The sequence below is a fragment of the Bombyx mandarina genome, chromosome 04, assembly GCF_030267445.1.
Source record: "Bombyx mandarina strain Sakado chromosome 04, ASM3026744v2".
In the NCBI taxonomy this organism is placed as follows: domain Eukaryota; kingdom Metazoa; phylum Arthropoda; class Insecta; order Lepidoptera; family Bombycidae; genus Bombyx; species Bombyx mandarina.
Window position 1 is genome coordinate 9,778,953 of NC_143211.1, and position 144,179 is coordinate 9,923,131.

Consider the following 144,179-nt stretch of genomic DNA (forward strand, 5'->3'; position numbering starts at 1 on the left):
TTTGTCCCTAATCGCCCCATTTTACGGTATATATATTTAGTAATATTTAATCTATAGGATTTTTCGGAATGCTCCATTAGAAAGGCAAAGGTAACATAGCCTATACAATCAAGTTTGTAATAAAAGCGGTCATTTGTATGAAAAGAACAACCGGTAGACATAATACAATTAAGATTTTCCGCAATCAGTAACTAAATCCTTTGAAATAAAGTGACTTCAGACTTGACACGGTCTCTGGGGTTCTCGAAACAGTCCAATGAACTTTCAGAAAATGTTCACCATGAACTATTGTATTTCATTTAATTTCATTTAATTTGATACAAATTCAGATATATATTAATATCATTGCATTCTTCAGTGGCCACGCCATCATTGATGAGATTGGTAATTAACGTAATACTTAAATGTATGTTATTACCACCTACGTCAAAATGATGTGATGCCTTCAAACAAGAACTAATTTAACAATTATCGAAATTAAAGCAACGCCTTTTGACTACTGAGAAAGATGAGATATTACCACTAACTTTCTCTTAGCTAAGCTTATTGCACACAAAATGACGTTCGCATATGTTTCTTCTGCTTAAGCCAATTTCGGGATCACAATCGGGAAATATTATGCACTGCAACCAGTAGTTAAATATATAAAAGTTGGGGTGAAGCAAAATTTTTTCATTCACATTAGGAAGAGATTTGAAATTTTATCTGGCATTTATTAAACCTATTTTAGATTGATCTGTTTTCACCTAGCATTTTTTTGTGTTATGTGTACATTGGAATTATTTGGAATTTAATACATTATAGCAACCCTAACGCCTGCCGCGTCGGCAGCCGCGTCTGATCGCGCGCCGCGACCAATCAGGGACTCTCGTCGGTTCCCGGCGCGATTCAAAGAGTAGCGACCGAGTGGCTTTCCTTTTGGCAAGCCGCGCGTGCGCCTTTACTGGCGCCGACAGTTCACCCGCAACCACCGAAGCATACACACAAGAATACGTCCGCACCTCGCTCGCTACCATTCCTTTTCGAACTTGTTTGTGGGACCCTCTGGAGTATTCATACCCAGTGCTCCAGCTGGACAACACAAAAACATACTTTTTTTTGTTTGTTATAACATTTAGGGTTTTGTAGAAAAAATCGTTGATTTTGTTGAAATAAGCCTTTCTAGTACAGGATCCCTGGTACACTTTTCATCATTTATTACTAATAAATATATTTAATTCGTCAAAACAACATATTTCTTCCTTGCTACCCCAAGTAAACTACCATTTACCAACGTTACTGTGAGGAAAAAAGTTGGGCGTCTAGTCAAAAGGAAGCTACTCACGAAAAATCAGCTTGTTAGTAATAAATGATGAAAAGTGTACCAGGGGTCCTGTACTACTCATAGAAAATACTGAGGAAAGTTTTGTTTATGTCGAACTGTGGAGTCATACAAGTAGGCTGCAGTTGGACTTAAATTCTGGATGAATATGAAAGGACCGCGGACTGGTACCGTTGTGAATCTCTGTTTAGATTCTGTACGTTTCCCATACTTAAGTATGAAACCGGTTCTCCAACATATTTTCTAAGTACTTGCAGTGGTCACACAAAAATTACTTGGAAAAATTCGGACTTTTTGGCGGGAACGCAAGGAGTGAAGTGGTGTGATTTGTTTAATTTTGTCTATTTAGTGTTTCTTCAGGTTTAAATGGGTAATAACGGTGGTTTATTAACTGTTTAATATCTGTGAAAGTGCACACATGTGAGAAGCTGAAACAAAGTCGCTGGACGTAACTTCTCGGGATTCTCCAAAAAGTCCACTGAAAAAATCTCAGTAAATTACCACCATTTTACTGAGATTATTTTAATAGTAATTAATATACCATTTTACTTATATTTACTGAGATTATATTTCATCCCATATCACCTCATCTCACTACGTTTTATTTCATCCCAGTTGATTAATGTGTCAAATTAATCATCTGCATTTCATTTCATTTCACTCCATATTATCATTTTTCATAAAAATAAGAATGTAAATTAAAATAAGACATGACCTAAAGGTCTTAGTTGCCAGGTCATAACATCCCTTAAAAAAAAGGAAAAATTCTGACTAAAATCCTATGTTGCCAACTGAGTAGAATTTCCACTAATCTGGTGGCTTAGACACCTCTTAGCGGTCAAATTCTGATTTTAGTGGCTAGTGGTGTTGTCTAGTGTCTTTTATTGCTTCAGTCAGTAGTGAAGTACGAAACTCAACCAACAGCACAATTTACATATTAATTCAGAAATCTCGAATTCATTGTTAAAGAAACTGACTGAATAAGACTAACTGACATAAGACTGATTCAGTCGTTCTTCTTCGAGGTAAGCTGCTTACATAGAACTATACAAATTTATTAATGACGATCATGAGCCATTAATACATTATACAATCTTCTCAAACTAAATAGTAGTCTATAAAGTCCACAGTTGCACGCATTTACACACAATGGTTTGTGCTGAAAACACACCTCAATATTGTCAAATTAAGAAAAAGATGTTACAAAGCAGAATGGCTGCAAGGAATGTATTCAGATGACGTCAATTATGCTTACATTGTATCCAATTCCCACAGATGTTAACAGAGTTAATAAATTATTTGAATCAAAAGAAACAGATCATTCAAAACTATATGATGAATTGACAAATTTGATTGATACACTAATTGACAAACTAATGTAGCCTACCCAGAAAGTAGATATTTTTTACACAAAATATTCAAGATTTTGTGACAATAAATGTTAATGGTACAGATTCGAATCTCATGTGTTAACTCAAAGAGAGCCGAGATTTAATGAATTAGCGAATTTTGTGATTAGTCTCTTAATACTATCTCATTCTAATACCGATGTTGAGAGACTATTTAGCAGTATGACTATAATAAAAAACAAACGGAGGAATAGAATGAAGTTAAATTTTTTAACTGCTACATTGAGAGTGCGCTGTTGTTTGAGATTGGAACGAAAATGCTGCAATAGTTATAAAATTCAAATAGCCGTTGTAAATCACAATGGTACTAAAGAGTCATATAAATCTGCATGGCAATAATGGTGTAGACAAAAATGATTCCTCTGAAGAAGACGACTTAACTTAGAATTAGTCGTTATTGAATAATTTTCATGTTGATTTACCTAGAAAAGGTAGTTTTTTTTTTAAGGCCCTTGTAAGCAGACGAGCATACGGCCCACCTGATGGTGAGTGGTTACCGTTGTTAGAACTGGGCTTCTTACTATATCTGTGTAACCATCATAAGTTTATTAAGAAGAATAGTTGTTGCCTAGCAACAATTAGTTAGTCGTATAATTTTATGTAAAGAATAAAAATGTGCTCAATTTTTGTAATAATAAAAGAAAGTAATAATTCCTAAATTTATTTTCTTTCCTTATACTTTAATTTAGTGTAAAATTTAGCGAGTTTGAATGTAGTACTTTAATTTTAGTGGTGTTCTGGTGGATTTCAAGGTTGAATACGGTGGAAAGCTGGTATAACTGTTGGCAACACTGCTAAAATCATGTTGAGTCGTCCATTTTAGTTGCGACTGTCTTCCAGCATGGTGAGTTGGAGCCTTAATAATCACTATTAATCTTTAACATCATTGCTTAAATCTTTGGATTCGCAATTTGAAATTAGAGAAAACATAATTTAAAAAAAAAGTTACGATTTGTTTTAAGTCTACTTTCTTCTATAACTCTTAATTACAAGCCACATGATGATCACTAGTTCAATATATAAACGGTTAGAACCTGAAATTTAATGAAGATTAATACTAGGGCGGACTGATGGCACCTTTTACGCATGTTACGGCGCTAAATACGTGGTATTTCTGTTCTTACGTTGTCTATCTTTTTCCAGTCGCACAGAAAATTTTCAGCACCCCGTCATGGGTCTATGGGATTCTATCCCAAAAAGAGGTCCCGTCGTCATCGTGGTAAGGTCAAGGCGTTCCCGAAAGACGACCCTAGCAAACCTGTTCATTTGACTGCTTTTATCGGTTATAAGGCCGGTATGACCCACGTGGTTAGAGAACCTGACCGTCCCGGTTCAAGTAAGTGTCTTATGTTTGATATTGATAAATTGATTTTCCATTAAGCCGTAGTGTTCTATACTAAGTTGTTTATTTGTTTGTTAGAAATCAACAAAAAAGAGATCGTGGAGGCTGTCACCATCATCGAGACTCCTCCGATGGTTTGTGTCGGTGTTGTTGGATACATTGAGACCCCTCATGGACTACGTGCTCTGTTGACTGTCTGGGCGGAGCATATGTCTGAAGACTGTCGACGTCGCTTCTACAAAAACTGGTACGTTTGGTATTTGAACATACTTTCACATTATTTTCTTTTAAACTGAAATCTTTATCTAAAAGTAATTGAGTAATTATCAATTTAATCTGTAATTTAAAATGTTGGAAAGATTATACTAATTGTAAAGGTTTAAGTAATTCTAAAGTTTCCCAAAATTTTTAATAATTTAATCTACAGCTCTCCTCTCGAAAGATGAGAGCTTTATTAATATGCCTAGAGTATGTTACTTTGTGCATATAGTTACCAAGTAGTCTCCGCTCCATGATGAGACTACTGGGTTTCTCTTACAGCATGGGGTTTGATTTAATTAATCAGGTACAAATGCAAGAAGAAGGCTTTCACTAAAGCCAGTAAGAAATGGCAGGATGAGCTTGGACGCAAATCAATAGAAAAAGATTTCAAGAAGATGATCCGCTACTGTAGTGTTGTAAGAGTCATTGCCCACACTCAAATGAAGCTGTTAAAACAGCGACAAAAGAAGGCTCACATTATGGAAATCCAACTTAACGGTGGTACCATCGAGGACAAAGTGAAATGGGCCAGAGAACATCTGGAGAAACCTATCCCTGTCGATTCTGTGTTTGCCCAAGATGAAATGATTGACTGCATTGGTGTCACCAAGGGCAAAGGATACAAAGGTTAGTTGTGTTAATGTAAACTTGTGTATATTATAGTGTCTAAAGAGATTATTAACACATACTTTCTAAATACTAGGTGTCACTTCTCGTTGGCACACAAAGAAGCTACCCCGTAAGACACACAAGGGTCTTAGGAAAGTTGCCTGCATTGGAGCTTGGCATCCTTCTAGGGTGTCGTTCACTGTAGCTCGTGCTGGTCAGAAAGGTTATCATCACCGTACTGAAATGAACAAGAAAATCTATCGTATTGGACAAGGTAAATAACTTTTGACATAACAATTATATGAAATTAAAATATATCTTGATATTATTGATATTAAAATTGATGTTTTTTATCTTAGGAATCCACAAAAAGGATGGCAAAGTTATTAAAAACAATGCATCTACTGAGTATGACCTGTCTGAGAAATCCATTACACCGATGGGAGGTTTCCCCCATTATGGTGAAGTAAACAACGACTTTGTGATGATCAAGGGTTGCTGCATGGGACCTAAAAAGCGTATCATTACTCTTAGAAAGGTTAGTTTGTGTCCCTTTAATTCGGGAGATGTGTAAATTTGGTGTAAAAAAAAGAAATTAATAAATAAGTGTTTTTTTAAGCTCAACTCAGCTTAACTGTCAATTGAATTTGTCTTAAATTTGAATTGTTCATCCATTTGTTCCATGATATACTTGTTTAACCTTGCTATAATATAAATTTTAGAAATGTGTGCCATGCTATATTAAAATCATGTCCTCAAGATGGAAGATTTTATGATACACCATAGGCTCATTTGAATTTAATGGCTTTTTATAGGGTCTAAAATTCTAATTTTTTTGTGAAATAAAATTAAGAACTTTTTGAAGTGAAATCTATACTAATTATAAATCTAGTGGTTTTTACGATGTTCCGTTATAACTACTGAACCATGCTTCCGATTTATTTGAAATGTAGAAAATACATGTACTTAATGGATAGGCTAATATTTATATGAGTGTTGGACTACCTACACCAGTTGCGAGGGTGTTAATGATGAGAATCTTTGTGGGGGTGAGAAATAAGTGTTGTTAATTTTAAATGGGTACATACAGCTAGTAAATAATAAAAATAGACAGCGTCTTGGCTCTGCCCCTGGCATTGCTAAAATGTCCATAAGCGACGGTAACCGCTTACCGCCAGGTGGGCCGTATGCTAGTCTGCCTGCTCGGGCAATAAAAAAAAGTACATTTTTTCTTCATGATCAGACATCTATATCTAACTTTAAGGTCCAAATTAAATTTATGAATATACTATGAATATTGCAACTTAATTAAATTATTATGCACTTATAAACTTAAAAAAGGCTATTTACTTTTTCACTTGACTTTCCAAAATGTTAAAAATAAATCAAGCAAGAACTTACTTCATTTACAAAAAACAAACAAGTATCATTGTGGTGCTTCTGAAAATGAAATGAGATTTTAGGGTAGCAATAAAGTTAGGGATATAAACATAATCTAAATGATTTATACATAGTAGATTAGCATCCACCTCTGACACAATTTTCAGAACTTTCAGTTTTGTTACATTTGTAAAAACAATTGATATATTGATTTCAGTCTCTGCGTGTGCATACAAAGAGGGCTGCACTAGAAAAGATCAACCTCAAATTCATTGACACCTCGTCCAAGTTCGGTCATGGTCGATTCCAGACGCCGGCTGACAAGGCTGCATTCATGGGTACACTCAAGAAGGATCGTATTCGCGAAGAAGCTGCGGCCACCACAACCCCAGCGGCTGCTGCGCAGCCTTAAGTGTCGTCCGTGAAAATAAACATTTGACAATGCAAAATACTTTTTATTTCAATAATTTGTTTGAAAGAAGTTTAACTCATAGTTAAACTTTTAATACTTTACCCATCTATAATATTCTGTGGAAATTACATAAAATATAGGTATCTACATCGATTATAGAGGGAAAATAAAACACCTGAAACGAATTCTAAATATCCCCTAATTCATCTAATCTATGTATCTTGCACACGTAGTCACACAATTTATCACAGTTTATCACAATACTTAAACGTTAACCATATATAAGATGTATTTTGAACTAATACGTGCAGGATTTTTGGCCACATGAACAGAAAACTTAAAGCTGTTCTGAAAAGTAAGGAATGGCCAGATGAATCTTAGGTACCACTTTCAGCGTTCGGCCCTGGGATCCATTAATAATCAGCTTCAGGGACCAGGGATAATTTTTGTCAGCAGGGGTTATCAGCAGCATATTAAAGAACTAAATTTTACTTCCTCCTACACTTGTTTACGAATGTCGGGTTGACATTGGCTGTGTTTGAAGTGAACTAAACAAAATAGCTCACATTTCAAGTGAGCTGTTATTTGAAGAGACGGATTTTCTGCACCGACCCGAAATCTATTTACTATTGTAGAACGATCGCGGTTCGCGCGCTTTGATGTCACACAGTAAAAACTTTTCTTTTAGAATGCTGGCCACAAAAAAGTTTATTGAATTCGAATTTCGAATTGTTCATGAAAATAAAAATGTATACTTTTAGAATTTTACTCATTTTTAAATATGGAGTGGACGCTTAAAGAAGACCGTGTTGCAGTTATTGCGTCGCATCGTTGCGGTTACGCGCCAATTCAAATTTTTAACATACTGAAAAATTTGAATATAACCAAAAGATTCGTTTATCGTACCATTAAACGATACAATGAAGACTAGTGTAGATGACAGGTCAATAAGTGGTCGCTCTCGGTCTGTTAGGACTCCAGCAGTGATAAAAGCTGTGAAGGCGCGAATTCAAAGAAATCCCAAACGTAAGCAGAAACTGTTGACCCTTCAGATGGGGTTAAGCAGAACCACGGTGAAAAGGGTGTTAAATGAAGACTTAGGGCTTCGGGCATATCGAAGAAAAACAGGACATCGTTTGAATGCTCGTCTAATGGTCCTGAGACTGAAGAGATGCCGCGCTTTGTTGAAGCGGTACGCGGGAAAAAAATATCGGGAAATTCTTTTTTCGGATGAAAAATTTTTTACCGTAGAAGAGAGCTACAACAAAAAAAAGTGTGTGTGTCCGCTCCGACGCACGACTGGAGTTTACTGGATATAAAAAATTAAACGAAACAATACGAGAAATAGTTCTATATTACGACAACACGATACACTACAGATTATTAACAAATTAACGAGACACAAAACAAACGACTAACAAATATATGAAAATACAATAATGAGAGAAACGCGCGATCAGTACGAGGCTTTGTGGCGGACTGCCGGCGCAGCAGCCCGGCGTCACCTGCGATAACGCGGCCGCGCGTTGGCTCCTGATTGGCGCGCGCACGCATCACGCAATCAGGAGCCAATCAGGCGCATAACGCATTTCGTGTGACATGCTAGTACGATTTTGATTGGCGCGCGCACGCATCACGCAATCAGGAGCCAATCAGGCGCATAACGCATTTCGTGTGACATGCTAGTACGATTTTGATTGGCGCGCGCACGCATCACGCAATCAGGAGCCAATCAGGCGCATAACGCATTTCGTGTGACATGCTAGTACGATTTTGATTGGCGCGCGCACGCATCACGCAATCAGGAGCCAATCAGGCGCATAACGCATTTCGTGTGACATGCTAGTACGATTTTGGTCCCCATAATTTTCATACCCCGGGCCTATATATGTAAATCGATTCTAAAGGAGTAAACTCCAAAAATGATAAGGTGTACGCACACAGTAGTGAAGAAGCGAGCAACCGTATTCCGCGTGTCCAACGAGGTCATTTTCCATCCTCGCTCATGGTATGGTTGGGAGTTTCTTATTGGGGCTTAACAGAGGTACATTTTTGTGAGAAAGGTGTAAAAACGAATGCAGTTGTGTATCAAAATACAGTCCTGACGAACCTTGTGGAACCTGTTTCTCATACCATGTTCAATAACAGGCACTGGGTATTCTAACAAGATTCGGCGCCAGCTCATAGAGCGAAGAGCACACAAGACTGGCTGGCGGCGCGTGAAATCGACTTCATCTGGCACGAAGACTGGCCCTCCTCCAGTCCAGATTTGAATCCGTTAGATTACAAGATATGGCAACACTTTGAGGAAAAGGCGTGCTCAAAGTCTCATCCCAATTTGGAGTCACTCAAGACATCCTTGATTAAGGCAGCCGCCGATATTGACATGGACCTCGTTCGTGCTGCGATAGACGACTGGCCGCGCAGATTGAAGGCCTGTATTCAAAATCACGGAGGTCATTTTGAATAAACTTTAGTGTCATAAGTTCAGTGTTTTGTTAAGTTCATCTTGGTATATGAATGGTTACATAATGAATAAACTTGTTTCAATTATTTTACATTAAACATGTGACAGAATTTATGACCTGATTAGGTAGATCATTTCTGAAGTTGCTGGTTCTAAATCAATCATAATGTTAATATTTGCAATCTTTCCGCGGAGCAATAAATATTTCTTCACCCATATTCTTTTCTTTTTTTCAATTGAACCGACAGCGACGGCTACGCCAAGTTTTTTTTTGTCTAGAGTCTAGACAATACTGGAGCATCCTCTTACACACGACACGTCCAACTTCGTCGCGCTTAAACTGACAAGTGATTCAGTAACTGAATTTAGAACAGTGTAATCAGAAGCTTCTAAATTTGCTTCTGAATTCAGTCGACTAAGTTTATTATTAATTTCTTCGTCTAGATCACTTAGCTCAGTATACACATATCACTCACTTTGTATTGGAATATTTACAATGGTCAGTTCAGTTTGTAACTGTCGGGATCTATATATACACTTACTAATACACAATATAGTTTACTTATTTACACTGTTTTATGATTAAACATTGAATATTTACAACATGCAGCTTACCGTAGAACTAAACACTTTTTTTTAATATAGCGTCGCATTGTGGACTAGCTCACAGCCCACCTGGTGTTAAGTGGTTACTGGAGCCCATAGACATCCACACACCCACCTTGAGAATAAGTTCTAAGGTCTCAAGTAAAGTTACAACGGCTGCCCCACCCTTCAAACCGAAACGCATTACTGCTTCACGGCAGAACAGAGTGGTGGTACCCACCCGCGCGGACTCACAAGAGGTCCTACCACCAGTAATTACGCAAATTATAATTTTGCGGGTTTCATTTTTTATTACACGATGTTATTCCTTCACCGTGGAAGTCAATCGTGAACATTTGTTGAGTACGTATTTCATTAGAAAAATTGGTACCCGCCTGAGATTCGAACACCGGTGCATCGCTCAACACAAATGCATCGGACGTCATAACCGTTAGGCCACGACGACTTCAGTTATTATTCAAACTTGTTTAATGCAAACTTATTTCGGAAACGTCGTTTCAGCACGATTCAGGTATCTTGAGTTCGTACTCGCCCGCCTCTATCCGATGATTTACAAGCAAAGTAAATTGTCCCTTCGTAATAAAGTGACACTACAAAACTTGCATACGCCCAGTCATGACTTATGCAAGGGTGTTTGCTCACGCGGTCCGCACTAATTTCAAACCCTTTCAAATCATCCAAATCTCGTTTTTGCAGAATAGCCTTCGGAGCACCGTTGTTCGTCGGGAATGTGGATCTCCACGATGGCATGGGGATTGACTACATTAGTAAGTATTTTCAGTCAGCATCAGTGCGTCATTTTGAGAAAGCGGCACGACACGAAAACCCTCTTCTCGTGGCCGCCGATAACTACATACCCGACCCTACGGGCTGAAACAGTCGACATAGCTCTAAGCTCGTCATTTAGGATCCTCCTGATCCACTAACGTGTAACGCGTTTCAGATCCGGTGGTAGATTCTGCGAAGTACTGCTCTTGCTAGAGACCCGTGAGCTCACCTACTAGCTAGGTTTGTGCTGGCATAGCCCTCCAAGGCTACCACCGGCTTAGGTAGGAGATTTAAATTTTTTTTATTACGCACCTACCTGTTATGGCGAATCTGCAAAGGCCAGCAGTTAAACCATATAAAATCTTACTCTATGAGTTAACCTTCCATCCTGAAATAAGGAATACGGATAGTTCAGCTGCTGGACTTCTTAAATGTTGCTGCTCTTTAAAGGGAAATAAATTATTACAAGTTTTTTTTCTGTTTTGACAAGCCATGTACGATCACCCTGATTATGAACACGATTGTATTTTTTACTCACGCATTTTTAACGTAATTAGGGCATCTGGGGGTTTAGTTAGTCCTCCAAAGAATTATAATAACTGAGGCAGCTGATTCGCGAATACATCTACTACCTAGTCTACCTTCGATTTTAGAACGTAGTTAGCGGCTGCCACCACATAGCGTTATTTATGTTGACTACTGGTGTTTTGTGATGGTTTGACCTAGATCTTATGCGACGGTCAGCTCGAGTTTTACAATTAATTACGTTCGACATTTCATTGTCTAAATATTTAAACATGTTTTAACATAATATTTAGGTAAATAATTTAATTATTATTAAATTTCAACCCCATAATGTAAATAAACATAAGCTAAATGTTTTTCCCTAAATTATTAAACAGAACGCATTAGTTTTCGGTATAAGACGATCTCAGGTTACAATATATAATTATATTTATAATTACAACTGGCATATAAAATTACTTAGTTCAAAGCTGTAGTAGTTGTCAGTAGCTGTAGCTAGTAACTCCATAATATAGTAACTAAAAACAATAACCACAAAAACAACAGCAATTGAATAAAACCCATTTTTATATAATAGATGCTTGAAAGGCAAACGTGACTAAGCGACAATAACTGCTTTGTACATAAATGATAGGCAATAACCGTATTCGATGCGCAAAAAAAATATATTTCTAGGTCTATTAAAATCATTTCATTTATGTACAAAGCAGTTATTGTCGCTTAGTCACGTTTGCCATTCAAGCATCGATATTTATTTGGTAAAATAGTTGTTTTTTCTTATATGTCTTATACACTGCAAAATAATATTACGTTCCTGTTTCACTTCCTTAAAAAGTAGTTTTTGTAAAAGTGTAGAGGGCACCCTTGACCTTGGTGGTTTTTTAATTACTTTTGTAGGGTAACTCTTAATTTTTTCTTTTTTCTCTATAGGAACTGATTTTTTATCAGGTATTATATCCGGAGTAAGTTCTGTTACGTCCTTCTTTAATATTGCTATTTCTTCAGGGCCATCATCATCAACATCCAAAAGACAGCTTTTACTATCTTTTCTTTTATGTTTTGACATTTCAGGTACACTTAAATTAGGTATGGCTACACTTTTAGGTTCTGAGTTGACTTTATGAAGATTTCCATTTGTTTCTGAATTTTGGTTACATTTGTCAATAATGTTTTCATTTGATACAGTTGTCTCATCATCATCAGAAGACCCATATTCACAAATAAGTGAAGAAAGGGCATTACATACAGTTGACTCAGAACTAATGTTTGTTTTTGTGTTAGGTACATTTTCTTCACTCACATCATCATCTTCAATGCCAAGGTCAAATTTTTCTGTTTCCATAATATCTTCTGGAGTTACACTTTCTGACAGAATATCTTGGATACCAGAAAATGGTTTAATTGATCTTTTATCATCAAGAACTGGTAGAGCTTTTGTTTTTTTAAATGGTGTTTGGGCAGGTTTCTGATTTGCTTTAAATTTTTGTTCAATTGGTTTTCTTCTATTTAATTCACATTTGTTATTGAATTTCCTATTATCACTTTTGTATTTTCTGTTCATACCTAAAATTAAAGGTGCATTTAAAATTAAAAACAAGGCGTTAATTCAGATAGGTGGGAAGGATGTCTTATTTAGAGTAAGTAATTTTATATAGCTTAAAGGTGAAAATGTTGCCTTTTACCTGTGTCTTTATATTTTACTCCTTACTCTTTACTGTTCACAGAATGTAACTGAGATTTGGCTATGAATCATTGGTGAGTGCAGAAGGAGGCTTTCAGGTTGTGATATTTATGGTCTCCTGTAACCACTTAACATCATGTAGATAAACTCATAGTGTTTAAAAAAATATTAAATTATAAAATCTTTTTACTATCTAACCTGACCTAATCTGACTACTTAATTAATCTAATACAGGCCATGTCATAATGATTTAAACAGAAATGAACTTTGATTTGTAAGTACCTGATTTTTTATTGTCACACATATTCTTGTCTCTTGAAAGTCCCATTTTTTCACCTCTTTCAATTTTCTCCCTAACCATTGCAGCTTTTTTCTCAATATTAGCTTGTGTTGGATAGTTTCTTCTTCTTTCTTCTCGCCATGTCTTTATTTCCTCGGGATTATTTAATTTAGCAATTTTTTTGTAAAGACCAGTCGAGTGCTGCATTTGTATGTGTTTGGTTATTATCTTTGGATGTGCTACAAATCCACATCCATCTATATTGCATTTCTGAAAAGATATTTTCAGAAATATAGTTTTATGATTATTAATTATTGACTTATAATCAGTTGAGACGTTTTGTTTGTGAATTATTTATACCACAAGTTATTATTATTAAAGTATAATATTGTCATTTTTTTATTGCTACTGCTACATATTTCACTGGTGGTAGAGCCTCTTGTAAGTACGCACGGGTAGGTACCACCACCCCGCCTATTTCTGCTCACTGGTGGTAGGACCTCTTGTGAGTCCGCACGGGTAGGTACCACCACCTCGCCTATTTCTGCCGTAAAGCAGTAATGCGTTGCCGTCTGAAGGGTGGGGTAGCTGTTGTACCTATACTGAGACCTCAGAACTTATATCTCAAGGTGGGTGGCGCATTTACATTGTAGATGTCTATGGGCTCCAGTAACCACTTAACACCAGGTGGGCTGTGAGCTCGTCCAACAATCTAATTTAAAAAAAAATATATATATGTGGCAAGTTCAGTACCCATCTGGTGTTAAGTGATCACTGGACCCAATTTACATCAACCACATTGAAGCTATCACCAAACCTTGAGACATAAATTTTAAATCTCAGTTTTTCAGTACAACTTGTGTCTTAATGACATGAAAAAGATTTATTTTGAAAACAAAAACATGTTTATTTAATTGTTTGATGGAGTATATGCATTAATGAACAACAACATCAGTGAAATTACAGCCATAGCAACTCTTGAAGACCATATTCTTTTCATAAAATTTACCATCATCAACCAACATTTTGCAGCAGTATGTCCTCGATAAGTTCACAAATTTCATATTTGAGTTCTTAAATAAATTGTAAGCCATTGGCATAGACCTTCTTTTAATAGCCCCAAAGAAAAAAATGTAATGGCATTGTAAATCTATATAAATACATATTATTGAAATTAGTACTTTTCTTCAATGTTGGGTGAAATTTTTTATACCAATTTTGATAGAATAAACTACTTAAATACTTACTTCATGTTGATTTTTATGTTTCTCCAGAATGACTGCATTAGGAAATCCTCTATCACATGTTTCACACCAATGTTCTTCATTTCTATCAATATTGGATTGGGTTTGATTCGACCAAGAAGACACACGTGGGCCATAGTTGAATCGCCATTGCGTATTTGGAAGACAAAATCGTGGATAGTTCGGCATTCTTGGAGACTGCGGTATATACCTACATAATTCAGTAGGGTTCATATTGCATCTTATACCATGCGTTAACTTTTATAAGCGATCACTGAATCTGATGTCGTTTTCGTCTTTTTAATTCAACTCATTCAAGTTACGCCACAAATTATTAATGAAGTTATTTTTTAGTTTTTACAAACACCCTTGATTTTGATGGTAGTAGTAGGTAGTACATAGATTATACACTTATTTTTCCTTTTTCCAATTGGAAAGGCAAAAGTATCATACCACACTGCCTAATGTTTTATAATTTTTTTATATGAAAAATGATATTATGAAATGAAATTAAATTAAATTGATGTAAACTTCTTACTTGAAATTATCAGTCATAAGTCGGGGTTGTTGTCAATCTGGTTTATTAGTTATTTGTCAATGTATTTAATGTACCTAAATAAATTTTACTGTTAATTTTAGCTTATTAAAACCTTATATTCATTAAAGGTTTCTCTTATTACAATTTAATAAGATAAAATAAAAAAAAATGTATAAATATCTTCGCCCTGAAAGGTTTGATATCGACCCATCAGATAGCTCTGGTAAGAGAGTTTGGATACACCGGCGTAAAACTTTCGAAAGCTCGAAGGTGTTTCCCGAGTGCTATGACATGTCCTTCTTCAAACGAGGCTTGTGGAGAGTATTAAACGGTAGGCAGCGGATTCGCTCTGCCCCTGGCATTGCTGACGTCCATGAGCGACGGTAACCACTCACCATCAGGCGGGCTGTATGCTCGTCTGCCAATACGGCAATAAAAAAAATAAAAAAAGAGCTTTACTTACGTGCAGAAACCAACCGCTCCAGAAACAGATGCACAGTCGGTTCCTCCGCCAGAAAAATGGGATAACATAAAGTTTCAACTTTTGGTAAACCATATATCACCAAATATCAACACAATATAAGCGAAGATACGAACTATGAAGAAGCGATCACAATACTGCAAAAACTGTATGTAAAACCAAAAAAATCTGATTTTTGCTAGACACATGTTAGCAACAAGGAAACAACGACCAGAAGAAAGTATTGACTTATATTTACAAGCTTTGAAACTACTTTCTAAAGATTGTGACTTTGTGGCTGTTGATGCAGAAACAAACAAAAACGATAGCGTACGTGATGCTTTCATATTACATCGCAAATTTTTTTTGCGGCTTGCGTGGCATTTTTACCTTTGTTGTGATAAAATTTTAAAATGTACGGTATCGAATTTCTTCATTAGATTCACTCATCTTGATAGTACGAAAAATAAATAAATGCACATATTTTCCTAATTTGAATTTGGTATTATCTTCTTTAAAATTGAAACTTTTAATGATACCAAAACCAGCCAGATACAAATATGTGGTAGGTTTAGCCAAAGAGATTTTATTACAAGTTCATACATACTATAATGCGAAAAGACTTTTTCCCCAACCTATTAAATTAAAATAAGCCATGACCTAAAGGTCTTAGTTACTAGGTCAGAAAATCCCTTTAAAAAAATATGTAATAGCTATGGTTGTATGCATAGATTATACACTTAATATATTCGAGATGTTTGTTTGTATTTGTGAAATCAAAATCTGTACATACATACATATTGTACTTATTAGTTAATGGAGAAATTAATGTGTTGATGTCTTTAACTCCAATGTAGAAGGGTCTATAGTAGATGATTACATACATAAAACACGAACACTAACATACCTACCACATGACCTCTATCTAGATTTTACAATCGAACAATATATTCATAAAGAAACAGAGTACTAATTTAAAGCTATTGATTTATATTGATAATAATGAATAATTCCGCTGCTAAGGTATAAAATCACTAAAATGCTTTACTGGATATGAATACTCTATAAAAATGATGCTCATGCAATGTTACATGTTTGATCGATTTTACTTGGTTCGTATTATTTCAGGTTGGCGAAATTTTCACTGAAGCTGGTGCCGCATTTAACAAATTGGCAGAAATGATAATGCTTCTTCATCCAATAGCTGAAACTACACCAAGGCATGTATCAAGCAATGTCTAGTATATATGCTGTATAAATGAATGAAACACCTAACTGAAAAGTTTAGTAGTTTGTCACTATCCCACTTGTCAGGCAACTGTACGACCCGTTAGTCATACTTACAGCTCTCAGAGATGATTTATTTTTTATTTAACTACGTACATAAATAAACATCAATGTTTTTGCATTTCTAAACAATTTGCATAACTGTGATAAAACTGATACTATAAGAAAAGTTTCATAGTATCAACACATGATAGGTTGGTTTACATAAGCATATGATAGGATTTACTGATGGTAGGACCTCTTGTGAGTCCGCACAGGTAGGTACCACCACCCTGCCTATTTTTGCTGTGAAGCAGTAATGCGTTTGGGTTTGAAGGGTAGGGCAGCCATTGTAACTATACTTGAGACCTTAGAACTTAAGAACTTATATCTCAAGGAGGGTGGCACATTTACGTTGTAGATGTCTATGGGCTGCAGTAACCACTTAACACCAGGTGGACTGTGAGCTCGTCCACCCATCTAAGCAATAAAAAAGGTGGTCTGTGTATAGTTTTAGGAATTTCATGGATTTCATACAATTAGTGATAGTCATAGTGAAGTGTGACTGGTCTTACAAAAGCTGAAAGCTCACCTGACAGATAATCATAAGAATTTGGATAGTGTATAACTATGTTAAGATTACATAAATTTTATTATTTTAATTGGGAAATGTAACAAAATTTGTTTTGAAATCATATTAATGAAAAGATGAGTAGCATTGATTTAGTTTACTAATAACTTAATATGAGTACCTAGTTTGATTAATTTACTGAAAGTTATTGTAGCATTTAACTACAGAGGTAAAAATGTGCTACAATTCTGTAATTCAGTTATAAACATGGTGTAATTTGGTTATCCTATCACTACCCAATTGGTGCAGTGGTAAATGGCATGAGGATGAATATTATTACTACAACTGAGGTTATATCAATATGTAGGCTCCAGGGAATGGTTCACTGGCTTAGAAAGGAGTTTACCTAAAACCAAAAAGATCTTAGGTTTTTTAGTTTATCTAAAAAATAATATAAAATTTAGTAGTTGTATATTATCATATATATTTATAATTAATTATTGTTTTTTAAATTAATAGTGTGCAGGCGAAAACCCCAGTAAAGCGAAAGGCTACAGATGAAAAATATGCACCAAGCACATCGGGTCAACACACCGTCCACACATCTATTTCACAACAAGTCAGTTGAAACACTGTAATATAAAACTGATACAACTAAAATTATATTATTGAATCCAATGGCAATAATTTGACATTAACGATGCAGGTTGAAATAATAATTACTGTGGCTTATTGCTAGTTCACATATTATAACAATATAAAATGTTGTCAATTTTTGTAAGGAAAACATCATTGACTTTTTGGAAAGGTTGGTGGGCCTCAAGGCCTCAAGGCTCAAGGCCAGCTAAAGAGAGTTGTCCTGAGCCAGAACTGTATCACTGTAGGGGGTCACAAAGACACAACCGAATCAAAGTTGAAAAAATATTTTGTTGAGTTTTTTAAATAGTCATGTTCATTTGTGTTGCATGTGATTTATTGGCTTCGCCCTTACAATACAAACTATAGACATAGCATTTCTGTAATAATTTTAAGAGTAAAAATAAAAATAAAACACTTCTATTGGTAACTTAACTTTTAATAAAATAATTTAACAATTTATAAATTGTAGTATTTTGTAAAACTTATACATTAACTTCATTGTCATGATTATGCAAAAATATTTATTAGTACTATTGTCGATTTACAGGTTACTCTCAATATGCTGAATGCTCCTGAACCAGAAATGGAAGTTGAAAGCCTGGGTGGTGATGTCAAGTTAGAGTTTGAGCCAAGCACAGAGGAAATCGTCACTTAAAGGGGCAAATTTGAGTAATTTAGTGAAGGTAATGATGTCATAGATACCTATGTAAATAATTTTTCTAAGTTTGTAAATTAAGTTAGAGTAAGTAAGATTTTATTAAAAAATTATGTCAATTCCTTTTTTTCATTTGTTTGAATATTTAATTTGTAACTTTGTATTTTTCTGTTCCATGAAGAATTTTGTGATTCATATACTTTTATATGTGTATGCTCTTTTAAAATACTTTCTATAAAAATGTCAACTTGACTTCTTATTTTAAGAGTGTCATATAGTTGAAATGTATTTCCAGTTTTTTTAATTCTCTTTTGTGCCTGTCTATAACATTTCCAAGGTTGTGGTTCAATTATTATTGATTTAGAAATTGTTTTAATGTGTTCCAAAAATTCTCTTAAGCCATTATCTCCATTATTCAAATGAATCCACATTGATACAGAAAAACAAAATGTGATATCAAACATTGATCTACCATTTTTCTTGAGATATTCATTGATTAAATCACGATCACTTTTTGCCATGACATTTGCGGTTGTGTATTCAATGTTTCGTTCAGTGTTAGACTCTTGAGCACGGTTTATGAGTACGGAGTCAATGTCAACGGCCAATATGTGCAACATGCATTGAGGATAAAGGTTTTTTAATAGTTTATACAATTCTCTTGTAAGATCTCCAGTATTGCAACCAATGTCCAGGCAATATATATCTGCAGTTAAAGTGGGAAACATATTTGGGTGCAAATTGTTTATTCTCTCAGCCACGTTATGAAATGAATAGTAGTTTATAAAATTTCCAAATTTAACAGCCCCAGGATCACTGCCAAAATAATCCAAATCTTTAGTTCGTTCTTTCATTTTTACTTCTCTTGTTGTAAATGTAAATATGAACGTTTATTTTGCAATCAAAGAGCTACAGGGAATGAATTCATGAACTGAACCATACACGGGCTTAAACAACATTCACGACCCGTGGAATTTTTAATTGCCGGAGAGCACTACCTATAAACACTTGGAAGTACATTCCTAATTCTCAATATTATTATTGATTATTTTATTGATACTTTCAGTAAATATGTTAATTAAACGCCAAATTAAAATTAAATTGTCAAGGGAGCATTTGTTCCAAATTGACATTGATGTTATTCGTTTTGTTGATTTGGATAAGCAAAGGGAGTATTACACATACAGCCAATTCTCACATTGTAGCCGATGATGTGTCCTTTGATTCAACAGGAACATCAAATGTAATGAAAATAAAAAAAATAACTAGCGAATAAATAAAGTGGAAAAGAAATGAAATACACTTTTGGTGAAATGGTGGGAATCGTGGGACTGAGACTGAAATGAAAATTTTTTAAGTACCCGAATCAAAACAGATGAAACCACATTAAACTTCAAAAAATTAAATAATTCACTTAACCTCACTTTTTGCGGTCCGTCACGTAAGCCCTCCTGGTCAGTTTCGGTTAAAGTACAAAGCACTCACCGGAGCTGATAGTCAAGGCTACTTAAATGCAGCCAAGTATGCAAAATCCTAATAGCTTTAAAACGGTTTGTAAGCGGACAGTGCGCTACGTGAGGGGTGGTTTTCTGAAATATTTCATTTATGTTGTTTATGTCTATGGGCTATAGTAAACACTCAACACTAGGTGAGCCATGAGCTCGTCCATCCATCTAAGCATTAAATTAAAGTATGTATATCGTAATATTTGTAAATAACATTTGTTAAAATTTTACCATGGTACTCACTAATTGATTTAGTTTAAATGAAACGGCGAAAGAGATTTAACGTTATCTTTCACTTATTGTAAAATACGATGCGTGCGGCATTTGCGTGTAAGCATGTGACTTATTTCAGAATTCCGTATTTTCTAATTTTAATTTATTGATCAAAATGTAAAATGCGCTTCCGAGTGATATTCTGAAAGGAACTAGTCTTGCAATTAAAAATGAATATTTTACTTCGTACACGATTTCGCAAGTGTAGAAGTACTTAGGTAGGTACTATGAAAATCCCGGCTACATTTTTCTGAAAGAGTGTTTGAATTGCGCATAAAGAAACGTAATCTTATTAATTCTATTTTGTTTGTTTTTTAATTCATTGATTAAAAAATATTTCGAGGAATAGGTTAGCTGATTACAGAAAACGATGATTACAGAAAAACTTTAATTACAAATAGTTATAGTAAAACTAGCTTTTGCCTGCTACTTCGTCCACGTGGAAGTTACTTTGGGATATCGCAAAATTGTACCCGCGACTTCATTTACGTAGAAGGTGAAAAGATTTTTGAATAATAGAATGTTAAGGAGCTATTTACGGTACCAAAATCACGATTTTTAACCGACTTCAAAAGAGGAGGCTATCAATTCGACCACCATTTTTTTATCTATGTATGTTCACCGATTTCTCGAAAATATTTGAACGAATTCTGATAATTCTATTTTCTTTTTTTTTTTGGTTCTAAAGGTTAGACTTCCCGAATGGTTCTGTGATCATTAGGATATGATCTGATGATGGATCCTGGAGAAATCCAGAAAAATCTACAATTTTTAAAGTCTATCTTGAAGTGATCTGGGTGTTTTTTGTTGATCTTCTTATTGTGTGTCGCCGCGCATTGCCCGGCCAGCGCCTTGTACATTATTATTACGTGCTTGGTCATTATTTTGCTACAATATTAAATACTTTTAATGAATAATGTATTTATTTGGATAGGGATTAATATTATCTTTATAAAAACACCTTCACCAATAATTATAATGCTTTACTTTAGCACAAATTTGGTTAGCATAAAATAGATTATAGTGAGCCAACCTTAAAAGATAGATATAATACGCTGTTACGGACTTTTTTAGAACTTTTTAAGGGGAACAATTCTGTCATACAGTATTTTAGCGATACTTAAACCGTTTCCGCAGCGCAGGCAGCGGAAGCTATAAAAAAAAAACCGTTTTGAAACATTCTTTAATAGTGCTTCGCTCGTATTGGTCTTTGCGTGATATTATAATATCGCCTATAGCCTTCCTCAATAAATGGGCTATCTAACACCGAAATAATTTTTCAAATCGGACCAACAGTTCCTGAGATTAGCGCGTTCAACCAAACAAACAAACTCTTTAGATTTATAATATTAGTATAGATATGTCTATAACGAATGTTATATATAGTAAAGATTGTAAATGTTGTATGTTATAATAAAATATGTATATATAGGTAAAATATACAGTCAAACCTGGATAAGCGAGAGTTCAAGGGAGCACAATCTCATTCTCGCTTATAGAGGTTTCTCACTAACCCGAGTTTCTCGCTAATGCTCCCTCTGAATTTCATTTCGCGAATTTCCGGATTCAAACGCATTCACTATTTTAAGTTTATCACTTAATGACAGTACTTTAATTTTCCGTTTTGACATGATGCAGAACAGAACTTTCCTTCGCAATTGATTAACGATAAACTGAGTAAGGCCGACAAACAGGACGGTACACAGGCACACGTGTCCAGTCGAAAAGAATGCGATAAAATAACAATTTTATTTAGTTCCACGAAATAGAATAGGTTCAATATTGACGAGAAAAAAATACAAAAACAACGGTAAGAAGTTCAACGAAAGTTAAGAATGAGTCATAAAATAGTAGATGTTAAATTTGTAATTTGTTTTGTCATTTGTTCCTCCTAAATAATATAAATAAATAAAGCTCGACTGTCGCTTATAGAGGTATAGATAAGTAGCACTCTCACTTACGGAGGTCCATGAGGGAAAAATGACTCTCTCTTACACAGTTTTCTGTTTCTCGCTAATAGAGGTTTTGGGAGCTTAAAATGACGGGTCCTGGCTATTACTCTCACTTATAGAGTTTTCTTACTTATCCAGTTCTCGCTTATCCAGGTTTGACTGTATATGTATGAAACGTTTAAGACCACAAACTGAAAAGTTATCGAACAGTCTGAAATAGTAAAATAAACATAATAAACGAGAGATCAAATCGTAAAAATAGTTTAAAATGTATAATAGGTACATATTTTTATTTTATTATGACTTAAAAGTATCAAAGCATTTTTCAACTATGCTTGAATGATCTCGTAAACCTGCATCTCAACCGGATACCACACGTACATGAATGACACGTACACGTAAATGAAAATATTAATTTTCGGGACCCTTGTAAAGCTTGCTCATCGTGGATTCTGACTTAGACATGGCAATAAAATTTTAATGCATGGGAATTATTTCAATGGTGTCGCAGATCTATACTGATATATAAATCTACAGTGGTTTTTAGGGATGTTCCGTTAAAACTACTGAACTATGCATCCGATTGACTTGAAACTTGGTATCCACGTAGAAAATACATGTATTTAATGGATAGGCTAATATTTATATGAGTGTTGGACTCCCTACACCAGTTGCGGGGGCGTTAATGATGAGAATCTTCGTGGGGGTGAGAAATAATAATGTTAATTTTAAATGCCCAGCGAAGCGGACGGGTACAGCTAGTACTTTGTAATAAATATGCATTTATTACTCTTTTAACTGGATGTGTGTATATTTTACTGTGTGGAAGTGTGCTTTATCACTTGCCTTTTATGACTAAGAAGGAGAAAATTGTATACAAGAAATAAATTACGAATACATATTTGTTTTTGTCGTTCCTTTACATGAAAAACTACTCATAATACTGGAGTTTTAGTTAACCTTCGACTGATTCCGGTTGTTAGCGATATGAAACAACAACGTCAGTATAATGATTAATTTGTTGAGCGGAATAGCGTCATCCGTCTCGTCCCGTTGGTGTTGTAGAAGACGAGGCGGAAAGGCAGGATTCGCCAGAGAATCATTTATAATTACGCAAAGTTATAATTTGCGTAATTACTGGTGGTGGGACCTCTTGAGTCCGCACAGGTAGGTACCACCGCCCTGCTTATTTTTGCCGTGAAGCAGTAATGCGTTTCGGTTTGAAGGTTGGGGCAGCCGTTGTAACTATACTGAGACCTTAGAACTTATATCTCAAGGTGGGTGGCGCATTTACGTTGTAGATATCTATGGGGCTTCAATAACCACCAGGTGGGCTGTGAGCTCGTCCACATATCTATCTAAGCAATAAAAAAAGGAATGGCAGCAGCGTTCTCTGAGGTGTTTCCTATCTAATCGCTGGTAGCCTAAGGGGCTATTCCAGTTCACGGACTGGTAAGTGAGAAGAACCGGCGAGAAATTCTGTGGGTTTTCTTTGAGTATTTTACCAGCGTACTATCATCGCCAATCTGCATTTACTAGTGGTAGGGAAGTGTTAGAGCCCGCATTGGTCTGTACTAATGGACTGCTAATTTTAGAGGCGAAGCAGTTATACATTCCGGTTTCAAGGGTGTAGGACAGCCGTTCTCTACTTGAGATTACAATTGAGATTTTTATTTATTGTTTAGATGGGGGGGGGGGGGTAGCTCACGGCTAACCTGGTATTAAGCGGTTGCCGGAGCCGTATACATCAACAACGTGAATGCCGTCACCCATGTTCCCGAAATGAGTTGTAAGTCTCAGTTTTGTAGTACAACGGCTGCCCCACATTTAAAACTGAAGAGCATTACTGTAATGTGGGTGGGGGCACGTTGTGAAACCAGGGGGGCCGAAAGCTCGGCAACCGATTATGAAAAAAAATCGTGTGAGGAAGCTCGACATAAGTGATAACTTGAACTAAGCTAAGTAGAACTATTTAATATTCAAATTGTTAAAATAGAGAAAAACTTAGGTTATTACTTAAATTTTATGTATATTAAATACGATAATGTAAGGAAAGGTTATTTACTAATAAAATATTTTATTGATTTTAAAATATATTTTATTCTTAGCTACAATTCTTGAATATGTATGTATGTACATTAGAATTTTGTGTATATAGGTACGTTGTTAGTGTATAGATTTAAATATATAAATAGGAGATACATACTTTCTCAGTATCACTTACCGGCGACATACGAGAGCGGCACTGAAAATTTCGGGAATTAACGAAGTGACACAACATTACTATTTAAAAATGTATTTATTGCTTTTCGAAGTATTCTCCGCGAAATTTGACACATTTTTCCATACGATGGAACCAATCATTGAAGCAACCATTCCATTCGGAAGTTGGGGTCTCCAAAATGGCCGTTTTGTAGGCGTCCACAGCTTCTTCAGGTGATGAAAATCTCTGTCCACGCAATTTATTCTTTATTTTAGGGAAAGTATAGAAATCTTTAGGGCTTAGGTCGGGGCTGTACGGCGGATAGTCTAATAATTCTATGTTTTCTTGCTCTAAAAACTCTTTTGTTCGCGGTGTGAGAGCTCGCATTGTCGTGATGGAGGATGATGCGGCGGTTGCAGTTCTCTTTACGGAGTTCAGAAACGACCTGTGGCAAACAAATGCCAGCATATCATTCTGCATTAACCGTTCTTTGTCCCTCAAGAGGAATAGTCTTAACATGGCCGGTTTTGGAGACAAACGTGGCCACCATTTTTTTTGCAACACTCCGTGAACGAACAATTTTTGTTGGCTTTAACTCATTTTCGAACACCCAAACTCGTGACTGGTTTTTTGTTTCGGGTTCGTACGCGTATATCCAGGATTCGTCACCTAATACAATGTTGTATACAGCATTTGAGGATCCTGCGTGGAATCTTTCGAGAGTTCTGACGCACCTAGTAACGCGAGCCGCTTTTTGCTCTAAACAGATTGAATGCGGTATCCATCGGGAAAACAACTTTTTTACACCTAATTGTCATGCAAGATTACTTGTATTTGACTCATGCCAATGTCTAAAGTTGCCTGAATTTCGCGGTATGTCACATGTCGATCTTCCTCAATCAGCTTACGCACAGCATCAACGTTTTCTTGGGTGACTGCAGCTTTTGGACGACCTTGACGGGGATCATCACTGAGCTTGACACGTCCGCGTTGAAACTCAGCAAACCAGCGATAAATTGTGGTTTTGGATGGGGCTTCATCACCAAATGCAGAAATCATCCGGTCAACACACTGTTTTTGTGTTAAACCACTTCGAAAGTCATAATAAATCATCGCTCTTGAATTTTCTCGAGTCAATTCCATTTTCTCAACGACTAAACAAGTTTGACAAAACCTCGTGACAAGACCGAGAATGTTTTTTTAAATAATTAAATGGTATTCGATTTTTAAAACCAAGGAGTTTTCAATTAAAAAGATTTTAATATGACAGGAACAGTGGAAATATTCCATTCCCGATACTTTTAGTGCAGCCTAGTAGTGATGACGATAAATTTTACTATACATATTTGCAAACGAAACGAAATTGACATTTTGTGAATTTTTTTCTCCAATAACTACCAGACAAATAGGAAGCTAGTTAAAGATAGTTACTCAATTTGACGTAGATAAATAACACATTAAAGCAAAAGTTTTTTTTTATTATTGAAATATTACTGGTGGCCCGAAGGCCTTTCCAGTTTCACCAGGACAGATGGGCGAGCAAAGGCTCAGCCAGGAGGGGTGGGATTTGCTAACAACCACCCGAGGGCCTCCGAAGGAGACCTAACAACTCAAGAGCAATTGCTTCGTGAATGAATCTACTACCGGATCGGAATTGCGACCCGCTGAGAAGATCCGGCGAGAAACTCAGCGGGCTGATGCATGGGCTAGGTTGCACGTTGACCTCTTTGTCGAATTCGACGAGTACGGTTACCGGGGTCCCTAAGCCTGCTCCTAGTGTTAGAGCTGAAGGCGTCTAATGCAAAGGTTATTGGATTTGATGGATCCGTAAGGACGTGAAAGCAAACGTTTCACACATATGAAAGAGTAACCTCTAAATTATCGCAAAGATTTGTTCCGAAATACTAAATCTTTACATTTTCGTTTCATTAGTGATTAGTTTCGATCAATAGTAGGTATAACAATTTTCATACGTATATTTCATACATACTTTTAATTTCTTAAAAATATTTCTTTTTTAACACGCGTTTTAGCTTGACATGTACGAGTAGGTACCTATGCAACCGAATCTTTGAACGTGATTCACACACTTTAAAGCGTCTAATTGAATTGAAATTTTGCTTATTTATCCATGACATGATGTGAGTCGACTATTATCAAAGGCGGCAATCTGACTTTTGGACAATGATTGGTAAATCAGAAAAACGAATTATTGACTTTGTATTCCATTGGCAGTCACAAAACTCTTCGGAACGACATCTTAGATAAATAACAGGTTAACTATTAACCTTTATTTAATGCAGGTTTTGAACCGTATTCTTTGAAGGAGACGATTATATTCAAATAAATCTGTATGGACATATCAATAAATTTTTTTTGTCCAAATGCACAGATTGCCACCTTTGATAATAGACGACTCATGTATGATAATACAATTAATTAATAAAATTATCCGATTATCCTGATTATGATCATCGGGCTTAACGATATTACGGACGGTTAAAACACGGTAGTGTTTTGTGCGTCTATCCGATGATTTTCAAGCGAAATACATTGTCTCTTCGAAATAAGGTAAAAAAGATGTGTGGTGTCGTGGGACACCGGATAGGAACGAAGTTCCTTTTTATAACAATATTCATTTTAAGTTCTATTCGAGGTATAAAGAAAATAAAACTGGAGGTTTCGCAACAACCCACGGTCATTCGGTAACGTACGAACTTATTGTGGTACACTTCATTCGTGGTTGTTTTCATAAGAGTTAGTGTATTGCGCAAACGAACGCTCTGAGATCGTGGTCAATGAAAGATAAAAAATATGTTATTTTTTGTACGTTATTACAAAGTTAAGTTGTACACTGTGTGCATTACTAATTTGTACGTTATTACAAAGTTAAGTCGTGCACTGTGTGCATTACTAATAAAAATCTTACGTTACGGACGTTTTTTCCCGGTTAGGGTACCCTGCCGCATCTTCCCATAAGGAACTTCGTTCCAAAAATAAAATAAAACTTGCATATGTTAAAACCCCGATGGTCACAGAACCTATCATCAGATAGAAGATCTTGGTTGCTCAAATTTAACAAGGAGGGTACCATGTTGATGGATTGTATTTAATTTTTAGATTACGAAGTATGTATGTAGGTAATTGAAAGAATGACCAATAATTTGTTTTCACATATTATATACAAAAAAGCCGCTACATCTTTACTGTGAAATTATCATAAATAATAACAAAAAAAATTAAAAACCACGCGTTTTTACCGATTTAAACTATAAGGCAGAAAAATATTTTCTAAAAAAAGAGTAAAAGAGAGAAAATATGGAAGAAAATAATCATTTTAATAAAAAAACCGTGAGGTTGCTGTTAAGATAATGACTTTACCTTTACCGATGCTATCTGTAAATAAAGTATTTACAACGTGCTATTGTTTTCAATTTTTAAAACTGATATTTATTGATTGGAAGTCTGGTTTATCTGATGAAGATGGTTTATCCTATGAAATTCCAAAATTGAGATTTTTTTGGGTACAGAGAAGTATGAACGTGCGAGGCTTGGTCAAGTCGATCCGAAGCCTCTGGTTAACAACCAGTACCAGTCCGACGGAATTTTCAAAACTCGCCTAGACAGCACCATGAATTCATACCACGCTAGGTCAGGACCAGCATGAGTCTGTTAATTCTCCGCTACCAGGATTTATTTTGTTTTTGTTTGATGTGTGAATGAGATTACGGTTCACCTGGTTTTAAGTGGTTACTGGAATCGGTAGGCCATCCCACTCTTCAAACCGGAGTGCATAATTGGTAGAAATAGACAAGATCACCATCTTACTTCGTATCTTTTTTCGGGCAGTTTGCCGATCCTCAAAAAAGGTCCACGCTCAGGGGGCAAGCAGGGTATGTGAGGATTGACGGTCTGACCGTGACTGCGCGCTGTGAACATCGCAGCACTGCGATGCGGCGGATCGGGATGCGGCACCAAATGGGGCTCCGTACAGAGTCATGGACTGCACCACCCCCACGTAGAGGCGGTGCACCACCGTGTCAGCCTCCCCGACGATTGGCAAGAGCCGGCTCAACGAGCCAGCCATCGCCACCAGCTGGGGGCCCAACTTTTCGTCCCATCTTCGCAGAGATCAAGGGAGAAGATAGAACGTCTTTCCCAAAAAAATACCTTCGTTTTTGCTTGAATACCGGACAATTTCTCAATTGGAGTTTCTTAAATTACCTTAAAAGGACAGTGACCGAACAAAATATTTGTAAAATATTAATAGATTGCAGGCAACGCTTTATTGAAGCATGAAAGTGCGTTTGTTAAATTGTACGGATGTTATTTAATTGTTATGTTTCGTGTCGAATTAATATCTACTTTTACTTTCCTCATTAGTTCCTCATATACAAAGCTACGTACTGTTTTGCTTTTTTCCCTTTGAATACTTAATGCTACACAGTTTAGTGTTCTTTTTTTACTCGAGGAAGCAGCCGAATCGCATCCGCTGGTTCCGTATCTAGGGGCGCTCGGGGTGTGTGGTTCTTAACGGTCCGCAAATATTGGAAGCGTATCGCGGGCCTAAGAATATTTTTAGGGCTCTATCCACCAAACGAACCCTCTTTCACTCTCCGACCGGACGGCCGTTCTCTGCCCGGGGACAGAACCCGCACAGAGTAGGGGAGCTTCCGCGGTCAATACTGCAACCAGACTCGCGGCGCCATAACAAAGACGATGGGTCATCGAAGTGACCGACGACGACAAACTACGCCGGTCTCCGCGTGACGATGGTCCGTCATGCCGCCCGGGCGGTGCCGCTGGTGATTTGGGATACACATGGGTCAGGACCAGCCAGGTGGGTCGGAATACAATACACCGCCGACCGGATAAATTTAGTGCACTTACGTCAGCCCTAAACAGCATAAAGTATTTTCACAGAATTATAGCTGAAATCAGTTGACCAATTGTAAAAAGTTAGCTGAATGATCTTGTTCTCATGCAAGATGATTCTAGTAACGCTCTCTCATGTACGTAAACGATAAGTAGGTACATCTAGTGTACGGTGGAATTGGTAAACGATATGTGTCTCGCTTTTTGCCGTACATTTTATCGGAGAAATTCACCTGGAAAATGGTTCGCGATTATTTTCAAGTTCAGTTACGTAAATGCGCGTGCGGAGAATTGGTGCGGAATAGCGGATGTTTGGTGGTGCTCGACGGTGAAGTGGTGCACGGTTATAAGCTCTCACTAGCACTAGAGCTCGTCAGTCGTCGTTGGATCATCCTCACATACGTTGAAATCTAGTTTTAGTGTAGTGTGTGAAAGAACAAAACAACAACAATGTGTACCACCGCATTTCGGATATACGTCGTGTCAATCATTTGTGTGGTCATCGCTTCTGGTCACGTTCATGGACCTCGGAGATCCCGCAGGATGGATGCCGAGGATTACTCAGAGAACGAAATAGATAGTGGCAGAGCTGGGGAGAGCTCCTGGTGGCCGTCAGCCGAATTTGCTGTCTTACAGAAAGTTTATGATGACTGTAGCTCTCAGAAACACATGTCACTGTGTCTGAAGGGCAAGGCTTTGATTGCATTATCACGGGCGGTGGAGCAGGTGAATTGAAATGTTTGTAAGTTGGTTTCGATTCTGAATGCTAAATCTATTAATTGGATTTCTATTTTCTCCTTCCTATACAGGAGAGCATTCAGATCACTGATGGGCTATCGTTAGTGAAGGAGGGCGACGCTCCCTCAGCAGTAGCAGAGCCACGTTTCTTTCCAGGAATGACGAAAGAGGAGAAAATCGACTCTATGCTGCGCACTAAATTCGAGCAGTTAATGAACACTCATACAGTTTCTCTTGATCTTGCTACGGAAGGCAGAGGTAGAGGTGAGGGTCTCTAATTGTAAAAGATTAAAGACTTGTTTGCTTTCATATTTAATTTAATTTATTTTAATTTAGGTAAAAAGGTCCTGCCTTATTTGCTCCTCGGTATCTTTTCTACCATGAGCATATTTGGAGGTATGGCATTGAAGACCCTAGCCGCTATCGCAGGCAAAGCCCTTATCGCCAGTAAAGTGGCTTTGACAATTGCAGGCATTATTGCCCTCAAGAAATTGTTCAGTCATGAGACGCCCACTGAAACGACGTTCCAGGTTCACGCAGACGGACACCATAGGTATTTATAAGTCCTTGTTCCAAAATCTTAATAACTAAAAAAATTATCCAAAATTCTATATTTAAATTTCATTATAATATTACATACTTTTGTACATTTTTGTCAATTTAGCGTTTCTTCAGTTTTAAGCGTGTAATAATGATGTTTAGCGATCGTTTATTATTTGTGAAGTGTGGAGAAATAAAACGAAGTAAAGTCATTAATAAACTCATTAGTCTCTGCACACAGAGGATTAATAAAACAATAAGTTAGGCTAAAAGGTCGAGTAACCAATGACCATAAATTTGTTTATATTGGAAGTAATATGAAAGATTTGTCTTTGAATTTAATATTCTTTGAGTATGTGTTTACTTTAATCCCAATTATTTTAATTTTAGTATTTAATTCAAAGGCGGAATCTGTATGTGGTGAGACCAGTGAGCACAAGTGCGGTGGACCCTTATCATTATGCTAAACCGACACTAGCTAAAGCTTAGTATGTCATCGTCTGAAGCAAGTTGATGATATCTACGACTGGCTCACTCGACCACCGCGACACAGCCACACAAAATACCCTCAAACCAAAGCAACGCTCCCATCGCGGACAACTCTTTCAGAATGCTCTTTCGTTGAAAAGATTAATTTATTTCAATAAATTATTTGATGTAATTTATTTATTTGTGACCACGGCATGTAATTATTATGTTTAATTTATTGAAGTGATGTAAGATACGAAAATAAAAATGTCACAGTCAGTATCGTTTTATTTGGCAACATAATTTTGGTAGAATATTTTAATAGATCGATTATTTTTAAATTTGAGAGATTAATCTTAAAAGCATTCAAAGCAAAAAAATTATCTCTAATTCCTAAATTCGTGAAAAAAATAGAGATGTAAGAGTAACTCGGACTTAAAACAAAGAAAAAATTTTTTTTATGTAAATCATTACTAATTTGAGAAATAGTAAGCCTGTTTTTAAAAAATCATTTGGGGTAGGCCCTTTGGATTATAATGAGCAACGTAATGAGCTAGTTTAAACGTCCGTTTCATCATCATCCCCTCTTTGTTATTCTGAATTCTAACGTCCAGTGGCTGTATACGACCATACTGTGACTAATTTGTAGATCACTGAATGAATTGAGCGTCTAATTACTATTAATGAATTTGTACGAAACCTACTTAACCATGTTAATGAATGATCAATATACGAATCTAAAAATCACGATAGTACGGCTGCGCTATTTTCAAGTTGTAGTGCTACAATTAGCGCGCTTTCTTTATTCGCTTCGTTGGTGAAGACTCCAAGAAATAATGTCAAGATTTTCCGTAATGCACAACGGCTAAACACGTGGAAAGTAGAAAGTTTACATCGATTGAGTGCGCGTGCATGAACACGAACGCGTGCTAACCTTGTTACGATATTTTCTGCCTTGATTAAGTGCTTAACCATGCAGACTGCCACGGATGCTTAGATTCCGTGCAATAGTTAAGAACATGAGCTATTATAGATTAATGTTGTCTGTATTGAGTAAATTGAAATAAAAGGCCAAGTCGCAGACGTGTATTGTGGTACTGAATATACTGCTGTGATTAGTGTGCTTAGTGCGAGTTTTTTTACGTTCTCGATAGCGTAAAAGTTAGCCCAATTTTGTATGCAGTTGGAACAGCGCCCCTAGCGGCAAACGTAGGCAAACGATCCCATTCGATACAAATATGAGCTAACTTTTACGCTACCGAGAGCGTTAAAAAACTCGCACTAAGCACACTGATCCATGGAAAAGGATTTCATGAGTTCGGTCGGGCGCGGTGTGGCGTTTGTTCGTTGCGGAAGGTCAGCTTGTTGATTAGCCGTGCGCCGGTAAAGGCTGACCACAATGCGCGTTTGTGAGCCCGGACGCTGTTTATAATGCAGATATGTGTTTGCCCAATCGCTGCACGGTACGCTGCCTATATGGCATCGTTAATGTGGCTGGCTTCTCTTTGCATACGCAAATATAGAGTAGCCGGTCTAGCGCTGATTAAGCGGTCCGCCGGCGGTCGCGTTCGATGTACTTCTTCGAAAACATGTGTCGCTTTATTTGCTCCACGATTTTTCAGTTAGTAGACTGAACAATGTTAAAGTATCTTCGTATTAACTTGTTAAACTTTGATGGTTAGAATAGAAATAATAAATCATTAAAAATGCTTACGTTTATTAATTTATATTTGGAACCATCAATGTTGCAATTGAATCTCAGGTGGACGGGTGCCTGATGATGTTTAATGGAGGCTAATATTATCCACCTGTTTGTATACTATCTAATTTCAATGTCGAGCGCCCATCTGTGGGTGTTTAATACTTGATGCGTGCCTACAATTCGAACAGTGATGTCTCCACAGATTACTGATTTAGAACAAGCCAGGAACGGCTTTGGAATATAGCGTACCTGATCAAAGGCTAGCTTGTTACGAATGTACAGTGTAGCGTTGTGTAACGACCGAAATTAATACCCTAATGCATTTTGGCTATTGTAGCGGAATGTCTTTTTGTACGAGTGGATGCGAGGTCACGGACTACGAGCGTCACTCGCACAGCGGAGTTACTTTACGGTCGAATGGTCAAAGTATCCAACATAAACCTATTTTGTTCACTTCTTATATTGGATGTACGTCCCCTTCTTACGTCTCTCCGTTGCTATTCGCTGACCAGTACTAAGGGCTGCTACGTATCGCAAATTTTTTTGAAAGATATAAATCCTGTTAAGTGTTTTCTACGCGCGGACTAGATTCTCTAGTTAGTAAGTAGGCTATATTCAAATTAGTTAAGGCATTGTTTTCCTTTAATATTTTTTTTTTTTTTTTTTTTATTGCCCTTGTAGGCAGACGAGCATACGGCCCACCTGATGGTGAGTGGTTACCGTCGCCCATGGACTTCAGCAATGCCAGGGGCAGAGCCAAGCCGCTGCCTACCGTTTAATACTCTCCACAAGCCTCGTTTGAAGAAGGACATGTCATAGCGCTCGGGAAACACCGTGGAGGGGAGCTCATTCCATAGCCGGATGGTACGTGGCAAAAAAGACCTCTGGAAACGCACTGTGGATGACCGCAGTGGCTCCAGGTAGTATGGATGAACTCTACTCCGGTGGCGGGCGGTGCGATGGTAAAAACGAGATGCCGGTATCATCTCGAACAATTCCTCAGAGCACTCCCCATGGAACATACGGTACAAAATACAGAGGGAACCGAAGTCCCTCCGCAGACCCAGAGGCTCCAAACGATCCGTGAGAATGGGATTATCGACAATCCGAACGGCCCTCCTCTGTATGGAGTCAAATGGAAGAAGCTGGTATTTGGGAGCCCCGGCCCAGAGATGGGAGCAGTACTCCACGCGAGGCCGGACTTGTGCTTTATAAAGCAAAAGCCTTTGTCCAGGCGTGAAGTACCGCTTCGCTCTGTTGAGGACTCCCAGCATTTTGGACGCCAACTTGGCTTTGCCTTCCAAATGACTCCGAAACTGGACATCGCTCGAAATGTCGACCCCAAGTATCCCAATACTCTCGGAAGGTTGCAGGGATACTCCTTGGAATTGCGGCGCCATGACAAAGGGGTCCTTCTTCGCAGTGAACGCGCAAACTTGTGTCTTTAACGGGTTGAATTGAACCAAGTTCAATTCACCCCATTTGGAGACTCGCCCCAGAGAGTTCTCCACTTCAGACACAAGTTTTGATCGTCTCTCTTGCACCACGCTACGAGAGAGACTCTGATGGCCGATATATCGCGCATCCCCCGTGCTGTCATCCGCATAGCAATGCATGCCATCAATAGACAGCATGTCATTGATATACAGGATGAAAAGCGTGGGGGAGAGCACCGAACCTTGTGGAACGCCAGCGTTAATGGTCATGGTATCAGAACAATCACCGTCTACAACGACCGTGATGTTCCGCCCATCCAAAAAGCTAGCGATCCACTTGCAGAGACCCTCGGGGATTCCGTAAGATGGTAACTTCGACAGAAGTGCCCTATGCCAGACCCTGTCGAAGGCCTTCGCGACATCAAGGCTCACAGCAAGAGCCTCGCCCTTGCTCTCCAAGGCTTCAGCCCACCTGTGAGTAAGGTATACAAGAAGATCGCCAGCTGAGCGACCGTGACGGAAACCGTACTGTCGGTCACTGATCAGCTGGCGATCCTCCAGATACTTCAGGAGTTGTATATTAATTATTCGCTCCATCACCTTGGAAAGCAAGGAAGTTATCGCGATAGGCCTATAGCTCGATGGGTCCGACCGGTCACCCTTCTTGGGGATAGGGTGGACGTGGGCGGTCTTCCATGAAGACGGAACCCTGTTAGCGCAATAAGAGAGGCGATACAAACGCGTTAGCGCAGGCGTCAGCTCAGGGGCGCACGTTTTCAGAACCACTGCAGGGATGCCGTCTGGCCCACTCGACTTATGGACGTCCAGGAGTCGGAGTTCCCGCCTGACTGCACACTGTGTAAAGCAGATCTCCGGCAGGGAACTATCACACCGGAGGATGTTCGGTGGTGTGGCACCCCCGTCATCCACAGTCGAGTTCGAGGCGAAGAGTTTGACCAGAAGGTCAGCCTTCTCTTTCGCACTATGGGCCAGACTGTCATCGGACTTGCGTAGTGGTGGGAGACTAGACCTGCGAAAGTTACCTTCTGCAGCTTTGGCGAGCGACCAAAAAGCACGGCTCCCAGAGGGATAGCTCTTCAGTCGCTCGCCAATTCTAGCAACGTGCTCCGATTTCGCCCTGGCAATAACCTTCTTGTAGGACCTGGAAGCGGCGTTATATTTCCGCCTTTCCTCTGAGATGTTAGGATCCCGACGTCTCCTAGCATCATCCCATGCAACGTATGCAGACCGCTTGAGGTGTGCAGCATCCCTGCTGGCATTGTTATACCAGGGTCTGCTGCGACCCCCAACGGGCACTTCAGAGGAGGGGATAAACAATTCCATCCCCTGGAGCACCACGTCTTTAAGACGGTCCGCACAGACGTCAGGATCAGCAGAGGAAAAGCAGAACCGCCCCCATGGGTAGGATGCGTAAAACTCACGCAATCCATCCCAATCTGCTGACAAATACTGCCAAACTCTTCGATACCTGGTCGTCGTTCGACGACTAGGACGAGAGAGTGGTGTGGCAGCACGGATAAGGCAGTGATCAGACGATCCAAGTGGAGCGTCGACCACCACACTGTATCCGGCTGGATCGGTGGTCAGCAGAAGGTCCAACAGAGAAGGCTCGTGCCCCTCAATATCTGGGACACGGGTGGGCTGTGTCACCAGCTGGGAGAGGCCGTAGGCCAAGGCGAAATCGTAGGCAGCCCGACCCGGGAGGTCAGTGGTTCTAGACCCCAACCACTCTTGGTGGTGAGCGTTAAAGTCTCCAAGAACCACCACCTCCGCAGATGGGTACTGCTCAAGCACGCGGTTAGTCCCCTCTTGCACATGCTCTATCAGAGCTGAACCTGCATCACTGCTGTGGGACCTGTACAGGCACGCGTAGACTCGGGTACAACCCCCGTGATCTACGCGCAGCCACAAGAGGGACAGGTCCCGTTGTTCAAGGCTTCGTAGACGGCAACAACAGACATCAGCCCGGACGAATACACACACCCCGGCTTTACGCAGGAAGTTGTGCTCCAATACGTAGCCGGGGTATTCAAGGTACGAAGTATCATCCGGAGCAGATATCTGCGTCTCCGTCAGAAAAAGGAGGGCAGGCTGCGCCGTCTCAAGATGATGGTGTACGGCGTCGAGGTTGCTATGTAGACCCCTTACATTGCTGAAATCCACATTAAATGTGGAATGGGGAATCGCCGACAAAACCCTTTTCCTTTTTCGAACTTTCATATAATTTTATTTGGAGAGTGGGATTGGGTGGGGTAGGATGTTCGAGGCGAAATCGTGACAATACCTGAATAAAGCGCGGAGCACAGTACGTGCTCGACCACGGGTTGCGTGAGCGACTGACGCAGGGCATGGAAGGGCCCCCAGTCCACCCTGCGTACGATCGCCGGGATCCACTCCGGTCTCCGACTCCGGCACGACGACCGCACGACAGGATTTTACACCGGTTGGCGGGACAGCTTCCCGGGGCGGAGTTTAGTAGTGACACCCGGGTTCAGGTCCCCAACTGACCGGCGGGCGGCGGCGAACACCGTTTCACTGGGTCTCCCTATACCCCCGTCAAACAATCACGTCCCGCGAGCTCACACGCACGTCTGCTTCGCATGTTCCAGGTATCGCCAAGATTCACCCCCAACAAGGAAGAGGAAAGGGAAGGAATAACACTGGCTCTCCAACCCACACGCCGGAACACAGCTAGGCTATTTGGCGGCGGACTCTAGTTGGAGGGTGGTCGCCAGCCAGTCGGACAAGTCCTACCACCGATTATGTATTCGGCTCCCGTTTTGCACCACCCAGGGGTCACTTGTAGGGAATCGCGGGTAAAACCTACGGAAGCGGGAAGCAATCGACCCCCAAATAATACTCATATTTAAGTGAATGCTTACTGGTATCGGTGTTTATTAGTATGTGGTCAGACATTATTGCCTTGTTTACATATTGTGATTATAAAACCAAACGAATATTAGGATGGTCGTTACTTCAATATCATTTTGACTTTGGTTTAATGTGTCAAAGTGGATAGTTGCATTCACGTTATCGTGTCTGTCTTTATCTAGGTATATATATTTTTTACGTCTGCTGTCTATATAGTATATCCTCTAGACGTACGAACGAACAGAACACTTACCGTAAGCGATTGTGTGAATAACGAAGCGGGTAGGTTTAAAATTGTGTTTCACACAACAACAGTGATAAACAGTTCTTTGTTCAGTGTATATGTGTATTATCTATGGTCGATATGTAGACCTTTTATGATTATGTCGAATTTTTTTTAATAACTGTGATTAAAACCTCCTCGGAATGAAATATAAAGCTTCCTCAGAAAAAGATGATCTTAAAATTTGATTCTGAATAAATGACAAAAACATCATCAGATTTCAGCCAGAGTCATCCCTATCGCTGCGCCGGGGCGTATCGGGAAGTTTTGTCAGGAATCATGCTGGTACGTGCCAAAGCCATTATTGCTGCGAGTAAAGTTAATCAATTTCATTTCTAGACTCGACTGTACACACATACCGCACGGTCACCGTTTCCTATAATAATAAATCTCTTAATCCGTGTTTATTAAACCAGTTATTAAATTAAAACATCAAATAATTGTAAATGAAAATATATAGATGTGTATGTTTATAGGTTTTTGATTTCGAGCACTTAAGGCTATGTCAACACAAGAATGGTGCAACCCGTGCTGAGAAATTAATTCGTTTTTATTGGAAAAAAAATATTAGAAAAATTATTGCTTCGTTTTCGAATTAGGTAGATGGGTTGACAATTGACTAGTGACGGCTCAGAACCCGTCATGCAAAGAGAGGAAGTTTAGGAAATTTCTTTTGAGGATACTATTGACGGTTACCTAACAGGAAAGCGGGACCAATAACTAGCAGAGTCATTAACATTATATTATGCATTTTTTAAATAATTTCGCTTTATCATAGAACATACATTTAACGGTAGGCAGCGCCGCTGGCTCTGCCCCTGGCATTGCTGAAGTCCGTGGGCGACGGTAACCACTCACCATCAGGTGGGCCGTATGCTTGTCTGCATACAAGGGCAATAAAAAAAAAGTCCCTTCACTTAGCGTGAAATTGATTGAACGATTTGGAAAACATATTTTGTAAATCTTCACGACTTCTAATTTGTTGTTGATTAAACAGTAATAGGCAGCCTTATAAACAACACAATAAGTGGTTTTATGTTTTATAATGCTTTTATTTGCTTAAATTTTGTTTTTAGATGATGTCGTCACGTTGTTCTAGGCAATCTAATCAACTATTTTATTTATTGCGTAGACGGGAGAACAAAATCATGCTCCATCCGGTAACCATTACCGGAGCCCATGAACATCAGAACTTGAATGCCGCCACTCACCTTGAGACTTGAGGCCTATGTCTCAATTGTATAGTAATTATGAAAATTAAATATTTTTTGCGGATTTGGTTTTGGTCAGACGATGTTATTCCTTTATCGCGGAAATATTTCATGAAGATGACTTAAGTACTTATGTCATTAGAAATCTAGGTAGGTACCTGTCTGCGGTATTCGAACTTTGGTACAGATGCATCGCTTAATAAGAATGAACCGAGAATCTTATTATTTAGGCCATGACCGCCTTACAAGTAGAACTATATTACCTATACCCCGGTCACCGTCCTCGTCGAACCCATCGCTTGCGACGAAGGGCTCGACGAGCGAACTAACCCATAGACATAGCCCACTGAGTTTCTCGCCGGATCTTCTCAGTGGGTCGCGTTTCCGATCCGGTGGTAGATTCTGCGAAGCACTGCTCTTGCTAGGGTCAGTGTTAGCAACTCTTCGGTTGAGCCCCGCGAGCTCACCTACAAACGTTAGGGCGAAGCTGGAATAGCCTCTCAAGGCTATCAGCATAGGTAGGAAAAAAAAAACCTATAGATTTTTAATTATTGAGACTACATTTATACTAAGTTTATGTTATGTGTCTGGTGCTAACGAATGGCTTGATCCGATCGGGATATTAATTTTGTGCTGCAGTATAAAACACAAATGCACTTATCGCTTTCTTAATTAGAAAACTCTTAAGTGAAAGTAATTGCACGCGATTGACTTATATATGAAATTATCGAAATGCATTTTCGTGCTGGACACAATGCTATCATTTCACAATAATTGCGTTTTGCGTCGAACATAATGTAGTGAATCAATTTAGACAAAAAAAAACATACAATCGAAATTAATTCTAGAGTTTACTGGTAGTAGGACCTCTTGTGAATCCGCGCTGCCTATTTCTGCCGTGAAGCAGTAATGCGTTTCGATTTGAAGGGCGGGGCCGCCGTTGTAACTAACTATACTTGAGACCTTAGAACTTATATCTCAAGGTGCGTGGCGCATTTACGTTGTAGATGTCTATGGGCTCCAGTAACCACTTAACACCAGGTGGGCTGTGAGCTTGTCCACCAATCTAAGCAATAAAAAAAGTAAAAAAATGTACCTACGGTAATATTAATGTTCTGGTAGATCTGCTCAATCTCCGTGAAGAGTAAGAAAATGCATTCAGCTGTCTTAAAGTTATTTACCTTATATTATGCTTTTTACTGGAATAAATACGTTCGCATTTTCCAAGCTACGGTATATTCTGTTAGGATGTTATTATTTTCCAATTTTCTGCGTACGTGAACTTGGACGCGTATGACTCTAACTATATAGTGCAGTGGATTATCAGAGTACAGCGTGATTGACGTTTATATAATCAATTTGCAATCTTATTCCTACGTAATATAGATTTGTATTTTAAAAGAACAAATAATATATGATTCCATTAACTTCAAGCCGCCGCCTTAAACTGTTCCCAGTAGCCTATCTATGTAAGGCTTAGGATAAATTTAAAATAAATAATAGTTTAAAAAAACTAACAAAATACGCTTCCAGAAAATCCAACAAAAAAATTTAAAATCGCAATTAATTCTAGAGTACCTACGGTAATATTAATATTCTGGTAGATAGATCTGCTGACTCCGTGAAGGGCAAGAAAATGCAATCAGTTGTCATATAATTATTTACCTTTTATTTTTAATTTTTTAGTTTAATTTCAATTTTTTTTTAATGTTGTATTGTCATCCGCCCTAAACAAGTATACCAAATTTCGAGTTAATCCGACGTTTTGAAGGGGGTCAAAATCATGTTCAAAGATTCCGTTACAAACATACATACGTCTGAAGCGTATTAATAAAAGAAAACCGACTTGTATTCTAAACAATTCATACGGGACATATGTACGCGTTATCAAGATATTTCATTTAAAGAACACGAATTTCCTATTTTGCATTTCTTTTAGAGCTTACTTCTTAAGAATCGACTTTGTATGATCATAAAGTCCACGACAAATTGATCGGCACTAAAATCAAGGGTTGACAAAAACGTTGTTTTTCATCTAAATAGAATTAGTCTTCAAATGTTCAAATATTATATTAAATTGTATTGTATTTAATTGTCTCGCTCCATCTAGTGGCTGGTGTAGTTACTATTTTACTATTTATTGAGTTAGTGTACCAAGTTTTACATAGATGGCGGTGATTTAACACTTACCTCAATAATTAACGCTGTTTTAAACTAAAGTCATTTATTATAACTACATATGTTGATTTTAGTGTTTTTTTCGGGTTTTAACCGGACTTAAAATCTCCAAATGCCCAAACACAGTTTCTACTCTTTTTAATCAAAATAATATTAATTCTTAATTTGAATTTCCCAAAGGAATCTTTTAATCAAATAACTCGTAATAATAAAACTTCGCAGACTAATCAGGGCTGGAATGACTCATCCGATATAGGAGACCAGTCATTTGGTCAGTGTCGCAAAACTAATGACATTTAATGACGGCCGAACCGACGACTGGGGTGTTCAGACTCACAATCTCGTTACTACAATTACGATGAGCTAATTCAGACCTTGTAATGAAGGGAATAGAGTATTTCGTTTAGTAAAGATGTGAGTCAAGGTCTGTTGGCTGTCCACCTAGGGTGTTCTGGTCGGCTCGGGTGCAGTTGCCGTCGTTTGAGCCACAGGTAATTGGTGCGTCACAGTACAGAGTAAAAAACAAATATTATGTTACTTAGTTGCGTTTTCAAAGCACACCATAAATGTGCATAATTAATTGAAATTTGTTATTACCTATTTTATTTATTTATTTGGGAAACCAACAGTACAATACAAACATATAATATTTAAAAAAAAATAGTTAAAACAATAACAAAACATGTTTCCACTATCAAAATCACATATAAGTAGAAAGTGAACAGAGAATAGAAATTTAGAACTTTAAGTTACAAAAAAACAAAAGCAACACAATACGCACGTATATTATTTTGTACATCAACTTACACTATAAAATTATAATACTCATCGGACTAAATCACCTTCCAAAATAGCTTTTCTATATGCTACAAGTGACAAGTAAAAGAACATGAATGATTATGATTATATGAACAAACCTAACTAATTGACATGATCTGGACATATTGGTTTACAGTGGCTTGAGTGTGCTCCTGGCATTGCTGATGTCCATGAACCACGGTGACTATAATACTTTTCATAAGATGCTCCGTATGCTTTCTGCCCACACTGACAATAATTTTTATTTTCGCAAAACATTGTTCCTACTGTTTTGTGTTAGGTATTACACAAAGTTACTTTTACTTACTCAGAACAGAACAAATTTTGTTCAGTTTTTGGAACGAAGTTCCTTATGGGACGATGCGAAGGGGTACCCTAACTGGAAAAAAACGTCCGTAATGTAAGATTTTTTCTATTTAGTTTGTTATCAACAGATAGCGACATCTGTCAATCACGTAAATTCAACAATTCCTGAATCGCGGTGACGAGATTTTACACAGTTGATAGACGTTCTCGTATTTCTCTTGCTAAATCATACTTTCCTGGTGTGGGCGATACCGTGATCATGCAGGCGGTTCCCCCAGGGCGAGGCTGCTCCATTGCACTGCGGAGTGGTTGAACCTTGCGATTTTTTTTTTAAAATCATAATAAAAAATTGAATTTTCGTTATACCTCGAATAGAACTAAACTTAAAATTAATATTTTTATATTAAGGAACTTCGTTCCTATCCGGTGTTCCACGACACTACACATCTTTTTTTTTTCTTTCTGAAGGAATCGCCGTAACTATGCTGTCCAATTGACGTTATTATATTTTTGGAATTGTTTTGGTGGTGTGGCGTATCTTGTACTCCGGCTACCACTGTCCTGTCTATAAGTGTAGGAAGCAATCAAGCATCTGAAATCGACTTTGCGACTTCGAGCTCATTTTTTAGGAGGGGCATTCATACTGTTATATCTACGAGCCTCAATAATCTTTTAAAAATGGCCCTAAGTTTATCTACAGCAAAAAGTATTAATCTGTTATATTTCACGTTTGAAGCACTTTACTTCAATTTAGCACAATATTCAAATTTTTACGAACAATAAATACCATTCTCGTCCGTGGCCACGAAAACTGTTAAGCTATCCACGCATCGGAAATCATATAACAACAAATAAATAACGGGAGATTTAGCCGTCAAAGTAGTTTAAATTATTTGTCTATAATTTATTCATATTCAAACTAAATAAGTGAATTGTTGAGAAACTTCTAGCGCCAAATCGTTAAGTTTTCTTAGTATTTCGAGTTCGAAGCGAAAGTATTACGGAATGACTGCAAAAAAGTTTGAATTGATAGTAGATACAGAAAGCGCTGTGAGACCAGGGAACAGTAGGCGGCTTAATGACACAATAAATTTCACTTAAGAAGATCAATGAGATGTTATTGGTAATTCGCTATTAGATCTCGGAGCAAAAACGTCCGGATATTAACTTCGGATAGAACTAATGGTCGAAATATATTTAATTCTGGAATTAAATTGGATAAAGTATTTTTGAATCATGTTATTTTGTTGATTAATTTTATATTACGGTTGGTGAGTGATCACCGATGCTCAGTATTTTTGGAATATGCGCCATAGCTGGGCCACCGTCTACCTCTAATTTTTGGATTAGTAAGCCAATCTATAGGTACTAATATTATAAAGCTGAAGAGTTTGTTTGAACGCGCTAATCTCAGGAACTGGTCCGATTTAAAAAAATCTTTCAGTGTTAGATAGCCCATTTATCGAAAAGGGCTATAGGCTATAACATTACGGTAAGACCAATATAAGTGGAGCACCAATAAATAATGTTTCAAAATAGGGGTTTAAATAGCTCTTTAACTTTCTATAATTCAAAAATATTTTTACTTTCTATGTAAATGAAGTGGGGGATAAAATTTAACGTTATGCCAAAGTAACTATTCCACGCGGACGGAGTCGCGGACAAAAGCTAGTCATTCATAAATTCATTACAAATAATGAAATTTAAGGTTATACAATGAACGAATTCGGATTAATTAATCAATTTCGAATTAATCGATTTTCGCAGAAGATTGTTTCGCTTTGCAATGGATGCCGGACCTATGTCTGAAGGAAAACGTTTCGTTCCCGCCGGAATATAATCGTTGGGTCGTAATTTATATTGTCTGCTGCAGAGGCGAGTCCCGCTGCACATTCATTTATTTTATGTGCCATTTACAATTGTCGGTCGATGGTCAAGGGAGCGGGTGAGGGACGAGAAGAGGACCGCGGGGAGGGGGTGCTCTGGACGACGTTGCCTTCGCATTACAAAACCGTGCGGTCATCTGCCGGCTCCGTAATGGTATTTGTTGTAGGTAGGTGCCGCGTGGACTGTGACGACCGCGCACCATGTTTCGCCTTAATGGGTCTCTACATGAATAGATTCTTAAATTATTACAATATAACTATTATTATTTTTATATCCACCCTAATCCATTTTACAGATTATTTTGTTTAAAATGTGGCATTTTGAATCAGAAGAATACTTTATTGTATTTTTTGAGATTATGCAATAAATTACATTTGACTGCTACAGATATGTGACCTAGGCCGTCTGATTCTTAATCTCTTTGCCTGATGTTGCCTAGCTAACCTTCTCCGTTTCCTCTTGTGATCGTATGTATCTTGAGTACCGGTGGCATTTTAGAGCTCGAACCATTACTATTGTCCTGATTAAATCTGCAACGAATCATGCATTCCAGTCTAACGAGTCGGTTGGCTATTATTTTAAAGTAGCTGAATCTTCATCGTATTGTTACATGGTGAGTAGAAACATACAATTCACACGAATCTTTTCCTTAAACACTAAATCGCAAAAGTAACTTTAAAATATACAATTTAAAACATTTCTCAGTTGCTGCATTTTTCGTAGCAAGTCGATGTACCATGAAAGCGGCCCGAAGGCTAAGTCAGTATTCTTTTGTTTTTTAATTATAACGCCGCTGTCCGTGGGGTGATGCCCCCTGCCAAGTTTCTGGTGGAGATGCTTTCTTATTAAGCGCCCGGGCGCTCTCCTCCTACGAGCGCCGGCCATTCATTTCGTAGAAACTTATAACCTGACTCGCGTACTTATGAGCGTCGCCAATAAACATAGCGATGACCGGAGGCCGCGGCAGTCCTCCTTGGACTCGCCTCCGCGTCGGAGAGGGACGAGTGGGACGGTGGTAAGTCGCCGTTCGCGGCGGAGCATTGTTAGCTAAATATCTAGGTGGTCAGTCGGGCGGGCGGGCGGTGGCTTGGGCGGCTAGAAGACGGGCGGGGCGGCGGACGTGCCGGGCCCGGCGCCGGCCGATGTATTGAGCGCGTATTGCAGACGCGGTCACGCGCTTGCAATATTGCGTTCGCCCTGCGATATTGCCCCTCGGTAACTCAATTTGATAAATTGTGCAAAGTTCGAACTTCGAACGCTCTTAATACATACGAGGCTTCGATGCATGTACTAGAGGCAGTGACTGGTCACCACACTGTTTGATCATATCAACTTGTTTGTTTATATTAATTTAATATAATATCAGATACACATAAAAACACAAATAATACGGATATCTTCGATTACAACTTCCTTTCAATTTACGGTACCAAACATGTCTTGAAGATATAGATGATTAAATAAATAAAACATAAAATAAAGTGGTAAATGGTGCATAGATAATAAGGGTACCAAAAGTCTGATTTAAAAATATCCCTTAAAAACAATTAGTTGCTAATATCTATTTAGATGAAACAACAATCGTATCGTGTTCGGTAATAATCCAATTAATGTTTGTAAGTAATAATCGCATTAATTGAAATAGACCTAAGTCAGTCAGTTCAGCATTGTAATTACGATAACGTTTTCGGTGTAAATCTATAGTTTAGGGTTTTGTATTATGCCTACATTACGAATTAAAGTTTTTGATTTATTACTATGAGCCAATAAGCTGTAATCCGTTTGCTGCTGCCATCCTATTCAAGACATAGCTCTATCTGTTATAACGGCTGTGCTACCCCTGAAACCGAAAAGCGTGACTACTTCGCGACAGGAATGGTCAGGATGGTGATACCTACTTGTCTACTTCGTCTGACCTCCTTATACATACAATTAATAAGTATGAAAAAAAATGCTTCTAAATTTTTCGCCAATAAATGTTTCCAAATTCAAAATCCAACCAATCAACGTACTGCATTACTCGTAAGCATCGACAGAAATGTTTCAAAACTGTAAATTATAAAGGTACCGTCGTTTCGAACAGTGTGATGTTGGCTTTAGAACGGGGCTGGCGCGTAGTGGACGCGGTGCGGGTTGCGTGTGCCCGCGGCTTCAGCGCCGGGAAAATGATTTATATTGTTTGTGTAGCGGCGGGGGGCGCGCGGGGGTGGGCGCGCTTTCTCAAGCAGATCCAGTCCACTGCAGATATGGCCGAGTATTATTATTGATCCGGCGTCGGGCGGCGGTCGGCATTTCCTACCGTTCATACTCGACCGGACGGGGGCGCCGCCCGACGCCCGACATATTTATTGAGGCGCGGGACACACGCCGACATAAAACTTATTATAACGACGCTGCCCACCTACTGCGGTGCACTAACCTTTAATGAGAAAACGCGCGGGGCGAAGACCGCCGTAACCCCTCGGCCAATCCGGGCGTGTTATGATATTATATCAAGTAATAAGGGCCAATCGCGTCGCGTTATGATATTGAAGGCGGGCGGAACTTGGTAAGATGTGACTGTTTTACTCGTAGGGCGGGCGGATTATGATATTCATTTATTAATATAACGGGAGGATCGGGCTTATTTACTTTGGTATATGTTCATGTCATCGTTCGATGTTAGGAACATTTTGTAATATAATATGGATAAATATATTCTTTAGAGGGTCCGATATCTATACTAATATATACAACTACAGTGGTTTTTATGGATGTTCCGTTATAACTACTGAACCATGGATCCGATTGGCTTGAAACTTGGTATCCATGTAGAAAATACATGTACTTAATGGATAGGCTAGTATCTATATGAGTGTTGGGCTCCCTAATAATAATGATAATAAATAATACTGTTAATTTTAAATGCCCAGCGAAGCGGGCGAGTACGGGTAGTCTTATATCTTATATCTCTATATATAAAAATGAATTGCTGTTCGTTAGTCTCGCTAAAACTCGAGAACAGCTTGACCGATTTGGATAATTTTGGTCTTGAATTATTTGTGGAAGTCCAGAGAAGGTTTAAAAGGTAGATAAATATGAAAATGGTCGAAAATAAATAAAAATAACAATTTTGTTTTTCCTTTGATGTGTCTGTTCCCCGTCGCACGGATTCCTTTTGTTTGTTTTAAGTTTATTTTATACAAAAGTTTATGTCTTTTATTTATCGATTTTGGCACTACGAAATCTGCCGGGTAAGCTAGTAATATATAAAAGTAACGTTTGTTATGTGAAATATTACAGCCATTTTTATAGTTTAGTGTTTTTTTTGTTGATTTTTTTTATTAAATTAATTTTAGAAACAAATTCTCGCTTCAAGAGTATATAATAAATGTGTAGCGTCTATTTCGGTATAAATTCGAAACGTAACGCGTATGGCGACCGAGTCGATTCTTATGATGACATTTCAGCGCTTTTCCTATCATCCAATATCGGCATTTTCCATTTCGTCTGCGAACGACGAAACGTTTGATTTTATTTTCGTCGATTTTGCAGAATCGTGACCTGAAACCGGGATAAGGATTTGTTGCGCGACTTTCATCACTTGGCTCCTTCGATGCGACTATAACTTACTTTGATTTATATACATCTTTTATGTATTTGTGCCATACGAATAATTGCGGCTGTAATTTTCTTCTTTTATACATATAAAAATGAATTTTTGTTCGTTAGTCTCGCTTAAATTCGGGAACGGCTGGACCGATTTGGTTAATTTTGGTCTTGAATTATTCGTGGAAGTCCAGAGAAGGTTTAAAAGGTAGATAAATATAAAGTTTAGATCTTTTATTTATCGATTGAGGCACTACGAAGTCTGCCGGGTCAGATAGTAATAAATAGAAGGGGGATAAATATATCAAAAGGCAAATAAATTAATTGCAAATTTACTTTGTTAGTTGACGTTTATAAATAAGTTTTTTTTTAATAATGGAATATTTGTATATTATTGGATTTCGAACTGCCTTACTTTATGCCTTTTTATTGATGTTGCAGGCAGATGAGCATAGGGCCTGCCTGTGTTTGGTTACCATCGCTCATGGATGTCAGCAATGCCAGGGGATCAGCTAAGAGACTGTTTACTGCTTAATACCCGAAATCAAACCCGCAAAATTATAATTTGCGTAATTACTGGTGTTAGGACCTCTTGTGAGTCCGTTCGGGTAGGTACCACCACTCTGCCTATTTCTGCCGTGAAGCAGTAATGCGTTTTGGTTTGAAGGACGGGGCAGCCGTTGTAACTATACTGAGACCTTAGAACTTATATCTCAAGGTGGGTGGCGCATTTACGTTGTAGATGTCTATGGGTTCCAGTAACCACTTAACACCAGGTGGGATGTGAGCTCGTCCACCCATCTAAGCAATAAAAATAAAATAAAAAACTCTCCGCATGCGTCTATTGAAGATATACTTGTCATAGCGCTCAAGGAATACTACAGAAAGAATCTTTAAAAGAGTCTTTATACTCATTGTGCATGAAAACAACGGTTCTAGAAGTTATGGATGAATCTGCTGGGGTGACAGATGGTGCTATCGTAAAAATGAGCTCAAACAATTCCTCAGACCATTCTTCTTGGAACGTACTTACAGTATATTACACATAGAGAACCGAAGTACCATCACAGAGCCAAGGGCTCTAAGCGATCCGATGAAATTTGAATTTGAATAACAGATTTCAGCAATATTTTTACTAAACAATGATTTGGATTTGGAGTTATTCAGAGTTCGACATATTGGCAATTTAAATTCACCTTAATCAAATCGTATCGAATTAAGCATCGTCCTTGTTCGGTAAATGAGTTGATAATAAAACGATAATAAAGAGGCGCCTTTGTAACGAACTATAACAGATCGGTAATTGCTTCCACGATACCTCCTCGCGTTATTACGCCTTTTACGACGCCGTATGGGGTGAATAAAACATTTTTACGAGCGGCCATGCCTGCTATAATACATAAACCTATCGATACATATGTGTACACGATATAAACTATGTCTGCTATGTACATGTACTGGTTAATTGTATTCTTTTATAGAGAAAGCGTAAGTTAGACTTGCCTGTCAAGTATATACAGGGCAATGAACTTTGGAAAAATATATACGTAAAACATATTGTGTTTAAATCGGGATTATGTTTCGTTCAGTAAAACAATATTTCATTGGAGATACTGTGGAATTATCAAATGTGAACAATTATATATATCTATCTTTATGGATCTATTAAAGTGATTTTAATTTGTTGTTGAAGTTGAGAAATGCGCGTTTGGGATGGTGTGGACATGTGATGAGATGAAATGAAAATGAGGTTGGTAAGAGAGTGTTAACTATGAATGTGGAAGAATATAGAAAAAGAGGTAGACCTAAGAAGAAATGGATGGATTGCGTGAAAGTCGACATGTGTAAGAGGGGAGTGAGCGAAGTAATGGTATATGGAAGGAGAAAACACGTTGCGCCGACCCCAGGTCTGACTCGACTGAGAGAAGGTAGTAGGACCTCTTATAGACCGCGCGGGTAGGCACCATCACCCTGCTTATTTCTGCCGTGAAGCAGTAATGCGTTTCGTTTTGAAGGGTGGGGCAGCCGTTGTAACTATACTGAGACCTTAGAACCCATATCTCAAGGTGGGTGGTGGCATTTACGTTGTAGATATCTATAAGCTCCGGTAACCACTTAACACCAGGTGGGCTATGAGCTCGTCCACCCATCTAAGCAATAAAAAAAATATATAAAAGGGCAGGAGAATGACGATCACGATTTGCATATTAGTTTGATTTTATATCTATCGCTTTTGGATATTGGTGATTAGTTAAATGTTGATCTGGGACATCGGAAGTTCCGATCGCGTCCCTCGTGCTGTGCACACATGGCTCCGGGCCCGGACACTCAACTAGATTGCGTCATAATGTACAAGGAAACTGGCCCCGGCTACAAACAATTATACGCACAAAATGAATCAACTATCGGCCGTCGTCCGACTCGAATTTTCTTTGAACGCTCGTAAGGCAACATTCTGTTGAACGAAGTTACGATATATGTATTTTTATTTTTCACTCTGGGGACACTTTTTCGACCCTCGTCCGAGCGGTCTCTTTGAAAAGTGGACATCGGAACGCGAGGGAAGCAGCCCCCGAGGACTCCGGACAGAAAATGCGTTGTAAACATTGCGACTACATTCAATTTCCCGTCATTTTTCAAACTGATAAATAATTCTGTCATCGAACACTCGGACAGGGGTCGGTATGAAGTGATTGCCGATGGAAGGACGTCGTCGCCGTAAAAAATAGCGACTGATGAGACTCTCTGCCTCCGGCGGCCGTATGTGTGCGATATATTTCTTTTTATTATCAGATATCGAGGGACCCGGGAATCGAATAAAGCGCTCATATTTAATTCATAAGATACCGGCCATACAGCACTACGCCGGACTATTTTATTTAAGATGTTGAAAGATTACGGACGCGGAGTGCGTAACTTCTAAGCGTCCCGAGACAGATGAGCAGCGTGTCGTATCGTACGGACACGTAAATTTAGTTTTACTAGCATTAATCTATTTATTTATAAGTCTATCTATATTTTTATTCTATTATTTTAAAATTTTATAAGGAATGCTTGTAGTCTAAAGTTTAATCACCGGAGCAGTGTTTTCTTGAGAATTATATCGGCGCACCGCGATCGCCAATGTAGTGATGTTATGACTAAGACTGACCCCGCATGAGTAAGTACCACATCATCCTACCTATCTTCTGTCACGAAGAAATCGTGCGTTCCCGTTGTATAATACCCATTTGAAATTTCCAGTTCATTTCGAGTGAGGTGCGTGACCATGTTAATATTCCGGCGACTTATTACCGGACGGGCCGAAAACTCGGCTGCCGGTAAACGTTGAAAAACGCTTTCTCATTTATAAAATTGTTTTGAGTACATATCGACGCTTGAAAGGCAAATGTGACTAAGCGACAATGCGTGAACTTTACAGTAGACTAATTTAAAGTTGAAATAACTGAAAAAAAAATTTTAACGAATCTAGCTGTAGGATTGAAATGATTTTAATAGACCTAGAAAAATATTTTTTTGCGTATCGTTATTGCCTATCATTTATGTATAAAGCAGTTATTGTCGCTTAGTCACGTTTGCCTTTCAAGCGTCGATATCATATCTCAAAATAGGTAGTGCAATTTACGTTGTAGATGTCTATGAGCTCCGGTAACCACTTAACATCAAGTGGACCGTGAGCTCGTCCACCGATCTATGCAATAAATAAATAAAAACGTACATTAATTAATACGAAAAGTCATAGTAAAATTCAATAACAATATACTACGTTAAACATTAAAATTTGATTGGCGAAAATTTCGATTTTCTCCGAGAGCTTTATTGCGGTAGAATTCATTTAAATTCCTTAATTTATTACTTTTGTGCGTCAAATGTCCGGCAGATGTGTTCAATACATTTACAGCGTCCGCGGCAAGAGGCCGCCGGGGTCACTCGTACTATTAAATAACTCTCCGACAGCTAAATGAGTGGGGGACGCGTAATGTTCGCAGAGCTGTTCTTCCCGATTGTACCTTTACAAGTAATATTAGTCTCAGTTTACACTACACTTGAAAGATTAATTCATATAAATCGATACAGACTAGAGAATTCATGTTTCATTACTTTAAATGATGTCCTATAGCGCGATGTATTTGGGTTTCCTTATAAATAAAAAATAATTTGTAAAAAAAACTACTAAATTTATCGTGAATGGTACCATAATTTTAAATAATGTTATAATTTATAATATAGGTAGGCAGCGGCTTGACTCTGCTCTGGTATTGCTGAAGTCCATGGGCGATGGTAAACACCACCATCGGGTATGCTCGTATGCCAAAAGGGCAATAAAAAAAAAGTGCAATAGTCGTAGGGATGTGTATAGGATGAGAAGATAGTTGATGATAATTTACTAAGTAGTTTTCCTGTATTCAAGTGCGTCTATAATAGGAAAGGCAAAGATAAAGAAACGATTAAGAAAATTGACCTTCTCTATTATGTAGAAATTTTTTCTGCTTTTCTTTTCACCTTTTTAATCATTGGCATTCTAAATTTTAATATACAAAATTATGTTATGTTGCTATTGTTCAGAAAATAACTGTAATCACGTCCGTACCCTATTTTGTCAAATTTTCATTTGATGTAATGATGGAATTGTTAAACATTTTATGCTTGTATAAATATTGACTCATTTTAAGTCTAATTTTCCTGTTTCATTTAAAAAAGCATCATTGCAAATCATATGCAATTAAAATAATCCTAATCCGTAACATCATCAACCCATTTTCAACTCGATTGCTTCAAAACCGAGCGCTCATATTATACATATTATGAATATATTAATATGAATATGCGACATATTAGGAATATACGCGGTTAGTGCCATTATTCATTTTTTAATAAACCCAAACTGAATGTAGTCAACGCTTGTACAACTTTCTAAATTTATTCGCCGTTCACCAAAACCGTGTAGATTTCTATAAAATCCGCAACGAACACAGCTGATAGGAACTAAGTTTATATTTTATTCATACATTGTATTGTTGGAATATCAATTGCCTCGCCCGGCGGTAGGTAAAGGGTACATTCGCAATCCGCACGGGATTCACTTAGATTTGAAGGAAAATAGATTTCGATTTCCAAAGCTGCGACAAAGCAATCCGATATATTTTACAGACAGATATTGCAGGCGATTTCTTTTTAGCTTTGAAATATAAGGGAAGGAGATTCCGGGGGACCCGTGTATTTTGCTACTGTATATCAAAACTTTGTATCTTAGAGATTCAGTACATTAACCTTTGACTAGAAAAGTGAATCCATTTGGCGATGGAAATAAAATTTAAATAGACATTTTGGATTTAACTGGGACTTTACTTCTCTAATAAAATTTAATCTATGTTTTGTGTATTGATTGTGTATTTGCGCTACTAGTCATTTTCCTACATTGAAATCGAAGTGTCTGGGAAATATAAGAAAACATTAATGATTCGTCGAAAAAAAATCAGCGGCTCAATGGAACATTTGAGAATTTTTAGTTACTCAATAATCATCATTGCAAAACAAATATTCAACAATTTTATATGTACACCTAATGGCCAAAGGGGTGTGTTCTAAAAAGCGTTTAAGTCAAAAAAGAAAATGTGCAAAAGGTCATCGACGCTTTAAAAGAGGAGACGGTCTGCTTCCTCTTTTTTAATTTCGGCAGACAGACATTGCACTAAAGGAAAACATTAAAGGGGAGAACTCGGACCCCTTTTGTTGTGATTAATTTATTACGTTCTTTGTTTATGTTTTGATTTTGGTAACAAACATAATAAGGGTCATTGTTTGCAAATTCAATGCAAATTATGTTCATAGACAAGCATACTGATGATGTATGTTTTTGTTTTAAATGTATGCAAGTACAATTCGGAGTTTGATGTCAAGAGTCATAATGGAAGTTGGCACATAGATTGTCGTGCCTGGTGTTTTCTTGGCAGGACATGGCTCCTAGGCGATCCCTGGGCTTGTCTCTTCATAAAAAGAGAAAACATATTTGGCAGTTTTTCAATTTAGCGCAATGTAATCAACTTAATGGCTACCCATTTGCATATCTGAAGTAAAATGATTACTCAATTACCGATTCTGACTAAAACCTAAAAGAAATAATATTATTGGCATCAGTTATGTATCAAACCTACGACAGTATCACTGGTGCAATATAAAAGTTAACGACACAAGAAAACGCGTTTTCCACAACATTAAAGATAACAACAATACGGGGGCGAGCGAGTGTAGAGCCTCCCGCGAGGGTGGCGGGAGGGGGTCGAGAAAAATTCAATATTAATATGAAGGAGGTGCGAGTGAGAGATGATCGCGGTCTCTGTCGCGCGGCCAATGGCGAGCCTTCTCGACGTTGCGATATGATGAATTTATGGATGTAATAAAAGCGAGGTTCGCGATTGGAGGAGCGGTCACGAAGTACTTATTTTCTTTATTTTCATATTTGGAATGTCGACCTTAAATCGTTTGCAGAAGAATATGCACCTTCGCTCTTTCTTGACTTGAGATCACTAGCGGCCGAGAAGCTGATTTACTGGTCGGCTAACTGCTACATATGAGAGAAAGTCACATTGGCTCTATTAATGCACATAGCTTTTTATTTACTACGTTAAAAAAGTATTTCAATAGTGAATTAGTCGAGTAGGAAGGCAACGTTTTAAGATTCCGAAGTTTGTGTGGTCGAGTCTGAGGGGCACTTGTAGTACAAAGGCTGGTAACTGGCAGTTGATTGAGGCGTGAACGACGCTCGGCCGCCGGTCGGGGTTTCTTTCTTGATTTGGTACTCGAGTGGCCGAAAACGACACTCCTATTTGCATGAGCTGATTTCGAGAATCTCGTTTTACATCTCAAGAAGGTATAGGGACAAGTTGTGGTTCTGTTATTTAGTTTATGTTTAGAATGAATGTTTGTTTAAATTGTGTCGTATAATACACACAATATATATTTTTTTTATAAACGTCCGTTGATTTGTTTGTTTGTTTAAAAATAATCTCTTTCGAATTTTTAAATACGGTTTTCGATTTAAATTTCGGGATGTAAGGAAAACATCTCGAAAGATAAGACTGACGCCAGTGCTACATAATAGAATCATAGCGATCACAAGACACGTTGTTATTATTATTGCATGCAATGTAATACAAATAAAAAACAGGTGAAGTACAGAGTCGACGGACTCGTGTGTCGCGGCAATAGTCAGCTACCTTCACCATACATTGCTGGTTTACAAAATATGAATCTATTTACTAAGACGTGAACAGATCATGAACCAAACAACTAAAAACGTTTTTTAGGTTTACGTGAGAGTATTGTATACGAAAATTATTTCTTTTTAGTTTCAGGAGTATCCTCTTAAAAATACTAGTTATGAAAAAATGTCTTGAAAACCAATAAAAAAACGTTTTCCGAATCGTATCGAGACAAATCCTCAATGACTTTACGCAGCTAGCACACGAAAATTGATACCATCAATATAATGGTTTGGATCCGTTCAAAAGGCAGTGCCTTGACAGCAGCAAAGACAAGGCAAACGAAATAAATAGGGGGAAAGGGGGGGAGCGTCGGGCGAGCCAGCCACACGGAAGTATTGGGGATCTGGCAAAGCGAGTTTTGAAGCCCAATTATATCGCAGGTGGAGCCCCGAGGCGAGCCGTGATTTTGAACGGAAAACATAACAACATCGGTGTCTAAAGTGATTTCGAGCTTCAGATGTTTTAATAAAGAAGACAACGATAGCAAGTCGGCTTCGGCATAGACAATATATCCAACAAATTGTTTATTGTATGTTTATTACAAGTGTTTTTTACAAGAATGTCAATTAGGGTGAATCGTACAGCTTGTAATTAATTGTCGTGTTTTTTTATCTAGTATTTGATTGTTAATCTTTATAAATAGTGAGCAATCACCAAACACAAGCACACATTTGTTTAAAAATAATAAAATAATTAAAAGTGTTTGTATTGTTTTAGTTTATTACCTTTGCTAGGAGATTTTCTTAAAATTTAAATAAGGGCTATGTTAGTTGATTCGTTAAATGTAATTGTAAAGTGATTTAAAAAACGCGGTGTCTACTAGTTCGTAGTTGTATATTTCATACACGTGCTTATGTAAAAAGCACTCCCTGTAACAGCGTAGCGGAGTACAAAAGCCAAAGTTTTTCCCGCAGCGAGATTCCTTTTTCTTTGTTTGGTGTATTTATTGTAAATCTACTCGTAGTTCGGCGTACGCCCGTTAGAAGTATTCCACATAACTTGTCCTAACAACAGTTCTTATCTTTTACTAAGCATTGTGTTTGAATTGATTCGGTATAGAGATTTTTTAGTTAATGTTAAATACATATGTAGGCATATACTGGCAAATACATATAAATCGCGAAAGTTCATCATTCGGAGGAGTAAGAAGAGGGTTATTTATACTAATATTATAAAGAGGAAAAATTTGTTTGTTTGTTTGTATTGGATAGGCTCCGAAACTACTGAACCGATTTGAAAAATTCTTTCACTATTTGGAAGCTACACTATTCCCGAGTGACATAGGCTATAATCTTTTATGAAAAAAATTAGGGATCCTTACTAAAACTCCAATAATGTAACCCAAGGTGTAAAAAAATACCTAAAGAATTCTTTACATCGCGTGTCTTGCGAAAATTATTGATGGTAGAATAAAATAATACACTACGACTTTGTAGAACACATTATTATTTACAAAAAGTGTCCCGATAGCATATGTCTGACTATTATAGTTATGCCACAATTAGTGTTCTTTTATTTAAAAAAAAAAAACAACATCAATTATCGTTGAAAATTTTGTTAAAGTCCCGAGTGGATCCTAAGCGGGCCGCTAGTAGGTATAATTTTGATTTGTATTTGTATAGGAATCCCATAGTGAAACTATCTTTAATAAAGGAATGAGATCTAAATTTAATACAAATGCAGATGATATAAAATTGGGAATAATTGTCGAAAGCCTTCCCTTTTCCGAGATGTAAATTTAGCTACGAAACAATGTGAACTAGATAATGCAGTGCACACACGGTGGCGCTCGTTAATATGATTTGCTCGGTTCCAGTCGCTTCTGCACTCTCCTTTATATTCTACACCAACTTCGTTAACTAGTTTCTATTCGATGTGTGAGTGTTATTAATGTTCAGCATTCTACAAAATTATACCGAGCATTTTTGTTTAGTAGCGAATAAAAAAAAATTGTATAAGTCTAAGAGAATGAGGCATGGGTTGTACATAATTGCATATGCAATTTCGAAAAGGGTACATGTCGCATATTTTGTCAAATACGTTTTTTCATATACATGTAGTTTTGAGGCTCACCTACACCCATTTTATAATAATTCCAGTTATTTTCAATTGCTAATTAACACTAAAATATATCTCAAAAGTAAATATTTTAAATTTTACACTGCATTAGAAAATAATCAGTTTTTTCATTTCCTAAAAATTTTACATTTTCAGAGATGTGCCCTTTTCAAAATTGCATATTCAATTTAATTCGATATTGTGTTAAGATCGTTATTATAAATTTCCTCACGCTACGACATAAATGCCCATTAGAATTGGATGCGGCCACGGGAAGTGCTACAGAAGACGTGTAGTGAGAGGGGGCGGTGGAGGTCCAGTCTTGAAGACACTTAAGGGGGAGGCTCACCCCCCACGGCGCCGGACGACTTGCTTATTCTATCAAGCGTGGACTCACACACGGGTACTTCGTGCATGTACACACACGCACACATGCAGGCCGCATTATACGGCCGGCCACCACTCCACTATGTCAATACAATACGCTCTCTTCGGCTGGACTTAGATTATTTAGAAAGCACTTGTAACGTTCATATAAGAAGCGCCGCGGAAGAAGTATTCTACGTCACAATGGCCGGTACGTGTCGACGAGGGCCGAGCGGGGATACACAGAAAAGATTACGATCCTAAAAAAACAGCCGACACTTACGAATATACCTAATATTCTTTTCGCGATTGACTTAGGTTGTAAGACGAGCGGTTACGTGTTCCGTTTCACTATTGGTTGAGATTGTATTGTTCGTCTTATGTTTTTTTTTTATTGGCCTTGTAGGTAGACGAGCATACGGCCCACCTGATGGTGAGTGGTTACCGTCGCCCATGGACTTCAGCAATGCCAGGTGCAGAGCCAAGCCGCTGCTTACCGTTTATTATGTATGTGTTAATATTTTTTAAAATAATTTAATTTAATTTCTTACATCTTAATATATGTAGGTTTTACATACGTATGACGTAAGACATGTGTCAAAAAAATAAAGAATACGAATTTTAATGGACACTTATTCTATTGAAAAACGTTGTGAATTTTTTATTTATTATTAAACTCATTCCTTGTACTTTAATCGGTCAATAAATTGCTATAAAATAATTAAAGTGCTATATGTGTCGTCTTAAGTAGTTTTCCATGTTCGCACAGCTGCAATATATGTATGCGAGCGCAAATTTATTGAAGAGATATTTCTAAGTAGCGCGTTAAAAGCTGATGAAAGTTAATAATGCATGCAGAGTGCCGCATTCATTGAACATGACAGAGAAATACCATCGGTCATAACGAAGGATAAAAGTATCGTGGGGCTACGCTGCTGGACATGGTCTCTACGGTACTACGGCGTAGAGGAGATGCTACGAGTGTAGTAATTTTCTCCGACTCTATCAGCCATATTTAATTACCATAAATTGCTAATATATTAATGTCCTAATTTTGTGTGTTTGTTTATTTGTTTTTCCTTCACGTAACAACGGTTTGTTATATTGAGATGCGTTATTACAAAGAAAAACTTTAGGCGCCCATTAGTGACGTAGTTATTTCTAATCAACGACACGTATTCAACTATATTAGTAACATATAATGGACAGGGATGTTCCGTGGTATTTCCAGAGCACAATAGATATTTTAGTGAGAAATATCGATAGTTTAGGTTATTTAGTGAGCAATTCTCGACTCGGTGCTCTGAAATTAATGACCCTTTAAATTAATAAGTGTCAAAGTTCAACATCGAACCACGCGACACTGGTGTGAGTTAGCATAACGTCTCGGCACTCACGTGACGTATGTGTGCGCCAAGAGACACCGACTCATGTGTGGGTACTTTCATAAATCTGTTGGGAGATATATGAGAGCGCAATTTCCGGTATCCGGCCATTAGCGCCGAGCTTTTATAAGCTTAAAGCTTAGGTTAAAGATTTTCTGGGTAGTTTAATGCGAATCTTGTAATAGGTACAATAAATTTTATATAAAGTATGTGATTGCATATTAGGTGTCGATCCGGGAGCTTTAATGTGTTTAACTTTGGCCTAATGTCTGTTTGTAGACGATCCTGGGAGGTACCATTTTGATGAAATTAAAAAAAAAATCGTATGTGTGAAGTTTGTGCGTTGATTACTCGGTTCGATTACTTTGTGTCTTCATGATTAATGAAAAATGTCACGTACAAAAATGAGTGGTGGTGGACGGAATATGGAGGCGTGTGTGGATAAGGAGGATGGGGATCCGGGGAGGAGAGCGACTTATTATTTTTATCGACCGTAAAAAGGTGCCGGACCTCGTATGGACCCTTCGACGGAGACTCGAGATTCCAATTATTTACGGATATTTTATTCCAAATCCCGAAAAATACTATTCCGGGAAAGGGGATGGCGCTTGTATCATGCTTCACTACCAATTGTTTACTCTGAAACATTCGGGATGTAATGTATGGAGGGGCTTAGCTTTTGTATGTACTTTCTAAATGTTAATAAACTTAATATTAAAAAGAAATCGTTTAATATTTTGCGGTTGTATAACAGGTGTTTGTCGAATCAAAAAGAAAACTTCGCAGTTCAAAGATCAAAAATGTAAACGCTACTATCGTTTACATTAACAGCTGTCCTTGTCAGTCAATCGTCAGAGCGTAAAATACACAAGTATTTTATTGAAATAGTGCATAAAATCGTGGACATTTGTTCCGCCTGTCCTACTCTGTGCTGTGACAGGGTAATCACGTGCCTGCAGCTGCAACACGCCTCGGCTCCCCATCCTGTCATGAACCACTCAATAATGCAAAACTGCAGCCAAAATGTACTCGTGACTCCGAAACGTCCATACTCAAATCAAAATCAAAGTAGGTACTCGTATTCTTTTTCACTAGTCGATGACAGATGATTTTTTTTTTTGATAACGCCATCTTGTTGTCTTTAAAGCAGTTAGTTGCTCTCAATTAAGAAAAATAGTATTATTATTCGGCAATAGATGTCGGTAAGAGTCATAAAGTTCATTATCGATAAAGTTGATTATCGAAAACACGAACAAAACAACATTTTCTGAAAATAAATCGTAGCTAGATCGATTTATCGCCCCCGAAATCCCCTGTATACTAAATTTTATGAAAAACGTCGGAGCCGTTTCCGAGATTCAGAGTATATATATTTATATATACAAGAATTGCTCGTTTAGAGGTATAAGAATCGAAGTGAACAAATGTTTTCGCGACTTATTTATGCAGTCCTCGAGGAAAAATCTTTTTACAATTAAAGCGACAATCTTCATAAATCAATTTCCCCCCCGAATTGAATGTCAATAAGTAGGGACGATTGTTAAACGACGCGCCGTAAAATAAAACTTTCCGGAAGGGAGGAAAGTTTCGAGCAAAAAGAAATATTTACATTAATTCTCTTCATTATGTTTGAGGAATAATCCTGGCCACCGTCTCCCGCTCCTCTGTCCCGATCGAGTTTTTATTTGAATATTTTTTTCGTACGCTCCCCGAATTCGTCTCTGCAGTACAAAAGGAAGTTTTTATTAGCATCTTAATGATTTTACGTCGGGTCCCCGGTTACAACAGCCTTTATGTCGTCAGATTTTCTTAAGTATTTTTTCAGAGTTTTTTTTTTGCATCTTACATTATTAAAGTTTTCATTCCGTCGCTTAATGAAGCTCATTCCTTCTGTTCGTTCGAGCCTTGATTGCCTTTGTTTTGCATAAATGCAAGATTTCTATAGGTTCCTTTCTAGAAAAAACGAGTCGCTTGGAAGTCTTTAAATTTGTTCTTCGAAAAGGCAATTAATTGATTCCTTCCGCTCTTTGTGTTACAAAGACGAACATTAAATAGAAGTTCAGAAGTAAACTACGTATTTGTAGAAGTATCTATATCTATCTATGAATAAATTCCTACCTGTTTATAGCTATAGTATAGTATCTTATATGTTGCTGTAATTTAGTGATAATATTATTTTTTAAGTAGACATTGCCAAACTTCAAAGACATCTATCACAACCTCGCAACCAATGCTCGACTTGAGACAAAAGTATGATGTATCAATAATTTTTATTATAAAGCTGCTCTTCTACTCTCCACATCCAATGCATGACTAATTTGAGGCTGAAATTTGTAGTGGGGGAAAAATATAACTATTGTAAATATTCTAAAATTTTTGACATTTTCTACTAACAGTGTTCACTTAGTAATCCAAATTCGACTATAATCACGAACACCTCAAGGCTTAGATTCGTTTTATATTTACTTCTCATTTGTTTTATTGTAGACATTTATTTTGTACAGGAACAAAAACTGTCTCCCCAAAAATTCATATCACCAAAGCTTCTCAGTAGTTCTCAGTTGACAAATAGAATAGAAAATTATTCTGAATTTATGTATTTAGCTATTTACATGAAGATTATTGTTAATTAAGTATAATTCTGATGTTCTCGTTTATACACTTTTGTATGGAAATTATAAATTAAAATTTTATTAAAATCAAATGGTTGCTTGGAATCGAGGAGTCGCGAGACAGCGCGCGAGGTGGCAAATGAATTGCATCCGACGCAGATCCGATTTGTCCTGTCCGGCACGGTAATTACATTCATCTCTGCTCCAGACTGATTTATGTTTCGCCTCCGCCTCCTTTAACCTCCGTCCTGCCATTAACTACTTTTTCCGTGTCCATCTTACGCACCACAAAATAATAATCGTCCGGAAAATCGACGCAGGCTGTATGTAATGTTATGAGAGGAAGGCCGACCGTTTTTCTCGAGTAGCAATCGAGTCCGAGATCTTGCTTTCTTTTTAATTTCCCTGCGGCCTCCTAATGAGGTCCCTGCGGCGGCGACTCCGCGCCGTTATCTATGATATTCTTGAGGTTGATGCTTATTGTGCGTGTCACTGATGGCTTCCCTTTTTATTATCCTCTCGAACACAATTCAGAGGCCGCCCAAATGAGTTCTTCTCATTTGCTTTGCTCTCTTTATTTCTCCAGGCGGCACTTTGTCTTGTGTCGCTACTTAACTTTTTTTAATTTTAATGAAACGGCCGCAGGATTCTTTCTGAACGAAGATTTCTTGTCTATTTTGAAAAAACTTTAGGAGAAGCTCAGATAGCTTTAATATAATTCTCTTTATAGGGATTAAGCGAAAACGTATGCCAAAAGCTAACAAATGATCCGACTCCGCCTACACTTATCTATTAAAATGAGAGATTTTTGTCAGCTCGACAACAGTTCGGTGTTGTTTGCACTGGATTGTCCAATATTGTTACAGTCTTTAGAAAGGGCAATTAGAGACGTGTCGCACGTGGCTGGCACGTTTCATCGGAGCCTCACTGCAGTTGTGTGTCGGCAGCGCACGCGCTACCTCGTCAACTAGCGCTTATGTTTACATTTTGCGTAACCCGAGGCTTATCTTGGATAGTGATATGTTTAAATACCACACGCTTCTCAAATGAAGGTTTCCCGCTAAAATTGTGTTGTTTGTAGATAGGAATGTCGACAACAGCAACACCATGTACGCCAACATAGACAGTTTACTGTCTTTTTATATTTAGTTCTATATTTATTGTTTCATAGTCGTTTTGCCTTTGATCTACTAAAACCACCGTTCAGTTGTATCAGATATTTTCCCAGGAATCAAATTATTTTTACCTTTTGGACTTTATACATCATCAATCTTTATATACTAACTCTACTTTATACACCATCAATATTCAATTACTCTTTTCTTTTTGTTTTCTTCTTCATCATCATTCTCCTGCCCTTCTCTCAGACACCTGGTGTCGGCGCAACACGTTTTCTCCTTCCATACTCCTCTATCATATACCATTCCTTCACTCAATTTCGTTTTCTTCATCATTGATCATGACATTGAAATAATTATTCCGAATTTCGTCCGTCCTAGATATCATCATTCATTTTAATAGTTGTCGTCGCGTAATTGTTGTGACCCCCGGCATAATTGTGTCAAGTGATGAGACCGCGCTGGGGTTCAAATCTCGCAGACTGTTACCAATTTTTCGTTATAAATACTTATTTGGGTATTTATAAATTTTCACGAATAGGAACAAGACATCATATATTAAAAGTAAAAATTAAACAAACTATAGATTTGCGTAGCCACTGCTTGTGGTTACCACAGAGAATACACATAAATTAGTTATAGATAAGCAACTCAAGCATTCATCAAAAATGTTTAAGGGCTTCGGCCACTAGATGGGTTCGCTTCGATGAGTTTCTCATTGTACGATTTTTTCTTCTGTGTATAATTATACAATATTTATATGCCTTAACTTTAATAATATATAAGTTAAGGGGCATCCGCTACAAGATGTCGCTAGTTTCTATACAAAAAAATATTTGTCTTAAAGTATCGCAGTTTCAGGGCCCTGGTGGTTAGTCCGCATGGGTAGATTCTGCTATGAAGCACTTATGTGTTTTGGTTTTGAAAGATAGAATAATCGTGGAGACTATGGTCTTATGTCTCAACGTTGATGGCGGCATCTTTTCGCCATTTCTTTGATTTTCCGTAACCAATTACTAATCTCCGGTAACCAATTAATACAATGATGGGCTATAAAGTTGTCTGCCAATCTACAGCAATAGTGAAGTCAAATAATAATAAGAAAAAAATATCCAACCTTATTTTAATCCTTTGAATGTTTTTAGAAGTTTTTTTAATTATTGATGTAAACAAAGCGTAATCAGTTGCATCATAGAAGTTTGAATAAAGTGTTAAGTTCACTTTTCAGAATAGTTAATTAAGTAAAGGCCTGATGTTTTTGTAAACATTAAAAATCTTGGTTTCTCTGTTTAAATTCCAAGAGACAAGTCCCCACGGGGGCCGCCATTCTCGCATTCATAAATAAAATTGCAACTGAAAAATTTGGGTATCAACAAAATCCCCGCTGAGGAATTTACTTCATTTAAATATCGAATTTTTCTTGAAGATTATACCTTACGACAGCTATAAAGAAAACAGACGTTCCGCCCTCCGATAATGCGACGAGTCTCAGGAATTTTTGTTCCGTTCAAACCTCTCCTGACATAGGTATATTTTTGTGAGATCGACCGGAGATTTTAATACCCGATTTTATTTAAATTCGTTTAGGTGGTACGGGTTTCGGCGTCCCCTAGACGTTTATCGCGAGGGCGTGATCGTATTTATAATCAGACAATATTTCCTACTAAAGACGGGTTTATGTTTTAAAGTGCTTAACTTTATCATCCATACTATATTTTTTTATTGCTTAGATGAGTGGACGAGTTCACAGCCCACCTGGTGTTAAGTGTTGACTGGATCCCATAGACATCTACAACGTAAATGCGCCACCTACCTTCAGATATAAGTTCTAAGGTCTCAGTATAGTTACAACGGCTGCCCCACCCTTCAAACCGAAACGCATTATTGCTTTACGGCAGAAATAGGCAGGTTGGTGGTACCTAAACGTGCGGACTCACAAGAGGTCGTTGTATCCATCTACATTATTTGATAAAATTAATGTATAAAGTAAAAGTCCCTTAAGTTTGTTTGGTGTATTCAAAATTAGCTTTATTTTTGTTTGAATATAAAAAGCTTGGGCTCAAGCTTTATAGCCTGTGGTGCAAATAATGATCACAAATTTCCATTTGGTCGTTACTTTTTTGGCTCATTCATCTTAGTGGATTGACGTGAGATTATCTCTTGACCCTCCTTTGGATAAAACATCGATGCAGGAGTGCGATCAACATAACGTAACGTTTTGAAAAAGGAACGTCATTGATTTACCTATTTCATTTATAAAGTTTGATCATTGAATTTCATTAAAATAAAACTAGTGCAGTTGTAGTTGTTCCAAAAGTTTCCGGTTTCTCGTGGTCACGAATGAGTGACGATAAAATTTGTTAAATCGGTAAATGTAATAGTATTTACATTTTTATAATGCGTCTCAGTTTATTTAAGACTAGTTTTTTCCCGCGGCTTCGTCCGCCTGTAATAGTTACTTTGGCGTATATCTACATACCTATAGCGTAAGCTCTCAAAAGGGAAAAATACCCCGATTTTGAAACATTCTTTATTGGTGCTCCTCTTGGTCCTATTTGTTCTATTGGTCTTAGCGTGATGCTTTATATCTTATAGCCTTCCTCAGTAAATGGGCTATCTAACACTGAAATAATTTTTCAAATCGGCCCAGTAGTTCCTGAGATTAGTGCGTTCAAACAAACAAACTCTTCAGCTTTATAATATTTTATTTAAGACTGGCTGACCCGGCAGACTTCGTAGTGCATCAATCGATAAATAAAATACCTAAACTTTTGTATAGAATAAACTTAAAAAAAACAAAAGGAATCCGTCCAATGGGGGAGACATCAAAGGAAAAACAAAATTGTTATTCTTATTTAATTCCGAGCATTTTCATATTTATCTACCTTTTAAACATTCTCTGGACTTCCACGAATAATTCAAGACCAAAATTAGCCAAATCGGTCCAGCCGTTCTCGAGTTTTAGCGAGACTAACGAACAGCAATTCATTTTTATATATATAGATTATTTATTAAGAAATCTTGTTATTAACTATATAATAAGTACTTTAAAAATAGCAAATACTATTATAGTGAAGTCATCATTCACTTAGCGACACGTCATAGGTTTCGGATCCCCTGCACCCTGCAAGCCGCGTCTCTGCAAGCTGCAAAGTGATCGGTCTTCATTTGCCACCTCTCCTGTCTCGATTATCCATTTGGTCGCAGACAAACTTCAACTGAACTATCGGAAGAAAATTGTTGTTTTATGTACCTACTACAAATCAGTAGAATAATTTGAAACTTATTATAGAAAAGATATGTAATCTCAGAAATACTATATCATATTTGAAATATCCGAAACTGAAATATTGTTATATGTATGGTAATAAAGTATTGAATATTGTTAATAATAATACCTACCTACCTAAATAGTTTATCTGGAAGAGATCGTTTTTAGTATTAGATTTAGATAAGACCGCCTCTTCGATGTAGCGAAGGCGTTCGACAAAGTCTGGCACAACGGTTTGATCTACAAACTGTACAACATGGGAGTGCCAGACAGACTCGTGCTCATCATACGAGACTTCTTGTCGAACCGTTCGTTTCGATATCGAGTAGAGGGAACTCGTTCTCGTCCCCGTCATCTGACTGCCGGAGTCCCGCAAGGCTCCGCACTCTCCCCGTTACTATTTAGTTTGTATATCAACGATATACCCCGGTCTCCGGAGACCCATCTAGCGCTCTTCGCCGATGACACGGCTATCTACTACTCGTGTAGGAAGATGTCGTTGCTTCATCGGCGACTCCAGATCGCAGTAACCACCATGGGACAGTGGTTCCGGAAGTGGCGAATAGACATCAAACCCACGAAAAGCACAGCGGTGCTATTCAAAAGGGGTCGCCCTCCGAATACCACTTCGAGCACCCCACTCCCCAATAGGCGCGCAAACACCTCCGCCGTTAGCCCCATCACTCTCTTTGACCAGCCCATACCGTGGGCCTCGAAGGTCAAATACCTAGGCGTCACCCTCGACAGAGGGATGACATTCCGTCCCCACGTAAAAACGGTACGCGATCGCGCCACGTTTATACTAGGACGACTCTACCCAATGCTTTGTAGACGAAGCAAACTGTCCCTCCGTAACAAGGTAACCCTCTACAAAACTTGCATACGCCCCGTCATGATGTATGCAAGCGTAGTATTCGCTCACGCGGCCCGCACCAACTTGAGACCCCTTCAGGTTATACAATCCCGATTCTGCAGGATAGCCGTCGGAGCACCATGGTTCCAGAGGAACGTGGACCTCCACGATGACCTGGAGCTCGACCCCGTCAGTAAGTATATACAGTCGGCATCGCTGCGCCACTTTGAGAAGACGGCACGACATGAGAACCCTCTTGTCGTGGCCGCTGGAAACTACATACCCGATCCTGTAGACCGAATGGTAAACCGTCGACGTCGCCCAAAGCACGTCATCACGGATCCTCCTGATCCATTAACGGTGCTTTTAGGCAATACAAGCACCGGTCACCGTCCTCGTCGAACCCGTCGCTTGCGACGAAGGGCCCGACGAGCGAATTAACCCACAGACACAGCCCACTGAGTTTCTCGCCGGATCTTCTCAGTGGGTCGCGCTTCCGACCCGGTGGTAGATTCTGCGAAGCACTGCTCTTGCTAGGGCGGTGTTATCAATTCTCCGGTTTGAGCCCCGTGAGCTCACCTACACAAGCTAGGGTAAGCTGAAATAGCCTCTCAAGGCTATCAGCATAGGTAGGAAAAAAAAAAAAAAAAAAACTATTTTACAACTTATGCCTACCTGTTGAGTGATTTTCAATTTCAATTATGTTTCAGTATTCAATAAAGTATACTCTCTCTCTCTTTAAAATATTTTCAAAATCTTTTATTCTAAAATGAAAACGACGATTTGTATCTTTTGTTGAGGTGTAAATTGTATTATACTGTCAAGTATAGACCTCATCTATTAGAACTCTAGCGCCTGAACAATTGTTACAGTAACTCATTCCGCGTAACAATTGTCAGATCGCTCAGAAAAATGACCGTAATTTTTCGTTCCGTTTTTGTTGCTTCCATCTCAATGAATTTTACCGCACAAAATTTTCCTTGCCATTTGTTTCCATCGCGCGCGAGATCTTTTCGTATGAGCCAAGTTCTGTGTTAATATATGTGCCCGGAATACCGTGGTCGTATATTACGTCGACCTCCGCCGGACCGGACATAACAATCCTCGATTTGCTATAATATCGGTCGTGCGTCCCTGTCTGGGCGGGCGGTCAGCAAGCGCGAGTGAGCGAGCCTCCACTGCGAAGGCGCGGGGTGGCGGACGTGCCGCGTATAATAAGCATTTCATGCACGGGGTGCGGGCGCGGGATCCGAGGTTACATACGTGCCTATTTCCCGTAAGTCGTGTACCTAACCGGACCGTACATTATGAGCCGGGGGTCAGTGAGTCCAGCACGCCGTCTCTCTCCCCCTCGACGCAAGAACGCAGCCTTGTCATGATTTCGCCTGATATATTGTACTTGTTTCGCTAGTATTACGTACTCTTCAGTAATATTTAATTCATTTTGTAACATGAACAACTTTTGTACGGATAGTAAGAAGAAAATCCCATAATACCGTCACAATAGTATATCGCAGTATACATCAGAAGGTGCGACCTGACGTACTAGAGCCATCACCAGTCACCATAGCTTCCCCATGTACTTCTTCGTTTTCGAACTTAATTTTCCATTGTGTTACTTATTAGTGTAACGAAGCAGTTTGTTCCAGATATGTGTAATTTGCCCATTTGCCATTGCCCTGACCTGACCACTTTAGTGACTTTAGTCTTCATGTTACACCTCATTAGAGTTCATCATACAAGTCTTGATAGAATTCAAATTGTGACGCTGAAAATCCCGGTAGCCACTTCATATAATGTAGTTGTGAAGTTTTCTTCATGTCTAGGCTACCAAGCATTATCAAATTCATTTGGCTTTTAAATTTAATAGACAAGTACACAATACAATAACAACAATAGAATAAAGCGTACATAAGACGATCAGAATCGTACCGCATACATAGTGGTGCTCTCTGCAGCATCGAATTCATCTTCTATCTGTAGGATTTATATACGTGGAGGCCGTAAAACGGAACAATAAAAACCCAAAACAGCAATAAATTTGAAGCAATAGAGGCAAGGTTCGAGCGCGCCTTATCAATTCTCTCCACGCATGGGACTCGAATCACACAATAAACTTATGACGTAGGCTTTTATCTTCGCAAACTAATATATACTTGACCCAGTTCGGTGGAAAGGCATCGTTTAACACTCAACTATACAAGTACATAATGCTTAATGAACAATAGTACAAGAACTTCAAGCAGTAAAACAAACAGCGAGATAAACTTCCACTTGTGCCCACAAAAGGAGGGTCATCTTAAACACAAGGAGATGCGGTCAGTTCGGACAAGACGCTCTATTCACAATGAATTAATAATGTCGCTAAATGAAACCGTAATACGATGGACATCATAAATTAAATTGGTCAGTTTTGAGCGAACCAAAACTGTTTAAGCAATGAATGCATAATATAACGAAGGCACCGCCTCCAGATTACATTTCAATGACCATGACTTGAGTGTTGTGTGCGTATAGAGCAATTAATAATTCGTGAGTGCGGTCCGGCGCTCTTACAGGGGCGATTCATTATAGTTACGGTCTCGGCCCGACGGAGATCTACGATATAGTTCCCTGATTGACCCCGCATTAAAAATTACATACAAACAGATAAAGGAAATGGATACTAACAACGCTGCCGTGTACTTTCCTTTGTTTCGATTCGTTCCCGAGACCAATCAGAAATTAATACATTCTGGATCGATCGAGTTCGCGTTCATAAAGTAATGGGCACAGATTGAGTCTAAGAAAGATTCAGGTACATTTAATGGTTCCAAGGATTCGTTAGGTTAATTTCTTCGGGACCCGGGGAGGTCGGGCGTCGCAGCGGTGGCCGGAGGGTCGAATAAATATGTCCCAAAGAGTTAAGTGAGAGAGAAGTGCGGAGCGGAGACCGCGTCCGACGTTTACTCTTCCACTCGTGTTGTTGCACCACGTATTACACACAAAGTTCCGTTAAAGTTTTCTCCGACACTCGAGCGCGAGTTTAATTTACTCGATAGTGTAAATAAAGCGGGCGGAGTGGGAAGTTTCGTGGCAGGGAAGCCTCTGGCGACGCCCGGCTGCGGTCGAGTGATAATAACGTTCCACCGCCTGGGACTTCCTTATTAATCGAGAACGACAAATTTTAACGACAAGAATTAATGAATCTCGTTACACGGGTTAATCCCCCGGTCGTAAAGTGTACGCTGGGTGGCAGTTAAGGTGCGCGGGGTGGCGGCACACGTCACCCTTCACACAAACATGTGATAACGTCATTCATATTACGATTCTGTTTAGAAAACGTAAAAACTTGTTTGGCTTATTTCGATGGAATTTAATGTTTTTAGCATATACGAGTTTCATAGTCAAGGAAGAGTTTGATTAAGATAATAAGTGTACTGTAGAAAATCTCATTAAATTTGTAGCGGCAGCGAAATGAAACAAGTGCGTAGGCAGTCGCCGTTGAGAGAATCCGAGACATATTGTCCAGTTAACGACTATGTGCGAATGAAACTTTATTGTAATTGCCTTTAGCAAGATCCGACGGGGTCATTATGTACCGTCCTCACAGGAGGACCACCCGTTTGCTAAAAGTTTCTTAAACTTTAGAAAACCGCTACAAACGACTTTTTGATAGTAAATTCAGTTTAGAGGAATCGCTTTGCTCAGGTATGATTTAAGTCAGGTTAATTCAAAATTCAATCAGTTGGTAATGTGTGTACAGTTGAGCCTATTCATCAGGTGAAGAGGTGTGTGGCACATTAGGGGTGGTGAGGCCGCCTCAAAGCCAGAAGACTGATTATGTCTATCCGCAATTTCTCTCCGGCCCTATTCTCGCGAGCTAAAACTAGCGAGTTTTCCACCGTGCTATTAAGCGGTTGCTTTTACATTTGTCCTTATAATGGAAAATGTGCTACTAATTAATTTAAAGCGAAACTCATTTATGTCGTAATGTGTGTCTATTAAGTGATGATGAGACGAACGCTTTTCGGGCGTGTTCTTTGGTTCCGCACTAAATAGTTTAATTGTTTTCGTTAAGTGGTTTTGAAAGATTCCGGTGTCTCGTATTTAGCGAGTTGTTAGTTGAGACTTGAGAGAGATGAAAATTATGCGTGGTCCGGTTACAAACCCTCACCCCATTAAGTAGAGCCGAGCTCATTCTCGGTAAGACTAATCAAATAACAGTCTCCCCATAGCCACCCCCCACCCCTCTGCATCCCCCGCGCGGCCAGTGGTCATCTCTCTTATCGATTGTGGTGGAATTCGTGCACAGAATGTGATATTTCCCAGCAAGCCTTACGACGTAAGATACAATCGAAATACGAAATAAATATCAAGATTCGTTTCGTGTGTTGGCTAGTTTTGTGAAGAGAGTTAGGTGATTTTATTTCTTTTAGTTTATCTTAAAGGATATCTTTGAATTTATTCTAAGAGTTTTAAAATATCTTAACGTCAACAAAGTAAATCATAAATTTTCATCGTGCATTAATGTTTTAGTCTTGGCTTGGACAAATGATAGTGATTTCGGGAATCAAATTGCAACTGGACCGGTGACCGTACTGGCCAGTGTGCGGTCCGTTCCGACATGTAATTCTAATGAGTATTAGTGTCGTTCGTGCACTATCCTATAGTCTATTACACCATCCGCTTGTTCTAGTAATGGCGATCCTTTACAAACACACGTATCATGGCTACATATTTATGTACACATAAAAAGACAAAGACAAAATCGTTAGGTACCCATTTCTTATTGTGTTTGTCAATGGATTTTCTATATTTTTATTAGTTATTAACGAATTTAATTTAATGTTGAGTTAGCAATATAAAACAATCCCGAGAAATATGTAGTGGTCAGTGACGATGGTCGTATTTCGATATTATTATCATTTTATTTTACTATACGTGTGTTTGTTACTGTTTTTTTTCTACCTATTCGCTGGTAGCTTAAGAGGATACGCTACGTCTGGACGAGTAGGTGAGCTCACGAGCTCAACTTCAGAGAATTTGCTAATACTGGCCCTAGCAAGGGCTGTGCTTCGCAAAACCTACCACCGGATCGGAATCGCGACCCACTGAGAAGATCCGAAAAAAAACTCAGTGTGCTGTCTCTACGGGTTAGTTTGCTCCTCGAACTCTTGGTCGTAATCGACGAGTACGACGAGGACGGTGACCGGTGCTTGAGGGATCTAAAAGCACCGAAAGTGAATCTGGGGGATCCGACAAGACTTCTCACTAATCTCGGAATGGCTGAACCGATTGATGATGATTTTGTGTGTATTTGAGTTTAAATTTACAAAGAATGATGCTATAGGGTTTTAGGCTTTGTTTTAGGATTTTCCTCGGAGCCCCTGAATAATTTGTAATTACAATCGGACCCGGTAGGTGGTGCTCAGATTCTGCAGAGGAGATATTCTCAGGACAGCGTCTGTCGGGCCTGCTGGTGTCATATATATTTATATTATAACCTAAAAATGAACAGAAGTAAATTAAATTTAATTAATATTTTGAGCGTCATAAAACTACTCAACTGATCATCGTGAAATTTTACTTATGTAAATCGTTTATACGTTTTCAGAAGAACAGAAGAGAACATGAAGTACCTTCCAGCAAAAAACCAGGAACTATACCTAAAGTATGCGAAATTATTTTCATATATACCTAAAGTATATATGAAAATAATTAACGCGTGATTGAAATCGATTAATAGTAGTTTTAATTATTTTTACGACCCGTGAAAACCAAAAAAATATACTAAATAGCACTTTAGAAATTGTAATAGGTGTAATGTTAATCAGGTTTCAAAACTTATACTTGATTAATTGATTCAGTCTCTCAATTAATGATTAGCTCATTACTTTAATTTTTCACGTGGTATTAATTTTGAATAGTGAAGTGAATTGTATCGTGTGTTTAGGATGTAAACGTGTAGCGTTGCCGACCGTACACAGCTTCACTGGACTGTGAAAATGATTTTGATTTGACCCTTTGAAGGGTGCTTCTGCCGCAAAATTACATTTCCAGACGAGGATTTCCTATGTAAGTGACAGAGAACGCCACAGAGGCAGCCACGTGCTGTTGATGATTTTTTAAATTATGAATAAGCTAGCTAGGATAAGGATATGTAATGTGTTGCATTTTATAGTCAATAAATGAAAAAAAAATGTTGTTTAAATTTTTTATTCCTGGATTTCTTGTTGAATTAAATAATAAAAATTTGGAGAGGGAAGCTAAAGAGAGGATCCAGCCGGGTTGGGTAACATGCGGCAAACTACGTGGAGTCTCTTCATCGTGTGTTCTACCGGTTATGACTTACGGAGTCGAGACGTCAACACTCACAATACAGCTAGTCTGTCTTCTCAAGGTCGGTCAGCGGAAAGAGTCATGCTCGGAGATTTCATTATCCTGTATTAAATCCTGTATTAAATTTCTATCATACATCCTTCCTTCTTGAAATGAAGCTTGCGGAGAGTGAGCGGTAGGCAGCGATTTGGCTGTGCCCTTGGCATTACTGATGTCCATGAACGACGGTGATCAATAACCGTCGGTTGGTTCGTATACTGGTCTACCTACAAAGAAAATAAATTATATCTAAACAATTTAAAATGCATGTGTGCGATTCACACATTGCGCTCAAGCTCTCATTGGGTTCAAGATAATGAGACGAATGTAAAATTTCGAGAAGAGGATAATTGTAGGTTTTAGTAATGATCATAGTGATACAATGTTTGATAATTATTTTACATTTTATTCGTTGAAATTATATAGATTTAATCATAATGTATTAAGTACGAATATTAGGTACGAAGCAGAGTTCTAAGAGAACCACGAATATAAGAAACACTGTTAAATGCTTCCTGTCTCATTTTCTCCCACGTGAAATCTTATGAATTTATGTGTCTGTCTCTTTTTACTGTCGCTTTTTCGTTTCATCGACTTTCAAATCACAACGATGCTAAAGAAGTTTCCACTTTAATAATTAAACAAAATGCAACTTTTGCCAATATGTCATTAGACAAATTGCGAAACAGTGATGGGATAATCTATATACTGGGATAATCTATTTTTGCGTCAAAGACGTCCTAGTGTGATAGCCTCTATATGCGAATGTCGAGTCGTTCGAGATAATTTTATTCCGAGTGTATCTCTTCTTACTGCTGATATATTCAACAGAATATTCCCATATGTGCGTAATTCTGCGGAATGGCAAAAAAGGTCTGTTTGAGGGGTGAAATATGTAAATTTATTGTCTTGGGCGGCCCCGTTGCTGGCACAGAGGCGCCCCCGTCATACGCCGACACGTAGGATAAAGGAAATGTTAATGCGCACCAATTTATGTGCTTTTCTATGATTTCGCTGAATCGAGCCCGCCGTTTTCCCCTTTATGGCGAGGTTTTGTTTAGAAATTGAAGTGTTCCCAATGTACCTTGACGTTTCGAGAGGTTCATATAAAAGGATTCTAAGTTAAGGAAAAACGTATCGATCTTAAGAAATTCGGTCGTAGTGAAATTAATTTCACTTGTTTCTATATGGAGCTGTTTAATTATTTCATTAGGGTGTCTTGTCACTTCGGAGTAGTTACAACGGCCCTGAATATTTCTACCAGTTATAAAATACGACTTAGATTATAAAAGAAAGTGTGACAAGAGTTCTTCCGGCAATAAAAAAAATATATCACGATGAAAAAAAATTCGATCACTTGATTTATTAAATTACCATATTTTTTATACAAGACTAATAAATCTGTCGGGTCGGTTGACGTCGATGACAAAATAGCCAATCTCATTCCCCCAAACAGCGTTATGCACCGACTAATTCTCAAAGGCCAAATGTGACATAATACCGGCATAATTCAATGTTTTGCTCACCATATTGTATTTTATTTATGAGTTATGCGCCGTTGAGTACTTTTTGTCTCGTTTTCTTCTATGAAGCTTAGTATTTGTGTCTCAGTCAGACGTTGGGGGCGAGGGAGTTGTTTTGTCGCGACTGTATGAACGGATGGTTAAATAGTATGAGTTAACTTACACCGCATCCGCTACGCGTCATTTAGGGGTGCTGTGAATGAGATTAATCAAGACGGAACAATTCATTCATTCTTTTGTCAATTTTCAAATAAAAAAACAACCCTGCGTTCTACTGTCGCGAAAAAACCGTGCAAAGTGGCTGGTGAGAAAAACCAGCATTTGTTCTTTAGAAAATGATATAATACTAAAATAATATGGTGTCACGAAAAAAGTCTGCGTTGCGGCTCGAAGGATAAAATAGCTGCTGCTATAAAGAAAATGAGACATGAAGGTCATGATTCCCGTGGACTCCTGTTGTTGATTAACATGAAAGAGGCTGTAATCTAGCATGCTATTAAAATGAAATTTTTAATAAAATGATGGGTTCATGATTCGCTTCTGAAGTAAAATTGCATAAAAGAGAAATCGATTTGACGGTATCGCATAAAATCGTCCGATTTAAATTTCTCACCGCTACAAAAGGTCGAAAGTGTGAATGTAACAAGTACGAAATATGTACGTTTTGGTGTCATTATCGTTGGAACATTTTTCAGATGCGCGCTCATTTAATTTACGAGGGGTCTGGCCTGTCGATATTTAAATTTTTAAACGTCGCCCTGACGAACGATGATGACGCCGCGTAAGGAATTTCGTTTTGTACAAATACAAGGAGATGTATTCATCGAGAAAACTATACGACTGCTCAATGCTAATGTAAATTAAATGTTAGTCGTGTTTGGTGTATGGATAGTTCTTTACACACTACTTTATACTTACGGCTACAGAAGTCGAGCCATTGACCCGTGGGTATCGCAATGGGCGTCAGTTTCAGTTTTGATGGGTATTATTTTCGAATCAGAGTCGTGGGTAGTCAGTAAAATGTGTTGACACATTATTATTACTTATGACGATGCTTGTAGCTGAAAGTAAGTATTGTACTTTTTGACGAAGCATGTTACTGATAGCTCTATTTCTGTAATCTGACGAAGCATGTTGCGGATAATAACATGTACATTAGGTTAGGAATATTGTGTTCTTTTTTTTATAATAAATAAAATTATCACTAACTAAACTATAACGAATGGATAAACGATCACAGAACGAATGATAGAATGTTGATGGATGAAGTTTAAAAAAATATTGAACTTAACTTGCATTGTTTTTAATTTTCTTTGTATTCTTTAAGCTCTTTTAAAGTTACAATATATATATGGGAAGTGTGGTTTATTTAAGACAATGCTTTCGATTGGCAGCCTGTTAACGACCTATTTACATTATTAATAGTACGGCTACGTTCAAACTACCAGTACGTTTGCCGTCAATTAATTACAATCCAAAAATATACCCGTATATTGAGAATTCTTTTTAAGGACTGCATCTAAAAAAGTATTGTTTTTTTGCGATATAGGTTACCTAGTCGCTCTGATTTAAAAAAAAAGAACTACAAAATAGTAAGACAAAAAACCAACATCCAATCGTGACATATGACACAAACAAGCTGAATATTTGACAACAGAGCCACATGTTTGTAATAAAATGAATAGATGTGACAAAACGGTTAGTTTAGCGGCGCGTGTTCGCAGCGGGACTCCCAGATTGGGGATGCTAATGATGTCGTGGTAACTTACCAATATGAAACGTTATGCCATTGTTTTTTTTTAATAATCCAATTTGTTTTAGTGGCTTCGTATGTGTAGTAAATGGATTGCAATTCACATACAACCTTTATGATTGTAAAACACGTCAATACAAAGTGCTGTTTTTACTTCTTGAATTTGCAATCGTTATGAATGTTAATAGGTAAAACGACAGTGTGAGAGCGAGTAATCTATTACGCTTCCTTGTTCTTAACGGAGTTACAGTAATGTGAAATTTAATTAGAAATCGTATCATAAGCATGAATGAGCTATCTGATCGAAACTGAAGCGCGCGTTCCGCCCTAGCATGAGGGTGTTAATGCAAATTGTGGGTTTACCGTTATGGCGACTAGTATCTGCCGGCGCATCGCTGCTGGGATTTACTATGTCATGATTTATTAACGGGAGACCATCCGATCTGCCAATTGTTCTAATCTTCTTGCCGCTCAACAAAATTACTTATTTGGTAAATGAATCTTAGATTCGAAATAAATGCAATTTTTGTACGCAGTCCATTAAAAATTCAGTATTCGACAAATATCAAAGATGTTTCCGCATAAATAAATGATTAAGCAAGTTGGTAAATAAGCGTGCGGCCTCATTTATTATTCTTTATAAGGAAACAAAGGCGAGGGTTAGCCGTAATAAGGCTCCGCCACCTCGCCGGCTTATCTTTATTGCCTCCAACCCACGTAGAATAATAAATCGTTTTCATCAAAAACAAATACTCGACAGTTTTTGTCGGAGTCGAGCGAGGGGGCGGCGGGGTGGCAAATTTCCAGCCCCCCCCCATAATACAATATTTTCCGACATTTTCCACGGGAATACAGCTTCGAATCGCTCGTAGTCGGTACGTTCCTTTAATGTGTATTTTTCGTCCAATCACAGAACGACGAGAGTCTCGATATTACCTCAACTGTCACACATAAAGTGGAAAATATGGTCGGCAGATGTGGGGGGTGTGAGCGGTCGGGTGGTAGCTGCTTGGCAGTCCTAGCGCGTACGAGACGCTTCGGCGCGCCGGAACAAACGCAACGAACAGGTTTATAGCTTTTCTTTCAGCTCTACCCAGGTACGGGCCGTATCATAACAGGGAATAGCGGCGCGTGATGTGAACCCGTGATAAAATAAATGTCGAGATAGGCTTATGTATTGTACTGTTTATCTTAATAATGGCCGCTCCGAGAAAACTTTCGATTAAACTTTGGCTTTAGGCGAACTCTTTCCTTGTTTTTTATTTAAACGGGCAAGCGTTTTATTCGTATTAACATCGTAACAATTGTCGTATCTATAGTAATTTGCTAATGAACAATTACTTTAATCGAAGAATGAAAACAATCGTCATATTAAAACTGTATAATGCTATCACCATTTATGGTCTATTTATATTAAGGTTAGGAAACCTGACTTAATAAATACATAGTAAGAGATACAGAATATAATACGAATTGTGTTCCACATGGATTTTGTCGCTACACCATCTGTCAAAGTCACATCATCGGTTTGTTTCGTCTCGGTATTTTATCAGATTTTGTTTCGAGTCTTCCTGCATGATATTTTCAATAGTTGGCTTGTAATAATAATTTTCCGTGCTAAAGCATTTGTAGCTTCTCCATAAAGCGTTGGTAATTAGATTTTTCTTTTAATTTAAACTATATCCAGACCAAGTTTGTTATATTGTAAAATATTTAATTAAAATTATTCGAATGGCTTAATAAGTATTAATTAATAATAATAAAGCGTTTTCTTTTTTGTTTTTTCTGACGCTTCGATTCCAGAAGAATTCAATAAGTATTTGCTTTAAGACACTACAATAAGGAATTGCCAAAAAAGAAAAAATAACTATAATTGATATAACTAATAAGATTTGTTTTGTAAATATATTTTTTACTTATCTATAGTATTTTTACGTAATAGTCGGTCTCCATCTTTTTGGAATCATACAGTAGGCGTTACCAAAGACCCCGTTAGTTATGTACGGGAATCGACGTGATTCGGGCTATGTCCCGCTCGCGCCCCATCGCTGTAGCCCTGAAGACGAACCGAAGACGCAACTGCGGGAATTGCCGACGTCAGATATAAATCGCGATTCATTTCTCATCGTAACTTTTTGTAGGTTCTTATCTGTTAGACTTCACTTTTCATCATCCGAGGGGATTTATGTAATGCCTAGTCATTTCTCGGCGTCGAGGCGCGGCTTATCGGCGAAGCGCGAGCTGGCTTGATTGATGAGCGCGCAAAAATAAATGTTCAGTTAAATTATTCGATAAGTTGGAGGAAACGGAAGTTAAAAGGGAATTATCTTTGTCTGATGCCCCTGAAAATTTCACGGTTGTAGCTGTTATGTTGAGGGTGATTGATCGATTCAACTGCCTTGCATAACTACCTACTTAAGCGTTTACCACTCGAGAGGGGAGATATTTAAGTTACAATGGATATTATCTATTCCGTGGTGTTCAAGAAAATCTTTTTTTATTTTTTATTGCTTAGATGGGTGGACGAGCTCACAGCCCACCTGGTGTTAAGTGGTTACTGGAGCCCATAGACATCTACAACGTAAATGCGCCACCCACCTTGGGATATAAGTTCTAAGGTCTCAGTATAGTTGCAACGGCTGCCCCACCCTTCAAACCGAAACGCATTACTGCTTCACGGCAGAAATAGGCAGGGTGGTGGTACCCACCCGTGCGGACCCACAAGAGGTCCTACCGCCAGTGATTACGCAAATTATAATTTTGCGGGTTTGATTTTTATTACACGATGTTATTCCTTTACCGTGGAAGTCAATCGTGAACATTTGTTCGGTACGTATTTCATTAGAATAATTGGTACCCACCTGCGGGATTCGAACACCGGTGCATCGCAACAACGAATGCACCGGACGTCTTATCCTTTAGGCCACGAAGACTTCGTAAGACCTTAAAATACGAGCGATCTGGCATTCCTTCTTAGAGCTTAATATATTTATCCAAAGACAAGTGAACAACTTTTGATTTATACAGAACATTAAAGAGGAATAATTTCAAATGGTCTATTTTAAATTGTAGTGAATTATTATTAAGTACATGCGATGCGCAGCTGACGAGGACCGCAATTTGTGTTAAAGTACTTGACCAACGTAAGGGTGGTTATAACTCGCACTATAAATTAGCCATGAAAGCTAATGCCATAATTGAAGGCAATCAGCGCCCCTCCTGATGATTTATGGCGCGGCGCGTTGCCTCCGACCGTTCTGCCTGTACGCATTTACATCTTTTCTACATTTGCCGCGATTGCTACACTGCCGCGGTGTCGATACGAGGTTGTTAATCAAACTAGTTGTCCCCCGGCAGTCGAAATTTGACTATAATAATTATATGAAATTATAAGTTTGTATTATGATTATATTTTCAAAGACTTACATACTTCTATAATCCTAGATTTCGCCAAAAATACACTTTAGACAAATATTGATAAAGACAAACAATGTTTAATCTATTCTCAATTTGACCACAGATTATAAGCAATAAGAAAAGTTTGTATAATAGTATGCATGCATGTGTGTGTCAAATACATGGTAGTGTGTGTAATGTATTTTTTTATAGATTTAATGTATTTTTATGCATAATTTAAAAAACTATTATCATTCTGCACTCCTTGTCTATATTCTCTGTAAGTGTGGGAAATTTCATACTCCTCCGTCCGCGCAATTTTCGTAAAAAGGAGTACAAAGTTTTTGCACGTATTAATATATAGATTCACTCTATGAACGCTCTCTGGTCTTTTTAACTTGAATTTCATTCGCTAATTTAAATATTAGAAAATGGCTTGAATAGTCTCCGTACTTACACGCTGCACTTTGTCCACTTAAAAAGAGCAATGTGGCTAATCTCAAGCGACACATGTACAAACAAAGTTTAATTGTGAGCGGTGCGGTATGCGGTGGAGCTCGACGGCCCCGGGCAAAACCGATTACAGTCTTAGCGGAGCTCACCTTCGATTCCTGCAACGAACCACCCTCTTCCACCCCCCACATATTCAATTCCAATCAATCCCACCGCACATATTTATATGTAGGAGTTGAGCGTGTATTTATTGCGAACTGCATCGGATGACGGCCGCAAACATTGCAATCTCGCTCGGCGCGCCGGAAACTTTTTTTTTAATTTCCATTTTGATTTTTTTTTAGCCCACCGCGTCGTTTCGTTTTTATTTCTTTTTATTTCATAGAGCAGGGCGGGTGCGCGACAGATCGGAATTTCAGATATGTACAATTTAAAATCGTGTAAGTACGGTCAGCAGCGAGCGAGGTTCGAGGGCGGGCAATACGGGAGGCGATGCGCTCCCGGTAGACTGACGCCTGTCGGTTTGTTTCCTTTATTTTTCACGGATTCTATTTTCATTTGATTGCATTTGAATTTCCAGCTCCAATGTCCGCTAACTAAACGCGATTAATGCGAGCCGAACACGGACCAGCGGATGGTCAGGCAGGCGTCGTTCCCACCGCAACTCTCGGCCTCAGTTTTGTCGTTTTATATTAGACGCTGGCTAATTTATTACCGTCTGCTTCACGTTTTCAGTAAGAATCGAGGATAGAAAATATTTCAAAGACATTGACTGGAACAATATTGATTGATTTCTCACTGGTTCCTCGTGTGTATGCGTGCTAAATGACAAAATCATAATTAATTCGATAACATCACATCAAAAATTACCTTTAAAATTCATTGAAACATCACAGAATCGAGTTTCGAATTACATGAGTAATATAAAACACGTTTAGACGGGGCATCTAATCGATTACGGTTTCGTTATTGGGAAACTTCTCCACAACACAGTCCTTGATTAAAAGTATGCAAATTTTATTAGGATGCGTCGGGCTCGGCTCGCGAGGTGGTTCGTGCCCATTTCCACCGATTTAATACATTTATATTAGACAAATACTGAGTTACACTTTTTTTTTTGCGGAAAATTCTATCAAATCTCACTCTTATTGCCGGTCTAGTATATACTTAAGAAATATATGAGGCTAAAAGTATAGACTATAATCATTCATAAACGCAGTTACATTTTAAATTAAGCACCTAAAAACCACGACCAAGTAATTGTAATGAAACTAAGGGCTAGGTATAAATAGGTTTCCATACAACGATTTACCCAATGTACCGATGCCATAAATAATTCGTGCAACATATACTGCGGGGGTTTTGTTTATGTCAAATTGTAATTTATTGGTTGCTCGGGCCGACTTGGATATTACAAGAGAGCCCGCCCCACCTGCCACCCCCATCCGGTTCGATGAAAATTTTATATCACCGTTGTCCTCGTTACGTTACGTCATGGCGTTTTTTCTTCCACGACCGGCCGAAGCGATCTTTTGATTAAATTAAGGGGATCAACAGGGAATTTTTACACTGATGGATAGGTTGACACAGCGTTTCGTGGAACAACGCCGGAATTTATATTGGGTATAAGTGATTGAGCGTAAATTTCCTTCTTGTATAATTTATACAGTTAATAAACATTAGCATTGACCTCCCTTCGATCAATCAACGAGCTTACTCTCTTTCTATGCGCAATATTCGGACAGTATTGACTTTAGATACATTTTCCTGATCAGCTTTGAACGATCTCATAACATCTTTAAGCGATTGTAGTGCTGATTTAGTATTATTTTTTTCTTGCTGCACGCCATGTACCGGATAATAGTGGAAGCCTTTTTTCCCTAACTAATCGTTGGTAAAGGGGCTATTGTAACTTCTCACGGATCGGTAGGTGAGCTCACGGGCTCTACTTGAGAGTATTGTTAACACTGACCCTAGCAAGAGCAGTGCTACGTTGAAACTACCACCGGATCGGAATCGCGACCCACTGAGAAGATCCGGAGAGAAACTCAGTGGGTTGTTCGTCTATGGGTTTATTCGCTTATAACTTATAACATCGTCACAATCGAATAATTCGGAAGCCTTAATTGCCGTATAGGCAATGTATGTAGATTAGGTAGCAATAATCATAAATTTAACTATATTCAGTCATGCATTAAGCACAAAACGTATCAAATTAAGAGTTTGGCATAGCCACAATTACAGGCTCTCAGCATATCCTACTGCCATTACTTTAAATTACTAATTAGGATGAGGAGAAGAGGGAGTTAGGTGTACTCGTAACTATAACTTAAATACTTAAACGATATAAGCTCCCATTTTTCATTTTCATTTTTTCCAGATGTTTAGTATGCTTTAGAGTTTTACAATTACCGTTGGCTAAGTAAGGTGTTTATTCGTCGATTTGTGAATGAGCTAACTACCGTCTAATTTTATATTAAAATAATTCATGACATTTACGTTGCTTTTTAAGATAGGTAAATAAAATGAAGATAATTTTAGTACGGAGGTAACATGATGATAGCCAGATGTCATGAAACCGGTAATTTCTGATGAATTTCCTCATCATGTAAGATCCTTTGGTTTAGAATACTTCATGAGGAAGTAATCTCTTGAAATTAGAGAAAATGGTGTTGTTTATGTTTGAATGCTTTGTGTTGGTATGATCAAATTTATATCTGCCTTCAAGCAACAAGGAATAAATAACATCGTCCAGCTAATAAAAATTAAATCCCTAATATTTGTAAGTTTCCATAATTAATAGGTAAGGCGTATTGTAGGTCGACATGGGTGTGTAGTACCATTTCTGTCGCGAAGTTCTCTTACGTTCCAGTTTTGAAGAGTATGACAGTCGTTGTAGATACAATACGCTTGAGACTTCGACCTCATGTCTCAAAGTAGATGGTAGCATTCACGTTGTTGAGTAATTACAACTGCGATCTGCTAAAATTTTGCAACATCAGAAGTGAATTGTGTTTCCATTTTAACTGTTTTGCTGTTAATAAGATAGGTCGATCGAAAGAGTATTAATAAAACATGTTACATTGTTGATAGACCGGCTGTGTCATTGATACACAAATATTAGCTATGGGTCAGAGTCGCCCTTCGTTCGGTTAATGAAATAAAAATCCCCCCGATCGAAGAATACGTCGGTACTGTATTTTGAAAATGAATTCCGGTTTGCAGACCAGAGGATACAAATTATAACAGTCCGCCTAGGTATTAGAAGAGACGGATATACGCTTCGTCGAACTATTTGTACATAATAGCAGACTAATACCAAGTAAAACTAAATAAAACTGCTCACGAATTTGACTTAACACTCTTTCATAAGTACTGACGTCAGTTTTTTTTTGGGACGGAGCGATTGCTTGCCGGATAGGATATCTGTAAGATGTGTTTCAAATCAGCAGCTGAAACAGTAATTCTAGTATCAATAAAAGAACAGCTATAGTATCAGTACTATTAAGCTTATTGATCTTAAAGTACCAAGGTGGAAGATATTCGTGTTGTGGGGATTAGGATTGCGGTAACTATTGAATATCAGGTGGGTTGTAGGTCCAGCTGCTTTAGTTAGCAGTTAGAGTTAAATATCTAACAATGTTTTATTCGGATATAATATAATATTTGTCATTAACAATGTGATTGAAAAAAAAACGAATTACAAAATTAATGGATTAATAAATTAATAATCAATGATTTTTTTAAATCTCAAATGTTTTTTTGTTATGTTTCAAGGTCCCTTGATAGTTTGGATTTACATTTGATTGGCCCAGTAGCTGGCGATGCGGCTGGCTTTCTGGATTTCATTCCAGAGCAAGCTAGCATCCGCTTGTGTATTATGTAGATGAAGATATCTTTGAGGGTCTATTATTAGGATTTTTTCAACTAATTAATATCAAAATTACTATTTAGAAATCAAAGACGAAACTCCACGATAAATACAAGAAAACTATAAATGCATCCGTATTAAATTGTTTTTGGAAAAGGTAAATCTGCCTGACTAAGCTTATTTCTATAGTTTTCGTAAAATATTTTTATCGAATCACAAGTAAAAATTCGTCGTACCAATTTTTCTAATGAAATACGTACTTAACAAATGTTCACGATTGACTTCCACGGTGAAGGAATAACATCGTGTAATAAAAATCAAACCCGCAAAATTATAATTTGCATAATTAGTGGTGGCAGGACCTCTTGTGAGTCCACACGGGTAGGTACCACCGCCCTGCCTATTTCTGCCGTGAAGCAGTAATGCGTTTCGGTTTGAAGGGTGGGGCAGCCATTGTAACTATTCTGAGACCTTAGAACTTATATCTCAAGGTGCGTGGCGCATTTACGTTGTAGTTGTCTACGGGCTTCACTAACCACTTAACACCAGGTGGGCTGGTGAGCTAGTACAACCATCTAAGCTAAAAAAAAAAAATAGATTTTTTTCTTTTTTTCTTTTTTTTCCTTTTTACAGTGGACCCATCTGATTAATGGACAGTTGTCACCATCACAATAGCAAGGTTACAGCAGTTCCTTACTAGTGCCTACTTTTCGAACCTCAGTCGAAGTGGGCATTAAGAAGAAGGTATTAAATAAGTTATAATATAACATATAGCTACATTTAATGTTCTCATAAGTAATTTAAAAAGTTGTCAGATCAAATGTATCACACATACTGTGGAAGTAGTAAATTTTAGTAGTCATTTTTAGCACTGAGTTTTTAATAAAAAAAACTAGTTTATTATTTGCCATTAAACTCAAAGCTGTAAAACGAAGCTAAAGTTAATCAAAGCAGAAGTTGCCGTCGAGCTGAGAGAATTTGTCACTTTGCTTCCTCCAACAACTTATAATAGAGTAAGTTGGGACTAAATAGTTCTCCGAACACCTAATGGTTGAATTTCGTTAGTGCGTTTGAAAATTTTGTGTAAATTTTGTTATATAAAGTATTTGTTTTACTTCCTCTTCTTTAAAACGATAAATACTTCCTAGTGACTGTTTGTGTTTTCAAATAATTTTTGTTAGCCGTAGTGACCCGCGTCGCTATTCCCGCTGATAAACATTAAATTGCTTTTCTTTCCGTATCTTAAACAAGAGGCCCTCCCCTTTCGTGCTCACCTACTCACCCCCGCGAAGAGGTGTCCTCGCATCTGGTAATATTCTTTTACAGCTCCCTAGAAAAGTTTTATTACGAACTTACTTAAAAAGACGACGTCGCGCTATGTTCTAATTATTGTACCGACAATAAAAATACGCAAACGAGTGTATTATACAATTAGACACCTCTCCTTGATCGTTAAAAGGGAAATTTAAATGGAATTTTTATGTCCAGCAATTAAGGATAACGTTGGCGTACTAGACATTTTTGTAATTACAAAAATAAGATTCTCGAAATGTAGCGTGAAAAAGAATTAGGGCGAAGTTCGCGGAAAATACTTCGGCCGCTATTCGTTGACAGATAGGATAAACGAGAAATGTTGAAACTTGTTTGGTATTTAAGTTAATGTCTGTGAAAAATTTCACCTCGAATCCAGATTTTTGAAAATTTAATTTTAAGTCAGCATAGAGATATGATTTGTGTGCGCGAACACTTTGGATTTGTGCATAAAGGATTGGATGTAGGCGGCATCCGCAGCCGGTGTGTACATGAAGATGGAGAACGGTTAAGGAGCCCGAGGGAGCCGCGGATTTATCGCCGCAGCGAGCTGACGAGCCGCGCCAGCGCCGTCCGCCGCCCGCGCTGATTTATTCCGCACAATCTCGCAAAACTTACTTCACATTTAAATTTCGAAACTGTCTAAGCTGCTCTTAACGTCGACCATATTATCTCATTCGATCGCCTATAAATTTTATGAGCTGACTCGCCTTTGTCTCATTTCAGCTTTGACTTGAATTAATAGTCCGGAGGGAACGCGTGCTCTTCTTTTTATGACCCTAATCTTGCTGGATGTTTAATTTGTATCTATCCAAGAAGTATATCTTCTTGGTTAATAACGAAAACAAAATATATTACCGAAACATAATTGGCTGAGAGTTATGAAATAACCCTCGTCATGTATTATGAATTCGTAATGCAAATTTAGAATTCTCGGAGTGTGACGCCGGTGTTTGTTGTGGCAACCGTTTGAACAAACATTTACTCCGGTACTAAGAAACTTTGCCTAGTCAGTTTCCCTCGTGCGCGCCGTGAAGAGGCTTGCCGAATATACATTCCTCGCGACACCAACCCCTTTGATTCAATCTTAGCGACAATCTCGGTACAGAGTCCATCGACGCCACCCCTCTCATAATCTAGTTTGAAACTTTTAATTAGCTTTATATTTGTGTTTGTGAATTGAGACTTTACTCACAGTAAGTCATTCTGGTGATAGCGGTCTCGAGATTAATAACTCTGTTTGGTATTTACGTTTGAGTTAACTAAATGACTTTAAATAAAAATAACATTTGCAAATCGGAATTTATTGTTTCTTTTTATGTCTGAATGAATGCCGAATTTATATGGTTCCTAAATGAGATAAAGTGACTTGAAGTGGAATGAGGTGGTATAGTTTATCCGAGACAGGTTTGAAACATATAGCCTAGAGAATCGTGAGACTATTTGTTTGTTTGCGGTGGGCGACGCTGTGATTACCGTTGTGTCTGCGACGAGGACATGACTTGAATCCGATCAGTCCAAACTAAATTTTATTGGTCAGCCAAATACACCTGATCCTCGTTACGGAGGTACGCAAATGTGATTTAAGACTTTCAATACAAATGTTTGATTGGCCGCCTCTTGTTGTTCTGTGAGCATCTAATTAGATTTGAGCAATGGGCTGTCATTGCTGGTTTGGTCTTCGACCATCCAACTTTGAACTACTAAGATATAATAAAGAATCGTTATTAATTAAAACTAGGTGACCCGGCGAACTTTGTTCCGCCTTAGAGGCAATAAATCAGCAGACTTTTGATTTTATCAAGATCAATTTTTTATTTGGATAGTTAATGTAAATTAAAAAAGCAAGTGTTTTAATGATACTTTATTGGCTATGTATTTTAGCTGTTATTATTATTATTGCATTTTCTTGTTCTTCTTCAGTCCTTTCACTCGCAATGTTTCGAATCCTAGTTGCATTACGGCTTCGTCGGGAACTATTTGATCGAGTTGATCGCGCCATGGCTTTATTACCTATCTCGACACAATAAGCTAGAAGAAACTCAAAACAAACACATCAACCGGTCAACTTCAAAAGTTTAGCTGTCAGTTGCGTTTTGTTATAGCACGTTTTATGTCACGTCCCACGGGAACGTGATAAAAAGTATAATATGTCCTTCTCCTGGTTCTAAGCTACCTCCCTACCAATTTTCAGCCAAATCAGTTTAGCCGTTCTTGAGTTATAAATTGTGTAACTAACACGACTTTCTTATGCTTTACATTTCTATGCTTTACATTTTCCTAAAATTAAATAAACTTTTATCTGGGTTTGCACTGGCGCATTGAAACGAATTTATAAATGTTGCCAACTAATACATTTCGGCGCATTTGCTTATGATCGAATTCACTTGATTGTGGGGGAGTGAGGACACCATTTGCGATGTCATTACATGGACGAGTGACTGTGTTTGGAAATACGCTAATAGGAAACTCAGTCGGGTCTGGTTTTGTAGAATACAGCGTTACCAAAAGTGCTCCGCGCAGCAATGTATGTTGAATTATTTAGTTGCCTTAGTTCATGGATGAGATAACTTAGATGTCATTAGATATGATATCGCCTCAATTTTACAGTAGAACGCCTACTCCTACCTAAATCGGAGCGCATGATTGCTTCGCAGCAGACATAGGCAAAATGGTGGTGCCTACCGGAGATATACATGAACCCTTAATATGTTGTTTATGCTTATTATTATTATTCTTGTTCATGGGTTTCCCCTTTCTCAGTTCAGTCTGTCGACAGAGCCGGTAGAACTGTAGGTATATACGGGCTTTTGGTCAAGTAATATACAGTAGCTATGAGTTAATATGCTAGTTTTTATTACGTTTAGTAACTTTGGTTTTCTTCAAGCTGCAGGAACTTTCTCACTATTCTGCATGTATTTAGTACATCTGCCTTTTGTAGTAAAATAAATATGTTATCTTTTAAATCTAGAAGCTTTAAGCTGTTGTGGATGTGATTTAGGACAACTCCAGTGGTTGAGATTATTATTGGAACTATGTAAACTTATTATTATGTATTATTATTAGTATGCTTCTTATTGTTGTTAAAAATCATGGTTGATTTTTTTTTAGTTCAGATGGGTGGACGGCTCTCTTGATGTTAAGTGATTACCGGAGCCCATAGACATTAACAACGTAAAAGCCGTCACCCACTTTGAGACATGAGTTCCATGTTCTCAGCTTTTTACAGCACAACGGTTGCCCACCCTTCAAACCTAAACGCATTACTGCTTCACGGCAGAAACAGGCAGGGAGGTGATATCTACCCATTTTATTTTTACTACCAGACGTTATTCCTTCACCGTGGAAGTCAATAGTGAACATTAGAAAAAATGATACCTGCTTGCGGGATTGGAGCACCGTTGCATCGCTCGATACGAATGCACCGGATGTCTTATCCTTTATGCTACAATGACTTCTCGTTATTATTAGCGTGTTCAAAAGACCTCCGTTTTTGATGATTATCACAATCATCACTGTCCAAACAATAGCACGCGATACTTAGACTATTCGACGTTACATATTTAGTGGTCTACGAGGTTAATGAACTTTCTCGAATTGGATTCATTAAACTGTTACCATAACGCAGAAAACAAAATAGTAACAAACATGTAAACGAACCTTAATAACAAGTATGCTTTTGTTATTTGTTTTGATTTTCTTTTTTTGTGTGAGTTTTTTGTTACTTTTTGTTATTACTAAGAACAGTAACGAAATGGTGTGTACATAATTACGAACAGTTTTTTTTTTCAGTTACAACATTTGATGGAAATAATTTTTGAGGTAATTAATTCTTATCTATATATTAATACGTGAAGCAAAAACTTTGTATCCCTTTTTACGAAAATTGCGCGGACGGAGGAGTATGAAATTTTCCACACTTATAGAGAATATAGCGAAGGAGTGCCAAATGGTAATTTTTTTTTAAATTATGCACTTATAATCCATTAAACCAACAAGAAAAAAACGTTACACACACACTACCATGTATTTGACACACACGCATATGAATACTCTATGTTTATTCTCAAACTTTTGTTGCTCTGTTAGTCTGTGATCAAATTGAGAATAGGTTAATATTGTTTATTTGTCTACAGTGTAGTCTGGGCGAAATCTGTGATTATAGAAGTATAATAAGTCTTTGACAATAGAACCATAATAACGTTCAAACTTATAATTAAAATTAATTATAGTCGAATTTCGACTACTGCGGGACCACTAGTATTTAACTAATACTGTTACACCAACGAACAGAATTGACGTCCACAACGCGTTTAGAAAGACTTAACTCCATACATAGCTCCACAAATTACAATTTACAATACGAACAATTAAGCATTCCTAAGTATTGGATGAAATTAATCGAAGTTCGGATTACGGGGCACAGGGGCTTTAATCTGCTCAGACGGTATCAGGGCGCGGACTTGTTATCTGTTTAATGTCTGGTAAACAAGAGGATCAAGGGATAAGGAACGACCTTTCATACGGTACTGGCCCTCCGGCGTCTGGATTAGTGCGCTTTCCGTTGACGAAGATTGGCGCTCACGTACTACATTTCACCCAGCTGTCCATGATGCGGACATTTCTTTTATTTGTATACTTAGCCTTATATGGTCCCTTTGCGATTTGTTGTCGCAAGTAAATCATGAATGCAAGAATGTCGTCGTGGCCTAAAGGATAAGACGTCCGGTGCATTCGTGTTGAGCGATGCGCCGGTGTTCGAATCTCAGGCGGGTACCAATTTCTCTAATGAAATACGTACTTCACAAATGTTCACGATTGACTTCCACGGCGAAGGAATAGCATCGTGTAATAAAAATCAAACCCGCAAAATTAATTTGCGTAATTACCGGTAGTAGGATCTATTGTGAGTCCGCACGGGTAGGTACCACCACCCTGTCTATTTTTGCCGTGCAGCAGTAATGCGTTTCAGTTTGAAGGGTGGGGCAGCTATTGTAACTATACTTGAGACCTTAGAACTTATATCTCAAGGTGGGTGGCGCGTTTACGTTGTAGATGTCTACGGACTACAGTAACCATTAACACCAGGTGAAATAATTCCCCGTACTCCATAATTGGTTCTCGTCATAATTGTTCTAAAGCATGTTTGAAGTAATCGAAGGCCGTCGTAATTGAAACGATTAGTACGCGAGGATTGAACAAAGCTTTGCGCGAGATGGTACCTTAACTGTTAGAGTATCCGTAACTGTCCACCAAATGAGGCCCCGCGTTCAGCATCTCAATCGGCACCGGCTTAAGACGCCATGCAAATTCAATTTCGTGCCCAAGCAATCGTACACGTAAGGCCAACCGAACATATTATTGCTGGATTTATCTTTATTGCAGTCGTAGAACATTCGAACTAACTTCGACTGTCGAACTTACGCCATTAGTGAAGACACCAAGATACAGGATTGTTTTGGTAGAGACCGAGTTGTAAGTCTTATTGCTCTTAGGACTGACATACTATTTGAATTGTTTAATCTAAGGTGCAAGTTTGGGTTAATTTACCATAGTAAAATGTCGATCCAAATACACACGAATCACATGTAAGTAAAACCCTTAATTTAAGTTTTAAATTATTTATATTGTATTTCAAAAAAATAAAGTAAAAATTAACTTAATATTAGGTATGCTTAGAGGAGCTTGAAACTTTTCGTATTACTAGTGGTCCCGCAGTAGTCGAAATTCGACTTTAATCAATTGAAATGTTGTTTAAAAATTATTATGGTTCTATTGTCAAATACCATTATACTTATATAATATAATCACAGATTTCGCCAAAACTAAACTATACATAAATCATAATAGAGACAAACAATATTCACCTATTCTCAATTTGACCACAGACTTTAAACATTTACAAAAGTTTGACAAATGAGTGGTAATATATCGATGCAAATGACAATAAACAAAGAGTATATTTATATATATGTGTTGTGTCAAATATATGGTAGTGTGTGTACTTTTTTCTTTATTGATTTCATGTATCTTTCATGCAATATTTAAAATAAAAAAAAATACCATTGTGTACTTCTTCTCTATAAGTGTGGAAAATTTCATACTCCTCCGTCCGCGCAATTTTCGTAAAAAGGGATACAAAGTTCACGTGTTATTTATATTGTATATTTAAAAAAAAAAGTAAAAATTAACTTAATATTAGCTATTCTTAGAGGAGCTTGAAACTTTTCGTATTATTACTTATCGCACAAAAGCTTGGATGTTTATAGTGACATTGTCAACACAGAATTCAATTTAGTATAGAACGGGCACACAAAAAGCACACGAAGCAGTTCGTCGAGTGCTTGTCTGTTATGACATAATACGCGCAATCCCGGACCGTAATGCCGGTAACAGATAAAAAGACATCGCTGCCGGCTCTCCACAAAAGCAGACGTCACGGGTTAATCCAGCCGTAAAATGTCCCAAATCGTCACAAAAAGCGGCGGACAAAAGTGTTGTTGTATAAACGTAAAATGAAATTTAATAAACATCGAACAATGGACCGGGTTGTAGTAGATATTTTGCGAAGATTCAGATAGCGAATGCGAGATAAGCTGGCAAAAGGTTCGCAAGCACTGCGTATATGTTTGATGTCGCCTCTCGTCGCCGAAGCGTGAACGGTTTAAGAGCAAAATTGCATGAGCATTGAGCGCTAGTGGCATCTGTTAACTGTGCACTCCACACAAAAAGATACTTTTAATTTTGCAGATGGAATGTCATTGAACGATATTTTAATAGGAAAAAAAAAAGACATAAGAGACAGTGCAGGGTGAAATGTGTTGCTGTATTTGAATGGCGTCCAATTTTACGAATGACGCCGTAAAATCCACTATTAATCTGCTATAGCAACTCCAGACCAAACGAAAAAAATAAATGGAATAGTGTACTGATAGCTGAAGTCATTGTATATATGTATCATATAATATATAAGGCCAAAATAAAAAAAATACAAGAAAAAGAAAATGGTGTTCATTCAATTATCTTATTCTTATGTTTAGTAAAGCAAATTTCATTTCTGAATAATGAATTTCATTTAATCGCGCAATCGTTTCAGAAGTGTATTAGGAGATAAGTATCAAACGTTTCTATTTAACTTCTCTCCCGAGCGGAAATTCCCGGAGCGCCATATTGAAATGTTTATAATTAAATTACATAAAGACGAAGAAAATTAATTTCAGAGTGCGAAGTGGCGAGCGCCTCGGTCCCTGTGCCTCACGAGCACAAAAGCGGAAGCTCGCCTCAAAGGAGGCGCTGCCGTCGCTCAACGAATTTAATTTTCTAGATGTTTTTGGAAATTGCCGGGGAGTTGAATAATCACGTTATAACTTAGCGGTATTAAATTTTACACGTTAAAGTGTTAATATTTCATTTTCAAGTTTAATTTAATTAATTCCAAAGTTAAGAGCTTCGGAACGGTATTGTTGAGTGAACATTCGACGATTTATCTCGGGATTTACCATTGAAATATTTCTTTGTATTGTATTGTATTTGTTTAAATTGAAACCCATAAAATTCTGATAATGTTTCTAAGTAGTTTTGTTCTCACAGCCTTATGCAGAATGATGCCTTATGCCAGTATTTTTTATAATAATTTTATGAATTTCTAATTATGAATACTGGAATAAAATACGATTAATTTAAAACTAATGTTACTTAGAATTTGAGTTTAGTCTTTAATTATCTCAAGACCTATCGAATGGTTATATTCTCGTTTGAATCCGCTATCGAGGAGAGGTACCTGAGTGGAGCTTCTCGCGACGAAACAAATTGATGTACCCAAATAATTATTAATGCCTCACGAAATTTAATTGGAAAAGTTGAATTTGTATCGTGCTCACGGCGTAGGTGAGCGATTTGAGCCGCGGGGCGGGCGCTGCGACTGTTTACGAGATAATTAATCTCAAAGTATTTACTGCTTTAATCGAGGCACTCCCGCTCGATGGGGAGCGAATAACTCTCGTATGTAATAACATTCTACGGCACAATGTACAAATCGTAAATTGAACAAATATGTATGTACTTGTGTATTACACTCATCTATTATGTTTGTTAAATTTAACGTTACGTTTGAAAATAAATATACTCAAAGTGATAATCAACAGCAAGCGTAATCACACGATATTGTTATAAAGTGCTAACAGTGTTTTAAACACAGCTACAAATCACTCAAGCATCACAAAACTTAATGTTGTTAAGAAAACTTTTAAACTTGTTCTTTCTATTCGACAAAAGATGTCGCTACTTATATAATCTCGAAGTTGAAACCATCAATAGTTCCAGCTTTTACCACGCCAACAGCGCCACAATGCACGGAAAAATTTAAAATTGTATACGCCAAAACTACGTTCGTGAATAAAAAGTCTGTTACGAGATTTTAGTATTTTTATTAATTTATCTTACACAGTTTACAAGGAGAATGTTAATTTAGAAGTTTTAGCTCCCAGTCGATCGCGATTGTCGTAGCGTAGCTGGTTTTGTTTGGCATAGCACAGCGCATGGGCCGTTTAAGCTAATTAACAATAGATCGAATCCGACTGCAGCAACAATGAAAAACGAAGAATAAATGTCAATTTCACAAACGACGAGGAGGGTTCGGCTTTAAATCGAATTCCGTATAATAATAGTAGCGCGCTCGAGTTGAATGCACTCGTGATAGTGAACGATATTTTATTGACTATTGATTGATTGAATTATGGAATTTTTTTTTCGTTTCATATTGTGGACGCGAATGTGCGTTTAATTAATTACTTAGTTGTCGTACAGAAGGTCATTGAACTTATGAATATGAATTTTTATACAATAAAATAGCCTACGTTGAAGGTGTCAGTTTTCGTACGTCTGTCTAGACTAGCACCACGTGTCGTACAAGGTGACAGAGGGATTCACCGGATAATGGGCAGCTGACTACAGCTGACTACTCAGGCGGCTTCTCTGAGTATTATACTTTTTTTTTAATTTTTTTTCATACCTTAGCTGAGAGTCTTGAGAGACCATTTCAGCGTAGCCTTAACAAGTAGGTGAGCTCACGGGGCTCAAACCTGACGACGTTGCTAACACTAACCTACTACCTAACTAACACAGCAAGAGCAATGCTTCACAGAATGTAACACCGGATCGGAAACGCGACCCACTGAGAAGATCCGGCGAGAAACTCAGTGGGCTTGATATATCAGTGTATTGCGGTCATTATGTTGCGCTTACGTATACAAGGCCATACTGGAAGCTCGCATGGATACTATCACAGTCGTTCCTAGCTCTATCGTGAAACAGTTATGCGTTTCGTGAAGAATGGCATAGTCGTTGTAGAATGATTTTGAGACTTCAAACTATTGTCTCAATTCTATTAAGCTTCGGTTACCTATTCACACTTGTTGGGCCGTGAGCTCGTGCCCTAATCTAAACAATAATATCATGCTATACTTTTATTTTATGATATTTGTAAAACAATACAGTACATACATATAATAGTATGTAGTTATTTTTATAGTTTGTGTATTTTGATGTTGTATGCCGAAATTTTGATAAAAGCAGGTAACTTTCTCTCTCACTTATACATATATGGCTGACATAGTGGTCCAGCATTTTCTACCATTATTCACTACTACACTAAGTTCCAATGACGATTTCGATAAATTTGCTGTCCCTTAAGTCTTTTACCACCATCTTGAATGGGGTCTTCCTCTGAATCTTCAACAGGTAAAGAAAACCTTTATGGATTTCCATTCCTGACGGCTTCCGTTTCAAGTGATCATACCATCCTAGCCTTCTCGTGTACCAGATTTCGTTGAGTACTTACTCGTTGAAGATTTTATCCAACTTCGGATCTTCATTTCACTTAAATAGAATGCACATTCTTTTGACTCACGTTTCGCTGCCGTAATAAAATTTAAAAATTTCCTTCTGACATAATCTTGATTTGAATGAACGTTTCAGTCAAGAGGTAGAAACGGAATTCTGCAACAAACACTTTTTAAGACGTTTAATTTTGTGTTTGTCGTTTTTTTATGATTAAGGGATTACTGGTGGCCCAGAAGCCTTTCTCCAAAGGAGACCTAACAACTCAAGAGCAACTGCTTTGCGAATGAATCTACTACCGGATCGAAATCGCGACCCGCTGAGAAGATCCGGCGAGTTTGCCGAATTCGATGAGTAGGGTTATCGGGGTCCGTAAGCCTGCTCCTAGAGTTAGAGCTGAAGGGGTCTAATGCAAGGGTGTTTGTCGTATGGTCACAGCAAAACGAAGATGTCAGCGTAGTTGGAGTTATGGCAGTATTTTGAAGGTCTGCTGTTTTATTACTTGATTTAACTAAAGAGGCAACTAAAGAGGTTATTTGTTTAGCAATTATCCTCTTTACTATAAGTTACATTCAGTTTCTAAGTACTTTTTGACAGACATTATTTAAACCTACACTTTTATTTTTTTAAATAAATGCGACCTCAGAATTCCCAAATCTATTAAGCCGAAAGCCGAGTATGGAGTCTTGTTTTTGCATGCGAGTCGTTAATTTTCGACTGCTTTTTTTTTAAAATTCCACCCCGAAAGTAATCCGTGTCATTTAGTCTCATAGAATCAGATGAGTTCCCTTGACCGTGGAGCCTGATTAAGATCACTGTATTCGTTCATTTGAACCGCAAACGGCTGCGTAGATTAAAAATGCTTTGCTTCTGTAACTGAGTTACGGTAACAGTTTATTTATGAAGTTCTCTGGGCTTGGATACGTAGATTATGTCATCTGATTTCAGGCGTTTTTTTTTATTGCTTAGATGGTGGGACGAGCTCACAGCCCACCTGGTGTTAAGTGGTTACTGGAGCACATAGACGTCTACAACGTAAATGCGCCACGCAACTTGAGACATAAGTTCTAAGGTCTCAGTAACATTGCGATTGTTGGAGACACATTAATGTTCACCTTCAGACATGAGTTCGCTTCGTTCAGAAGTTTCGTTGTCATTACAGTGAAGGTCCAATGGAATGTAGTTACTGTCCATAGTCCAGAGTATATTTCTTGTAAGCATCTGATTTCTGCGTGTGCTTACACGAGCACTTAGCTCTAATTTTTATATTGTGGCCGTGAACCAGTTATATATTCCTATTTGAAGTGTGAGACAAGGTTTAAAGTATATAATTCACATTTCAACGTTGTTTATCAAGGTGGGTGACGAAACTCACTTAACACCAAATACGTCGTGGGCTTGTCTATGTGTCGACGGTTGCTCTGGTAGTACGAATTGTTGAGCTGGATTGGAGGCGTTAACTCTTTTCTTCAAATTACAAACCGAATTATCTCTAATCGTGTAATATCCTGTGACCTCGATATGTGTTAACGTTTCTAGCCACTACTTCTTCGTTTCTCAGAGTAATTTTATGTAGACGGATAGACAATTTCAGGACCATCTTGATGTTAAGTCCTTAGAAACTGGAGATCATAGTTTGAATACTGCTGCGCATTGTAATATATTAGGTTGAAGCCTATTACTTTTCATAGAGACGGATAGACAATTTCAGGACCCTCTTGGTGTTAAGTCCTTAGAAACTGGAGATCATAGTTTGAATTCTGCTGCGCATTGTAATATATTAGGTTGAAGCCTATTACTTTTCATAGAGACGGATAGACAATTTCAGGACCCTCTTGGTGTTAAGTCCTTAGAAACTGGAGATCATAGTTTGAATACTGCTGCGCATTGTAATATATTAGGTTGAAGCCTATTACTTTTCATAGAGACGGATAGACAATTTCAGGGCCCTCTTAGTGTTAAGTCCTTAGAAAGTGAAGATTATAGTTTGAATTCTGCTGCCCATGGTAATTAGGTTGAAGCCTATTTTAATTAGAATAAGTTTAGCTACTCTTCACGATCGAACGGCAGTTATTTAGCAGAAACATGAATAGTCGAATTATATTTTATTCACAATATTTTACGTGTTATTGATTTTTTTATGTCATTCCCTGATTGCGGAATTCGTTGTTGAACACGTAAAATATCGCTAAAATTCACAAATAAATCAGTAAATCAATCAATTTACTTACGATACGCAACGAATGTCAAAGACGAGATATTCAGTGGAAACAAAGGAATCGCATTTAAGTTATTTAACTAATAGTAAATTCAATGCTTAATAGCGATTAAACAACAATTTTATTATAAAACATCGTCGCCTAACCTTAAGGGTCTCTGAAGTTACTTCATTTGATGTAGCCGTAATACAAACTAGACTATAAAACGGAGAATAGATTCATTCTAAGTGGAGATAGAAATAGTTGAGATATATTATAAAGTAACATTAAACTTAACACGGTCCGGACAACGAGAATAATTATCAGGGAGCGCAGGGCGGGTCGTATGTGGCCCGGAGGAGTCCAGTATGAGGAACGGACACCCTTAGCTGACCACTGCCACCCCGTTGCTAGGCAACCGACCGTCGCTCTAATCATCATAAACAGATATACCCGCCATCTTTGATAAAGATACTCACTGCTATAAAACACACTTCCTACACGTTCGCACATATATATATCTGTAATCTACACAGATGAAATAAAATCGTGATCAGTACGTCTGTATGTCTGTACACTAATTTAGTGTTGGGGCATACTGATCTATTTAATAGTTGAAGTAATATTGTGATTTTGAGTAAATTTCGTAAAATGGCTGCCACACCTTTAAAATCGGTACGCATGACCGCTTCAAGGCAGACAAAGACGGGATAATTTATTTATTTTTTTTATTTATTGCTTAGGTTCTTGGTAGATGGTGGTGCCTAGGTGCTGCTGTACGATACTACTGTACGATACTACCACCAATAGGTTTGTTAGTTTGACGTAACAAATAAGCGATGCTACGATGCTGTTTTTTGTCGAAACATATGAGGCCGGAGAGTGAGTGAGACAGACTACTTTTAATTCCGAGAAAGTACAATATATTTTATTATTTTACTCGACTTCGATTTGAAAGTTTTAAATTCTAGCGGTCTTTTTGATGTGAAACATCTATAGCCACACGTAAAACTGATTTCTGGCGTGGCGACGCATGCCGTGGCGACGGGTCGCCATGCGCAATCAACTGTGCGTTTCTCTCCCACTCGATCCGGCGTTAAGTCATCCCTCTCGCTACACTGAGCTCGGATACTTATAGTGTATTTTATTTTATCATTATGACATACATATTTAGTTCCTATCACAATCTGTTCTTTTCTGCATATTACTTTTACAAAATAATGTCGATGTTTCACATCTGCCAGGCGTCCCGTGACGGCTCACATTTTTTTTCTTCTACATATTAACACTGTATAAGGACGGATTGGTAGATGGTATACTGTGTGTATAAATTTTGAGCATATTGCGCAGAAAAAGTCAATATTTTCAAAGAAATACATTCGAACGTCGACAATCCTTTTTCTTGATCGTTTAACCCTCTTAAAATGTTTAAGCACTCTGAATATTTAATAAATTTCAAAGAGATGTCAATCGCGTATTTTATTTTGCATAAGGCTTAGCGCGGCGTATAGGGGTGCGCGAGTACATTTCTGTGTAAGTCATTTGTTTGTTTCGGGAGCACCCTAAGTCGCACGCAAGCGACGCCGACGACGCCTCAGCTCGCGTAATCGTTGCATTTATTGTAGCCAAAATATCAAATGATACATTGATTTGCGTGATGTTACATTCAAGTGGATTTTATCATTAATCAATTCGGTCGAATGAAAATTCGGTTCGTTTTAATTAAAGGAAAAAGTAAGTGCTCGAATAATCGACATCCATAATGCGGAATTTACATTACGAAATTAGTGTCATGCATTTTGAACTCGGTTTCACGAAAGTAGTTTTGATATATGCGAAAGTAATTAGTTTAGGTCGTCGTGGCCTAAGGGATAAGACGTCCGGTGCATTCGTGTTGAGCGATGCGCCGGTGTTCGAATTGAGATTCGGGTACCAATTTTTCTAATGAAATACGTACTCAACAAATGTTCACGATTGACTTCCACGGTGAAGGAATAACATCGTGTAATAAAAATCAAACCGGCAAAATTTTAATTTGCGTAATTACTGGTTATGACCTCTTGTGAGTCCGCGCGGATAGGTACCACCACCCTGCCTATTTCTGCCGTGAAGCAGTAATGCGTTTCGGTTTGAAGGGTGGGGCAGCCGTTGTAACTATACTAAGATCTTAGAACTTATATCTCAAGGTGGGTGGCGCGTTTACGTTGTAGATGTCCATGGGCTCCAGTAACCACTTCACACCAGGTGGGCTGTGAGCTCGTCCACCCATCTAAGCAATAAAAAAAATAAAAAATGCGAAAGTAATTTCGTAAAAAAAAATAGTGTCGCGAAATCCACAGTATCGCAGTAACCATGGCGCCATCAGCATCAAAGCTATATTTTGCTATATTCAATTTAGCTAAAGAAATGATTATATATAAACATAAAAAAATACTATCAAGAAAAAAAAATACGTTGGTAAATTTTAGGGCGGTTAACAAGAAGGCACTCAGGTGCAACGAAGTTAGTCTCTGAATTAGCAGATGAAGATCCTGAGAGCTATAAAAACTATTTTCGAATGAGTGAAGATTATTTTGATTTTTTACTGTACGTGTTTCGGGTCCCAGAGACACTTTTGTCGCTGATATGAAAGCGCAGGCGCTTTCGCGACACTAGTTCACGTCGCGTCTACACTATGAAATTAGTTGCATGACAAAAATGTTTTCGGTAGCCAGCGGCTTGGCTCTGCCCCTGGCATTGCTGAAGTCCATAGGCGACGGTAACCACTCACCATCAGGTGGGCCGTATGCTCGTCTGCCTACAAGGGCAATAAAAAAATAAAAAATTTCACCAAAAAATCGCGTAGGGCACGAAACTTATTTCCATTCATGAAATTAATGCATGCATTACAAAAATGTTAAATTACACGTGAAACTGTTGGTAAAACTCACGAAATTAATTTCATGCCACTAATTTCGTAATGTAAATTCGCCCTTATCGAACGGTATTCGATGGGCATCGATTTGTTACGAGTTTACAAAAAAAAAAAGAAGGTAATAGATGCATGTCTTGTCGGCCATTGTCTTAGTCGGGTAATCGCTTCCGTGAGAGTGCGGGCGTCGGGCAGCGTACGCCGATCGTCTGATCTGACAGTTTCAATTTGTATGCCGACCACCACCGATCCGGCCACCCCGTCCGTTCTCACGCCACCTCTTCATTTCGACTAATTATTATTTTAGTTTTTTTGTTTTTTTGTTTTTTAAACGGCTGACACATGTTCGGCTGTTAACAATCCGTGTACGGCTCGCTCGTGACTCTCATACGAAATTTTTCATTAGCGATGCGCGTTTAATCGTTCCGCTGGAAAAAGTCACGTTAATTTTTTTATTTTTTTTCTGATAGAATGCGTTTCTGCAAACGGTACTCAACAAATAATTTGCAAAATAAAATTGTTGTTAAATTTCTAATAGATAACTAAACAGATTTGAAGCATAGTAATTTTTCTTTTATTACTTCCCCCCTGGTCTTAAGTGGCTACCGGAGGCCATAGACATCTATAACGGCTGCCCCACCCTTCCAACAGAAACGCATTACTGCTTCACGGCACGGTGGTGGTACCTACCCGTGACTCACAAGAGGTCCTACCACCAGTAATAGTTACTAAGGAGATGTATTTTTGGCGATTTTTATATGTGACGCTCGTATTAATAGACCATGTTTTTTTGGAATGACCGTTACTGTTTAGTTTAGATTCTTAAATCTAAACTAAACAGTAACGCCTTAGTAACAGTAAAAAATACCGCCTTAGCGGTTTTTATTAGAAATGTTTATAATACTGTGTAAAAGAAATTAGTATAGAAACCATAGTATTTAAAAAAAAATGTGTGGTGTCGTGGGGCACCGGATAGGAACGAAGTTCCTTATTATAACAATATTAATTTTAAGTTCTATTCGAGGCATAAAGAAAATAAAATTGGAGGTTTCGCAACAACCCACGGTCATTCGGTAACGTGCGAACTTATTGTGGTACACTTCATTCACGGTTGTTTGCATAAGAGTTAGTGTATTGCGCAAACGAACGCTCTGAGATCGTAGTCAATGAATGATAAATAAATAAGTTATTTTCTGTACGTTATTACAAAGTTAAGTCGTACAGTGTGTGCATTACTAATTTGTACGTTATGACAAAGTTAAGTCGTACACTGTGTGCATTACTAATCAAAATCTTACGTTACGGACGTTTTTTCCCGGTTAGGGTACCCTTCCGCATCGTCCCATAAGAAACTTCGTTCCAAAACTTTCACGGCCTAAAACAACTTAAAGTTCAGTGAAAAACAAGAGTTTCGACAGGGTTAAATACCTATTTTGATTTGTTTCGCATTAATTTCAAATTAATCACGTAGAAATGTTGAAGTAAGGATGAATGAACACAACGCCAGGTGTTCGACATGAGAGAGTAGTCGCGGAGCAGACACGCTTCGCAACCTACCAATTCAGGATGTGTCGATTATGGTCCGGGTCTAATGATTGCCTCCCACTTTGGTTTTACTTTCGAGTACAAGTTTTTGTACACTTTCTTGTGTTCGAAGGTGACCGCTCGGGACCGGGATATAGATAACGGCGACCAGTTTTTTAATGGTAAAACATTCGATATTGTTGTAATAAAAGTAACGCGAGCTGTTTTAGTTTTGAAAGTAATTCATCATTTAAATTTGTTGTGTTTCAATTTACTATTAAGGTACTTTTTTTATTGCTTAGATGGGTGGACGAGCTCACAGCCCACCTGGTATTAAGTGGTTACTGGAGCCCATAGACATTTACGACGTAAATGCCGCCACCCACCTTGAGATATAAGTTCTAAGGTCTCAAGTATAGTTACAACGGCTGTCTCACCTTTCAAACCGAAACGCGTTACTGCTTCACGGCAGAAATAGGCAGGGTGGTGGTACCTACCCGTGCGGACTCACAAGAGGCCCTACCACCAGGAACTTAACTTGTACTTATGTACAACCAGTGGTAGGACTACTTGTGAGTACTGGTGGTAAGACCACTTGTGAGTCCGCGTGGGTAGGTACCATCGCCTTGCCTATTTCTGCCGTGAAGCAGTAATGCGTTTCGGTTTGAAGGGTGGGGTAGCCGTTGTAACTATACTGAGACCTTAGAACTTGTATCTCAAGGTGGCTGGTGCGTCTACGTTGTAGATATCTATGGGCTCCAGTAACTACTTAACACCAGGTGGGCTGTGCGCTCGTCCACCCATCTAAGCAATAAAAAAATGCGATAAAGTAACTGCTCATTAAAGTTTTGATGAAACCAAGTTACCCACTCTTTCATCACATTCCATGCAAATATTACTATGTCTTGTGTGCCTTGTTGAATGGAAATTGCGAGATTCGGACGAGCAACGGTATTTAATTGGTTTTGGTTAGCACTCTGAATAAATGTAAGTATCGAGTAGGTGCTATAAAATAAACAGTCAGTTTTCTAGGTAAGACCGTCTTCTTAGGTTGTATTTAGCATTGAAAACTACATCAGATCTTTGTCACTTCATTTGTAAGTAATACCCCTTAGAAATTGATATCTCAATCAGCGTACGTCTATATGATGACCTTCATGTTGTTGTCTCTATGGGCACCGATTACAGCTTAGTACTTCATTTACCAAATTTATATTAATATTGAATTATCATTAGAGAATAATTATCAATATGGAATGAAGGGACATGTAGTTCAGTTCAAATGTCATTATGACAGAATTGCTAACTGTCAAAATATCACATATCTATATATTAATACGTGAAGCAAAAACTTTGTATCCCTTTTTAAGAAAATTGCGCGGACGGAGGAGTATGAAATTTTCCACACTTATAGAGAATATACAGAAGAAGTGCACAATACTAATATTTTTTTTAAATAATGCATAAAAGATACATTAAATCAATAAAGAAAACATTACACACACTGCATACCATGTATTTGACGCACACACGCATGCATATTAATTATTATCAAACTTTTGTTCTTGGCGTCTGTTGTCAAATTGAGAATATATTAAATATTGTTTGTTAATTTTTTTATAGTGTAGTCTTGGCGAAATTTGTGATTATAGAAGTATAAAATACAATCATAATAGTGTACAAACTTACAATTCCAATTAATTATAGTCGAATTTCGAGTACTGCGGGACCTCTAGTTCATTATTAATCGTTCCTTCCACAAACAGTTTTTTTTTGTATTCATAATCGTATATAAATAAATTTTAATATTTTTTTAATTTCAATTATATTTCATTCTTCGTAATGAAATCACAATGTCGCTAATAATATAAAATTATCCAGAGCATAGAATGGATAAGATGATATTATTAAATTTATTGTATTTATTAAAAGTAAAAAAAATATATACCCATACGCGTTCGTAAATATGGAGCCCATTTGAATAATAATTATTCAAGTCTCTTCGTCTGCATAGGCATAAACGTATACATAAATGTGGATTGCGAGAATCACATTAGCGGCATTAAAATCCTTCTTGCATTCGTTAAAAGCGTCTGTGTAAGGCAAAATATGTGCGTCCAGTTGCTTTTGCTGTCCGCTCCGTATGATTTTCAGAAATGGTTGCGGCATATAAGCGGTGAGGATACAATATTTTTATGCGGTAAGTTTTTCCTTAGTGGCTGTTTTTACGGCCTTTGCCGTGTCTAAAGTAGGAAAATCGTTCGGGATGCTACATTCTAATGATGTCTCGAAGTGAGCGCGTGCGCCCATACTTGCTGGCTACAGGGCTGGCGGATATTTTAATTGCAATATTCATTTTAATGGCCCTGTATTTTTATATTCAGTAATGTCTTGCTTTTTGAGATGCTATGGGTGATTAGTATCGGATTTAAATTAAAGTATAAAAAAATTAAAGCATATGCAAGTGCCTCTGGTATTTCTGGGAGACACTCACCATCAGATGTACTGTAAGTAAAATCTGCTTCATTAAATTTTGCGATGGCCATCTCTAGTTTGTATTCATGACATCGCGTAATAAAAATCGAACCTGCAGAAATAATTTTACTGGCATAATTTCTGCTAGCAGCGAGTCTTGAGAGTCCACTCGGGTACATACTACCATCTTGTCTTTTTTGAGCGTGAAGCATTAATGTCTTTTGTTTTGAAGGTTGTAGCTATCGTTGTATGTAATGTAAAATTGAACGCATGTCTTAAGGTGTTAACATTAAACCACTTAACGTTAAATCGGCCGTGAGCCGTTCACTCATGTACAATCCAAAAAATAAATATATTATTAAGTTCCTGAAAGAATTCCCCTCAACGTTGTTTCTATAACGACATAACCTGTCTTCACACGCAGTTTTAAAACGTAACAACAAAATTCATTGCACACAATAGAGTTGTGAAAATAGATATAATAAAATATTTCATAATCGACTTCAATACTTAAAACACATCAATTAACCTAAGTACAAAACAAAACACTCAATTTCGTTTATTTGGATGACATAATTCTTGTAGTTATTTGACATAAACACCAAAGCATTGAGTTCATTTAGATGAAATTCACTAACCACTTTGAAATTGAAATATAAAGGCCAAATCGGTTGGTTCATAAATGACAGATTTCTGAATTATGAAACAAAAACAAACAAACGAATTGAAAAAGATTTTTTGACATCAGTTAAAATAGTTTCTAAAACAGAAAAAAATCGACGTAAAGAGAACTATCGATATTGAATTTCGAATTACAGAACAGTTACATGAATATAATGTAATAAAATATCTCGTTTCATGTCTCTTCAACTCTTCAATTATTTACATTTTAGTCCGAGAGGCAGGATAGTCGAGGTTCTGATACAGTGAAGACCTCGTGTCGTATTTTGAGTATTCCATGCCGGTATATATCTTTGGGCTTTCAAACAACATTTAAAAGTAAAGTAATCCAATATTCAAATAAAATATACACAATTAACAGTATTTCGTGGCAGCCCTGTAATCGCCACACCTAAAGGATGTAAAGCATAGATCTAATGCTATTAATTATTCAGAATGTAGTACATAAATTTAATGTATTTTGTAAAATTCTTAAAGCTATTTTTTATAACAAAATCGCTTTCAAATTGATGATTTTTTACCGATTTCAAAATTGGTCTCGCTGCATCGGCTAGAAGCTCGTGGGTTGCGGTTTTCAAAATTAATATGCATTTAACAAAACCTGTCCATAATATTAAATTACATATGTATTTATTATTAATGTAGCCGTATTTTAACGTCTTATAATGACTGCTATTATCGATGGATATAATAAATCTTTTAATTCAACACGTGTATGTTTGATATTTGTCAGTGTGCTTTTATACTAGTGGTCCCGCAGTAGTCGTGATTCGACTATAATCAATTGTAATTATAAGTTTGAACATTATTAAGGTTGTATTGTCAAAGACTAATAGACTTCATTCTTCACCGATTTTGCCAAGACCACACTATAGACAAATAATATTAAAGATAAAAATAGTAAGATATTCTCAATTTGACCACAGACTTGCAATAACAAAAGCTTGAATATAAACAAAGAGTTTAAATATGTGTATGTGTGTCAAATACATGGTAGTGTGTGTAATGTTTTCTTATTAATTGAATGTATTATTAATGCATAATTTTTAAAAAACATTAGCACTCTTCACTCCTTCTCTATATTCTTTATAAGTGTGAGAAATTTCATGCTCCTCCGTCCGCGCAATTAAAAAGGAGTACAAAGTTTTTGCTTCACGTATTAATATATAGATGTAAACGCGCACACAGTTGAGATATTAATTTCCAATTAATGTGAGTGCAACAAATAAAAGTATTTTCGCTGATGGTTAATAAAATTCATGTTAATTACAAATCGAGGAATACTCGAACAGAAAGAAGATAATGTATTCATACATCTACAAGTGACAATTTCATTTATTCAGGCCTAATTCATTACAAGGATTACGATTAATTCATAATTAGATGTAATTAGATGACTGTTTACACTTGCAAAGTACATTCGTATACATATTCTGGAACGCAATGAGCTTGTCTTATTAGGATTGGCAGACCATAATAAAGAAACCATTTAAGGTGTACATTTATTTTTAAATTACCAGAAATTTATTATAATAAGTAACGTGTGCACTTCACGAAGTGAATTATCATTAGTATGAAGTGGTTTCCGAATGTCAGTTTTACTTTCATAGTTGTACCTCGATAGTTTTTTGTTTTCGTTAAATTCGTAAATATTTGAAGCTTCATCATAAAATATAGATAATGTGTGTTTTATTTAGTTTCAAATTATTTTTTATTGTAAACAGCGAATAGTTTTGACTCCTTTATTCAAATCCAATCGTTACAATTTCAATCATCAAAGACATGCTTTTAATTACGATATCTTTTTATAATAGTAGGAAGTTTTGTTTTTACAATCCTTTAAGATTATTATAATGGAATTGTGTAACAAAATTCATAAGCGCAATGATTATAATTGCGTATAGGCAGGATTTTCCGTTCTGAAGAGTGACACAAAAGTCATATCATATAATTGAGACTTAGGCCTCAGGCCTTAGCTTGGGTGACCGTATTGGCTTCGCGACGTCCTTTACTGGTGGTAGGACCTCTTGTGATTACTGGTGGTAGGACCTCTTGTGAGTCCGCGCGGGTGGGTACCACCACCCCGCCTATTTCTGCCGTGAAGCAGTAATGCGTTTCGGTTTGAAGGGTGGGGCAGCCGTTGTAACTATACTGAGACCTTAGAACTTTTATCTCAAGATGGATAGCGCATTTACGTTGTAAATGTCTATGGGCTCCAGTAACCACTTAACACCAGGTGGGCTGTGAGCACGTCCATCCATCTAAGCAATAGAAAAAAAAGTCCAGTGGGCCGTGAACTTGCAATAAAATTAAATAAAAACACACGGAAAGAATCCGGATTCGAGATTAGTAGTAAGTTTTTACTGTAGATTGACCACACGTAAAGTAAAACAAACCTGGCCTAATTTGTTAGAAGTCCTGTGTTTTCTTGTCAAATAATGTTATTTGGCAATATAAAGCTCCTCTAGTATTTTAAGTTTAAGTTAAGTTTAAGTATTTTTCTAAGTAAAAATGTTCGAAACACATCCTTACTAATGAGTTGCGCGATAAATGAATTCATTCAACGCAGTAAAAATAAAATTTGTGCAATTTACATAGGTACGTGAATTGCGTATTACGAACACGCACCATGTTATGGATTTCACCATTATGCCGAAATCTGCTACGGTATACTACACAACTGAGACCTTGGCCATAAACCCTACCTCAGATGGTTGACATCCACGTTGTGATGCCTGTGGGTTCCGTAACCACTTAATACCGGATAGGCCGTGAGATCGTCGGTCCATCTATACCAAAAAAGTGCATTAGAGCCCTGTCAAAATATATCAGTTTTGTATTTGTTGAGGCGTTAAAGTACTGGCTAATTTGAATTAGTAAGATGGCATCTTCACAGCTAAGTGTGGTAAACAAATGTGTCGCTTTCACAATTACAAGGATGCGAGGCGTCACGGCGCGGGCGCAACTCTCGCTGCTCCGCTGGACTTATGCTAATGGCCGCTGTTCGGCGTAAATTGGACGCCGCTTGCTACAAAACAAAATAGGTTTGATTCTTTATCTTATTACTCCAGCATTTGCTCTCTGTGCTGCCGGACTAACCCCACTCCGTCATTCACAAAAACGAGTTTTATTCACACCATCTACGGGCCAATTTTCAATGGAGCACAAACGGAAAATCCTGGATAAGAGTAAACCCGCAGATTGTTCAAGAGAAATTCGAGTACAAAAACTAGCAAGGGACGAGCGTGAGAGCGATTAAAAGGCCACATCACGATTTTGTATGCACTTTGCACTCATTCTATTCTATTTGAAAAGTGCCTCATTGACTATTTTGCCGATTCTTTGATTTTTTCCTTTGTGCAAATTCATCAAAGAGTGTCTATTATTAAGCTTCGTACTTAAATAATGGTTCTGTTGATCACAACGAAGCCGGAAAGTTCTCTATTTAATGGTCACTGTAGTATTGGAATGGTAGCTGTGTTTGTTCGTACAAATCACGTAGATACATTAATTACACGTTACCTTGTTACAAATTTTTTTTTTTAAAACAGATAAATCACTAAGCAGTATAACGAATTGTGTATATTTTTTTAGGAGAACATAGAGACCATCGGTCGGCGCTGGAGTAGCGTGATGATTGAATATTCATCCGTGGATCAACAATAATAGATCCCATCAGTGGTCGGTATGTTGCGTCGTATTTAATATAATAAAAGTTCAATACATCCAACCGTGAAATGTGGCGATACAAAAACTTAACTAACTATAACTGCTAACGTGTGAATCGTATTAAAAAACTGTTTAGTCATTCGGCTTCATAAATAGGTGGCATTCGATTTGTCGTGATTAAATTTCGTCCATTAGGAAACCGTTATGCGGATCGGTGAATGTACACGGATAATGTGTCTAATAATCCAGAAAATACATTTTGCCAATAACAGAGATCGATTCGAATAGAAAGGTTGTTTTGGATTGTCCGAACGTAAACGATTCAAGGAACGTTACCAATTTATGTTGTTATCCGTTCTTCATTAATTTTCTATGGTGAAGTGTTTCATCTTTTATTTTCCGCTTATAAAAAAGTCATAGGGAATTTCAATGAGTAGTACCGAAAATAAAACGTAGGTACGTTTATTTTTAATTATTCACGTATATAAGCAGACGAGGTGATTCACAATCTGTCTTGTCTTTAGAATATGTGGTCGAAACTTCTCCTACCTTTGAGTACCTAACCTAAAAGAGAAAAAGAAGAATCAGTAACAAATTACAAAGTATATAACACATTATTTTACATTTTTTTGCTGTAAATTAATTGTCACAAGTATTTTAGTATATAATTTGTAACGATAAAGCATGAAAGAGGAGTGCATGCGGCAGAGATGCGAATGTTGAGATGGATGTGTGGAGTGACAAGAATGAACAAGATAAGTTATTTTTATATTAGAACAGAACAAACAGAACAGTGTGAAAGTAGCCCCGGTAATTAACAAATTAAAGAGCGGACGGTTAGCGTGGTATCCACATGTGATGCGTAAAGAGAAGATGCATGTGACTAGGAGATGAATGGAAATGGTAGTGCAAGGTAGAGGGGGAAGAGGTCGACCGAAGAAGATATGGATGGAGTATGTGAATGACAATATGGGAGAGAGAGGAGTGAGTGTTGAGCTGACCGCTGATAGAAGAGAATGGAAGAGAAAAATTAGCTGTGCCGACCCCAAATGTGCGGGATAAAGTGAAGAAAAAGAAGAAGAAAAATTTGTAACGATTTATACTCTACCGTTGGTAGGGCGTATTCTGAGCTCACGTCATCCTGCTTATTTTTGTCGCAAATCAATCTAGTTTGAAGCCACAGAATGGAAATTTTAAAATAAAGTTGAGACAGCGGTTTCACGTCTCATTGAGGGTTGAAAACCAGGTGAGTTGTGAGTTCGTACACACATATATTTTAATAGAAGCACATCATGCAAAATCTAGGATTGAATTTAAATATTTACTTATATAAGAACTGCAACATTATTAGTACTGTTAGACAAAGTACGCAGTTCAATTGTTACACGAAGCGAAGTCAATAAACAATCGTTCATATTGAATGGGCGGAAATGTCCGTCTTGAAATTAGCTCGGAAACAAGAGAAAACCTTTAAAAGCAAACCGTTTATTATCTGTATACAGCGTTTTAAAATTGAAGAAAGCCGTGACTAATGTGTTTCGCTTGTTCGTTTTAATTATGACATTATTTATTTCGTATTTTAGTAAAAGTTTCGTATATCTACATACCTACGTGTTCAGTTGTTTTTTGTTCACAGGTTATTTACTATTTCCCTGCTTAGTAGAAGTGGTTCACCATCTTTTTTACTTACTTATCTTTATGTAAGCGTTCGGGGCTTAATAGGTATTACGCCCGTTGAACTGGGAGTCTTGCGATAATGCAGTAGTTACATCTGTGACCTGCTACGTATGTACCTAATTACCTTTACGAATAAGTTGCATGATAAAGGATAGTATTGTAAATGAGCATACACGAGCTTTAAGATGCACAAGATGGTTTGCCAGACTGCCGTTTGCAAATCATAAGCAGAATCAAGATGTATGCTATATTTCTCTCGTCTAGCGGCTCAATAAGAAGAACGTACTTATTTAAGTTGATAAATGATACACAACACGTCCTTTACTAAATGCGGGTATCCAACCTCCCGGGGGCCGGAGAAAGGTGTAATACCGGCGTAACTCCAACTCCGACCTCTGTGAGAAGGCAGTCTCCTCTCGGTGATGGTCATGGGACGACTTGAGAGGGTCGAGGAGCCGCTGTAGCGCGGAGACCGGCGTCGTTTGTTGTCGACGATTGCCTCGACGACCCGTCGATCTGGCGTCCTCAGGATGGCACCGAGAATCTACCCTGGCCGCGAACCTCTACACTGCCCGGGCTGAGATCGAACGTAGGGTGGTCGAATCGATCGAACGTCGTTTGCTGAGTAGGGCCCTAAAATATCCTTGGACCCGCAGTCCGCACCCAACATCTACGGACCGTTATGTTAGGATCTCTTGTGAGTCCGCACGGGTAGGTACCACCAGCCTGCCTATTTTTGCCGTGAAGCAGTAATGCGTTTCAGTTGAAGGGCAGGGCAGCCGTTATAACTATACTGAGACCTTAGAACTTATATCTTAAGGTGGGTGGCGCATTTACGTTGTAGATGTCTATGGGCTCCAGTAACCACTTAACACCAAGTGGGCTATGAGCTCGTCCACCCATCTAAGAAAAATATAACCCGAGTTTTTCAGAGTTTCAGTTTTCAAAGTTTTTCAGAAGTAGCCTATAGCCAAACCTACCCAATTCCAAAAAAAATAATATTAATAAAGTATTTTCATTACAACTTTAGGTAACCAATCTACATAAACGAAATTATATTTATTCTGTAGATGATGACTAAGTTCGCTTACGTATATTTACCGCGAGAATCGGCAAAACACATTATTAAATTCATTTGATTAAAACCAAATTTCAAAAACACGGAATCTTCGTGCGCAAGAAATAAAAGTCGGCAGTGAATCCTATTTCAAAACGCATTTCACATACAAATACCTAATTTCGGAGTGAAGTACGCACATTATACAGGCGGGTCCGCATTTAAATTATTCCAGCGGATCGTTTATAGGCCATAACCGAATTTGGGAATTAGCTATAAAACAACATTTGATACGGGCGGGCGCGGGCGGTTGCAATTTGAATGTTTCACCCGTTTCAGAAACTCATTGGATTTCGTGGCACGTGCACTGCTATCTATCCCCGTTTCTCCCCTATATCGCATCGAAGGCATAGATGACATTTCTTGAAGTTGCCATGCGATTCACAGCAATCGGCCTACGCCAGAACCATTGGTTTAATTTAGGACCGTTCAAAATGAACGTACTATTTCGATCACTTCTTAGTATACCAGAAAAAAAATAATGTATTTAGTAGTAACTAGATCTAACTCGCGACTTTGGACGCGTTAAATTAAGAACACTAATACGATAACATTAACTTGGATTTGAACATGATAGTGGTACCAAACAGTAGCGTCATTGGTAGGACTTATGGTAAGAAGAACAGCTTAAGAATATTATGTCACTTCACCAAACAGAAGATAATTAACTTTTTTATTTATTTACCTATTACTTAGTAGGGTAAATAAGATCGTGGGCCATCTGGTATTCCGTGCTTTCTGAAGGTCATAAATATCACAACGTGAATGCCGCCCACCTCGACGCATGAGGTCCATGTCTCAATTATATCGGTTTTTTTATTGAAGAATTACTGGTGGCCCGGAGGCCTTTCCAGTTTCACCAGTACAGGTGGGCGAGTATGGACTTTAGCCAGGAGAGGTGGGATTTGGTAATTTGATTAGCTGAGCGACTCCAAACCTACTGCCGGATCGGGATCACGACCCGCTGAGATGATCCGGCGCGCCGATGTATAGTTTTTTTTTTGGTTCAAACTCTTCGAACTCTTTAATGAGCTCGACGAGTACGGTTAATTGTATAGTATAAGGGCTATACTGCTCTTCAACTGGAGCGCATGAGTGTATCGCGGCACAATCGTAGTACCTTCGATAGTAATACCCTAGTATGATACTCAGAGTGCGGTGTTACCCATTCTCCTCAGTTGCTTTTTACGAACGAGAAAGTGTGGTGCTAATTTCAATCGACACTAAAAATCCAAATTATTATTATTAAGTAAGAAAATCAGATGAGGTACTACTATAGATTGCAATAGAAAAGTAGTTTTGGAACTCGAAGACGTCAGATTCGCATACCTGTATACCTAAATTACAGCTGAATATATTATTATTATTAAAATATTTGAATGAGTACAGACGATTCGTAGTAAGCTCAACGCTCCAAACTCAATATCTTTTCCTGCTTTATAGGTACCAGAACTCACAACAGTTATATGAGAGAAAAGTATTTACTTTGACCGGGAACTTCAATGGTAGGCAGTGACTTGACTGCGCCCCTATCATTGTTGGCGTCCATGAGCAACGGTAACCACTTAGCATCAGGTGGGTCATATGCTCGTTTACATACAAAGGCCATAAATAAATAAATAAAAAATCCCACATTCCTTACTACAGTACTCACTGTAACAGGCCACTAGATCAATGAATCGACGAACTAATTTAGTTTTACAATGAACTAAATATAGTAATTGTAGTTCTGTGATCGAATGCGCTCTGACTTTATCGAATTAGATTATAAGAATACAATATTTTATAAGTACTTTTGTTCTATTCGTTTTAATAATTTGAATACCTACTCTAAGATCACATTACGCTGTATTTCTCCGTAAGTAGTCACGAGTTAAATATAATTGACCGTTTTAACTGCACAAAGTTATCTTTGTAAACGAGTCTAGAATGCTTTGAAGTTAACTATGCAGCAATTTAAATACCGTTTAAAAATGTTGAATTTTTATCAAAAGTATTTGCGACTTGAGAAAAGCATCGGAATGTCAAGTTAATTAATTAGTACCTATTTGTATGTTTTTTTTTGATAATTCAGGTCAAATGATTTTTTTTAATTTTTTTTATTGCTTAGATGGTTGGACGAGCTCACAGCCCACCTGGTGTTAAGTGGTTACTGGAGCCCATAGACATCTACAACGTAAATGCGCCACCCACCTTGAGATATAAGTTGTAAGGTCTCAGTATAGTTACAACGGCTGCCCCATCCTTCAAGCCGAAACGCATTACTGCTTCACGGCAGAAATAGGCAGGGCGGTGGTACCTACCCGCGCGGACTCACAACAGGTCCTACCACCAGTAAACATTTTTTTTTACATAATACTAGAGTTACATATTATTAGTGGGCCAAACTGATGTTTAGTAGTCAAAGAAGATTTGAGAAAAAATAACGCAAATGGCGTAGGTCACAATTAGGTCTAATTTTCAATTGAACAAGAATACATTCACACTACCAACAGAAAAATAATTATCTAATGGGTAAGAAGCCTTATGAAACCTACTGGTTTATTGATCATATCAAATAAGAGAGCAACTATTTTTCTTGTTTTATGACGCAGTTGAGCAAAGTTTGGAAAGATCGTAATATTTCGAATAGGACCAAAATACATCTTGTGCACTCACTGGTCTTTCCAATCGCTCTCTATGGAGCAGAAACATGGACCATAAAAGCAGCTGACCGAAACAGAGTTGATGCTTTTGAAATGTGGTGCTGGCGCCGCCTATTAAGGATTCCATGGACAGCCCACCGCACGAACATCTCGGTCCTACATCAGCTTAAAATGGAGAACGCTCAACGCCTGTCTGCCACCTGTCTGCAACGCATAATGCGCTACTTTGGCCACGTTGCCCGCAGAGGTGTAGACAACTTGGAACGTCTGATGGTCACTGGGAAAGTAGAAGGAAAACGTCCTAGAGGCCGGAGCCCCAAACGTTGGTCCGACCAGATCTCCGAGCAAACCAGCGGACCACTTAGCGCTGCACTACACCAGGCAACTGACCGGAACCGATGGAGGCTGACAGTAGACAGGCTAAAACGGAGTCACGATCCTCAGCAATGAGGGAGCGATGGAGAAGAAGAAGAAGAAGAAACGAAGAGAAACGTCCTTAGAAATCCAATAAGAAACAATAGATTTAGTGATGATGATTAAAGCAAAAACGATGATACATATAATATAGTTAATGATGAGAGATAAGATGATAAAAGAAAAACTAAAAAGGATAAAGTCGGAGAACGTAAAGATGACCGAGACAAACAGACAGATCGTAACATCTGCAATTGACTAAACAATTACATACTTACATTAGAAGTGGGGCTTGTCATTCAAAGGCGCGTCGTTAAGTACACGCCAATGTTCCGTATCCGTGCGAATAGCGAACCCCGGCATTAAGCGAAGCGAGCAATTTCGCGAATAAAACAATATAATGATAGTGCCCTGTGATAATGTTTCCTTTAATTTTATAGTTCGAGTCGTGACGAACAGTTAAACTGATATCATCCGAACAGAAAACGGTGCTACATTCATTTGCGGAAGCGTCAGTTTCTGCGAATTAATGAGCTGCATATCGAGTGGTTTGAAGAAAATAATTTTAAAGCATAAATGTTTAACGAATGCATTGTAAATATATTTTTTACAATGGGTGTTATTTGTCGAAGATTAGCAATAATTTCAAGAAAACATATTATCATTAAGGCGATTTAGTAACTTCGATTGCAGTCAGAGCAGTATCTTTGTTAAGTATCTTTGGCATTTCATCCAGCGTGGATATTTTCGACAAGTATGTTGACGGTATAAATCATTACCAATAATTAATTTTATTAGTAAATATTCGTTGTTGATTTAATGAATTGGATCTTCCTTCTTCAATGTTAAAGACTTTATAATGGTTCTTTTTTTAAATGATTAAATTTAGTGTCACAGTTGATCTATCAGGGTACAAGAAGGTCACTCACCTCAAATAAAGCACTTTGATATTGATGGTTTGAATGATATCATAGAACGGCATTTCCACCCTTTAAAATGGAGTCCATGCTTCGCGGTCGAAAAAGACAGGTGTGTATATGGTATCTACACATGCGGAATTACATTCGTGCATGTTGATTAAAGAAAAGGGAATTAAAATAAAAGCTGTCTAGGACCAAAAGTATTTTGATCGTTCAAAAAACAATACAGTTCAATATTATAATCTACTAGCGACCCGCCCTCGCTTCGCTTCGGAAACATTAAAATACACATGAAACAAAATAAAAAAATAAAAAAAAAATTTAAAAAAGTAGCCTATGTTCATCAGGGACAATGTCGGCTTCTAATGGAAAAATAATTTTTCAAATCGGTCCAGTAGTTTCGGAGCCTATTTGAAACAAACAAACAAATCTTTCCTCTTTATAATATTAGTATAGATAGTATAGAAGTATTGATTACTTTATTCTTTCATCAATAGTTTTCGCAGGGCACGCGATGTAAAGAATATTTTAGGTGATTTTTTTACACCTTGGGTTACATTATTGGAGTTTTAGAAAGGATCCCTAACTTTTTAAAAAAAATATTATAGCCCTTGTCACTCGGAAATACTGTCGCTCCTAAACAGTGAAAGAATTTTTCAAATCGGTTCAGTAGTTTGGAAGCCTATTCGAAACAAACAAACAAACAAACAAATCTTTCCTCTTTATAATATTACTAGCGACCCGCCCTCGCTTCGCTTCGGAAACATTAAAATACACATGAAACAAACAAAAAAAAATAAAAAAAGTAGCCTATGTTCATCAGGGACAATGTCGGCTTCTAATGGAAAAAGAATTTTTCAAATCGGTCCAGTAGTTTCGGAGCCTATTCGAAACAAACAAACAAACAAATCTTTCCTCTTTATAATATTAGTATAGATATAGATATCCCCTGTTGAGCTCCGACTTGAAGGCCAAATCGTTTTCTTTGTGTATACTGTTGTTAGGTATACATCGAGCCCTCGGGCAACTTTGTACACGAATGGACAGCGTCCGACAATCGCAATCACGTGTCCGTCAATTCTACCTATATTCATTGCACTTATTGCATTATTGACCTCACCTTAATCACAGTTTACTATGATTATATCAAAATAAAACTATTTATTGTAATGATTATTGTGGCAGTTTTTATACGTTCATGTCATGACGGGAGTTGGCGTTTGCCCATATAGAGCATTTAAAATAACGAAGTAAATAAGAGCCAACAATAATTGTACAATAGTTCAGATCGATTAAACGACGCGCAATTCATAAAACACGAAGCGAAAATACATGTATACGTTTTAAAGATCAGATTCAAGATAACATAGTATTTAATCTTAAAAACCGAAATTAGCAGCCCATCTGCAAATATGTTTCAAGTAATCGCCTAAGGGTTTTCGATATCCTAACAACATGTCAGTCATTAACTAACTAACACCTTTCTTGATTCAATAATTCATGAGGTTGGATTTGAAATGACTCTTCTGAATTGTCTACTCTTTGTTTTTAATAAAACAGTAATAGCCGCAGAGATAAAGTATGTGATCATTTTTCGTAATATGGATATTTTATTATGGAAAATACCAAGGCCCCGAGTTGTTGAAACAAAGTAAACACGATATAATCTGGATTAACGTTGAATATGATGACCCAATCACACGTGTAAGGAATGATAAGATACACAATGATTGAATATACAATGCGCCTTGTTAATGCTAGGTACATCAATTAATCCACATTTGTGCAACTTGTGCCCTTTTCGAGTAATCATCGATAATATCGTAAAGCTATTAATTATTTCGAAAATATCGAATTAGACCGTTGTTACGCAATTCCAAACATATATAAACAGATACCGAATACAAAATAATTTAGTGTATCCTTAATTGATTTAAAGAAGAGTAAATTAAATACTTCGAAGATGCTTAAACGCTTTTGTGTATTGTTTATAGCGTTTGCTGTATTTGGTGAATGTTCAGTAACGACTTTCCCGAAGACTCATACACAACCAGAATGGGAAGCCCACGTGAAAGACTTTATAAAATTGATCGACGTTCAGAAATTAATGGCTATTGCGGTTAACTACATTTCCGATCCAGAAGTTATGAACTTCGTCGAGTTCCTTTTAAGTCCGGAATTCAAGAAAATAATTTGGGAAATAGAAATCATGCCAGAGTTCAGAGAAGTAAGTAACATAACACAACTACGCTCTATAATATTATTTTGCCTATGTCCGTTAAATTGTAACTTTTATTTCAGGCTTATGGATATTTGAAAGTCAAGGGCTATGATTTTGGATTCGCGTTCGACTTTATTAATAACGCTTTAAATATGCCGCCGTTTGAACCCAAAACACCATTGAGGAATAAAAAAGGAATATCTGGAGTGTTTGAAGAAATGATGGCTGCGTTGCCCTTTGAAGAAATGAAAAAACTTTTCGAAGATAAACTAGAGACAAGTACAGAAATTTCCGAACTCTTCAAGATTATCAATTCTGAAGAATATTTGTCAATTATAAAGAGGATGTCCGCTAATACAGAGTTTATTGAAATTAAGAATATTTTAACATTATACGGATTTAAATTTGATTATATATGTTCGTTTGCTAAGGGTATCTTCGGCGAATATTATCAGGGTATCTTTTGCGCTTAACATTTTTCTAGTTTTCTTTTAAAATGTAATTTTATTCTTTTATGAAATATATTAATAAGAATAGCAGTATTTTTTTTATTCCGTTTTTGGGTACTACATGGTCTTGAAAATATATGACTGAGTTTGCCAAAAGAAAATCATGAAAAGCGGTAAATTGGACCACTCTTACTGCATCTCACTGCAAGCTACTTGAGTTGATTCAGAATATACTTCTCGTTTTCTTTGTTAGTTTATGTGAGCAGGTGAGCAGCAGTTTGAACGCAACTGTTACCGCAAAGCAATAATTCGAATGTATTTCTAGCAAGCTGCGAGTCAGGAGTGCTGGGGAACAAGGCTTTATTTTTATAATTTTATAATTTGTTTAAAGTAACCAGGGCTTATTGTGTTAGTAGATCTCTTAAAACTATGTGAGTATCAAAATAATAATTTTGGAGGGTTTTTTTTTATTTATTTATTGCTTAGATGAGTGGACGAGCTCACAGCCCACCTGGTGTTAAGTGGTTACTGAAGCCCATAGACATCTACAACGTAAATGCGCCACCCACCTTGAGATAGAAGTTCTAAGGTACTCAATATTGTTACAATGGCTGCCCCGCCCTTCAAACCGAAACGCATTACTGCTTCACGGCAGAAATAGGCGGGGCGGTGGTACCTACCCGTGCGGACTCACAAGAGGTCCTACCACCAGTAAAACAATGAATAATTCAAGTTAAAAAAAAACATGCAAATCGAATGATATGATATGATAGTTGGGAATAAACTGAATTAGAAATAGAAGGAAAATAAAAAATGACAGCTAGGACAGAGAAAATAAAAAATGGACGGTTATCGTGGTATGGACATGTTATGCAAAGATAGGTTGATCATGTGGCCAAAGAGACCCTGGGTTTGAAAATAGACCGCAAGAGGAGGGTGTACCTACTAAAAAGTCTTGGGTGGTCTTTGTTGAAAAGTAAATCCTAGAGAAGAATGTGAGTGTAGAGATGATGACCTGAATTGAAGAAAAACACATGCTGCACCGACCCCATAATGTAGCACAAAGGAAAAAAGAAAAAGGTCTTCATCCAAAGCAAAAAGAAAAATATTAAGATGTCGCGTTTTTGCGTGTTAACTGGTAAGTGAAGCACATAAACATGATATCTGACTAACGCCACTCTGCTAGAAACATGAGGTGCATTTCATCCGTATAGGAAAGCGGCAGTTCTAATCGAAACTGTTTCATGGAGTCTATTTATTTCATTTCTGATGAAATAAGTGCTAAGAATAAGTGTAAATGTAAAGTTGCTTATTTTTGATCCATTCGCTACCACCACTTGTTATGTTTTGGCATATACATATAATGTTGACAGAAACTAAAAGTTTAATCTTATCTGGGTACCTATCTGTATTTTATGCTATAGCAGTAGTTGTAGTTTAAAATTACGAAAGATCTTTACGTGTAACCAAAAAGGCATAATCACAATTAGCTCTGGAAAATAATTTTTACATTTGAATTTAGGAATTAACAATTAATAATTATTCAGTATACAGACAATATAGTTACTGTTGGCGCTCCCTCTAAAATTCAGTCGAATGTGAATCTTCTGAAGAACGGTTACAAATTATCAGACATATGTATAACGAGGAACCCTAAATTGGAACTGACTCGAAAACAAATTAATTTTCGTATCACGCGATGTAGAAACGATTTAGTATAGAAATGACTCGGCTTTCTTGATGAACCGCATTTCCTATCCACGGCGGGTTTCGTGGTTTTTATGTCAGTTTTTGTTATTGAACTTGTTATCGTTCTTTATTAAGATTGATATCTCTAAAATGATACGAGTTGAACTAACTTCTGTTTATTACTGTTATTGTTAGTTTTGTATTTCAATATCAGAGATGTAGTTTTTTTTTAATTGTTCCACAGATAATCAATATTTCCACGAATTATTTTGAGGAAAAAATAAACAATTTATTCTGTATTTATGTGAATTAGTTATTTCAAGTTGGTTGAGTACTTGAGTAGAATTACTGAAATGACCGACTTAGTAGAAAATGGTATTTGATTGACATTTTGTTTAGGATAGGTATTATTAGGAGCTTTTTTTTTTTTAAATTACGAGCATTCGTATTTTGTTAGCTTTCACACAATGTTTTAATTTTATCGACTCGTGTACTGGTTGGATTTTCTGCTGGGCTGAAAGAGAAGTACCGAAGTACCGAGTTTGGTCCAGTTTTTGTGGTCATAGTAAGTTTGTGCATGTGACCATAGCGACATATTTTAATTAGTTGATATAGTAAAGTTGTGTTTTAATTACTCAATAAACCTTAGAAATGAATACTGTTAAAAATTATTAAGAGTGACATAATGTGTATTTGTTTAATTTATGTATGTCTATTTAATTAATAGTAATGGATATATGTCTATTTGCATTTAACGTGGAAAGCTTAGTTTCGCATATAACTTAATTTTTCTAGAATTCAATTTTTTACATGAACCGATCATAACACCTCCTCAGAATTTGTGAGAGAGCCAAAATTGAAAATTGCTTTAAGGAGTTTTATACAATGTTTTCCTTTTGTTATTTTTTTCTGTATCTCTGTAAACATTCGTAGATCACATAAGCAAATAGCATAATAAATTAGTAAATTTGACAGCGTATAGCGAATATTTTGGCAGCCCCGCTGTGATAAGTGAAGGCGGTGCGTACACCGGATTCTGGTACATCCGGCGCCATGCATCGCTTCCGCTCGCCCACTGTCGTCACTTCCGTTTCCGTATGATCATGTCTCCCGTACTCATGGCGTATACAGCCGCCCCTCTAGACGCGACATTTTTCTACGCACTGAGCTTTGATCCTGCAATTTATTTGCTTGTCAATTTCAGGAAAAGGTCACGCGGCTCATTTTGCCGGGGTCATATCGCTACAATAAATCTTAAGATAACATCGATAACAAACGTGAGTATTAAATAAAATGAGTAAAGAAAAATTTGAGTTTGATTGAGAGTTATGATTTTAAACGGTAATCAGAAGCTATGTGACAGCTGTTCGAGATCAACATTAACGTTTGCATGCGAGAAAGTAATGCAATCAAGGTTTTCACATCTCTATTAGGAAGCTCTCATGATCTTTTAGTACTATTTTTTGCTGAGGTAACCTGGTACCCGCCATTCGAGTACCTTTTTCAGCAATACCAAGGCTGCAGTAAATTTATTTTCAGCCTGGGTATTTTTTTCACAATAACCTTTGAATAAGAACATGTGGCACTGAAGCTAAAAGTGAATTCCATATTTCCTAGGACGCTATTAACGGTGATGTCACAGTAAATGGTTTGCAACAACACCCACACTGTTACAACAAACGTTAACAGCAAATGGTTTTCGAGCTTGTCTGCTCATTGACGCGAATGAAAAAGCGCTTAAATGTATTTGAACTTTTTTTTTCATTGCTTAGATAGGTGGAGGAGCTCACAGCCCACCTGATGTTAAGTGGTAAATGGAGCCCATATACATCTACAACGTAAATGCGCCACCCACCTTGAGATATAAGTTATAAGTCTCAGTATAGTTACAACGGCTCCCCACCCTTCGAACCGAAACGCATTACTGCTTCACGGCAGAAATAGGCTGGGTGGTGGTACCCACCTGTGCGAGCTCACAAGAAGTCCTACCATCAGTAAATACGTGAATTTGGTCTTAGAACCACTTTAATGATATATTGTTAGTCAATTGTACTCATTTCCGTTGTAGCGTCAGATTAGTGTGAAAGTAATAGATGTTTTGTGCAGATAAGCAGAGTGCGGAAAGACAGGAGCAGGCCAGCGCCGGCGGCTGATAACTCCGTGGGGTGTCCGTCGAACATGTGGACAATCTTTCACGCTCATGTGTGCGCTCACCCTTTTATTGGTCGAGGGGCACAGAGTGAGAGCTTTAGTGGATATACCACATTAAGAGCATTGATACTCTTTTATTCTAGTTGGGAAATTATGCGATTGGAAACTAAGTTTTATTTTTCCTCTATTAAGAATTAATTTGAATTTTTCTTTCAAATAGATAATATTTTATTTTCCTCTTGAGATGATGTATCTTAGAATGGACATAATTTCATTCTTCTTCATTTAAAACGAAAAAAAAAAAGTCACGAATATGCAATTATTTCTAATTATGAAATAAATTAGGTCACAATATAAGAGCATGGAACGCTTTTAAAAAGAAGTAGTTGATATTTTATTTTTATAAACATCACATTGCATTTATATCAAACATTGGAATATCCATGTTATGTTTTCATCTCTCTGATTAGAGTACAAAGTGTGGGGGCTCTGGGAAGAGAGCGTGAAATTGTCTGCTCACTTCTGTAAATATAATTTCGGCGACAAAAGGTCTATAAATGATATACTCGGGGTCGACCGGTGCAAGTCGCGATTCTAGTTACACGAGTTTTAAAAATTATCTCTCCCCCCTCCGTTCCTTGTGTAGGAGGGAGTGACATTCGTGTTTGGAATGTGACAGTTACAAATAAAAACAGATCGATTAGGAAATCGGTCGTTTTTTTTAATATAAGACATAACTTTTAACTGTGTGTTCTTTCATATCTTAATATCCGTGACTTTATAGCAATTATAATTGGATTGAGATTTTGTAGGAGTCAGACATTGATATACTGCAAGCACGGGTTTTTGTGTTTACCAATGGTCTTAAAAAAAATTTATCAACATGTCTGAAAACCATCAAATAGCACCATATAATTTTCCGCAAAAATTCATTAGGACTCATTTTTCAATGTCCCATCTTAAAATTTGAATTCACGGTTCTCTTGATTGAATTAATGCATTAGAACATGACTAATGGAATCACAGAACAAATAAAATTAAAATGTAAATAGTGTGACGGCGAAATGCTAATAATAAATTTCTCCATTTTAATAACTGTAACTGTTCACGAGGGGAGCTTCTGGCCTGTTAAGTCAATATAACACTTCCATTACTCCAAATTAAATTCCACGGGGAGAGAGAGATGAAGTTTTTATTCTTCGCAGACAAAGGAACGGAAAAAACTGCCCATGCAATAAGGGATGCTGGCTACTCACGGCTGTGTTGCACTCCGTCGTTATCTCGAAAGCGCGTCCCGTTTCTTTTGTTTCAAAAATTAATTACATTTCGTCAATACTGGCCGTATTTACGACTTTAAATATCTTTTTTCTGCAAGTATTCCTTAGATTTATCATAGGTGTATTAATATTACACTAATCAACACACACACAACAGCTGTGCCGTTTATAATGCTTGAGTAGAACAATTTAACTGATGCATCATCAGAAAGCCGACAAATCGTAGCAAACAAAAGGAGCACTTGCGTTATAATATAAATAATCCCATAATAAAAAGATGTGCAAGTGTGAAGCGCGGGTGTTGTGTATTAATATTTTACAGAATTAATCATTATAATCCTTCTAGCAAACAAGTCGCCCGAGGGAGCGCGAACAATATATAATGAAGTTGTCATTTTTTAGGCTACACGGGGGAGGCTGGAGGAAATCCAAATTGAATCATGCGGCGAGGGAATTGTGCTATTATGTTATTAAACAGGCGAGGGCAGGACCCTGTGACAGCTATTTTTTGAGAGGAGGGCGTCCCGGAGACATTTAACAGTTTACACAATGGAATTATGATATAATTTCTACGAAACGCTAATCGAACGACGCGACAAAGTCTTACAGTCAATTCTGAGATCCAATGTTGCTTCGACTCGTAAACTGGTCTAATTCTAAAAGTACATAATATATTTTACCGCAATCCAATTTTACTTATCAGCAATGAAAGATATGTTAATTTTTAAGCAAGCTGTATAAGAATTTTTGTTTAAACTTGTATATATGATCATTAAATTACATTGGTACATATGTGTTTACTATAATACTCATACTCACGTCACACTCAAAAGAGCTAAGAGTGAAATGAAAGCTTTTATCCATATGTCAGAGAGAGTACTTACAGCGGCTTATTGTCACCCCCGCTAGAGAATTTGATAAAGCGTGTGCGAATATTAACAAAAGGAATATCTTGTTAAATTGATATTGCGTCAACTGGCAAGCGAAAACGAACCTTAAAACGATCACATAGCTCTTTCTCGCGTATATTATCGTCTAAAGTTAAACGTGTACTTACGGCGTTTCACGGAACGAAGCGTGAAATTGTCTCCGTTGGAAAATGTATAATTCAAAGGGGAAGATTAAAATATTATCCATGTTAAGTAAATATTCAAATGAATATTTTCCGTGTTAGACAACAATAGGCGTGCTTCAAGGGGAAGGTGCCGTAATTTGATAGATACCTATCTACAAAACGGGCTCTTCGTTAAGGGACCTCCCTGTTATTATAAATTATAAGCGCGATTTGGGAATTGTGTACAATTAAACGATTCTCAGAAAACAGGGCGGAGTCCGCATAATTACGTAATGCTTAAAATTTTCCGCGAAAAAGCCTTTGTGTATTATCTCAATCGTGTTTTGATGCATTCTAAGTGTCATTTCGTTTTGTAATATTATTTCATTAGTTCGACTTGATAAGAAATAACAAATTTTTATTGAACTGTACCTACCTACTTCAAAATAAATGAAATAATATATTTACGTAGTTTTTTGGGACTACACAGATTTGGTCAAGAAATCTTGTCCATTTCTGTTCAGATGTGCTCATGCGTTCCTATTTTAAGGCTAAAACAATTGATGTTCTCAAGCAATTGAGATCCATCATACTCGTTCTAGTAATTATAATTTGCGTAATTACTGGAGGTAGGACCTGTTGTAAGTCCGCGCGGGTAGGTACCACCGCCCTGCCTATTTCTGCCGTGAAGCAGTAATGCGTTTCAGTTTGAAGGGTGGGGCAGCCGTTGTAACTATACTTGAGACCTTAGAACTTAAATCTCAAGGTGGGTGGCGCATTTACGTCGTAGATGTCTATGGGCTCCAGTAACCACTTAACACCAGGTGGGCTGTGAGCTCGTCCACCCATCTAAGCAATAAATAAATAAAAAGTAAGCACTAGGCAGGTTTTGTCAATGAAAACGAAAAATGTTTTTTTTAAATCTATTTTCTGATTGGAAGTGAGGGACTAACTAAGAAGTTATAATTGATGTGCCGAGAGAAAGTGGGTGCATTTGGCGACAATGTGTCATGTAGATTATACGCTTGCACCCTTGAATCCCGGGACTCCGCTGGGAGCTCCACCTTTTGTTATAATAAAATGCCATCTCACAACGTGATGTACGGGTTCATGTTGTTTAGTATAGTGAGCAAATTTTAATACAAAAAGTTTTTTAAGTTATCTATATATATAAAAATGAATTGCTATTGTTAGTCTCGCTAAAATGCGAGAACGGCAGGACCGATTTGGATAATTTTGGTCTTGAATTATTTGTGGAAGTCCAGAGAAGGTTTAAAAGGTAAATAAATATGAAAATGTCCGGAATTAAATAAAAATAACAATTTAGTTTTTCCTTTGATGTGACCCCGTCGGAAGGATTCCTTTTGTTTGTTCTAAGTTTATTTTATGCAAAAGTTAGGTCTTTTATTTATCGATTGAGGCACCACGAAGTCTGCCGGGTTAGCTAGTCTTAAATAAAATTGACATGACTTAGAGAATAGATGTAGCTGATGTTAGACTTTTTTGACTCTATATTTGATTGAGATTTTGCGTTTTTTTGATACTGGTGGTCCCCTGGTAGTCGAAATTCAACTATAATTAATTGAAATTATAAGTTTGTACACTATTATGATTCTATTGACATATACTACTAAACATCTTTAATAAAATATTAATAAAGACAAACAATATTTAATCTATTCTCAATTTGACAACATACTATATGCAATAAGAAAAGTTTGTCAATAAACAAATGGTATGCATGCGTGGGTGTGTTAAATACATGGTAGTGTGTGCAATGTTTTTTTAATTGATTTAATGTATTTTTTATGCATAATTTAAAAAAAAATACATTGTGCACTCCTTCTCTATATTCTCTGTAACTGTAGAAAATTTCATACTCCTCCGTCCGCGCAATTTTTGTAAAAAGGGGTACAAAGCTTTTGCTTCAAGTATTATTAATATATAGATTATCGATCAAAGAAATCAGTTTTAAGAATAATTCCAGAAAATGCACTAATGCCATTTATAGTATATATTATAGTATTGCCTCATTGACATTACGACTGAACAAATTTTAAAATTATCTACTTTCCTTTTTTGACATGTCTAGTTCTAGTTTCACGTGCGTACGTACATCGCGAGGGTGTAACATGTTTATATGTTTATTTTAATACGCGTGTCGTGCGTATAATACGGAATTTATTACGGCACGACCCCCGGTCGGATTAATGCGATACGGAAGATTTGAATTCAGAGCATTAACTTGGATTGGTACATTCTGCAGAGATAGGGCGTCTGCGCGCTGGCTTACGTAAACAAACTAGACGAAAATTGATATTAGAATATAATTCGTCTTTTCGCATTAAAAGTGTACAATTTCCAAAAATATTCGAAATTGAGTTAATATGCGGAATCATTTGGTTATTACCAGTATTTTTCTCATAAATACTGTCAAAAGAGCGTAGTTTAGTTTTAGTTTACCTATATTTTGTCTATTAACAAAATTAATAAATAATTTTATCTTACTTTAACAAACAGATAATGTATCAGGTAAAAAATAAAAAGCAAATATTTGCAACATTGATTGATGATTAATATTAAAAATATCACATGTTAAACCTTTAAAACACTCTCCTGTAAAATTATAATAGTAAGTTTTGATATTATACAGTTTTAATGCGAGATGGCGAATTATGTTATTTCTGAATTCGCACTGGGTTTATTTTTAAATACACTTGGATGTATGTATTTACTTTATTTATGTACAACCGAGTAATGTTAAAGCTATTGAAGTACGGAACAAAGGGATGTTGCTGATTGGTTTTCATCACTTCAGATCTAATTTTAAGGATCAGTCGCGCTACGGATACACAGTGATTTATTGCTACTAATAACGGGAAAAACTAGCTATAATCTATTTTCATTCGTATACAAATCGGTCGAACAGAAAACCATAAAACGCCCCACACAAAGAATCTTTATGTAAACAAAACAAACGTAAAAAACGTTATATCTGTTGTTTTAACTCATTTCGAAAGTCATTCATTACGATGTATTGTATTGCTTTGCTTGTATTGTAACTATTATAAGATTTTATTAGATACACAGCCCCGCACCGACGCATCCTTCACGGAAAGTAACGCAGTCGCTTCGTGTACACAACAGTACCGAGTGTATACATTATATGTTTGTATTGCTACTACGGTAGTGTACTACTGTACCAGTGCATTTGCACTTTGAGAAGGCGGCACGACATGAGAACCCTCTTGCCGTGGTCGCTGGAAACTACATACCCGATCCCGTAGACCGAATGGTAAACAGTCGACGTCGCCCAAAACACGTCATTACGGATCCTCCCGATCCATTAACGGTGTTTTTATGTACCACAAGCACCGGTAACCGTCCCCGTCAAACCCGTTGCTTGCGACGAAGGGCTCGACGAGCGAATTAGCCCATAGACACAGCAAACTGAATTTCTCGCCGGATTTTCTCAGTGGGTCGCGTTTCCGATCCGGTGGTAGATTCTGCGAAGCACTGCTCTTGCTAGGGTGAGTGTTAGCATCACTCAGGTTTGAGCCCCGTGAGCTCACCTACTAGTTAAGGTAACGCTGAAATAGCCTCTCAAGGATATTAGCTTAGGTAGGATAAAAAAAAAGAAACTGCATTTGCACAGCGGAAGGACTACGTCGATTAGAACAGTGTCAAAATCAAAACTATCCATTTGAATATCGGAATTAAATTAAGTGAAATATATTGTTTAAGAAAAAAAGGAAAATAAATGTTTTTTCCATTATCGCAATTACATAAATCGACATAAAGCCTCCAAATATCGACACGAAATGAGAAAAAAAAAACCAATTAAAAGACAGTTGCCGACTTTGTTTTGAACAAACAAATTTAATTAACATTGCCTTATTTCCCCGCTTGATCCGAGAGAGACAAATAGTCTAAGTAAAATTTATGTATCGGAATCAAATTCAATTTCGTCTTTGCATTTTTTACACGATTTTTTAGGACCATTTTACTTTGCTGTACGAAATAAAAGGTATGGGATGGATGTGACATTTTTTAACAAATATTAGCGTTATATTCGTCTAAAATTAAAAACGTTTACTAGCTTAAGTTATATTGTTGAATCAGAGAAATAAATAAAAAATAACTTTTAAAAATAAGCTAGTTGTGGTATTTCTCTAGAGTATTACGGTACTTAAAGATTTATTAATTTAAATATTTAAAACGCGGCGTGATTGAAACATTACCGTAAAGATAATCAGTAATATTCCATGTACAATATGCCACAAATTCATATCAATCTGACACGGTCTGTTGAATTTCTCCAAATTCATATGCGAGGAATCAGTTCAAGGAAATCTTCACTTAATAACAAGTGCTAAATAAGAATGATTGGTATGGTACTAACATTAAAACCCTTTTAAGAACAGACCTGACGAATTTCGAATTTCTAATGTTTGCAAAGTAATAATAATGGTAACTGAACAGTTAAAAATATACCATTTTGCTGAGTCAATATTTTAAATATTTATTTTATATCTAAAACGATCACATGCGTTCTTCACTTTCTTTTGATCTTTGCGAAATTTGTTTTCTTACGGGATTTTTCTAATCTTCTTTAGCATCGTTTATATTGATTATGGCGCTCCTCCCGCCTAATTTATATTCAGCTAGTGTTTTTTCATCACGCCCAGTGCTTAATATCGCAATTTGTACCGTAGTTGGCGTAAGCCGAGGGGACCTGTCACCTTTACTCTCGGACTCCCTGTCTTTCGTTCGTAGATGCCTATTTTATTGCTCGCTTACACATAAATAACAAAAGTTTACGATCGTTTTTACATTCAGAAATCGGTCACGGATAGTAATAAACTAATTATTAAATGAAGATCGAGCTCCGTCGGCTTCTGTAAATAAAAGAACAATTATGAATCGAAACTCGGGTCTGATTTATGGGCTCGGTGAAGTCCGATGACAAAATTATGTCTCCGTCATAAATGTTCCCCGCGACGAATGCCATCCATGATAATGGTCGGTTTTTTCTTGGTGACGTCGCCGGTCGCGGTCGCGGACGTCTCGCTACAAGCACGCGACGCATTCATTAGGGACACTGCAATAAGTCACAGCATGAAAATATACACGAAAACAAAAGCAGTGACCCGTTTTCTAAATTACAATAACAATAACAGTCGTTTTCTCGGATTGTGAAATCTTTAACCGTATCAAAGGCTTTCATTATCTAATCACAGATTTGATTATGATCGTTGTAAAGTTTGTAAATGTCTTTTTAAATTGAAATACTTGTTTCGAACTCAATAACGCCATTATCATAGCCTTTCTCGAAATTTCCAAACCTTTTCATGCTAACGCTGCATTTTGTTCCACTTTTTAAAAAAAATATATATTTCGGTTTTATGTCTGTCGTGCATTGATGCAAACAGAAATAGTTTTGTTAGTTTAGAATCATAGGAATTCGAAATCAATCAAAAGTGAACCAAAAACTACGGCGCCAACGGTCAATTAGTTCCGAGTAATAAACAAAAGCGAATACGTCCGTTATGAAAAGAATTCGGTCGAAGGCGAATTTCTTTTGTGACATCAATCAAAATCATACTGATAATGAAATCATCATTTGGGTGGCCATAGAGAAGTTAGTTCTTAGAATTTCGTCTCCGAGCTCCGTTGTCGAAGTGCACCCGAGTCATTAACACATTCCTGATTTATTAATTAGCTGTGAGACGTCTGCCGATGCAACATTTCGGTAGTAGAGTATACGGTAATATAGTATATAGTAGGTATATATGGTAGAAGTATACTTATATTGCGAGCATTAATTAGGTCTTTACCTATGAAGCTGCCGTTTAGTATACAGAAAATTAAAAGTACTTTTTTTACATATATTTATTTATTTCTATCAATTAAAAATGTGCACCCATAGTATCGATACATCTCTATCAGTGCGGTCTTTCAATGCCCTTCTTGAAGAAGTCAGGTGTGTGGGAGCAAACAAACTCTTCAAAATCATTTTGAACTGCCTCTCTAGTATTGAATATTTTCCGTGCCAAGAAGTTGTCCAAACTTTGGAAAAAGTAGAAGTCGCCGCAAACCTTGGTGTGTACGGTGGATGAAGCAGATCTTTCAACCCCTAGATCGTGTAGCTCAGAAACCAGAATCTATTATGCCGTATAAAGTCGGGCGTTGTCGTGCAGGAGCAGCGGGGACGAGTTAATAACTAAGGCCGTCCGGAGATTCACTAGTTTCTCCATCATGGTGTCCAGTTTCGTACGGTACACATCCGCAGCAATGCTGGTGCCATTTGGTACGGAGCTGTGATGAACACAGGCACTTGGCCGCCCAAATAGTGACCGTGCCCTTTTTAGGGGTATGTTTTGGTTTGGGGCGTTGCCTAGAGGCAGAACCAGAATACAACCAACACGATGACTGATTATGACTATCGAAAATAATTCATTTGCATCGTAAGTGACGGTGCGGTTCAAAATACCTTCGTTTCTCTCTCTATTCAGTAAGGCATAAACGCGTTCGTCGAGCTGGCGATGGTTCAGTTCGTTCGGCACTCATTTATCAAGTTATTTTATCTTGCTAATTTGACGCAAATGGACCAATATTGTTTTGATGCTAACGTTGGAAGCTGCTGCTAAGTTAGCGATCGAGTGCTGTCAGCTTTCACTATCGCCTTTAATTCGTCGTTGTTGATTTTAGTTTTCGGGTGGGGTTTGGGTTTTTTTTAGATCAAAGTTACCATGTCGTAAGCACTCAAATCAATAACGACTAGTACGTCAATTTGTAGTGTTCACTCCGCATACATCATTAATGTTATGAGCTGTTTGAGCGGCATTGCTACCACGCCGGAACTCTTACTCCGTAATGACTAGTACATATTTTTATTGATGAAAAAAATAAAAATCTAATGTAAACAAAACCATAAACCAATGACTAAGCTTGAAAATAAAATACTATATTTTTAAAATGAAATTCATTTGAATTTAGAGTTTATTGCCAGCCAAACAAATTACGATTCAAATGGGCGGTATTGGATAATCGTAATGTCATAGGCAAAGGCCTGTTAGTTCTGAGAAAACATCTGAAAACCAATTATGTAAATTAATTGCGATAATTTTATTAACCTTCATAAAACGATATGAAATCATCATAATTCGGATGGTGTAATTTGAATGGATAACGAAATGAAATGCTGCGAAAAAGATTGTAATTTATTTTTATGATGCAGATAATAATGGTTTTAATTAATCTCAGCAAGTTACATAGGCTGTAAACTGCTTGAATGATCATAAATTCTCTTTTATTGTGAACAAGGCTTATATTCGAGTATTAAGTACGCGTTTCGTATAAATAATTTTACGTTAATTCTGATACAAAATGAAATATCTAATTATATTACTTTTTCTACATGTTACAGTAAATTCGTTTGAGGGTGGGTTGTTATTAAACTTCAAACCTAAAGAATTACTTTAGATTATTTTAAATATCATAAACAATAGACACAAATAGAAGTCAATAAAGCGATCAAATCATTGGTTCCTAGAATTTCTTAAATGTTATTTGAGACGTATTTGTATCTGTCTTCTATTATATGTATTTTCGGCAAAACACCGGAGAAACCGTAGCTTGACGCTATTGAAAGTGAAACTTTTTTAGTAATGTATGCCTTGAAAGAAACCAGTGAATAGGATCGCGTTGTCTACTAATTATAATTGTGTTTGTATCTCAGCTAATCGTTTCAATTTATTTTAATTTTCAGAAAACAACGATGATTCCAGAAAACACTATGGATTGAGTTCCCAAAACAATTGCGGAGATTACGTCAAAACTTTCAAATGTATGAGCGCCTGTAAGAGTATCGGTTTGCAAGTGTACAGACTCAACTTTAAATGTGTGTGCACATGTCACGACGTGAAGACTTCGACTATACTTCCGTTCTTTCGATGGCGAACAAACGGTACTACTAGAAAAGTACCTAAAACACATAGTCCTAAACTATATGATATCGTTGGGACTTTATCTCCTGCAACGATCCGTGACGAGAAATTGATAACTCCTGTTAACGATACAATGGTTCCATGCAACTGTACATCGGGAATAACGTCAAAAAATGGTACTGCAGATGCAGTGTTAACTTCTATAAGTGACTCAAGAGTGACTACTCATTCAAACAGTAGTCAGTCAAGTAGTAATAGTACCGAAGAGCCTAAAAATACAACAATTCACGTTCCGACAACAGTATCAAAGAACTAGTGTCTTGTTATTAACTATTAATTTAATAAGTACGTAATAAAAATAATTAGTAAATCGTTGTCTTTGTAGTTTCGTGTTCGTGTCTCATTTCTCATTCTAATCTGTCACTGCCAAAATGTTATAGATAGAATATCGACAGAGAATCGTTGCAGATGATTGCAATAACGTTAAGTGTCTTTTTTGCAGCGGAATATCACGTATCAATGCAATCTAGGTATCAATGCAATGCAATGCAATAGCGGTAGGTAGCGGCTTGGCTCTGCCCCTGGCATTGCCGAAGTCCATGGGCGACGATAATCACTCACCATCAGGTGGGCCGTATGCTCGTCTGCCTACAAGGGCAATAAAAAAAACTCTAGGTTTCTAAACAACTAAGTATCTTGATCGTATTGATCACAGGGAAAATCGGACAAAAGTAAATCAGTGCTTTTTTTTGCTTTTTCTCAAGTTCTAACTAGTCACAATTAAATAATTCTTTTCATCAACGTCTAAACAATTTTATTTGTTTTAATTTATGATTTTCTTTTCTGCGAAAACTTGTATATGACAAATTACTTACTTACTCGTTACTTTATATAATATTGAATCAAATATTTCGTCAACGTTCTTAAAATATTTTTATATTCATTGATACCATCAGAATAATTGCATCATCCCAACTGACAATAGAATTAGATGGATATATCCAATCAGTTCAGTCATTTAAAGACTATGGTGAATTGAAGAAAAGAAATAACACATGACCTTATAATTTTTTTTGAGCAGGAAGGGGCAAGGTTAAAATAAAATAAGCTAGTATAGGTAGAATAAAAATAAAAAAAAAGAATAAAAAAAAAAAAAAATTGGTTGCATATACTACAAAAGTAGATAATAATGCAAGTATTTTGTAGGAATATTGAAAACTTTATTTGATTTTATTAAATTTAGTATGTGTATGTGGGCGCAAACGCCACTATTGGCAATAAATAACATAATAAATATATAGTTTAGTTTATTTACTTATGGATAACGACTTTAGTAATATTAAGACATTGTTGTGATTGTTATTCTAAATGATAAAATGTTGTTTTATCATAAATATCACAAAAATGTAGGGTAGACACCGTGGGGAGTCCTAAAACGTCGGTCCCTCCCCGCAACGGTCTTCCCCTTCTGGGGAGACCCGAGCAGGTGAGCGCCAAACTAGTGCCGCGGCCCCCCCCCTCTGGTTTGTAGAGGTGGGGCCGCGGCATGGGACCGGTGGCGGGCCCCACGGTGCTGACTGTTGTCCCTTGTAGATATTGTAAATAGTTAGTATTAGTTAGTTTAGTTTTAGTTAGTTTATAGTTAATAGTTAGAGGAAAAAAAAAAACCGTGGGAAGCAGAGGACACCAGCCGGCGCCGGGGAGACTCCCCCACGGGCATCGCTCCTCCTGCAACATCAAGCCCATCATATTATATATATGTATATATTTCTTTCGTCGATGTGAGTGTGCCGAGCACGCTGCGAACAGTCCCCCCCCCAATCCAGTCTTGCATTTATTTCACCCCTGCCCTGTGTGGCAGGGAGCTTCGTTCCGGGCAGTGGGGTCTACCCCGAGGCCCGTTCCGTGCCCCCGTAAGGGAGCACGACGACCCCGAGTAGTAGGTAGACACCGTAACGCCACAGTATAAAATGGCGGCGCGTGAACTGCGCCACTTCGATAAAGCGGCACGACACGAGAACCCTCTCATCGTGGCTGCCGGTAACTACATTCCCGATCCTGCGGACAGAATGGAAAGCAGTCGACGTCGCCCAAAACACGTCATCTCGGATCCTCCCGATCCACTAACGGTGCTTTTAGGTACTTCAAGCACCGGTCACCGTTCTCGTCGAACCCGTCGCTTGGGACGAAGGGCTCGACGAGTAAATTAACTCTCAGACACAGCCCACTGAGTTTCTCGCCGGATCTTCTCAGTGGGTCGCGTTTCCGATCCGGTGGTAGATTCTGCGAAACACGGCTCTTGCTAGGGTTTGTGTTAGCAACGTCATCAGGTTTGAGCCCCGTGAGCTCACCTACAAACGTTAGGGTTACGCTGAAATAGCCCCTAAGGCTATCAGCTTAGGTAGGAAAAAAAAAAGTGTCATCTCAGTCTGTCTCAGGCAGTCAAGTTGGTTCATAGGAGAGGACCTCTCGCTGCCGCGCGTCGTGGCTACGATGCTCGGCAGCGACGCGTCCTGGAAGGCGATGCTCGACTTCTGCGAGTCCACCATCTCGCAGAAGGAGGCGGCGGAGCGAGAGAGGGAGAGCTCTTCCCTTTCCGCACCGATCCGTCGCCGTCGAGCCGGGGGCCGGAGGCGGGAATACGCCCGTACGTTCCGACCCCTGTAGGTAGTGGCCTCCCCCCGATGAAGGTCAAGGGGCGACCTGAGGGGGTGAGGCCGCGCGGCGCGCTACCAGCACTCTAGCGCGCTGTCGTGGAGTGAATAGAGCGACCGGTGGGTCCTAAAATCCTTGGGCCCGCGGTCTGCTCACAACACCATGCAGATCGTTGAGTCTCACATACCCCGCGCGCCCCTTTTGCGCGGGGACCTCGTAGGAGGTTCGGCCCTCTAACCAAAAAAAAAAAAAAAAAGGCAGTCAAGTTGGTCGGTCGCTCTGTCGGTCTGCCGGTTTTATTGAGTTTTATTGCAATTATTGCAATACATTGGGTTCAACGGAATAAGAGTGACGACGGAACTGCCGCTCAGCCATTCCTGGCGCCGTCATGTACATTGGTCATAGTACCTATTTCGATACAAATTGTACGACAATGCAACTAAATTTCTACCGTGCTGTCCTTATAATGTTTATCTTAAATCGAAATGGCAATTAACAGCTAAAAAATGCAATGAAAAATAATTAATTGCCTCAGGTAATTGAACACTAAACGAGCGAAAACTGTTAAAATTAATAGAATACTTAAAAAACGCGTGTCAAATATTTATTGTTGGATCTTTAACAATGGAGGCACTGATCTTTTTAGCCCTTCTAGTTTTACATGTTTCAAAAACGATTTATGGAATGGAAGTTCTCAAAAGTATGTATTTATTTTGATAAAAATAAATAATTTTACGTTAATGATAAATTCTAAGGTAAAGTTAATCTTAATTGTAGATAACACATTAATGCTTCGTTACGGATTCCACAACGTAAGAGATTGTTATAGTTTTGAACGATCATATGTGTGCATACAGAAATGTCTGGATTTGCTTTACGACGTGGCCTACGCTGACAAACACTGCGTGTGTAGATGTTACCACAACAAGGACAAAGCAAAGTATAGCAAAAAACGTTTAGCGAATTCAACTATTTGGAAATTAGGGGCACCTACGACTTCTAAACCAGCATGGGTGGTCCAGTTTGAGGAGCAGAAATTAGGGACTCCTTATTTTTTTAATCGAAGTGAAAATTTTGTCGGTATCAAAAAGATTGCATCATCAAACAAGACAGTAGAAGTAATTGGAAAATTAGATCATACTGAAACTTTAGTTGAAAAAGAATTACAGGATAAAAATGGAACTATTGATACCGATGGATTATATAATATAAACGAAACTGAACATAGCAATGGATTGCAAGGTAAAAATGGAACTGATGATAGCAATGGCTTGCAAAGTAAAAATGGAACTGATGATAGCAATGGATTGCAAAGTAAAAATGGAACTGATGATAGCAATGGATTACAAAGTAAAAATGGAACTGATGATAGCAATGGCTTGCAAAGTAAAAATGGAACTGATGATAGCAATGGATTGCAAAGTAAAAATGAAACTGATGATGCCAGTGCATCACACAACAAAAATCAAACTGTGGATAACAATGAAAGTATAATCACAAATCCAACAGAAAGTCAAAATATGATACACGATACCAATGAAACAAAGGATCCGCAAGTCAATTTAAATTCAAAAACAGATCACAGTACTCTATCGGCTGGTGAAGCGAGTGAGAAAAATATTGTTACAAATGACATAGATACGTCAAATCTCACAACAGCTACAATGACAACTTAACTATTTGATATTTACTGTTTATATAATAATAACTACAATTTAATAAACTGATTTTAATTTTGTGGTGCATTTACTATTCAATAATTAATGGTATTATTAATATACACACACACACACACGCCCACACTTATACGAAGTTCTAAAGGTTATATGGTGCGATACATGTGTCGTTAACGGGTAAATTAGGGAAATGGCTGGTGCGTTCTGATTAAATATTAAAGCTGATCCCGTCTTCCCTATACAATGTATTAGATTATAACATTGAAATATTATTATTGCGAAAGTTGTATTGTGTATATTTTAATGATATTAAAAATTCTTAGATATATTTATAAAAAATATTATTTTATATTCTTATTGCCTAGACGGGATGGACGACTTGAATATCTTGTCTCAAGGCGGGCGGTGTCCAGGTGCTGATGTCTACGGGCTCCAATAACTTTATACATCAATATCATGATTAGTGCATAAAAAAACATAAATTAACGCGGTCTGAATATGTTTAAAAAATATGAAAAATGTCGTATTCGTTATTCATTTCACGTTCATTCTTTCGAGCATTAGGAGAAATGTTTAATGAATCTTCTAGTGCTTAAATCGTATTAGTCTCAAAAAATGCGGAACTAATATGATTGAAATTATATACAGATATAGATTATAATTGAAGGAAATATAAATACAGTACAAATACAGTGAATCCAAGATCGTAATTCAAATTTAGCGAGTGTCAAATCGAGGGAAAATGTCTAGTGTGTTTTTAGACTGTCATAATAATAATTTACCATCGTGGATTACGCTTTTATTAGCTACAGACGTATATATGTTTGTAACGGAATCTTTGAACATGATTTTGACCCCCTTCAAAACGTCGGATTAACTCGAAATTTGGTATACTTATTAAGGGCCGATGACAATTCAATATTAAAAAAATATTGAAATTCAACTAAAAAATAACTAATAGTTTAAAAAACTAACAAAATACGCTTATACAGAAAATTCAACTAAAACATAGAAAATAAATTTGAATAAATTTGAAATAAAAATAGTGTAAGAAAAATGATTTTCTTGTAAAAAAAGCGTGGGGTGCATGGTATCAGTAGTTATAAATAATATGAACAGATATGAGTAGAAGGGTTATTTGGATAATGTCCTGAAAAGCACCCCGCGCTTTTTTACAATAAAATCATTTTTTCTTAGACTATTTTTAATTCAAATTTATGAAAATTATTTTTTTATTTTTTAGTTGGATTTTCTATAAAAGCGTATTTTGTTAGTTTTTTTGAACTATTTTTTTTAAGTTTCTTATGCGATTTATTGATGTTTATCGAATGACTTTACGACCCATCTGGTGTTAAGTCGTTACGGAGTTAGTCTTGAGACTTGTATTCTATGTCTCACTTGTGTAATAGAAAGACTGTCCCACTTTTCGGATCGTAATGCATGGCTGCTCCACGGAAGGAATACCCAGGGTGGGGGTGTGTGTACCTTACCGGGGCGACTATTGTTATAAATATTGTCCCACTTATTTTTTTACGGGGTTTTATTTCATTATATTATGTTTTTTTTCGTGATGATGTGTTAAGTACGTATTTCCTTATAAAATTTGGTACCTACCTTTGTGACTTAAACAGTGGTATGATCTCATCGCTCTATGTGTTCCATTACACCGGGTGTCTTATGGGATCTACATTTAACATCTGAAAAAACAATCCTACCCCAGAACCCACTCACAGTTGTACATCAAAAGTCAATTCCCACTCATAGTAGCGCACCGCAATAACGGCATACCTACACCAAAATCTTGATGTTTTTACGTATTTTAATTAATAAATTCAAATTACTAGTCATGCTGAAGTGCATTATTGAAGAATCTCACTAAGCAATTAGTTTTCAAATAAAAACATCGCGGCCTAGAAGTTTCTATGTTTCTTGGCTTTTGTAAGGAATGTATGTTTATGGATTTCATCCTCTTCGATGTTTGCTGAACGCTAACTTCATAAGATTTGAAAAGAGTCCTCACTTTACTCGTCCACACACAGATGTTACGTTTTCTGTATAAAAAATATTTCTTAAAAAAAAAATGATAATAATATAGCTCGTTAATAGCTTCCCAACAAAAAAAAAAGCATTTTGACAAACAAATGGTACCTTACTCTTGTAGCTTTGTTTATTTATACATACATACGACAACAGTGACGTCAGAGCTGATGACGTCAAATATTACTGAAAAAGTAAAAAAATAACGGAGGGTACTCTCCATCGAAAAATACTCGACCGTTTGTTCTTTAATATAATAATTCATAAATATCAAAATCGTGCATCATTTTTTTTGAGGATTACTTTACTCCTCCGGCGTGCAAGGGAACAAAAAACTTTTATGCAATGCCCAAGAGGCTGGCTATACGGTTGAGTGACGGCTATGACGTATCACTGTGATTTTTTACCGATACAATGTGAACATATTTTTGCTTTTATATCGATATATCAATTTCCTTTATGCTGTTTGACATGTTTGGGAAACTATTATAGACACCTGTTTCGCGTAGGGATACTTAGGCATAAGAAAAGCGCACAATCGACTTGTATTTTTCCACTCTTACATAATTGACTTATGATAAATTCAAGTTTTCTAATAGTGAAAGATGCTTTTCATGAATTTATTGTTTTTTATTTCCCATGAACGTAGCGTTAATAACATACTATTATGTTTTTGTTATCATTATAATGATACTTATAATTTAATTTATACGCTACTAACAAGATAAAACCAAAATAGTAAGTGACGAAGATTGCAAATAAAAATAGTTTTTACCGAATTTCAAAAATTCCTAAACAATACGTCACGTAGGCGACGCTTACAATACGACTAGATCCCTAATAAATATCATCCGAAAACTGATATAAGTAACAATATTCTGGGATTGAATGAAACGTCACATCTCATAGTTTCGGTTCTTTATCACTGGGGTTGAAGTTATAAATCGTGCGATGACCCTCCTGTACTGAGAAGCATTGCGATATGGGTCAGTTGGGGATGGACAATAAAACTTCAATTGCCAATATTTGTTAAAGTCCGTTAGTTATATTTTATTTTAGCATCGGTAACATGTTTTCATCCGGAATATAACGAGAAACTTCAACTTAAAAAACCACTGTATTATAACAATGTAGCGGATGTATTTTATGAGGAATGCGGATTTGGAGCGAATATTTCCCTATTTATTTCAACATAAAAACTATATTATCAAGATAAGGTGTTTCAAGTACTAAAATCTTTTCAATCTAACAATGTTCATAAAAATATAGAACATTAATATTGTTTAGGTGTGCAAAAGCAAAGTAATAAAGAAAAGAGATTGATGGATGTAGCTAATCCGATAGAATGCATTGATAAATAAAAGATTAATTCACTGCTAATAAAATGTTTCTGAGCTCTCTTTTATTTGTCGGTACACAATCAAGGGATAAACAAGAGAGGAAGGTAAACAATAAATCCTCCAACATAAAAATTGCAACAACTTTGTTCATAATGCCTATAGAGGCATCATCAAAAGTTGGTCCGGTTCGCACCCTCGCGCCCATTCGTGCACAGATTACCAATAAATCCAATACGGGATAATTGGCCGGCTTAATTCTGTTCTATCTTTCTACTTAGTTCAGTCGTCAGAATGTGCCAGCTAAGGCCCCTTGGGAGAGTCCAGTCGAGAGCACAAACACCGGTCTCGCGCTACACAAGAAACACGCTTTTTTGTCAATAAATAGAATAGATTTTCATTTGACTGTCGTGAAACAAAGCAGAAACAATGGAAAATGAAGAAAATAGCACGGTTAATGAGCCATTTTTAGTGCGTCGAGATAAACATGAGTAGTTTAGTGCACGTAGTCTGTGTTGTGTTTGAGATTTAGATGTTGAATTGAGTGACGTATGATAGACGTATGTGTCCTTTTCGTATGTCGTCTAATGGATCAGAATTATGGAGTCAAGGGGTGGCAGCAATTTGATATTCGCATCGCTCAACGGCCCTTGGGACCGATGTGACGTGATTCAATACCGATACTCTGTATAGGTTTGACAGTTTTATAAATACTATAGATATGGATGATATATCAAACGATTTTATTTTGCAGAATTACACCAACTAATCTTTTTGAGAAACAGTCTGTGCTCAATTTAATTTATTGGAACGAAGTTCCTTATCGCGCGTTGTGAAAGGGGGCTAGACGGAAAAAATTCTTACGAAAAGTTGTCACGACACTTTTTAGATCCGTCATTCTGACCAATCAACGTGTAGGCGCTTATCGCGTGACATTGCTCGTATCCGATTGGTCCGCGTAATGAGTACAGTTTCTCGAGATAGCGTTTCAACAATAGTAATTTAGTTCATAGTATTGTTTTTTCTTCTTCATAATGCCGTAATTTATTATTATAACTTAAAAAAAATTACAATTTCTTCACTAATTAATCGAAAGGAACTTCGTTCCATCCGGGTGTCCCTTGACACTTCTGAAGTTTTTTTTTCTTAATTAAAATAATTGACTATTTTAGTTTATTGAACTATCATTCTAGTACTGGACTTTGATGACGTTATTGTATCTTCTACTGTACTCTGACATTAGTTAAAACTTGAAGAATACTTTTAATTCAGAATCTCAATTGTTTTTCAACTGTATTTCACGAATGAAGCATTGTGCAGAAAATACCGAATTCTACAATTAAGAAATAGAACAAAAGAAGCAGTTTAATCCACACAGTGTGGATTAACTGTTCACCATATTATTACTTATCCACCATATTTAAATACATAGCTGAGGTATCCAATCACAATGATCTGTTGAAATTAAAACGTCACTCAAAGCGGAAAAATCCCGTTCCGAAAAATTAACCAAGAAAATTCCAACAAATAATTAATCTGGAATAATCATACAAAACGATGCGAATGGGATGCTCGGCCATTATTGCCATTCATTTCAAATCAGCCGTGCGGAGGGGAGGCCGGGGAGGAACGGGCCTCGCTCGACCTGAATAAGCATACATTTTCCAATCAGGGCACGTATCATTTAACTCGCTATTAAATTCGACTTCTTCCCTTCGAATTATTATCGTGTCCATAAGATTAGAAGCCCCCGGGAAGGTAACATGTACTTATTAACGAACGGATACATTTGAAAGGGAAATAAGTTCAAAAACTCTTTGTGTGGTCAAACTGGGAAGATTCAAAAGGCGAGAATGAAAATTTTGGCGTTTCCTTATTCAGGCGGAGAAGTTCATTTTAATATACGCCGTCATAACATTCGCGTTACCTTTTACAGTAATTACAAGGTAGGTGAGCGTCTGCCACAGGGTGAATTAGAAAATTAAACGTTATGAAAGAAGTCTTGGCTTTTTCTTACATCCCTATGATTTGAGTAACTTTTTGCATTGAAATCGTGTTGCTGAAAACCAGCAGACGCCGTGTTTCAAACAAATATTTTACACGCTCCCTTCGCTAATGTATTTTCTTTCGTTATCTTTAAGAAATTTTAGCATGGAGGTCTTGGCTTTGTGTCTAAAAATAAATATATAGAGGTATTTTAAAGACATTTGTAAGAATTGAAACCAAAAGAATTAATATGGTAGACGCTATAAAACTGCATAGGTTTATAGGTAGGTGCTAAGTGCTGGTCAATGTTATGATTTAGGAATCGGTATTATATTTAGAGTTCGTATTAATTGGTACCATTGTCCGGCCTGTTTTGAAACTACATCATAATCATGCGCTCGTTTCATTGCTTTGCTTGGTAAATAGGCTGTCCTACTCTTAGAACCGAGGGAAATAGATAGAATAGTAAGTAGTACTTATACGTGCGGGTATATACAAGCATACTACCTGTCCCTAGTCACTGTATGTTCTTATTTGAATGATTTATAATTTGCAATTGATATTTTAAAGATGGTAGGTATGAAGAGGGTGGGATTTTGTAGGCGCATCTCTTTATAAATTTCGCACGGTTGCAATCTATTATCTATATCTCAATTGCTAAATTATGACTTTGCGTAAATCTATCAAATACTGCCACTTTTTTCTCTTAGTTATCTGGAAGAGATTATTCCAAGCCATAAAACCGCTTTAAATACAGTCGTGCGATATATTTTGGTGTAGCTTAAAACGTATCGAAATTCATTTAAGGATACGGCAGAACTTTTGATCTAAGTGGTAAAAAGATTTAGTCGAAATCTCTATTCTCAATTTCGATTTAATGTTTAAACCGGCAACCTTTTAACACCACGCATGTTGTGAGTTTGGCTGCTTCTCTGTACTACTCTATACTAATGATAGTAAAAAAAGCTATCCATGGATGACACGCGTCAACGTCATGTCCCTGACACCTGAGACAGTGCCACCTGATCCCGACCTCCCCCACTTATTAAATTAATAACTTTGAACACCGTCATTATACGTCTAATTGGAGGGGTGACGAGCTCCACTTTTAACACGTTACTTAAGCGTTTAACTTCAGTTTTATGAAGTGTGTAATTAATATTTTCTTCCATGCGTCGGTGGGTCATTCGAATTATGAGGGATCCGTTTTTATCTGCATATATTTGTTTTTGACGTTCATTGTTGACATTTTCGAACACCCGTAAACAAATCAAATTAATGACGTATATTTTTTTGGGAAATTAGGTCTAGTAGGTGTGGCGTTGGGCCGCGCTGCTTTCATTGATTTACCTATGTATCTATTGTCACACAGACATAATTAATTTAATTAAATGCACTAGTCGGTGACTATAGATCGATTTATTATTAGGTCATGGTAAACTGATAAAAATGGGAAGAAATTGACCACCTTGAATATCGTCAAACGGTAGCGCGGTAATATCAACATTTGCGAGCTAATATGTATTTCATAATAGTTACGAGTCACGTAGGAAATAAGTTGAGAATAATATGACTGTGACGGTAGGGGTCAACGACCTGTACCTTCTGATCAATTGACTTCTATTATGTTAGAGCACTTAACCTTTATCACGGTAAACACTTAACACCACGTGGGCTGTGAGTTCGTTCACCTGATATGGCGATAAATTAAAAGTAGGTTTTAGCTGCGGCTTCTTTCGTCTTAACGCAGAACAAATTTCGTTACCTATGTCCTCTTTTTGTACCGCTGACAACTTTTTTATACATAATTTCAAGATTTTAAGGTTGAGTAGTTATTTTTTTTTTTATTGCTTAGATGGTTGAATGAGCTCACAGCCCACCTAGTGTTGAGTGGTTACTGGAGCTCATAGACATCTACAACGTAAATGCCGCCACTCACCTTGACATAGGAGTTCTAAGGTCTCAGTGTAGTTACAACGGCTGCCCCACCCTTCAAACCGAAACGAATTACTGCTTCACAGCAGAAATGGGCAGGGTGGTGGTACCTATCCGTGCGGACTCAACAGGTCCTACCACCAGTAACTACGTAAATTATGATTTTGCGAGTTTGATTTTTATTACACGATGTTAGGACATGAAAGCATAACAAACAAAGAAATAAATTAACTTTCAAGTTTATAATATTAGTATATTTACCTGAATGACAATGTGAACGGTAAAGCATATCAAGAAAGGAAGAAAAAAATATATAACGGTACGTTTAATGTTATTTACAAACATATCATTTCGCTGCCTTCGCACCGCTGGCGGCTAAATTTTACTTAGAAATTCAAGATATATAATTAAGAATTTGCAAGGCAACAATAATTTAGGGAACTCCTAATGAATGATATCAGGTTCCAACTAATTAACCCCACAGGCGCATAGCTGTTTTTGTTATTAGAATTATTCAAAATTTCTTTTCACCCTTTCTGAAACACAGACATTACTCTCTTGTTCGTCTTGATTGACAGATAAATATGGCAACGATCAAAATCAGCAGGGCAACGGCTATATTTTAGATTAAAAAATAAATTTTAAATATCAAAAAACTGTTTTTTTTTTTCGAAATTCAGTTTGACATGAAGTTTATAATAATTGGTTGTGATGAAGTGTATTATTATGGGTCTATTTTATGTTTTTTGAAGCGTCTGTTTTCTCAATAATGGATAAAGAATTTTAAGTTCGAATCCAGTTTTTAAAATT

The 144,179-nt window shown here is 37.5% G+C and overlaps 6 protein-coding genes and 1 pseudogene across 6 annotated transcripts; 5 read left to right on the top strand and 2 right to left on the bottom strand.

Annotated features, from left to right (window-relative positions):
- The first annotated feature begins 3,890 nt into the window (after window positions 1–3,890).
- Window positions 3,891–6,771, top strand: RpL3 (ribosomal protein L3). Its single transcript, XM_028174270.2, has 6 exons — window positions 3,891–4,066; window positions 4,151–4,319; window positions 4,638–4,960; window positions 5,037–5,216; window positions 5,302–5,480; window positions 6,540–6,771. The coding sequence occupies exons 1-6, from the start codon at window positions 3,910–3,912 to the stop codon at window positions 6,732–6,734; spliced, it is 1,203 nt and encodes a 400-aa protein (XP_028030071.2). The 5' UTR covers window positions 3,891–3,909; the 3' UTR covers window positions 6,735–6,771.
- Window positions 6,772–11,850: 5,079 nt separating this feature from the next.
- Window positions 11,851–14,715, bottom strand: Nufip (nuclear FMR1 interacting protein 1). The gene is made up of 3 exons (XM_028174330.2): window positions 14,309–14,715; window positions 13,064–13,331; window positions 11,851–12,663 (listed from the first exon to the last, which is right to left on the bottom strand). Exons 1-3 carry the CDS (start codon window positions 14,537–14,539, stop codon window positions 11,852–11,854), a joined length of 1,311 nt encoding a protein of 436 aa, XP_028030131.2. The 5' UTR covers window positions 14,540–14,715; the 3' UTR covers window position 11,851.
- Window positions 14,716–16,041: 1,326 nt separating this feature from the next.
- On the top strand, window positions 16,042–19,715 carry LOC114242975 (uncharacterized). The gene is made up of 4 exons (XM_028174320.2): window positions 16,042–16,326; window positions 16,432–16,523; window positions 17,660–17,759; window positions 18,327–19,715. Exons 1-4 carry the CDS (start codon window positions 16,306–16,308, stop codon window positions 18,432–18,434), a joined length of 321 nt encoding a protein of 106 aa, XP_028030121.2. The 5' UTR covers window positions 16,042–16,305; the 3' UTR covers window positions 18,435–19,715.
- LOC114242974 (putative RNA methyltransferase CG11342) lies at window positions 18,200–19,288 on the bottom strand. Its single transcript, XM_028174319.2, has one exon. The coding sequence runs from the start codon at window positions 19,286–19,288 to the stop codon at window positions 18,545–18,547; it is 744 nt and encodes a 247-aa protein (XP_028030120.2). The 3' UTR covers window positions 18,200–18,544.
- A 7,063-nt stretch (window positions 19,716–26,778) lies between the features above and the next one.
- Osi21 (osiris 21) lies at window positions 26,779–31,267 on the top strand. Its single transcript, XM_028174329.2, has 4 exons — window positions 26,779–29,968; window positions 30,052–30,244; window positions 30,317–30,533; window positions 30,911–31,267. The coding sequence occupies exons 1-4, from the start codon at window positions 29,693–29,695 to the stop codon at window positions 30,915–30,917; spliced, it is 693 nt and encodes a 230-aa protein (XP_028030130.2). The 5' UTR covers window positions 26,779–29,692; the 3' UTR covers window positions 30,918–31,267.
- Window positions 31,268–42,043: 10,776 nt separating this feature from the next.
- Window positions 42,044–42,250, top strand: LOC114243019 (U1 spliceosomal RNA; annotated as a pseudogene).
- A 74,514-nt stretch (window positions 42,251–116,764) lies between these two features.
- Window positions 116,765–117,647, top strand: LOC114242992 (protein G12). Its single transcript, XM_028174349.2, has 2 exons — window positions 116,765–117,180; window positions 117,255–117,647. Exons 1-2 carry the CDS (start codon window positions 116,917–116,919, stop codon window positions 117,645–117,647), a joined length of 657 nt encoding a protein of 218 aa, XP_028030150.2. The 5' UTR covers window positions 116,765–116,916.
- Window positions 117,648–144,179: the final 26,532 nt, after the last annotated feature.

Coding starts and splice junctions, on each gene's coding strand:
- RpL3 (XM_028174270.2), top strand. CDS start 3,910: ATGGGATTCTATCCCAAAAAGAGGTCCCGTCGTCATCGTGGTAAGGTC. Junction 4,067..4,150: donor ACCTGACCGTCCCGGTTCAA/GTAAGTGTCTTA, acceptor TTTGTTTGTTAG/AAATCAACAAAAAAGAGATC. Junction 4,961..5,036: donor CAAGGGCAAAGGATACAAAG/GTTAGTTGTGTT, acceptor TCTAAATACTAG/GTGTCACTTCTCGTTGGCAC.
- Nufip (XM_028174330.2), bottom strand. CDS start 14,539: ATGAACCCTACTGAATTATGTAGGTATATACCGCAGTCTCCAAGAATG. Junction 13,332..14,308: donor AACATAAAAATCAACATGAA/GTAAGTATTTAA, acceptor ATATCTTTTCAG/AAATGCAATATAGATGGATG. Junction 12,664..13,063: donor GTGTGACAATAAAAAATCAG/GTACTTACAAAT, acceptor CTTTAATTTTAG/GTATGAACAGAAAATACAAA.
- LOC114242975 (XM_028174320.2), top strand. CDS start 16,306: ATGAATAATTCCGCTGCTAAG. Junction 16,524..17,659: donor ATAGCTGAAACTACACCAAG/GCATGTATCAAG, acceptor TTAAATTAATAG/TGTGCAGGCGAAAACCCCAG. Junction 17,760..18,326: donor ACACATCTATTTCACAACAA/GTCAGTTGAAAC, acceptor GTCGATTTACAG/GTTACTCTCAATATGCTGAA.
- LOC114242974 (XM_028174319.2), bottom strand. CDS start 19,288: ATGAAAGAACGAACTAAAGATTTGGATTATTTTGGCAGTGATCCTGGG.
- Osi21 (XM_028174329.2), top strand. CDS start 29,693: ATGTGTACCACCGCATTTCGGATATACGTCGTGTCAATCATTTGTGTG. Junction 29,969..30,051: donor TATCACGGGCGGTGGAGCAG/GTGAATTGAAAT, acceptor CTTCCTATACAG/GAGAGCATTCAGATCACTGA. Junction 30,245..30,316: donor TACGGAAGGCAGAGGTAGAG/GTGAGGGTCTCT, acceptor ATTTTAATTTAG/GTAAAAAGGTCCTGCCTTAT.
- LOC114242992 (XM_028174349.2), top strand. CDS start 116,917: ATGCTTAAACGCTTTTGTGTATTGTTTATAGCGTTTGCTGTATTTGGT. Junction 117,181..117,254: donor TCATGCCAGAGTTCAGAGAA/GTAAGTAACATA, acceptor CTTTTATTTCAG/GCTTATGGATATTTGAAAGT.